Below are 142,416 nucleotides of genomic sequence, written 5' to 3' on the forward strand. Positions count from 1 at the left end.
TGCATCCAGTATCAATACAGTCACACTGTGTCAATCTGTCTTCCCGTTGCATAGTGTGTTGCGCATCGGGAAAGAGAGGAGTGGAGAGAGCAGGGAGAGAGGGAAAAGGGAGGCGTGAGGGAGGTGGAGGGAAGGAGAGGTGGAGATAGAGGGGAAGAGAGGGGAGAGGGGTGAGGGATGGGGGAAGAAAGTGGAGAGGGGGAGGGGGCTGTTTGAATCCAGTATCTGAGGCTGATGCATGGCTGGAGGAATGTATCAGATAAAAGAGAACATTAGACTATGTGGCTCTGCGACTTTCATTCCCTCTATGTCTTGCTTTCCACAGAATTCACCCCATACAATGTCATTCCTTTACCTTCTTTCTGTCCCCATTCTTCCTCTATCTCTCCATTTGTCATCAGATCTCTTCTTTCTTTCCCTTTGCCCCCAAACCGATTTCTTTTTTCCTCGCACTCTTCCTGCCTCCCCATATGTTTCCGTCTTCCCTTCTGTAGCGTCACGGACATGCAAAATCCCCAAATCCCCTCCACCACTCCACCCCGCACCCCCTTTTCTTTTAATGTGCCTAATTAAGGTAAAGCTCGTTAACATAGAACATCAATTAGTCTTTAACAAGATCAGAGGCTGGTGTTTTAAAGAGATTACTCTGCTACCCTCTCTTCACTGTCTCTGGTGTATTGGTCTGGACTGCATTGATAAACACCACGCTAATTCACATTTCCTATAGATGCAGAATGTGCACGGTAGGGGAACGAGCACAAGTGCTCTGTGACATCCAGTGCATGGCTTTACACTGGTTACCGGGACAGGCTTCTACAGCAAAGTGCTTCATCACAGTGATGAATGGATTTGGAAAATAGCAACATGAGTGTAATTAAAATAGGCAAAATGTGAACATCTATAAAACATGCTTAGGAATGTCAGGTTAACAATGGCATAATTCTTTGCACAGAAAACAACCAAGGAACATGGCAAGACACTATAGTGCTTGGATAACACGCAGTAAATTCATTGGCTTTTAAGAGGGATTCTGTGCTATTGCAGAGGTGCTGATGTACATTCAGTATATGGGGTGCATGCTTTGTGACACAAGTTCACTGTTAAAAGGCACTTTCAAAGCATGCATTTCTGCCAGCATAGCAGAGCTCTTGCATTTTGTTTCCAGCACATGGTATTGTTTCTTTGATCTGTGTGCCTCAAATAAACTGCACTGTATTTCACAAGTCTGCAAAAACATAATTCAAGCCAAGCTGTTTATTTAGAACAACAACAACAATACAGAACAAATGCATGCCAGAATACTATAGTTTCAATTTCAGTGTCTAGAAATTCTTTTAATTTTTGATATTGTGAAAGTTAGATCATATTTTTTTTAAAGATCAATTGAATGACAAATACACCACCCTGAATAAAACAGTCTCAAAAGTGGACTATTTACCTGTCACATAATGAAATAGTGCGTGAAATAATATATTTTTAAAATCATTAACCAGTGACCTGATTGTAAATCATGAAGAGGTTACTAACTTGTCCTTGCACTCACTATTTGCAGTGCTACCCAAAGCTTCCAATGTTGAAACCCAAGCATAGAGCTACACCAGTCTTATTATAGCAACCAGACAGAAATACTCTTTGTAATGAGAAATGAAAAGCACAGAGATTACTGTAATTCTTGCACGATAAGAATTGCAACATGTTAAAAAAACTCACAACAGGCTAAATGTTCTCCGGGGAAAAAGCCCTGATCCCTCATGTCTTTTAACCATGCATGTGAAACAGTCTTTAATCTTAATTGAGCTGAGCAGGAGAACACATTGTATTGATTATTTTGGTCTTAGGCTTAAAAAATGAGAGTAATTTCATTTGTGAACGTGGTGATTTTCTGTAGCCTTTAGGATACAGTATGGGTATTATGCAAGTCGCATGGAACAGCGTGAGCAAAAATCATTAGGCTCACCTAAAGGGACTAAGAAGGTTAACTGACGAAGGCATGGCCGTTTGCCATCCAACCTGTGAGGAGAAAATTCACACTGCTCCATATTGACATCGTATTCACAGGTTTTATCTGTATGTGTAAGTGTCATATTGTAAGTAAAATACGGTATTTCATATCAATATATAAGGAAGCAGTCACTGTCCTTTTGAATCATTTGTGATTGGAGAAATTCTCACGTCCGAGGCATTAGCGTGGATTGTAGAGCCGGTGCTTATAATAATTAAGCAGATTGAATTAAAGGTTGGCCACACACTGCATTACTGCCCATTATGTGGGGAGAGTACAGTGTAGGACTTTAAATGCAAACGGCCAGTGCCCAACTCTCCATTACTGTACAGTATAGCACAGCAGAGAGTGCTGCAGTACAATTGGAGGGCTATTTTATGGAAGGACATGTAAAGCTTATGATGAAGGTATGGCAATTAACACGAGCGCTTTTGTATGGTGCAGTTTAGACCTCTGTGGCGGTGTATAGTATTTTACAGTATGGCATAAACATTAATAGCACGGCGTACAGCCTAGTGTAGTGATATATGGTACAGTATGATCCCTCCCTCCCTCGGTCTCTCGCTCCCGCTCTCTCTCTCTTTCTCGGTACCAGTGGGTCTGCGAGTGTGTTTGTTTAAGCCAAACACGTATACACATCACAGTAATCAATATTTCTCCCTCTCCTTCGCTCCCCCTATATTTCCCTCATCTGCTCTTCTCCCCTCTTTTTTCCTCTACCCATCTCATTTTCACCCATCCTTCTCTCTCTCGCTCTCGCTGCCCCACATGATTTATCATGTATTTACTTCCTTTCCTTTCCTGATTCTCTCAACTCTGTTCCTTTTTTATTCCTCCTTTTCCCCAACACCCCCCATCCCTCACTTCCCTCGCAGTCCTTTACCCCTTTCTTTCAAAGGACTCCTCAGGGTCAAAAGACCGGCAGGATGTGAACAAGGAGAGGGGGAGAGAGAGAGAGAAAGAGAGGAGAGGGAGAGAAAGGGAATGTGTGTGAGAGAATATTATGTCAGCAAGCCCTCTGATTCAAAGCAATTGCATTAGCACCTGAAGTCATGGAAAACAGTCAGAAAGAGAGAGAGGGAGAGAGAGAGAGTGAGGGGGAGGTTGAAAGAGAGAGAGGGAAAAAGAGGGGAGGGGAGGTTGGCACAGAAAGTAAATTGAAAATGATTTGCAAAGATGTGTGTGTGTGTGTGTGTGTGTGTGTGTGTTTATGTTTGTGTGTATGTCTACTGCATTAACCCCTGTTTCCCTCAGTCAGTCATTATGTTGGCAAATTGTGTGTGTCTGCATTTGTTTGTATTTATAGTTACCTTAATTGCTGTTATTATTCATGCATCACAATAACTAACCCCGTCTTTGTCTGATTCCGTCGGCTGTGTACTCTCTTGCTCTCCCTGTCTATTCATGGTTCCCCCCTCTCTCATGCTGCTCAGCCTCTGTCTCTAGATTCCATAATGCCTATTTGATCACTTTCCTTTACTCCCATCACTTTCAACTACCTTCCATCTCCCATTTCCACATCTCTCTGTACTGCCAATTTCAATTGTCTTACTTTTCCTTATCAGACGCGGAACTCTCAAACGAGTGCTCTCCCTCCTCCGTTTGTGCAGGTGCCCTCCGTTTGTACGCTCCGCGGCCACTCCCCCAACGTCCACTGGGATGGCCGAGGCACCCACCCTCTCTCTCCTACTGGCCCTGCTGTTGTGGGTGGGGCCTGCCAACCCCTCCCCCACGCTGCTGCTCCGCCCCCGGGAGAGAGAGAGCTCCGGCTCGTTCGGCAGCCTGAACATCGCGGTGATCTACTCCGGGTCGTCCCTGCACCCGGAGATGGGCATCGGGGCCATGGAGTCCGGGGGCGGGGGCAGGGTGCTGTACCCCGGGGTGGCGTTTGGAAGGGTTTCAAACAGCCTGGGGAAGAGCATAATCACGCAGTGGGGGTCCGCCAACGTGATTTGGCTGGCGGTCAACGACAGCAGCCCCAGGACCTTACTGCTGCAGCTCTGTGAACTCCTGGCCTCCCGGCCCCTGCAGGGGCTGGTGTACGAGGAGGAGAGGGCCCCCCTGTCCCCCAAGAGTCCTCTGGCCCCCATGCTGGAGTTTTTCTCGGCCCAGACCGGGCTCCCCATCGTGGCTGTAGGAGGCGGAGCGGGCCTGGGCAGGATGCCGCAGGTAGGGTGTCTTTGCTGTGCCTGTATTCGCTCCTGAGTCTGCGTTCTGTGCACGGTGGGCCTGATGCAAGAACATTATCTTATGTAATCATACATTTCTCTTACTTTCTGCGTACGTGTGCCCCGTCGGATTCAACAAGCACAACTAACTTCAGACAACTGTCCTAAATGAAGATGCCCATTACAGTACAGTATATATGATACTGTAGGTGTCGTGCAAGTGATTTAAGGACAAATCAGTTGGTACGAGCGGTTCTTGCATGAGGCCCATTGAGCATCATTTTCCTGTGCGGTTGCACTACACAGCTGTTGGATGTTCAATAGCTGTTGAAAGACTACACCATAAAATACAGCTGTGCAAACAAATTTCTTTGTTTTGATCAATGACTCATGGGAAATTGAGTCAAGTTCCTCTCATGATCTTCCTTTGAAGATCATTGGTATGTACTGCAGATTTTCTGCATGACTCTATGTCCCAGAGTGCCCAGGAGAGTCTAAGGCAACCTCTGTTCCTTCTTTTCTCTATGGTTAGCCTGCAGTCAGCAGCTTCGTATGAAAAAAAGCTTGAATGAATAGACTGCAGTCATGGGAAATGTTATGATTAAAGTATTCACAGTCAGATACCCATTGTTCTCCTCCAAACCCACTGCAGGAGAGTGGCTCAATCTATCTACAATTCAGCTCCTCCACCGCACTCCAATTGGAGGTGATATTCGAAGTGCTAGAGGAATACGATTGGACGGCCTTTTCGGTCGTGTCGACCCGTCACCATGGCTACCAGGACTTCCTGTCGATAGTGGAGGGCCTGACGGACGGCTCGTTCATTGGCTGGGAGAAGAAGAACGTGGTGATGCTGAACCTCACGGACGATCCGGGGGGTGCTCGCGCCAGGAGGCTGCTGAAGGAGAACGAGGCCCAGGTGAGGGGAGGAAGACGGATGTCCTGCCTCTTACCGCGCCGCCTCCCCCCCCCCCCCCCCTCCCCCCGCTCTCCCCTCCCCTGTTTACCCATTCGCCCAGAGACACGGAAACAAGTTTCTGTGTGACCCTGTTGTTTCAATTTTAATGTCATGGTAAATGCTCATTCATTGCGCAGTCAAGTGTATACTGTTTTCCTTCAATCTGTCTCTCTTAGTGTCAATGTCAGTGTAGTGCGGTGCCCACTGCCCGTACCAGCAGTAGATTAACCCTCACCTGTCCTTGCTCTCCTTTCGCTTCAGGGTTAATGGACCCTTGCATCTGCTTACTTAGCTGAGTTCGTTCATGAAATGCGTGCATTGGCAATTAGTATTAATTAAAGTTCATTAACATATTGCTGTGTTTGGCTCAGTTCAAAACAGGAGCATGGGTCATTTCTCCAGGGTCTTGTGTTGGTGAAGTTTTTTTTGCGAGGCGCTGCATAGTGTTTTATGTTAATCGTACAGTAGAACCGAACATAAATGGTATACAATGATCCTTCCATACTTCCTTGATCCATCTAACTCTCTTTCATACTCCATTCATCTCCCCTCCTTCTTTTTCTCTCTTGCTTGCTATCTGTCTCTTTGTCTCTCCCTCCATCTCTCTCTGCCTCTTTCTCTTTCCACTCTCTCTCCCTCTCTCTCATTCACTGTCTCTGCCTTTCTCTCCATCTCTCTTTCTCTTTTCATCTGTCTCCCTCTCTTTCTCCCTCCCGATTTTCAGTACCCCTAACCCCTGCTGTGCTGAGAGTCAGACAGGAGTGTCAGTAATAACCCCTGCTATGCTGAGAGTCAGACAGGAGTGTCAGTACCTCTAACCCCTGTTATGCGGGAGTGTCAGTAATAACCTCTGCTATACTGTGAGTTAGGTGGGAGTGTTGGTAACCGCTAGTGTCAGTAATAACCCCTGCTGTGCTGAGAGTCATGCGGAGTGTCAGTAATAATCCTGCTGTGCTCAGAGTCAGGTGGGAGTGTCAATAATAACCCCTGCTGTGCTGAGAGTCATGCGGGAGTGTCAGTAATAACCCCAGCTGTGCTCAGAGTCAGGTGGGAGTGTCAGTAATAAACCCTGCTGTGCTGAGTGTCATGCGGAGTGTCAGTAATAACCCCTGCTGTGCTCAGAGTCAGGTGGGAGTGTCAGTAATAAACCCTGCTGTGCTGAGAGTCATGCGGAGTGTCAGTAATAACCCTGCTGTGCTGAGAGTCATGCGGGAGTGTCAGTAATAATCCCTGCTGTGCTGAGAGTCATGTGGAGTGTCAGTAATAACCCTGCTGTGCTCAGAGTCAGGTGGGAGTGTCAGTAATAACCCTGCTGTGCTCAGAGTCAGGCGGGAGTGTCGGTAATAACCCTGCTGTGCTGAGAGTCATGTGGAGTGTCAGTAATAACCCTGCTGTGCTCAGAGTCAGGTGGGAGTGTCAGTAATAACCCCTGCTGTGCTGAGAGTCATGTGGAGTGTCAGTAATAACCCTGCTGTGCTCAGAGTCAGGTGGGAGTGTCAGTAATAACCCCTGCTGTGCTGAGAGTCATGTGGAGTGTCAGTAATAACCCTGCTGTGCTCAGACTCAGGTAGGACTGTCAGTAATAACCCCTGCTGTGCTGAGAGTCATGCGGGAGTGTCAGTAATAACCCCAGCTGTGCTCAGACTCAGGTGGGAGTGTCAGTAATAAACCCTGCTGTGCTGAGTGTCATGCGGAGTGTCAGTAATAACCCCTGCCGTGCTCAGAGTCCGGTGGGAGTGTCAGTAATAAACCCTGCTGTGCTGAGAGTCATGCGGAGTGTCAGTAATAACCCCTGCAGTGCTGAGAGTCATGCGGGAGTGTCAGTAATAACCCCTGCTGTGCTTTGAGTCAGGTGGGAGTGTCAGTAATAACCCCTGCTGTGCTGAGAGTCATGTGGGAGTGTCAGTAATAACCCTGCTGTGCTCAGAGTCAGGTGGGAGTGTCAGTAATAACCCCTGCTGTGCTGAGAGTCATGTGGAGTGTCAGTAATAACCCTGCTGTGCTCAGAGTCAGGTGGGAGTGTCAGTAATAACCCCTGCTGTGCTGAGAGTCATGTGGAGTGTCAGTAATAACCCTGCTGTGCTCAGACTCAGGTAGGACTGTCAGTAATAACCCCTGCTGTGCTGAGAGTCATGCGGGAGTGTCAGTAATAACCCCTGCTGTGCTCAGAGTCAGGTGGGAGTGTCAGTAATAAACCCTGCTGTGCTGAGAGTCATGCGGAGTGTCAGTAATAACCCCTGCTGTGCTGAGAGTCATGCGGAGTGTCAGTAATAACCCCTGCTGTGCTGAGAGTCAGGTGGGAGTGTCAGTAATAACCCCTGCTGTGCTGAGAGTCATGCGGAGTGTCAGTAACAACCCTGCTGTGCTCAGAGTCATGCGGGAGTGTCAGTAATAACCCTGCTGTGCTCAGAGTCAGGCGGGAGTGTCGGTAACCCTAACTCCTGTCCTGCCCTCAGGTGCGTCTGCTGTACTGCTCCCAGGAGGAGGCTGACCTGGTGTTCAAGGCGGCCTGGGCAGCGGGGCAGGCCGGCCCCTCTCACATGTGGTTCGCGGTGGGGCCTGCCCTGGCTGGCCTGGGGATGGATGGGCTCCCGCGGGCGCTGTTCGCTGTTAGGCCCCAGGGCTGGAGGGACGAGCCCAGGAAGAGGATCGCCAGGGGGGTGTCGGTGCTGTCACACGGGGCGGTGGCTCTGAGGAAGGAGTTCGGCTTAATGGGGGGGCCCAACTTTGTCAGCAACTGCCAGACGGATGCCAACCACACGCACAGGGTCCCTGACAGAATGAGGTGGGATGCAAAGCCACATTCGTTTTGTCCAGTTTCTCAGTGATCCGAAAAACAGATCCATTTTTCACATTACAGCTTTCTGCAGTGACTGAAGAAACACATCTGATCTAAGTCTCATTTTTTGGGGGGTTTCTACTTATATTTGTGGTACAGTGGTTGTGAGGCCTCACAAGAGACAGATACACCTTAGAGAAATTTAAATGAAATATCCGCACAGACGTGTGTGTGCGTATGCGCGTTTGTGTGTACCTGTGTATTTGTGTTTGAAGAGGGAAGACAATCGAGCTGAAAGCATCACATCGGATAAATAAATAATTTGTTCGAAGTGAAAGTGTCTTTCATGGAGAAGGAGCATAAACACCCCCCAAAAAAAAATCCTTAATATGAAATAAATTATTATGAAAAATTGGATCTTTGTGCTGCCACACGCTGTCTGTCAGCTGTAACTGCAGTCTTTGTGAGGAACGTTTGGATATGATGTTCTTTTGTCCCAGGCCTGCCAGTTCTGGCGAGAACAATCAGCGTGCGTTTACCACATCGCCCCTGTTGCTCTCTCCCTGAAGCTGAGTGCTGTGGCATGCAGCTCACAGCTGCCGCTGTGCCTAATTCTGTGATGGCTACCATGTTCCAACACCGCTGCCATGTCGTGAGCGACTGGCGGGGAGAGTGACTGCGTACTGGTGTAATAACAACGCTGTCTGTGAGTGTAATCGCTGTGCCCTCTCTGTGTCTCAGATATTTCAGCAATATAACGTTGGGAGGGAGAGATTACTCCTTCAACAGTGACGGCTACCTGGCTAACCCCTCGCTTGACGTGATCTCCTACACACCTGGAAGAGGGTGGGAAGAGGTAAGAGACCCTCAGTGACTGTGCCGTCTCAGGGCTGTAAGAAATATACAGCTGCAGTGTGGCCATCGGCTAACAGTCACGCAGAAACACAGGCAGAAACATAAAAACCGTGAGCCTGCTCTCCACTGGTGTGTGCAACTAAGGAGCTTTTATTTACTGGTTTAGACTTGATGCGGCATTTTATGTTTCACCTCTCGCGTTTTGCTGTCTGCTCTCGAGCGCTGAACCGATCTAATTGACTAATTCTGGCACATATATCAAAAGATTTTCCCCGCTGCTGATCATTTTAAAGGCATCTTGGAGAAAAATGGCTCCCTGCGGAACGGTGTTAGCATTTAGAGAAGTTTGAGTAGTTGGCACGGGAAGGCTTGTGGCCTGCGTGATGGCCGGGGTAATCCAGCAGAGCATCCCTCCTCTGCAGTCGCCCGTGCGTGCGAGAGGAAGGAGCTGTGGCAGGCTGTGGTGAGTAGCACCCCCGTCTTCATGGCAGCTGGGTCTGACTCCACTATGGTGTGGAGCGAATGAAAAGACTTGTAATAGACTGCAACAGGCGTGCTACGCTATCCGCATTCCGATGCCTGGGGTGCTATATTTGGAACTCCTCACTTGCGACTTTTGACGTTTCCATAGGATGTTTCTATCTGGCGGACCAACTGCTGTATAAAACATTCTAGGCAGACAGATAATGTCACCTGTCTAAATTTGTTATTAATATTCAGCCCGCTTTTCTGCAGTGTGGTTAGAGAGGCAGAGCCGTTCGCACACTCTTCTCTCTCTGTTCGTTATAAGCCCTTCAGAGTCCGGTCCCAGCATGCCGAAATATGCTGACTAGCCAATTTACTGACTCCCTTTCAAGTAGGTTTTCTTGTTCTATTCTATGTTCTTCTTCAGAAACCTGATTTTGTCACTTATCTATTAAATTAAATATTCGCCGCAGATTTTTTTATTAGCTAAACGTTATATCCTGTGTGCAAAGTCATCCCGTTGTCTGTCGGCACTATCGATTGCTCACCGGAGCATATCATCCATTACAAATGAATAAATGATTTTCAGTGCAGGACCCTACTGTTCGGGTCATAAGTAGCTTGGGCCTGTTTAATTTTGTGAATTTTGCCCGTGTCCGTTTATCAGATGGTCCTCACCCTCCTGTCCTTCCTGTGTGTGCGGGCCCTGGCCCTGTCCCTGTCCCCAGGTGGGCTGGTGGGAGAACGGGGTGTTGAGGCTGCGCTACCCCGCCTGGTCCCGCTACGGCCCCTTCCTGCAGCCCCCCGACGACGCCCAGCACCTGCGGGTCGTGACCCTGGAGGAGCGGCCCTTCGTCATCGTGGAGGCTGCAGACCCCGCCTCGGGCACCTGCATCCGAGACTCCGTCCCCTGCCGTCGCCCCGTCAACACCAGGTCTGCGGGGGGTGGGGGGTGGGGGGGGCGGGTTCGCACCCCAATTACAGCTCATTAGCAGCTTATCGCCCTCTTTGCACTCTTTCACATTATCGCTCGCTCCTTTTCGCCCCCCTTAGCACTCTGTCACCTTAACGCTCTCTCCTTTCTCCCTCCCGCACCCCTCCTCCTCTCTCCTCCTCTCTCCTCCTGCGTCTGTAGCGTGGTTCCAGAAGGCATGGCGCCCACGAAGCAGTGCTGCAAAGGCTTCTGCATTGACATCCTCAAACGATTGGCCAAGATCGTAGGCTTCACCTACGACCTCTACCTAGTAACCAATGGGAAGCACGGGAAGAAGATCGACGGGGTGTGGAACGGCATGGTCGGAGAGGTTAGCGGGGTCATCTCCAGTGAAAAAAAAGAAGAAGAAAAAAACAGTTGTCTCTTATGCGCCAGTTATTAATGAGTATTCATCACTAGTCATTTGCATGGACTTGATCTAAATCCAACCACTTGAAACGTATAGCCCCAGCTGCATGCCTTTAGAAACACAAATGTTAATTTTCTTTTGGAAGTTCGTGGCGCGTACTCACACACCACTGCGGAGCTGTCTGCACGTGTGCCACCTCCCGCTGCTCAGTTCACCCCCCCCTGTGACCGCCAGGTGGTGTACCAGCGAGCGGACATGGCGATTGGCTCCCTGACCATCAACGAGGAGAGGTCCGAGGTGGTGGACTTCTCCGTCCCCTTCGTGGAGACGGGCATCAGCGTCATGGTCTCTCGTAGCAACGGCACGGTCTCGCCCTCCGCATTCCTGGGTGAGTGAGGCGCGGCAAATTGGGACGCGTCGAGCGCCGGCGCTGAGTTTTCAGCAGCTACTGAAATGGCCACAAATTGGGAATACACTGGGCGGAAAAAAATAAATAAATAACAAACTGGATATGACAGCCAGTGAGATGTGATATACTGGGAGATGATGAATTGTGATAGTGTTGAAGACAGTTGGAAGCCACGCTGCAACATAAAGTGAGCAGTAACTAGTGGGGCATTGCAGCAGACCCTGATGGAGTGGGCTCTGTGGGGCATTCAGACTGACACTGAGAGCGATGCAGTAGGCTTGCTGCACTGCTAATTATGCCACCAGAGAGACGGGGGCTCCTCTCTCACCACGTCGACGCTTGTGTCTCGCAGAGCCTTACAGCCCGGCCGTGTGGGTGATGATGTTCGTCATGTGCCTCACCGTGGTCGCCGTGACCGTCTTCATCTTCGAGTTCTTCAGCCCCGTGGGGTACAACCGCAGCCTGCAGAGTGGCAAGAGTGAGGGCCGCCCTTCCGCTGCCGGCCGCAGACCGACCGTGTTTCCGTCTCTTTTTCTTCCCGAGCGTGGTTCTGCAGCCATATTTTTAATATTGAAAGAGTTATCATTTATTTAACATTGTTGCCATTCAAATGGGCCATTAAACAGCGCGCCTCTCTTTCTTTTTTATTAACTCTCTCTCTTTCTCTCTCTCTCTCCTCTCTCTCTCTCTCGCTAGCGTCTGTGATTCACACTGCTTCTATTATGCTTGTCCCATCATGCCTCTCTCTTTTTCTCTTCCTCCCTGTATTCTGGGCCTGATAGTAACAGCTGATAATTGGAGTAAATAAGTACTAGGTGTGCTATGAGGGTGTGGTCCACTGCAAAAATTGTCTGTCTTCACAAGCACTTTTAGTCTTGTAATAAGAAGTACAAAATATATCAGCTTGTTTTATGTACAGTGTCTCACCCCATTTGCAAATCTTGAAATTAGTCAAAATTTCTCACCTCATTAGCAGTTTTTTGTCTTATTTAGAAAAAAAGTAATATACATAAGATTATAAGAGCCTAAATATAAGACTAAGATGCTTGTTAAGTCTGACTTTTTTTTTTTTTTGCAGTGTTGTATCTAGCGGTTGCTCTTTGGAAACGGACTGCATGAAATTCATGAAAATATAAAAATTCCAACGCACTCACATGAATTATAAAGCCTTTATTCCGTGTTGCATGTGCCTTGGAGTGACTGTCGATACTTTGTTAACTCTTTGCCTCTCACCCTCTCCCTTGCTCCGTCAGAGGCTGGTGGCTCTAAGTTCACCATTGGGAAGTCCATCTGGCTGCTGTGGGCTCTGGTCTTCAACAACTCTGTCCCTGTGGAGAACCCCAGGGGGACCACCAGCAAGATCATGGTGCTGGTGTGGGCCTTCTTCGCTGTCATCTTCCTGGCCAGCTACACCGCCAACCTGGCTGCGTTCATGATCCAGGAGGAGTACATCGACACCGTGTCCGGCCTCAGCGACAAAAAGGTACCCCCCCCCCCCCCCCCCCGCGCGCGCTAGAGTGCAAAAATGGAGCAATAAACATTATATAATAAACAATATTAAAATAGATTTCATTTATTATACAGCTTTCAAGAGCACATTGCAACATTTGAAAATAAAAGAGGGTAATATAAGTGTGGAAGAGTAAAAGGCTGAGACAGTGAGCCCTAGCACAGAAAATGAAGGGAGACATAGTGTTGATTACTGTAGGCAGAGCATTGGGAGGGAAGCGTTTCTCAGGGTCTCCGGTGAGAGCAGAGCCATTCCGCTGTTTGTGCTAAGCAGAGTGCCGCATGGCCTTCTTGTCTCTCTCTCCTGCACAGTTGATTTTTACTGTCCCCCAGGTGGTCCTGTCTCTGTGAATGTACCGCCCTAACCTGCCCCTGTTCCTCCCGCCTGTCAGTTCCAGCACCCCACGGAGCAGTACCCCCCGCTCAAGTTCGGCACGGTCCCCAACGGCAGCACCGAGAAAAATATCCGCAGCAATTACCCCGACATGCACCAGTACATGATCAAATACAACCAAAGGGGCGTGGAGGAGGCCATCACCAACCTCAAGACTGGGTCAGTGCCAGAGTTTATCCCTCTTTTCTTGCTCCTCCCCAGCTCTTTTACTTCTTTTCTACCACTCTCTCGCTCACTCTCGCTGTGTTTCTGCCTGCAACTCTCTCTCTCCCTCCCTCTCTCACATACACACATGCACACTCTTTATCTCTTTCTCAGGTCCCTCTCTGCCTCTCCCATCCCTCTCCCCCTTTCTCTATCTCTCCCTACATAATAAGCATTACTGCAGTTGTGGCGGTGGGAATGTCTTCTCTGTATCTGCTTTTCTTACTTTACCCTCTCAGTTTAAATCCCTGCCACATCTGTATTTATTAATCCTCACATATTCATTTTCATAAGCTTATGTCACACCTTGCCTTCCATCTCCCCCTCGGTCATATTCAAAGCAGCGCTTATGTGATTAGAAGTCACATCATTTCTGTACACATAGCTGTAGACTCTGCCGTTCATCATCTACCCGCCCGCTCCCCCCTCAGCAATTTAATGTTTTAACAAATATTAACAACAAAAATTAAATAAACAACAACAATAATAATAATTTTGAGTATTAGCTAAACAGAGGTCATAATTATTATTATTATTATTATTATTATTATTATTATTAGTAGTAGTAGTAGTATTAGTAGAGTTTGTTGCAGTTCTATTATTAACAGTACTAGCAGTAGTAGTTACAACAATAGTAGCAGTAGTAGTACAATTACACGCATTTGGTCATTAAAAATACATATACAGTTGTTGGTACTGAAGACAGGCATTATATAGTATAATCATGATTGTAATGATAGGGATGGTGATTATCAATCGTGGTTGTAGCCCGTAGTTGTGGCTATGTTTGTGGTCAAATACTTGCGGTAGTGTGCAGTTGTAGGCTAAAAAGTAGCAGCATATTCTCATCATTTGGCAGACACCCATATGTGGAGGGTGCTGGAATACTTTCTGAATCCTTCCCGCTTTCTCGCTGCAGGAAGCTGGACGCCTTCATTTACGATGCAGCTGTGCTGAACTACATGGCTAGGAAGGACGAGGGCTGCAAAGTGATGACCATCGGTTCCGGGAAGGTCTTCGCTACCACCGGCTACGGCATCGCCTTGCATAAGAACTCGCGCTGGAAGAGACCCCTCGACCTGGCTCTGCTGCAGCTGGTGGGAGACGGTGAGGAGCTGGTGGGGGGTGGGGGAGGGGCGCGTGCGGAAGGACCTTAAACTGGAGGAGCAGAGAAGTGTGGTGTGCAGAGCTAAAAGAATACTGGAGTGGGTTGCCTGCCTCTTGTCCCTGGCTGCTTAAAATGAACATTTGATCTTTTGGAGCCTTTGGGAAGGTATCACTTTTTACGACTGAAGAGAATGGCGGAAAAATCACATTGGGGGTGGCTCAATTGTGCGTTGAAAATTATGAAATTGTCTTCCCAGAACTGGAGCTTGATGATATACCTGTATAGTATATTCGTCCATCATTCTGTTTTTCTTGCTCATGATGGATTATGGAGGCAAGATTTGCTGTGTAATGGTTTAGCATCATTGGCATTGCTCGCCTCACAAGCTAACGCGTAATTGTCATTGTACAGCGTGCCACACACATCCCAAGCATTGTTTCAGCTGGATGTTCCGTCTAGGTTTTTAAATCGGCTTTGGTTATGGTGTGAAGTACAAAGCTCTCTGCAGCTAACTGAGCTGCTTAAACATTGATAATGCAGTTATTTGATGCCAATTTCTATTAAATAACACTGCTGCTAAATACCGAGGCCCAGGAAATAGCTTAACATGAGAAACCGAAGAGCTGAAATGAAACAGAGGCTTTCTCGGCTGAAAACATGCCCTTGTATTTCCAGCATACCTTTCATGGCACAATGGCACACTGTTTTTTAAGGAGATGAATGTAGTAATGGTTCTGTGTTATCACAAGGGATTACCAACCAAAGGATTACACATATTACATTCTGAAGGGAGAAATGAATTTGAGGCACGTATTGGGCTCTCCCCGAAAGCCGCGCTTCGCGTGTCCCGCGCCCCCCGTTGCCGTGGTCCCCTCCGCGCCCCTCGCCCCGTGCATCAACTCTCGAGATTTATGTCACTGCATTTTCATCAGTCTGCCGCTCAAGTCAATGTTTTAATCCACAGTGTGCTTGATTGCAATTATCCATTTGCCCTTCAATTAAGTTTGATTTCCTTCTGAAATTACTCCCACCACCAAGTCGAATGACCGCAATCAGCCGCCGTTAGCCGGATAACCAGAAATATTGGCGGTGCACTCCTCGGGAGGATTCACCTAATAGTGTATTCCTATGTCTGTAATTTGTTCAAAATGTGGCATTCCTCGGTCTCAGCGGCAATTATTTTATTGGGGTTACGCTGATCTTTTTAAACAAATCCTGGATAAAATAATAATCAACGTGTTTAGGCTCATTTTCCGCCGTGATGTGCCAAATGATCCTCCCTTGTCAAGCTTTGTTGTCATGGTGAATTAACAAACGCAGTGCAGCTGCACAACCTGCAGAATCACCCAACATCATGTTCAGTAGATTGCACAGTCTGCGGTGCCAACTTTATTAATTGCAGCACAAGCCAGTGTAAACACAGTGCGGGTACGATGTTTTAAGAGCCATTGGGTTGAATTGCAAAAATGTACAATGCGTTTATGGACTAGGAAATTTGGACGGCCCACCGCTTGACACTTTTTTCCAGGGTTTGCCAACTTATCTGTCAGAAATTGTTAGCCAGTGGAGTTTATCTTGGGCTTGAGATGGAAGGAGAGTTATTTTATGTATAATTTGAAACTTGAGATGTACTAAGTGCAGATGTAACGGAATGTAAATGTCTCTCCCCTTCATGGCAGAACTACACTACTGTGCAAAAGTCTTAGGCACCTGTGTAACATTCTGTACAGATAAGATTCTTTCAAAAATAATTCAATGAAAGGTCCTAAATAAACATTCTATACATTTGACTAATTTGGCAGAATAGTTAAAAACTGAATCAAATCAATATTTTTTGTGACCCGTTAAAACTGCATCACTTCTGTGAGATGGCCAAGGCTGTCCTGCAGTTCTATAAGACAATCAGCAGGGAGGTTGTTCCAAGCATGTTGGAGAACTTGGCACAGTTGTTCTGCAGACTTTGGTTGGCTCCTTGCTTCTGATCTCAGACAGCCTTGATCAAGTTTTTATGTAAAAAGTAGTTACTTGCTTACAGTAATATGCTACTTTTTTAATTAAAAAAGTAAAATTAAATCTTTTGGAAAATGAATATTTGGAAATCTCAAATGTGTTCTTTTATACTAACACACACACACACACACACACACACACACACACACACAAAGCATATATATAATAAAGTCTAGGGTGCCCAAGAATTCTGCACAGTACTGTATATGATACTGCAGTATATTACTGAAGATTTGTCACTAGAACCTAAAATATTTAAAATAGTTTGTTAAGAAGAGGAGGATGGAGAATATTACCACTGCTACTACTACTACTACTACTACTACTACTACTATGACTACTACTACTACTAATAATAATATCAATAATAATGTCAAGAGAAACAAATAACTTTATTGAGATTAAAAGGAGAAACTTTCTTTCTACGTTCTCCTTTATTCATAATCGTGGTTATCTGGCTGAGATTGGCTGTCAGTCATCTTGCTAACGTGGGAGTCAGTGAAACAATGAAATCAAAGATGACGGGATAATTGGAAACAAACCGAGCAAAATTGTTGATTTGAAAACTTTGGCTCGGTCGGCCCCCCGTGGACAGAAGATGAACGTTCATTTGAGAAAATCAAGTCGAGGAAACCTCAAGAGCCATCTTACGTGAGTCTGAGACACTGGAGAGACTCTCCGTCCACCCTCCACCACAATTAAATGATAATGATCTCTCCCTCTCTTTTCTCCCTCTTTTCCATGTTCTCCCTCTGTCTCTCCCCTCCCCTCTACCCTTTTCTCCATCCTCTCTGACTCCAAACTGAAGAGACTTCCCACTGTTTGTCATAATGGCACAATCTCCCTCCATTTCTTCGCTGTTTCTGGCTCTAATATTCCCGTTCCAATCAAATGTTCTGACATAATGCAGCAGCGGCGAGTGAAAGGAATGTCTTTTTCCTGCAGCCCTCCCCCCTCCTCCCCCTACCCTCACATATAATAGTAATACAGGGCCACACCACCCCTGCCACATCAATTTTCTTCACCGTTTTTATGCTTCACCTCCAACCTTCTCCATGTCCCTTATTCTCCGGGTGGAATGGTAATAGAGGTGTGCGTTTCCCCACGCGAGGAGGGTGGCCGATCTCCGACTGGCATCGCCTTTTCTTCCTCCTCACTTTCCTCCTCTCCCTCTGTCGCACCCCCCCCCACCCCCCCCCACCCCACTTCCAGACGAGATTGAGATGCTGGAGCGCCTCTGGCTCTCGGGGATCTGCCACAACGACAAGATTGAGGTGATGAGCTCCAAGCTGGACATCGACAACATGGCGGGGGTGTTCTACATGCTGCTGGTGGCTATGGGCCTCAGCCTGCTGGTGTTCGCCTGGGAGCACCTGGTCTACTGGAGGCTCAGGCACTGCATGGGCCACTCGGGCAGCCTGGACTTCCTCCTAGCCTTCAGCAGGGTTAGTGCTGAGCACGGCGACACACCCACAAATGTTTACTGTCAGCGATTTTAATATGCATCCCATTTTCAGAAAGCCTACAGTATGCAAAGCATTGCATATTGCACTGGAACCATATGAAAAGATAAGAATCGGACCACTTTGGATTCAGAGCGATTCTTATTAGGGGAATAAAGAATGCTGTTCAATGATGCTATGCAGAGCAGTATTCTGTGGTTTGCTAGAGCAGGGCAGTGCTAGTGTAAGCACAAAATGTTTCCAGGATTCAAGGTAATAAAGGCAAATGCACACTACAGGAAATACTGTGGCTTAAATAGTAATGGCAGCCTTCAGTGCCAAACGGTAGCGACTGTCATTAAGTGTCCATATGTTTATGCTTATGCCCTTATTTCGCTCTGTCTTTCACGCAGGGAATGTACAGTTGCTGCAGTTTCGAGGATGAAACTGCCCAAGGAGGAGCAAAACCCACCCTCCCTACCCATCACCACGCCATGATGCCCCCTCCCCCGCCGCCACATGTTGTCACGGCAGCTGTTGCCAACCCCGCGATCTCCATGGCACAGCAACAACAGCCGCCACAGCAGCAACCGCAGCAAGCCTATAAGACCCCGCTACCAGGGTCCCCCCCGACGGTAGCTCATTCTGGGACCGCCCTCGGGGCTTCAAACACGCCCATCCTGGGAGCTCCTCTACCCTGCTCCACCTTCCTACCCCGTCCCGATCGGAGGTCGGCCGTGGTCGACCGCTGGAGGCTCCCAAAGACAGCTGGAGCCAATCCCATTGGTGTCAGGGGTGGGATCGGTGGGATCAGTGGGATCACGGAACTGGGGCCGTTCCAGCAGAAGGTTGCTCCTAACTGGGTGGGCGGTGGGGGCGGGGGCCTGGATGGATACAAGCGTTACTATGGGCCGATCGACCCAGAGGGCCTTGGGCCCTGTGTGGATCCACAAACCGGAGGCTCCCAAACACCTAAGACTACCCAGAGGGGCCACCCTCAGCCCCCTCCAGCGACCGTGGCTTTCTACCAGGAGAAGAGTGCAGATCACGGGGTTGGGAAGAAGGTGGCTGTGGGTGGTGGTGCAGGGGGTCAGGGGAAGGGGGTCAAATCTTTGGGAACCCCTCGGTTGCCTCCCAAAAGTCAGGCCCCTGCCCCTCTGCCACCTAACCCCCCACTACCACACCCCTCCCCCCCTCTCCCCTCCGCTTTTTGGAGAAAACGCCGCCCCAAGAAACCAAAAGAATCAGGAGGGCCTTTGTACGAGAACATTCTTCCTCTGGGAAGGCGTGGGGGAGGGAGGGACGGAGTGAGGGATCCAGCCGGCCGGAGGGGCCGCCACTCGCCCTCTCTCCCGCTGCCTGTGCCTGTTCCTCTGTCCCCCACCTACACCCCACCGTCCCCTTCTCCCTCTCTCCCCTACACCTCCACCTCCAGCTCCACCTCTACCTCCAGCACATCCTCCTCTTCCTCCGCCTCTACCTCCCGTTCGACCTCCCCGTCCTCTTCTTCGTCCGTGTCCTCGAAGAGCAGGGAGGATGGCTTCGAGGGCGAGGATGACGATGACATGGAGGAGCTGACGGAGGAGTCCAGCTTGCTGCTGGGTCATGACCGGGACAGGTCGCTCATTTCGCCCCGCTCCCTCACTCACGGGCCGCCGCCGCCCCCCATACCGCCGCGCAAGCCCCGTCCGCTGAAGGGAGAGCGGGAGCGGGCGCGCGAGAGGGGCGGGAGCCAGCTGGCCCAGCTGCAGGAGTGGTGGGCGGGGTGGGGCGAGAGGGAGAGAGACAGGAGCGGGGGAGGGGCCGGCACCGAGGAGCGGAAACGCGACAAGAAGCGGCGAAAAGAGAAGGAGAAGGAGAAGAAGAAAAAGAAGAAGAAGAGCAAGAAGAGGAAAAAGAGAGAGGAGCGGGAGAGGGAGAGAGAGAGGGAGAGGAAGAGGCGCAAGGTGAAAAAGAGGAAGAAGAAAGCGATGAAGACGAAGAAGAGGAAGAAAGCATCTGTGGGCAAGCGCTCCGAGCCCGAGGAAGGGGACATTGAGGCCGAGAGGGAGGAGGTGGAGGGAGACAGGGATGGAGGGATGTCTCAAGACTACTCATCTTACTCAGCCCAGTATCGTAATACATTTGGGGAAAAGAGCAGGGATTCAGGTTGGGAAGGAGACAGGGAAAGGAGGAGGGAAGGAGGCGATGAGGAAGGGGAGGACAGGGAGGAGGAGGACAGCGGGAGACGCAGGAGCAGGGATCGCCACCGCAAAGGCTCCCGCTCTCGCTCCCGTTCCAGACATCAGCCGCCAAGCAAGCGCTACCCCAACCTTAACAAGCTCCCCGCTTCTGTCAAGTTCTGGGTGAGCGGAGGCGGAGGGGGCGATCCGTCTACCGACACCCCCCCCTCCTCCCTCCACCCCCTCCTGCCGTCCTCCACCAAGCGACGGAAGAGCGGAGCTGGGGAGAGGGAAGGAGGAGGCAGGGCGGGGGAGAGGAGACCCTTGCTGATGCACTACGAGAGAGGCAGGGCCCACACGAGGGAGGGCCTGTCCTTCCATGAGTGGGACTCTGAGGACGAGGACGACGAGGACATAGAGGAGGAGAGGGACAGGGTGGAGGACAGGGTGCGGAGGGCCGCAGGCCGTGGGGCCGTCTCAGAGTCGGAGAGGGACAGGTGTAGGGCGGAGGAGAGCTTTTCGGACGACGGGTCCTCGGGTGAGTTTGGAAGGTTCGAGAGGTACTGGGAGGGCAGCATGGGTGGAGGAGGTGGGGGCATAGGAGGAGGGGGCTGGTTTTTCGGGACCTACCCCTCCAGGGAGAAGGGGGGCAGCATAAACAGTCGGGACGACTCCATCCTGGGCCGGGGAGACGGGTGGGGGGCCGGGGGGGATGGCTGGGGCTCGGGAGCGGGAGTAGGCTGGGGGGGTTCAGGGGGAGGCAGCGGGGGTCTGGGGTCGCAGTGGCCCCCCCCGCCTGCGGCGCTTCCCCCGCCGCGGCGGTACTGGTCCGTGGACAAGCTGCCCATGAAGCCGGAGAAGAAGCAGAAGGGCGGGGGGAAGGGGAAGGGCCGCACGCGGGACAGGGAGCGCGAGACCGGCCCCTGCTTCTGCCAGTACCCTCACGGCCGCCCCCACGCACACTCCAAACGGGGCAGGGCCTCGTCCCGCAGCCAGGAGGAGCTGCTGCCCCACTGCCACAGCTTCAGCGGCAGCTCCCGGCCCAAAGCGCTGCCCCCCAAACCCGACACGAACCAGCCCAAATCCGGCAGCCAGTCCAACCTCAGCACCCAGCAGGCCCAACTGACTGAGCACTCCGCACAGCCCCTTCCCTCTCCCCCGCAGGCCCTCCTGCCGTCCCTCCCCTCCGCCGCGCTCCCCGCCCCCTCCTCCCTCCCGCTCCCCATCCCCGCCCCCCCTTCCTCTTCCTCTGTGTCTCCCCCCTCCGTCATCTCCCCCGGGGCGGGCGCCCCGCAAGCGTCCGCAATGGGCCCCACCAGCGCCAAGCTGCAGTACCAGAGACTACGTTCCGTACCCCAGCCACGAAGATTCTACTCCCCCCACCTGCCCCTCAAGGCCAAAAGTCTGTGCTCTCGGAGGGGTTCCGCCCACTTCTCCAGCCTGGAGAGCGAAGTATGACAGAGAATGGAAGAGGGAGATGCACACCAAACTGGGAAACTCGTTCGTATACTTAAACACTCGACTGTGAGGCGAGACTGGGAAGTAATACATGCCAATTCAGACAGCACTGATGCCGTGTCTGTTACAACTCCAGTTCTCCTCCGAACGGAGCTGAGAATTATGATGTCATCTGTCCTCTCCTTCAATCAGAACAATGGATAGCGGTTCTCTATTCTGTGAGTAATGATGTCATGTTTACAAAAATAAGTCCTCTTTATCCTTTTACTTATGCTATTCTGGTTTGTTTATTGAAAGTTTCCACACGTTTTCTCTTTGGCTCCATAAAGACTGCTCCAGCTATTCAACTTTTCAATAAGAACAGTAAATAGTGTCATAGAAACTTGCAGCCCATTGGAATGGCTCAGATAAGCGTGTCATTTCTTCTACAACTACAAGTCTCCGTTTATATTAGTGAACAGCAGATATAAATATTCATATTGTAGACTCTGTTATTTTTGAGTCTGTTCTTTGAAGAGCAATGCCACTGTTTGATTAGTTACACACAGTCACTCTGATCTCTTGTAATGGCTTCTGTGGATGGTCATCGCAACAAGCTGGAACCCCTTTGTTCCTCGCGAACGGCATTAGCTACACAGAGCTACTCCAATACTCCCATCCAATGAGAGTGAAAGCAGTGATGTCATGTTTTCTAGAACTCTTTTGCCCCAGTCAGATTTAGCTTGGAGCCCTCTTAATCTTTCCTCTCCTCCAATCAGAACTGTGAATGCTGATATCATCGTTATAAGGAGCATTTGGTGATGTCACTTTGTTTGAAAGGAACAGACTTCTGAAATAATGAAAAAAAAAAAACATGTAGCAGTTTTATTTCTGGTTTCATTTTCTTTCATACTCCTACTGTCCCCTCCTCCTTTTTTAGCCTCTCTATATATTGCTCTCACTGTGTTAGTATTTTAACAGCAGGGTAACTCAACCGTGACTGACGTTATACGGTATATTGAGAATGAGTGCCAAATTTTAGTCAAAGCTCTTGAAATGCTGGTTCCAGTCATTTAATTTCTATGAAAGTGCCATACTTTTTTTCCAATTTGAACATTTCATAATTTCTTTCAAGAAAATGTTTGGCATGATTACTAGCAATATTTGTGACTGCCACTAGATGGCACTACATAATATTCAAATAAATTCAAATTGAATGGAATGGGAGAATACCACTCTGACAGCTAATTATTGTTAAATTAATAAGGACGGTGGCAGTTGCCCAGATAAAATGTGAGGCGACATGGCTAATGAAGATGCATATGTTATCTCATATAGATTACTGGAAATGGCAAGACAGCAGCAACATGAGGAAAGAGGGAAATTGCGAGCTATCTTCCCTCAGAATCTTGTTTTTAACTGCCACTTTCCCACCGGTAGATAATGAGTGAACTGAATGGATTGAATTGGCTGTCACGTCTTTTCTTTTACATTAGCGGGTGACTTTCACCTCATTATTTAACAACAGTAAGCAAACAACAAGATGAGAGAAAAAAGTCAGTTGAGCTCTCATCCTCCCAAATAAAGTCATTATAATTTTGCATTTAACAGATAATTTAACAGAAGTTTTTGTTTTGAATCTACTATATTTCCATCTTTTGTTGTGCCATCTAGTGTCAGTATGGATGTCAAAACGCTTGTAACAACCGCCGATCTGTCACACTATTGACTGCATCCAGTACCTACCAAATTACAGAAGATTTATAAATATCAATCAAATTTGTGATTTACATAGTTTTGTTGATAACAGCACTGTGCCATATTTTTTTCTATATGAAGGTAGCTATATATTATACTTACTGAAGTAATTCTTCAGCTGTCTAATGTCAGTCATGGCAGAATTGCCCCTCTTGTAGTTGAATGTAGCTTTGACATGATGTAGCAAAGTAGACATACTTTTAGACTATGTAGCATTTTGGAAACTGTGTTAATTGCCATTGGGAATTTTTGGGTTAAACTGCAATGTGAGTAACTGTGTGTACGCATGTTGTCACAGACAAAGGGTATTGGCAGCCTTTTTCAAAACATGACCAGAAATATATTTGTTACAAGCATATGACCTAGTCTAAGATGCATTTTTGCGAGCGCTTGTCTTTGATAGCTTCTATGGGAGCCAGACAGTGAGAGTGCAGGTGTAAGGGATGAAATTACTTTAGACAAATGAAGGGCCAATTTTCTTATCAAAGTCTATGGTGTTGGCCAGTTAAGCTTTTGAGCAGCATCCAGAATGAGCTAGAATCCTCTTGTTATCGATGCAGGCCCTTTAAAGGGGAAACACAGCACAATTAAACCTCAGAGTTTGAAGAGTGCATAATAAATCAATCAACACTAATCAAGTTTGACCCATGACTGAATATCATTGATTTATAGCAAGGCCCTAATACTTCTGTCTGTGACTGCATGAATGGGACTGATTTTACACCCTGTAGCTTCATTTCGCCGAACTATATATATATATATATATACACTACGTTTTTGAGAATGTACCATGTTATACTGTGATTTTAACTAGATATTTTATTGATCATTATATTAAATTATCATTACGATTTTCTTCATTTATCTATATCAAGATATATATGTACAAATAAATATATATAAATAGGTATATATATATGAATTAAGTTTGGTATATTCGGAGGAAGTGTTAGAAAAATAGTTTTAAACGTTTTAGCTTCGTAGCAATTCTAGACACAGAGATCATTTTTAAATTTCAATTCCTCCTATTTGACTGTGAAGACATTAGTGCCTGTGACAAAAAAGACGAGAAATAAGTCTCATCTCTCTCTCTATCTCTCTCTCCATAAATCTGTATCTACTATCTCTATCAATCTCTTTCTAACTGTAAAACTACCTAACTGTCAACCTATCTGTCCATTTCTCTTTGCAATATTTTTAAGTTCCTGGGTCTTTAGACCGATCTAGTTGCTTTATTATCTACAAATCTGTCTATACTACGCTTCTGTCTTTTAGCCTACACATCCATCCTCTATTGTTCATCTATTACTCTGTCTTTTTATCTCTCAGTCTGTCCCTCTGTCTCTCACTTAGCAAAAAAACAGAGACCAGTAGATACTGTGTTCTTGCTCCTTGATCGATTATCGATGATGATTAATTTACAATGTAATTAATAATTAACGATGTGATTGAAGCGCGTATCTGATGACCATGTCACTGTAGAGAGAGTCTGGGCTGTACCGTACTGTCCTGCCTTGGGATGGGCCTTACCATGGTGTATTGTACAGCACTGTAACTGTAGGAACTGTAACTGAGAAACACAATGTAGCATACGTCCTGCATCAGTCTGGACTCCACAACGTTATGCAGTGTAGCACTACACTGTGCAGTAAACAATGACCTGATGTAATGCACTGTCCAACCCTGGACTGATATATTCACAACGTTATGCAGTGTAGCACTATGTTTGGCTTGAACCGGCCCCACCCCCCCTTTCCCTCCATAATGTAGCATAATGTCATGCATACTGTAGGGACGGAATTGACCAGGGTGTGTAACTGTGCGTGATGTCGTATACCGCGCTGTAACACAATGTGCTGTACTTTACTGTGGGCTATTGTAAAGTACCGCGCTCGAGAATACTGCTGCATTGCACTGTGATGCTGGACTGCAAGGTTAAAAACTGCACAGCAAGCAGAACAGACTACAGGTTTTGATAGGAACCTTCTGTTTTTTGTTGCTTTTTTTTTTTTTTTTTACTAATTGCTTGCTGCTAAACCAGACCGTTGAAGGGTCATTGTGAAACCTTGCGTGCTGAAATGCTCCATTGAAATTGAGAGGGGAAAATCTACCAAAAAAAGAGAGACCTAGGGGAGGGGGAGGTTGGGTGCAGCTAGTAACTGTGCCCCCCCCCCCAGCCCGTAAACCCTTCCTTTCTCTAGTGCCATGCATTGCACTATGTCAGCAGCCCCGTATAGCACTCTACTGCACTGCGCTGTATGACACCATCCACTGTGCCCATCCTCCGGGTTACTCTGTGCTGTACTGTGCAGACACAGCCGCGCTCCTCTGTGCCATGCATCCTGCGTTCCCGCACAGAGCCAACGAGCCGCATTCCTCTACCACCGGCTCTGGGTTTGGGTCATATTTAAAGCCTTTTGTTGTGCTGCCTTGTTTGTTTCAAAGTGCGGATGGTTCTTGAGGGTTGGTTCCAGTGTTTAAATGAAGGAAGGTAGAGTAATATTTTAAAAATACAAAAAACACATATCATGTTCACAAGACGCGAGAAGGCCGCAATACGGTGTCTCCACGGCGATTCTGCTTTCACATTACATCACAGCACTTGCCCTTTCAACCCTGAACTGGGAAACAAGACGGGGAATTTACCCTGTGGAGCGCTGCAGGGCTTCTTTTTAATATTATTATTTATTTTGTTTTGAAGGGGGCGGGTTTGGGGGCACGTGGTGTCAGATCAGGGCTGAAATCGTATGCACTTTAAGATCATACAGTATGCACGCGTGAACCCAGGGTTGCTGTGACTGACACCTCCAGCGGTAATCTCTCCCGCTCTCTGTGGACATAGTGTGAGTAAATGAATTGAAGTTAAGCCACTTGAAGCAGAACAAATAATCACACAGCACATTATTATTTTAGCACGACGACACTAGTCAGTGACACAGTTTTAAAAACAATCATGTGCAGCATTAAAACTCTGCCGGTGTTGTGTTGCAATGAGGTCCCTATGTCAGGGAATGGGATAATATATTGGACATATTTGCAGTGTTATCCACTGTATTTAGAATATCGCAGAAGACGTGGATTCAAATGCATTGTTATAATGTTGTTGTATGATCAGTGTGTATCTGGGGATCTCGGGGTCTTTGTACTGTACAGTCCAGACTAGTCCATCCCCAAAATATAATTTGGTTATTATGAGTTGTTTTTACATTGTCTGGGGTGGGGGTCAGTGCTGCACTTTCTTCCTGAGAATTGCTTCATAAAATCTGACTCTCTTTAAATAATATCTGTCTGTTGTTTTCTATTGTCTGTTATATTGTGTATTGTAGCCGTCTAACTATGTACGGCAGTGTATGTCGTGTGTGTGTGTGTATGTGTGTTGTATGTTTGCTCGATTGTGAGCATGTGAGTCTGCTTGCGTATGTGTGAGTGTGTATCTTTGTGTATGGATGTGTTTGTGTATGTGTGTGTGTGTGTGTGTTTTTGATGGTTGCCATACATACGTGTGTCTCTTGGTGGTTTTAAACTCCCTTTATGGATAGCTAAAATATATTTTTTAGGAGAGTGTTTTTGGCTGAGTAACTGATGCCCCAGAGCCAGAATGAAAGATCTGAGCTCCGATGTCAATGAGCCACATCAGATCACTGTCCACCCTAAATAAACCCTTTCTTCTGTCACTCCCAACGGCTAAAACTGTGTAATACTACTGCCATTTTGTCTACAAGACAATTTACGGAGGGTACTATAAGCAATTCCAATGTTTGTGTGTGTGTGCGTGTGCTTCTTTTTATTTTTTTGTTACTGCATTAATCAATGTTACATAATGCAGTTGTGAAGATAGGTATTGGATAGGCACGTCTATAAATAAGGGAGTGATGTTTCCGCTGCGTGAGCTGAGAATTAGAAGGTTCTATCTGATGATGATGATGATGATGATGATAAGGGTGATGATGCGGAGGATGAAGTCTGAAGAAGTGCTTTGGATGAAATGTGTCTTGCAAATATCTAAAGTGTAAATGTAAATGTAAAAGTCACCGAGTGTCTGTGTTGACCGGGCTGGCCCCAGTGTAGTGCAGTGTGGCAGGTCTGCGAGTGCAGGGCTTGTTTTGCAGGACCTCCCCTGTACGCCTGACGCACTTTGACAAACACCTGTCTGGTGGAGCCTGTTCTCGCGTGTGATGAAAGGCCCTTTCATCGGGCTCTTTCACCGCCTGCAGACGGCTTCTCTCTCTGAGCCCGCCTGCTGCCTCGCTGAGCACTTCCTGTCACATTCCAGATTTATATTAACCACGGGGCCCCCTGGCAAACGATTGGAAGCTGTGGAATTTATTCCGCCTTGTAATTGCTTATTTGCATATTTTTAATCATAACAGCATGATCTGTATTGATTCTCATTTGTATTGGTGATTATAGCCACGATGCTGCTGTGCGCTTTCCGGAACTTCTAATCAATTTGCTTTTATTTTTGGTAATGTACAGGATATACGTTTGCTTTCGAAAAAGCAAACTGTCGTCGGTAACCTGCGATGTGATTGTTTTGTAGGAATTATGTGCTGAAATAAGAAATGGCAGTAAACAATTTTAAGACTTAATGGAGGAAATGTTTTTGCTAATGCACAAGGGTGGGTTTTAAACAGATCTTGGATAGGGGAATGCAAGTTGACAAGCCTGATCATGCACATCCACATCAGCAAGAAATTAGACTTACAAATTTAGTCACACTGTTTTAACAATGTGATTTTTGGATGCAGTTTCAGCCTAATTAGTTCTGAGACAGCAATCAAGACCCAATGAAGATGTGATTCATTTACACATAGTGACTGACACTTCCTCTGACTAATAGGAATAGACTTATTTAAGCACTCCTAAATTAGCGCATTGCTGGAGTTTTTCACCCTAAAGCAATGAACAGACGGCAAAAACAAAGGGAAGGTAGGTAAGAACAATTTTTTGTGAATGTCACACATTGTATAGATACACAAACTGTATAAGAATTTATGTATCACGAAACACAAACAGGAACCATTTTATAATGAGCAAATTATGTTTATATACACTAACATCTCTTCTCATGTTATAAGGAACCCTTTGACATATGGAGAGGCATACCATGCATGTGACTATGAGTGGTCTTAGCAGGGTTTTGGTATGTGAATAGTGCGTACTGTACTTAGATTATTTTGGCACACACGCTCACCGAAATGTACATGCACCCACTCAGTGACACCATTTTGCTCTCTAACAATCTTGCTAATTATAATTGTTAATTAATTCTCTTGCTGTGTCTTCATCAAGAGACTAATAACCTACATTTTCATTAATTAGACCTTCAACCCTCTCTATCTCTCTGGTTCCCTCCCTCGTTCTCTTGTGGCAGTGTCAGTTAATTTTGCGGCTGTGTCAGTGACAGTAGATGCATTGTTTTTCGCCCTTTCTCAGAGTCGGCGTACCGTACGTGTCTCTTGGCTTCCTCACAGAGAGCGTGTGCTTGTGGGTACAGTGCACTCACTACTGTCTCAATCTGCCTGTTGGTGCCTGTGTTTCTGTAGTGTCTTGTCTCCCTCTGGCTAGCACCAGCACCACTGTCTCTCTCACCCTTACACAAGAGTTTTCATGGAATGCTAACACTGCACCGTGGCCCAGTTGCCTGACACAATAGCATGGAAGCTATTGCCAGTTTAGTTTTCTGTTCATTGATTATTCTGCCTCTTAATATTGTTACTGTTGGTAAGAATGATGAACCTGAGTACACGGCCTCTAAGCATTCTTTCATATTCGCAGTATTCTTCATTTTTTTGATAGATTGTGTGTACAGTACCAGCTATACTTAAACGCCAGTGACTGCTGGCACTAATGAATGCCGCCCTGCCATGCCTCTTATGATGACTATTAATATTTCATCATGGCTAGAGCATCCGTGATGCGGCCCTCCGTTTGTTAGAGACGCTGCAGTGCCTGTAAGTTACGTGTGACATCACGGCACTGTGACATCACCGCACCGTGACATCACGGCGGCGGGCCCCGTCACAGGTGCGCTCTCTCGCTGGAGTGACGATCCTGGCTGCAGGAGAGCCCCCATCGACAGCGACTGACTGTCCCCCTTCTGCTCAATCCCTCACTCTCCTGAGAGATGTAACCCAGATTTCAAATGAATCATTGCCTATTCCTCCCTCCCTCCCTCCTCCTCTCTCTCTCTCTTTCTCTCTCGTCTCTCACTCCTTCTCTCTCTCTCTCTCTCTCTCTCTCTCCTTTCCCCCTTCCCCTAGGTGAAACCAGTATCAATCTTGGAAAGAGCAGATCATTGTGCGTGTTCATGCTGTGTTTTGCAGGGTTTAGGGATATACGGCTCTGCACTCCTCTGCCACCCTTTCGTTCTCTGGAAGGCTTCCGTCTCCTCCCTCGCCACTTTCTTTTCAGTTGGCAAGTTTTCTTCTTCTTCTTTTTTTCTTTTGGCTCTGTCCTCACAGTTTGTGCTGTCTTTCTCTCTCTCACTCTCACTCTCTCTCTTTCACTCTTTATTTTGTATGTAAATTAGTGGCAGCAGTGTTAAGATAGGTTGACGTTCAAAGATAGGAGGAAGATTCAGAGGGACTGAGGAAGGGGATCACTTTGGTCTATGATCAAGTCTGTCAGCCAGAAATTGTAAATACAGGTACTGTGCCTCTTATTCTTTCCACACCTGCCTTGGGTCTACATTGTTTTTGTCAATTATTTGTTTTTTATCCTCTGTTTTCTCCTCATTATATGAAAGTCTCTGTTCTCTCCTTTTTTTCTTTGTTTTTGTTTTCTTATTTTCTTGTTGATTGCTGTTATTTTTATGCCGGTGCAGTCGTCGTCTTCATCTTTTGATTCAGTTCTTTAATTGCCTCTCGTTCTGCTTTATTTCCATATTTCATAGTTTTGTTGGCTTATATTTTACTATTCATTTACTTTCATACAAATATATCCTTCACATTTACTAAAAACCAGGAGAGGATTACAAATATAGTAAATGTGTAATTAGGGCAGAGAGAGGGAGGGGGTGAGAGGTGGGAAGGATTGTGTGTTGACACGGAGAGCTGAGACAGACTGGTGAGATACAGGTTTGGAGTTAAAACTAATCACTTTGTCCAGAAGCCTCTCTCTAGGGGTATGCCTCAGAGTCTGTATTTACCCATCTCCTTCTGTCTGTATCTCCCCCTCTCATTCCCTCCCAATACTCTTATCCCCTTCCATCTGTTGCACTCTTCTTGCTTCTCCTTTTCTCTCGTCTGCCCACTTTGCCGCTTTTCTCCTTTCCTCCCTCCCTCTCCCCTCTCTCTTTCTCCTGCTGTTTCTCCGTGAAACCTGCATTTTTAGCACTCCCTTTATATCCAGGTATAATCGGTATCATCTATAAAAAATCAGTTTTTTATAGTTTATCCTCATCCCTCCATCCTCTATCCGTGTCTCAGCCCCTCTCTCTAGGTCAGAGATGTAGTATATTTGTTATGGAGCTTATCTTGTCGAGGATGCAGGTTTATGTCACTAGTGGGATGTTACTGTTCCACCCTTGAGCAAGGATGATACTCAACCCAGTTGCTTCAGCAAATAAAATATTTAAAATCTTAATCTGTGTCATTTGCAGTCCATCTGCTATCCCATCTCCCTCTTCTGAATCGCCTCTGCCTTCTACCCACATATATATCTTAATCCCTCTCTGTTTGTCCCTGTCCCCCTCTCCCCCTATCAGAGCCATGTCCACTCCGGTCTCCCCATCCCCCTCCCTCTCCCCCCTGGCCCTCAGTGCCTCCTCTCCCTCCCCGTCCCCATCCCCCTCAGCCTCCCCCCTGCCCTCCCCTCTCTCCCCGCCCCCCCGCGTGCCTGTCTTCCAGCGGAGGGGAGCCCTGAAACACAAGCACATCATCGAGGTGAAGGACCACCAGTTCACTGCACGCTTCTTCAAGCAGCCCACCTTCTGCAGTCACTGCACCGACTTCATCTGGTAACACACGCCCTGTGCAAAACAGCTGGGATGCTGAACGTTTGACCAGTCACATCACGCGTGTGTGTGTGTGCTGGTGTGTGTGTGTGTGCACGTGTGTGCATGCATGGGTGTGCCTGTGTGTGTGTGTGTGCTTGTGTTTGTGTGGACATGTGTGCGTGCATATGTGTGTTTGTGTGCGTGCATGAGTCGTGCGTGCATATGTGTGTTTGTGCATGCATGGGTGCACGTGTGTGTGCTTGTGCTGGTGTGTGTGTGTGCACATGTGTGCATGCAAGGGTGTGCATGTGTGTGTGTGTGCTGGTGTGTGTGTGCACATGCGTGCATGCATACGTGTGTTTGTCTGCGTGCTGCACGTGTGTGTGTGTGTGCTGGTGTGTGTGCACATGCGTGCGTGCATACGTGTGTTTGTGTGTGTCAATGGGTGCGCACGTGTGTGTGTGTATGTGCTGGTGTGTGTGAACATGCGTGCGTGCATATGCGTTTGTGTGCGTGCATGGGTGTGCACGTATGTGTGTGTCAGTTCTGGATTTGTATCTTGATATACAGTATATACCCAGCTGTTTGTATTTATCGACCCTTAGGAGCGTTTCCCCCATGGCCTTCTGTTGTCATCTCTGGTGATACTGTGCTTTTCTATACCTGTTTGTTGTTGTTGTTGCTGTTACCCTGATTCTGCTGAAGAGTGTTTGGCATGTCTAGGACAGGGTCGGATTAGTCTGCCCTGTCGGGCCGGACTCTGGGCAGAGCCAGCTTTCCATTACGGACTTACATGTTGTGTGATTCCCTACCCAAATAATGACTTCAATTAAGTAATGAAATGAGATAATAACACTAGTCTCTGGAGAACGTGGAGGATAGGAATAGCCCACCCCTGGTGCACAGCCTTATGGTATCTTTGCCTGTGCTAGCCATTGCAGTAATTTACTCTTTTTCTTGTCTTATACTGAATGTTCGTTTTTCTTAGTCAAAGCTTTTTCTTTTTTCTTGTATTCTTTGGTTTCTATTTTTTTTGTTCTCATTATTTCAGGAAAGAAATTCTTACTCATTTATTCTTTGCTAAAAATGACCTGTAAATTAAAGCCAGAAATATTGTGCACAGATTCAGTTCACCTCCAGGACAGTATATTTCGCTGAGGACTGTGTTGTCAAACGCTGTCAGACCTCAGCGTAAACCAGCGAAGGGGCCTTGGCTTATTGTTCTGATCTGCTGGACTCAGCAGTGAACCTACTCACTTGACTGATCGTTGTAAGATCAGACAAGGGGCTGCAGATTGGGGGGGGGGCACTAGGACAGTTTGTCCCTGACCCAGGCCCGAGGGAGTCCCGCCCACGATACGGAGTTTAACTATTTTTAATTTGTTACAGAATATACCGGGAGGGACCTCCCGATATATTTTGTCCCGGCCCTGAGAATTGATAGTTGTGGCCCGAGACCAGGCAAGGCTCTGCCAGGGATCAATCCGATGGTCTCCCTGAGCTGACTGCTCATTATTATCAGAGCAATGGCCATAACAATGAGTGAGTCAGGGGCTCGGGCAGGCCTGGTCTTTTCTCATTACAAGATGGACAGGCCTTTCTTCACTGCTGGTTGGCTGTTGGGGGTACGGGCTGGCGTCCAATTGCTTCGAGATGATAAATGTTTAATGTGTGGGGGATAAGTCTCCACCCATCAAACCAATAAGAAAACTATGCTATTTACACGTACAAGGCACGGTAAAAGGTGTCAGATGGTGGATGGGTCCGGACTGTATTCGAGAGCGGAAATGTGTGATACTGTTTATTGTTTGATATGAAATTTATGATGTGCTTGAATATTCACACTGCTTACAGAGGCATCCTACTGACTGCAGATGGTACTGTTCTACAGCAAGACAGCATTAATGAGCTGGATTATGAGATTTAGATGTGTGTAGGTGCTGTGTCTCTTGTGTGGTGTAGGAAAACAAACCAATATACTGCTAGTGTATTTATATGTATATATGTATGCATACACTTATTGTTTAGTTCTGTAATTCAATTAAAAAGGGATTGCAGTGTGATACCATATCTTTGTCTTATCTCACAGGGGTATTGGAAAGCAGGGCTTCCAGTGTCAAGGTAACTGCTGTTTATACACAACAATGAATCATTGTGCATATAGGATAAGCTTGAAGTGTAATTATGCTATTGGATATTTCGTTTTAATCTCAGTTTAATCATTGTTGTACCTAGATACACATCATCAAAATAAGCTGTGTGTTTTCTTTTACTCACAATGAGCCAGAAAGATTTCCTGTGATTTCCTCATTTATCTTTTTAATTAATGAGTTCATTAGTTAATACGCACCCACCCTTCACCCCTCCCCCCCTCACCCCTCACACTCCCCACCTCTTCCTATCAGTATGCAGTTTTGTGGTTCACAAGCGATGTCACGAGTTTGTCACCTTTACCTGTCCTGGAGCTATGACTGGCCCGAAACCAGAGGTACTGCATGAACCTTATGCCTGTACCTTACCCCCCCCCTCCCTGCCCTTCCCTCTGTCTGTGTCTCTTTCTCTCTTGCACTCTCTCTGTGATTGTGTTGATCTAATAAACAGCAGCTAAGTGCACAGACACCACAGTGCATCAACTGTGACACACAGAGATGGCCAGTTAGAGTGGAGGAACACAGAGACTGCAAACAGCTCGCTGCTCTCTTCATTCCCTCCCCGATGTTTCTCTTTTTTCTTCTTCCTGCAAAATAAACTGGAACAGAAACGAGGTCAAGGAGAAAATGAGAGAGAGAGATAGAGAGAGAAAGAGAGAGATAGAGTTGATCAGAGACTTTGGAGAGAGAGAGAGAAGAGAGACTGACAGGAGGGAGAGGGGAATATGGAGTGGAAGAGAGTTTGGCTCAGAATGAAACAGACTGACAAAAAATGTGCTTGGCAGAAAATGAAGAGAAGGGGGTATGGAGGAAGGAGGGGGGGTAGAGTGGTGGGGGGAGGGGGGGTTGTTGGGGGGCGGGAGAGAGGTGGGGAGAGGGGGGTAGAGTGGTCGGTGGAGGGGGGAGAATGGTGGGTGGAGATAGGTATAGTGTTGGGTGGAGGGTGGTGGGTGGAGGGGGTATAGCGGTATGTGGAGGGGTAGAGTGAAGGGTGGAGGGGGTATGGTGGTGGGTGGAGGGGGGTAGAGTGGTGGGTGGAGGGGGGTATAGTGGAGGGGGAATGGTGGTGGGTGGAGGGGGGTAGAGTGGTATGTGGATGGGGGTATAGTGGTATGTGGAGGGTATAGTGGTATGTGGATGGGGGTATAGTGGATGGAGGGGGGTAGAGTGGTATGTGCAGGGGGGTATAGTGGTGGGTGGAGGGGGTATGGTGGTATGTGGATGGGGGTATAGTGGTATGTGGATGGGGGTATAGTGGTATGTGGAGGGGGTATAGTGGTATGTGGATGGGGGTATAGTGGTATGTGGAGGGGGGTAGAGTGGTATGTGCAGGGGGGTATAGTGGTGGGTGGAGGGGGTATGGTGGTGGGTGGAGGGGGTAGAGTGGTGGGTGGAGGGGGGTATAGTGGTATGTGGAGGGGGTATAGTGGTATGTGGATGGGGGTATGGTGGATGGAGGGTGGTAGAGTGGTGGTTCACAAAGCCCAGAGATTGCAGCAATAAGGGGGGGGAGCATAATCATGAGCAGATTGACAAGTGGAAGCGCAGATAAAATCATCTCAGCTCAGATCGGGCTGAATGAAGTCCCATTTATATGCTGCTTTATGACTTCGATCACCTGAAAAGGCACTTCATTTGCTTAAATTAAAAAAGTCCCCTTTGCGGTTGGAATTTCTGCATTCGGATCAATACGTAACAAAGAGCAGGATGGATGAATAGCCACTTGGAGAGGTGCAGTAAATAGACTTTTAGAGGAGAGAAAGACAGACGGTATGGTCTGTTACCATGAGAAATGTGCGCTCGCTCTATTAATAGCCAGCAGGACGGTATCCGTGGGAGCGGGATAATTATGATCATTTTAATCACTACTCTCTTTTTCACTTTTCGCCTCTCTCCAGATCAGACTTTCAGTGCTGAACCCAGATGCTCTCTGCAATGCAACATCCTGCCTCTGCTCCGTCTCTGTCTCTGTCTCTGTCAGACCATTGATCTTCCATTATCACCGTTCTCCCGTTAATTTGATGCTGTTTGTTTCGTCTGCTTTTTTCTTTCTGTTCTCATTCGCGTCACCTCTTCCCTCCTCTCTCGCCTCCCTCTCTCTCTCTCTCTCTCTGTACCCTTGCCCGTTCCCCATCCAACTGCCCCACATACAGCGCCATTAACTGTCTCCGCTCCCAAATACCCCTCCCCGTCTCACCTCCCCATCTCTCCTCCCTGTCTGACCTCTCGCATGTCTTTAACGCCCACGTGCCTCTCCCTCTCTCCCTCATTCTCCCTCTGTCCTGGTTTCTCTCTCGTTATCTCACTCCATTTCGCACTTTCTTCTTTTACCTTCTCACCTCTCTTTCTCCACCCATATATGCCCCTATATCTCTCCTTTACACCATTTCTCTCTCCGTGTCTTTCCCTTTCTCCACCTTTCTCTCCCTCCTTCTCTCTTTTCGGTCTCCCTCCATCACAGGACCTGAAGAGCAAGCACAAGTTTAAGATCCACACCTACTCCAGTCCCACCTTCTGTGACCACTGTGGCTCCCTGCTCTATGGCCTCATCCACCAGGGCATGAAATGCTCCAGTGAGTGCAGTGAGAAGGGTCTGAGTTCCAGTGCAGTAGTGAAGGAGCAGTGTCTATCTTAGGGTATAGCAGTACCTAGGTGTTCAGTGTACGGCCTATTTCTTCACATAGCACTTAGCATAGCATGCTCAATTGGCCTTTTCAAGCAGAGGGCAGTACAACTGGGAGATGAATGTTCGCATTCCCATTCAATCAATTCATTAGTCTGCATTAAAAAACCTGTAAATTATAGTAATATTTATTCATATAATTGAATTCAGCCATATTCATATAATTATTAGAAAATTCAGCCATGCATTAATAATTATGAACAGAGAACCAGCTAATATGAGCTTCCATCTCTCATGGGCTCTTATTTCTTGAGTGGATATCTTATTGGCAATATGTGTAAAATGTGTGTGTGTGTGTGTGTGTGTGTGTGTGTGTGTGTATGTGTACATGTGTACGTGTGTATGTGTGTGTGTGCATGCATGTGTGTATATATGTGTGTGTGTGTGTACATGTGTGTGTCTGCGTGCATGTGTGTGTATGTGTGTGTGTGTACGTGTGTGTCTGCGTGCATGTGTGTGTGTGTGTGCGTATGTGTGTGTGTGTGTGTGTGTGTGTGTGTGTACATGTGTACATGTGTATGTGTGTGTGTGCATGCATGTGTGTATATATGTGTGTGTGTGTACATGTGTGTGTCTGCGTGCATGTGTGTGTATGTGTGTGTGTGTACGTGTGTGTGTCTGCGTGCATGTGTGTGCGTGTGTGTGTATGCGTGTGTGTGTGTGTGTGTGTGTACGTGTGCGTATGTCTACGCAGGCTGTGAGATGAACGTTCATAAGCGCTGTGAAGCCAGTGTTCCCAGCCTGTGCGGCCATGACCACACGGAGAAGAGAGGGAGGATCCACCTGACCATCAGAGGAGAGAGAGAGGACATCCACATCACAGGTGAGAGAGAGAGAGAGAGAGAGAGAGAGAAAGAGAGAGAGGACATCCACATCACAGGTGAGAGAGAGAGAGAGAGAGAGAGAGAGAAAGAGAGAGAGGACATCCACATCACAGGTGAGAGAGACAGAGAGAAAGAGGAGAGAGAAAGGGAGAGAGGGAGGAGTTTCACATCACAGGTGAGAGGGAGAGAGAGAAAGATGAGAGAGAAAGGGAGAGAGAGGGAGGAGTTTCACATCACAGGTGAGAGAGAAAGAGGAGAGAGAGAGGGAGAGGGAGGAATTTCACATCACAGGTGAGAGAGAGAGAGAGAGAGGGAGGAGTTTCACATCACAGGTGAGAGAGAAAGAGGAGAGAGAAAGGGGTTTCACATCGCAGGTGAGAGAGAGAGGGAGGAGTTTCACATCACAGGTGAGAGAGGGAGGAGTTTCACATCACAGGTGAGAGAGGGAGAGAGAGAAAGATGAGAGAGAAAGGGAGAGAGAGGGAGGAGTTTCACATCACAGGTGAGAGAGAAAGAGGAGAGAGAGGGAGAGGGAGGAATTTCACATCACAGGTGAGAGAGAAAGAGGAGAGAGAGGGAGGAGTTTCACATCACAGGTGAGAGAGAGAGAGAGGGAGGATTTTCACATCACAGGTGTGAGAGAGAGAGAGGGAGTAGTTTCACATCACAGGTGAGAGAGAGAGAGAGGGAGGAGTTTCACATCACAGGTGAGAGAGAAAGAGGAGAGAGAGAGAGGGAGAGGGAAGAAGTTCACATCACAGGTGAGAGAGAGAGAGGGAGGAGTTTCACATCACAGGTGAGAGAGAGAGAGAGAGAGACAGGGAGGAGTTTCACATCACAGGTGAGAGAGAAAGAGGAGAGAGAGAGAGGGAGAGGGAGGAATTTCACATCACAGGTGAGAGAGAGAGAGAGAGGGAGGAGTTTCACATCACAGGTGAGAGAGAGAGAGAGAGAGAGGGAGGAGTTTCACATCACAGGTGTGAGAGAGAGAGAGGGAGGAGTTTCACATCACAGGTGAGAGAGAGCAAGAGATGGAGGAGTTTCACATCACAGGTATGAGAGAGAGGGGGAGAGAGGGAGGAGTTTCACATCACAGGTGAGAGAGAGAGGGGGAGAGAGGGAGGAGTTTCACATCACAGGTATGAGAGAGAGGGGGAGAGAGGGAGGAGTTTCACATCACAGGTGTGAGAGAGAGGGGGAGAGAGGGAGGAGTTTCACATCACAGGTGAGAGAGAGAGGGGGCTGGGCTGACAGAATGACATGGCTCTCATTGGCTACACTGAGCACACACTGCAGGGAATGAGCTCTGATGTCACACACACTGTCAATTTCATATCGGTCAATGATGTTTCAAGGGTGTCCTTGTCAATCTGTGAGATTGTTCACACACTGTATGCTGTCCACCACGCACATAGGAAAATCAATCTCACAGTGCAAATATTGGCCGGACATTAATCCCACTTTCTATGCACAGGTTCAGAAATTTGAAGCATGTTGGTTTGGGTAATTGGTGAGAGCATGCATGCTCAGTCAACCTAACCTGTAGAAATAAAGGCTAGTGAATAAATAGTTGTTACTTGCTGTTTCAGTGGCGGCACGTGGGTAGCACTGCCGCCTCACAGCAAGGAGGTCCTGGGTTTGAATCCCCGTCGGCCGGGGCCTCTCTGTGTGGAGTTTGCATGTTCTCCCTGTGTGTGCGTGGGTTTACTCCGGGTACTGCGGTTTCCTCCCACAGTCCAAAGACATGCAGATTAGGCTGATTGGAGAGTCTAAATTGCCCGTAGGTATGAGTGTGTGAGTGAAAGGTGTGTGTGCCCTGCGATGGACTGGCGACCTGTCCAGGGTGTATTCCTGCCTTTTACCCAATGTATGCTTGGATAGGCCTCCAGCCCCCCTGTGACCCTGTTCAGGATAAGCGGGTTAAGATAATGGACGGATGGATGGATGTTACAGTCTGATTAAATCATAGTTACAATCAGTCAATCAATCAATCACCAATAAATGAGTCAATCAGTAGGGCGGTCTGTAGCGTAGTGGTTAAGGTACATGACTGGGTCCCGCAAGGTCGGTGGTTCGATCCCCAGTGTTAGCACAATAATAGCTTTTGGGCCCTTGAGCAAGGCCCTTAACCCTTCATTGCTCCAGGGGAGGATTGTCTCCTGCTTAGTCTACTCAACTCTACGTCACTCTGGATAGGAACGTCTGCCAAATGCCATTAATGTAATGTAAAGTAATGTAAGTCAGTCAGTCAGTCAATCAATCAATCAATCAAACAGTCAATCAATCAATGTCTCCACCGCAAAAAGTTGGATTGCACATTGTAGGGACCACGGTGCGTGTGGCGGGACAGACAGACAGACAGACAGAGACAGACAGAGAGACAGACAGAGACAGACAGACAGACAGAGAGACAGACAGACAGACAGAGAGACACAGCAGCAGTGGAGGACCATAAGCCCTGGGCTGGCTTGGGGGTCTCTGGTAGAGAGGGTCCAGGATGCCAACACCACGACTTGGATGGGAAATGATCTTCAGCCAGTGGAGAGAGAAGAGAGGAAAAGGGCCCAACAGCTGGGCTACAGTGTTGTGGCTACAGCAGGGGTTAAACCACCAACCTGCAGATCCCAGTCATGCCACTTACCCACTACGCTACAGGCTGTCCATTTGGCCAGTTCATGTGACCTTGTCAAGTAAACAAATAAAGCAAATAAACTCAACCTCAGTCACACAGGACCAGCTCCGGTCACACGTGGCGAACAGAGGGGAGTTTTGTGGGAGGCTGTGGTGGAGAGACCAGGCCAGCAGCACGAGTGAGCACAGACTGCTTCAGAAGCAGGGATCACAGAGCAGACGTGGGGCGGCTGGAGTGTGTAGCGCGTAACTCACAGGGAGGAGACGCTGCCTCTGTACTGTCCAGACTGTCCTGGAGCAAGAGCTCCTCTTTAAAGGATGGGGGGTTGTTTCTCAACTTTGTTATTGCTGATATGGCAGATCCATTTTGAAGCAGCAGGGGTGGACATCATAAACCCTTTGAGAATTAAACCGTGAATCTCCCCGGGAAGTGAGCCAGAGGCAACACTCGCAGGGAAGCCTTTGTTGGGGAGGAGGAGACGACCGGGAGCAAAGCAGACTGAACGCCAGCAGCACATCCACCTGCCTGACACTGTGCTCACCCTCCAGATTCAATTGGCCCCGAGATGGCGGCTCTAGATTGAAATGTCATTACCGCCAACTGAAGCATTCGACATTGACCGTGTACATAAAGTTTTTATGTGTCATCTGCACGCACAGCTAAGGGGCTTATCTTTGGCACACAGTAAGTCAGCACGTGAAGCCCTCGCTAAAGTGATGACACGTGCACAACAGAGAGAATAATGCCATCCGGAGGGAGGCTTGCATTGAAATTCAAAGGACACAGGCTACTGGTAAAGTACGACCCAATGCTGTTCGCATCTTTGTTAGGCTACCTTTTTCTTTCAAGCTGGTATCGTAGTTCACTAGATGCAAGAGATCCAAAAACTAGGTTTCATGAAACCCTCACATCCTTGGCAACATATATTTTTGATTGGACAAAAAACCAAAACAAAATCATCAGAATTATGGGTGCTGTATAAAGATGTCAACAGTTAACCGTGTATTGGGAGTCACAGAGATTCAGTTTGAGAAGAAAACAGTCTGCTTTCTCCGTGCTTCCGCAGTGCGAGAGGCTCGGAACCTGATCCCCATGGACCCCAACGGTCTCTCCGACCCCTATGTGAAGCTGAAGCTGATCCCGGACCCTAAGAGCCAGAGCAAGCAGAAGACCCGCACCATCCGCTCCACCCTCAACCCCGTGTGGAACGAGAGCTTCACCTTGTGAGTGCGCCCGCACGTGTGTGTGTGCGTGCGTGTGTGTGAGTGTGCGTGTGTGTGCGTGTGTGTGAGTGTGCCTGCACGTGTGTGTGAGTGTGCGTCTGTGAGTGTGTGAGTGTGTGTGAGTGCGTTTGCATGTGCATGTGTCCATTTGTGCGTGTGTGAGTGTGCGTGTGTGAGTGCGCCTGCACATGTGTGTCTGTTTGTGCGTGTGTGAGTGTGTATGTGTGAGTGCACTTGCACGAGCATGTTTCCATTTGTGCATGTGTGTAGTAAGTAATCAGAAATGCTGCATCATCGATGAATGATTAAGAATAAATGGATCACCAATTTGTACGAATGTGCATACATGTGCATGCTTCTTCTATGTCTGTCCGTCTGTCTGTCTGTCTGTCTGTCTGTCTGTGTTTCCTCATGTGAGATCTTCTCTTGAACCCCAGCTCGGTGCACGGTCGACAGTGGGACCGTCGTCTGTCTGTCTGTCTGTCTGTCTGTGTTTCCCCGTGTGAGATCTTCTCTTGAACCCCAGCTCGGTGCGCGGTCAACAGTGGGACCGTCGTCTGTCTGTCTGTCTGTCTGTTTGCCTGTCTGTCTGTCTGTGTTTCCCCGTGTGAGATCTTCTCTTGAACTGCAGCTCGGTGCGCGGTCGGCAGTGGGACCGTCGTCTGTCGGTGGAGGTGTGGGACTGGGACCGCACTTCCCGGAATGACTTCATGGGGGCGCTGTCCTTCGGGGTGAGCGAGATCTTCCGCCGCTCCGTCTGCGGCTGGTTTAAACTGCTCAACCAGGACGAGGGCGAGTACTACAACATCCCCGTCCCCGACCAGGATTTACAGGTGAAGGAAACACTGTGTACCAGCACACAGTGACAGTTATGTGCAAATATAATCTTTTATTGTGCAGTTTCATTATGCTCATTATGCTGCGCGTTTCCGTCCATAAAAAAGACAGGCAGAGGAAAATCATAATTTCAAGCCTCAGATTGTTTGGAAAGAAAATCTGTCACAGCTGTGATAGGGTCTGTAATTCTACAATCCCACCACTAGAGGGCATAAGCGTTCCTCTGAATTCACTTGGTGTGGAAATCTACCTGATAATTATGCGGATGTTTTTTTCTCCGTGCCTGTTGTTTCTTTTTCTAGCCAAGTTGTGATTCATTTGATGACTTGTTATTAGCACAGACGAGTATTAAATTTACGCTTTCTAACTTTATGCTCTCCACCCCCTCCCTCCTCTTCCAATATTCACCTTGGCTTCTTTTCATCCCCTCCTCCGCAATGCACGATGCGCTTTCTCTCGGCCGTCAGGAGACGCTCCCCGCTGCGCCGCCTTCCTTGCCACCCCCACTAACCCTCCCCACCCCGATGGCCACGCCCGTGCTCTCCTGCCCCTCCGTGCTCCTGCCGGGGAAGACCCAGCCGGCTCTGCAGGACTTCAGCTTCCTGATGGTGCTGGGCAAAGGCAGCTTCGGGAAGGTACGGTCTCTCCACGGCTCTGGGAGCGATGCAGGGTTCAGCACAGTGAGTGCCTGTGTGCTCGCTCCACCTGCCCTGGGCCAGGGTCTCGTGGGCAGGCTGATTTCTGGTGGAAGGTCCATTGGGGGGAGCTGGTACCTGAAAAGGTCCTGTGGCTTTGGCAGGGAATTCTGGGTTTAATTCCAGAGTCTTTCCCTGCAGTCAGTTCATATGAATGCGAACTGTTAAAACGTTTTATAAAAAATGTGCACAATATGCTAAAATAAGATGGAAATATTTTGAGAGTGACTTAGATAAGAACTTGGCATGAAAGCTGGCATCTTCTGTGATACTGTTTGGCTGGCAGACAGACTGAGAGGAATGTAAAGGAGATACAGAGAGAGAGGGAGATAGATACACTTAGTGAGCACTTTATTAGGTATATCTGTACACCAACTTGTAAAGGCAAATATCGAATCAGCAAATCAACTAAATACATAATAGAATGCAGATATGATCAAGAGGTTCAGCTGTTTTTCAGACCAAACATCAGAATGGAGAAGAAATGTGATCTAGGTGACTTTGAATGTGGAATGTGCGGGTTTCTTGTTGGTGCCAGGCAGGGTGGTTTGAGTATCTCAGAAACTCCTGGGATCGTCACACACAACAGTCTCTAGAGTTTGCAAAGAATGGTGGCAAAAACAAAAAACATCCAGTGAGCAGCATTTCTGCTCGTGGAAATGAGAGAAAGAGACAGGGATTAATATAGTCAAATGCAATACTGTAATGATTTTAGCTGGCCATCACACATACCATTGAATGCATGATTCAGGGACTGTGACTAGTTTGGTGGACCTTCTTACTAGAGCCTTTTCACCATCTAGGGGTAAAAGGAAAGTACTGTCTTTTCCACAGGGGAGCTGCTCCATTAGTGTTGGAGTGAGGAAAACTGTGCGTTTAGTAGCAGCCAAAAACTTTGTGCTTGCATTTCCTTTGAGCTTGTCTGGAAGAATTTAATAAAAGAAATCAGCACACGTCGCAAATATACGCTTGCCTGCAGTCTGTGGAAACGTGAAGCATATGATCCAGTGCATTCGCATTCTCATCCAGCTTTCCTCCACCTTTCCTCCATCTATCGCTCTTCTCCTTGTCCTCCTCCACCTCTCCTTCCTCTGGTGCTAGGTTCTGCTGGCGGAGGAGAGGAGCAGTGAGAAGCTGTTTGCAGTGAAGGTGTTGAAGAAGGACGTTCTCTTCCAGGACGAGGACACAGAGAGCGCCATGGTGGAGCGGAGGGTGCTGGGGCTGAACGGGCGCCCGCACTTCCTCACCTCCCTGTACTGCGCCTTCCAGACTGAGGTGTGTGGGGGGAAGAGACACACACACTGACCGCACACTCCCGCACTTCCTCACCTCCCTGTACTGCGCCTTCCAGACTGAGGTGTGTGGAGGAAGAGACACACACACTGACCGCACACGCCCGCACTTCCTCACCTCCCTGTACTGCGCCTTCCAGACTGAGGTGTGTGGAGGAAGAGACAGCACACACTGACAGCACACTACTGCACATTAGCACTGACACTAAGGGAGAGAGAAGAGACCACACACTATTCCACAGCAACACTGACACTAAGGGAGAGAGAAGAGACCACACACTATTCCACAGCAACACTGACACTAAGGGAGAGAGAAGAGACCACACACTCCCACACATCAACGCTGACTCTAAGGGAGAGAGAAGAGACCACACACTACCCCACATCAACGCTGACTCTAAGGGAGAGAGAAGAGACCACACACTACCCCACATCAACGCTGACTCTAAGGGAGAGAGAAGAGACCATACCTACCCTAACCACACACTCCCACACATCAACGCTGACTCTAAGGGAGAGAGAAGAGACCATACCTACACTAACCACACACTCCCTCACATCAATGCTGACTCTTAGGGAGAGACACACACACTGACTGCACACTACCACACATCAACACTCTTAGGGAGAGACACACACACTGACTGCACACTGCACATCATTTTAAATGGTGCTGGCAGGCCACACATTTTCCACTTCCCTTTGGAGAACAATATCCACATTAAGTATTATGTGTTGACCACTGCAGAAAGTTTCATAAAATATGCATTGCTATTGTTTTATCGCATTCATAATAAATTGTCCAGATGCTGAACTGGACCTAGTCCCATTTTTGATGGGTGTTAAATCCGTTTTTCGTGGTTTTACAGTTAGCTCTTGGCAGGGTGCATCTGGCCTCTGGGTTGCCGGTTGACTAGCTCCGCTGTAGCACATTACCAATGACAATGAACGAGAGGGCTGAGAGAGCACTACGCTCTTAATGAATACCGCTCCGCTCCATAGTATTAATGTCACATAGCGCATTACTTACTGTAAATCTCCACCTTCTACTGAGCCTAACTCTGATGTAGTGGACCAGACTGTTTTTTAGTATTATACACCACAGGCCGTGGTCTGGCGGGTTTTTTGAAGACTCCTCTGTCTTTTGACCAGCAGGGGTACGACTAATCACATGGAGTGACTACATTGATCCAGTTAGGTACTCAGTTTCAGTGCAATCATGTGTCCTTTCCCCTTTAACAGAGGAATCATACAATATAGCAATGTGCTCCATCAGCAATTCCAACCAGTCTGTAATTAACACTATTTAATAACAAATTCATCTGAAAATACAAGATCTATTTCTGCATGTGTTTGTCTTAATTATATTATTCTATTTTGACCCAGATCCCTGTTTTAATTAATAAATTAATATTTTGTGTCTTTTAACAAGGTCGTTAGCAGTCCTAAGGGGGGGTTTATTTAACAAGAACAGATTGCTTTTTCATTTTGACTGGAGGGGTAATGTAATGACATAATGAGTATGTATGTGTGGGTGTGTGCGTGTGTATGGGTCTGTATGCATGCCCTTGTATGGATGTGTGTGACTGTCTGCAACTTTATGTAATTGCGCTATGTGTGATGCACATGTCTGCACGTGTGTATGCATGTGTATACCGGTGTTTTTTATGTGTTCACCAGTGTGTGTGTGTGTGTGTGTGTGTGTGTGTGTGTGTGTGTGTGTGCACCCACGCGTGTGCGCATATTAATCAAGCATAAAATCTGCTATGTCTTAGCATTATGCTAATTCTAATACCACACTCTTTTAGAAGATACATTTTGCATGATTTAAAAAAAACTTTACATTTGCCAGGTTGTTTATTTTTGCATAAATAGTCATAGCATGGCCTTAGTATTGACAAAAATGTATTTCATTTCCATCCATGGCAATGAAAACCCCTACTGCCTGTAGTATTATGAGAAGATACAGAGAATGTCATTCAATAAGGAAAGTGATAGCTTATGCTACTATAGTATAGATAATAACTTCCGTAGATTTGTTTTCATTGTATTGATGACAACATCCATGTTTCTGAACTATCCACCCTCTATGTATAGTATTATATATATAAAATACGGACATGAGAGAAATGGAAATGGATTATCAGAGATCATATGGATCCTGCTGTTGTCAGCAAGTGGTGTAAGATGGCTTTCCAGCGCGTACATGCAAGAGAGTTTTAAAAAAGGGGGCCATTGATTGAGGGGAGTTTTCGCTGACACTGACTCTGATTCCGCAGGACCGTCTGTATTATGTGATGGAGTACGTTAACGGAGGAGACCTGATGTTTCACATTCAGGTGGTGGGGAAATTCAAAGAGCCACATGCTGCGTGAGTAACCTGGGCCGGGTGATCAATAACGCACTCTCTCTCTGCGCCTCTGTCCCTGCTCTGAGTTATGGATTGTGTCAGAGTGCAATGAAGGCAACCCTGAAAATGACAATAAAGGAGAATCAATTTCAGGATTACAGTCAGAAAATTAATTCTAATGGTACGACTCTCCGTCCTCTAGGTTTTATGGCGCTGAGATTGCTGTCGGCCTCTTCTTCCTCCACGGCAAAGGGATTATATACAGGTGTGTGTTCGCTGCGAGTGTGGGAATCTGTGTTCTGTTTTCCGTGTGCTGTGAGCGTAATCCATGTGTACGGCACACATGCACCATGGGTCTCCTGCCCTGGTTCCAGACAGCCGCAGGGCAGGCTGGGGTATTGTTCCTGCTCAGTACTCAATCAACCAGTCAATCAAAGCAGTTGAAAACAAATTTAACTCACCTCATCTGGGGCTTGTTCCACAAAGCGGGGTTATTGAGTTTGACGGATTACTGCGCTGAGTAAAACCCGGACCCCACCAAAATCTGGAACAAGGACTGAAGTAAAAAGAGCCGTTCCGGTTTTTACCTTTTACTATCCGGCTAACTCTGTAATCCTGCTCTGTGGAACAGGCCCCAGGGTTCTTGGATGTGAACTGTTTTTTTTTATATCAGTTTAAACAAATCCAGCAGATCCTGTGACTTTCCATGACCAGGGTTACCACATACTGCATGTACTACATTGTACTGGCTGTGTCCATGTCTGTATTGTACTGCATGTGTTCTTGTACTGCATTCTACTGGCTGTGTCTATGTACTGCATTGTAATTGATGTGTTCATGTACTGCATAGATTACACTCACATGTGCTGTATTGTACTCGTTGTGTCCATGCACTGAATTGTACTGGATGTGTTCATGTGCTGCATTAACAGCATGTGATTCTCTGTCCCTGCCAGAGACCTGAAGCTGGACAATGTGCTTTTGGACAGCGAAGGCCACATCAAGATTGCGGATTTTGGGATGTGCAGGGAGGGGATGCTGGAGGACGAGACCACGCGCACCTTCTGCGGGACCCCCGACTACATCGCCCCCGAGGTGCCCTCAGGGTGTCCTTTCCCTCGTCCTCCCTCCTATACACTCTCTCCCTCTTTCTTCCTGCTTTTATTTCTCTCGCTTTCGTGCCTTCTCAGGAAGTGTTTCTGCTTCATTCACTTTTGCTGTCTTCAGGGTCCCTGGCAATATGACCTGCTGCACTTTCCTCTTGTGAATGAATCATCACAGTGGGTTTCATACTGTGTGTGTGTGTGTGTGTGTGCACGTGTGTGCATGTGTGTTCACAGAACTAGTACACGTACAGCAAAGTTGGTTCACATTTGTTGATAAGGTCATTTTCTCCCTGTGTGCATTGTCTTGCACAGAGGTATTTGCGCTACATGTAATTGTGTGAATGCCCTTGTGCGCATGTGCACACGAAGGGTGAGAGGAATTGTGAGCGTCAGTAACTAATTACTAAGCTTGTAGTTAAACTCCACTCTATTGATTTTATTATGTAAATGAGGTATTGATTTATGCGTTCCTGTCATTTTGGGAAAGATACAATATTTTTCCCTAGAGGCAAGAAAATGAATCGTTCTCTCCCCTACTCTCTCCTCCCCGTCTCTTTGACTCACACACGACCTGTTATCAAAGTGCTCTGTGTGGTCCTTATTTCTCTCTCTCTGTATCTCTCTCTCTCCTCTCTCTCCACTCTATCTCTCTCCTGTCTCTTTCTCCCTTCTGTCTCTTCTGTATGCCTTCATGGCCTCCAGTACTGCTTCACAGATTGCCTTCCTCTTTCTCTCTCTCTTCTTGCAGATTGTGGCCTACCAGCCCTATGGAAAAGCAGTGGACTGGTGGTCTTATGGAGTCCTCCTGTATGAAATGCTGGCTGGACAGGTAAACTGCCCTAACTCCCTTGCCTGGATTCAATAAGCACTTATCCTTAACTTGGCAGGTTCATCGAACACCACAATCAACTTGCCAGAATGTGTTAGTGACAATGAATCTGCAGAAAGTTAAGGGGAAATGTTTAACGGCCTCTGTTCTATACTCTCTCTGGCCGTCTGATCACACACAACCAAACTTACATCAAGCCCTGCCAAATCGCACAACACCCTGTTGACTCCCCCCAACCCCCCCCCCCCCCCCAACCCCAAAAAATATATCTTCTCCTTTTCTCACCTATGGTCCTTCTCAGAGCTCTCCTTCTCCTCCTCCTCTGCCCTCTTTCTCAGCCTCCGTTTGACGGAGTGGATGAGGAGGAGCTGTTTCAGTCCATAATGGAGCACAGCGTCTCCTACCCGAAGAGCCTCTCCCGTGAAGCCGTGTCCGTCTGCAAAGGGGTGAGCAGTGGCACTCTGCGGCACAGTGCGGCAGGCGCTGGTGGAGGAAGAGATTTTGAAAAACCTTTTAATGTCTGTCCGTACCACAGGTGGAGAACCGGTTGACTCATTTAAGTCTGGGACCTCAAAGCAGGGTTACCGAGTTAGCCGGATTACTGCGCGGAGAAAAACTCGGAACAGCTCCATGTTCCAGATTTGGGGGCATCTGGGTGCTACTCTGTGCAGTTATGCAAGCTAACTCAGTAATGCTCCTTAGTGGAACAGGCTGCAGGTCTACAAACTTGGGGTGCAATAATTTGGGCACCTCTGGCAAACATGTGTGTTATAATTAATCTGTGTATGATCAAAAGCAAACCTGAACTCCCTAAATGGGAGATAATCATGAGCAAATTTAAAAATCTTTTTATTTTCATTTTTTACTGTTTATAATTTAAAAGGCCCTGTGTAAAAGTTTGGCCTTTTGGATTATTCAGGTCCAAGTCCTGCAAATAAAAGTGGCAGACACAGGTCTAGCGGTTCACAAGACAACAATACAACATACTTTAAACAACAAAGACCTGTATGGCAGAGTTGGCAGAAAGAATGTCCTCAAGACAAAATTAAGTGTCTGAAGTATGCAAAAGAAGCCTGAAGCCTTTTGGAACAATGTGCTTTGGACCAAAGAAGGTATGTTTGGAGAAAAAAGGGTAAAGCCTTTGTAGAGAAGAATACCTTGCCAACTGAAATATTGTGCGAGTGGAAAGAAGAATGGATTCCACCAAATTTCAAGAATTTCTTGGGGCTAATGGCCAAAGGTCAGTCCAGACATTGAAGTTGAAGAGAGGTTGGGTATTCCAGCAAGACAATGATAGAGTTAGAGGTGTTCTGCCAAGAAGAATTGGGAAAAATTCCAAAAGCAAGAATGGATGCTTTTGGAATTGAATGAAGAGGGCCTTTTTCCTTTTTTATTATTTTGAAACTCAGAAAATGTTAATTTATTATTTTAGTAATCTTGCATTAAAATATGAAGAAATGTGTTCAACTCTGTACCATTTAGAGGTCAGGTTTGCTTCTGTTCACTGTAAAAGGCTTTTTGACCAGGGGTGCCCAGCACACCACTGTAGCCTACTGGTTCTCATGTGCCTCCATCTAATTTGGACATGATTCTAGTGCTTTGTCTTCATTTTAATGGAATTTTAATGAAATGCCATTAGATGTTTGTATGGACAGAGTTTGTTGTGTTTTATTGTAGTTTTGCATTGTGCTGTGTTATAGATGTTCTTCCAGAAAGCTGATTCCTGGCGGTAAAATCAATACTTTAGTTCCTGTACAGTTTAGGGTAGCACGGATTAATGGAGTACAGCAGGGAGAAAGTTGTACTTTCAGCAATTTCTCAATTGCACGTGCAACTTAAAACATCTTCAGTGTGTAAGAGCGTAGTGCTTATCTTCATGTTATAATTTTGTGTGTAGTTACCAATTAAAGTTAATAAGTGCAGTGCTATTAAAATGACTCTTAATTATCACTTTCCATCTCATTCATTTCTTCAATCTCTCTTTTCCTCTCTCTCTCTCCTCCTCTCCCAGTTCATGACCAAACACCCAGGGAAGCGTCTCGGAAGTGGAGAGGAGGCAGAGAGAGAGATTCGGGACCATCCCTTCTACCGCTGGATCGACTGGGAGAGGCTGGAGAGACTGGAGATCCAACCTCCATTCAAGCCCAGGACTGTTAGTGTCCCTCAGGGTTTCAATGAACATAAACACAATACCCAAAAACAAACCACATCTCTCTCACTCTCACATTCTCTCTCTCTCACTCTTTCTCTCTCTTTCTCTCTCTACACGTTTTCATTTCTGTATACACAGATGATTGTCCTGAGTCTTGCTGTTTGCTGCTCATCATTACATGTATTTAATGATAAGCACAGAACACACATGCACATGTATGTAATTATGAGCACAGAACACACATGCACATGTATGTAATGATAAGCACAGAACACACATGCACATGTATTTAATGATAAGCACAGAACACACATGCACATGTATGTAATTATGAGCACAGAACACACATGCACATGTATGTAATGATAAGCACAGAACACTCATGCACATGTATGTAATGATAAGCACAGAACCCACATGCACATGTATGTAATTATGAGCACAGAACACACATGCACATGTATGTAATGATAAGCACGGAACACTCATGCACATGTATGTAATGATAAGCACAGAACACACATGCACATGTATGTAATGATAAGCACAGAACACACATGCACATGTATGTAATGATAAGCACAGAACACACATGCACATGTATGTAATTATGAGCACAGAACACACATGCACATGTATGTAATGATAAGCACAGAACACACATGCACATGTATGTAATGATAAGCACAGAACACACATGCACATGTATGTAATGATAAGCACAGAACACACATGCACATGTATGTAATGATAAGCACAGAACACACATGCACATGTATGTAATGATAAGCACAGAACACACATGCACATGTATGGGAGAGATGGGAGGTACATCTTGTTTAATGCATGCTGGCGATCTGGTGCTGTACATGTAGAGTGATTATTTAACACCGTGCATTTGTGTACTGTTTAACGCAACACTTCTTTCTCTCAGGGAGGAAAGAAAGGGGAGAATTTTGACAAGTTCTTCACGAGTGCCCCGTCGGTCCTGACGCCCTCTGACCCCGATGTCCTGGCGGAAATTGACCAAGATGACTTCCAGGGCTTTTCCTTCATAAACCCAGACTTCCATCCTTCCCCGCTCTCTGTGGTCTGAGGGCGGACAGGAAGGCTGTGTGCTGGACTAACACTAACACTGAGTGAGAATGCGCTCAACACATACCGTAGATACTCATCACTCAAATGGGCTACAAGGGTTTCTGTCAGTGACCAGATAAAATAGAGGGGTCAATATTAAATGTTATTTAATCAAATTGTACAACAGGTAGGTATTTTTGAATTTACCATATATTTCGGAGGTGTCTGATGACTTCACGACAAGCTCCTAAATTGCTGTCAGCATAAACAGGGAAGTTACACAGCTGGTGCACAATTTTCGAAAAGCAGTTTGATGAAAAAAAAAATGAAGTGAGACAAATCCAAACCTACTTTTCTAAGTAAACAAATGAATGATAATTTTTTTCATTTGGCTGTAAAAGTCCAGTGAAGCACTGATGATTTCTGATGATGTCATGAAAACATCATGCCATTTAAAAAGAATTATGTAAGCATAGAACATATAATTATAATAGTACTAGTCTAGTATAATTTAAATATGTGACTTGGAAGACCATGTCATAGTTTTGAAGGTCACAGTTGTGACGATAATTTTACGGAAAAAAGAAAACGTATCCATGTGCATGCTGCCTTGTCCCCTGCAACACACTGCCCCTATATTAAAACAGACCTGTCACTCAACCTTCATGCACAGGACAACTGCTACTGAAAACAACATTTCCTTTGGACAAAACTAACCAATGACCATCCATCGGTTTCTCCATTATTGTATTAACAAAATGTCTGCTACAATTATGCACTGCTGACCACTACTGTATCTGTTATCTTGGTTATGTCTTGAGACATGCATAACTAATGTATTTATACATTTTTCGTATGACTAATCATACTGTTCACGCTGTCTGGAAGATTTCATGCTGGCCTAGTACTTTGACCCAGGTTCGAGCTGAAGTGACAATGTGTGAGAGTGGGGCTCTCTGAAAGAAGTCACTGCTCACTCCAGCAAACTTGACCAGACTCAGCTGCAGCTGTTTGAACGACACAGGTTGTCCCTGGCTAAGGGAGGCAAAATAGATCATCTTGTCGCATGTTTACCACCATGACAAAATACGATATACAATGACAATGCTCACCAGAACAGTGGTAGAATATGAACATAATAAAGATAATTATGTTTATTCTGCACGGGCAACGTGCAGCTCAAGTGTCACATTACAGCCAGTAGATATGCACAGCGCAATTGGTCCTCCATTTTGCTTTGTGGTCATGTTCTTGGAAAAACAAGAATGTGTGGGTGGAAGGATTATAAAAAGACAGCAAAGATATGTGCCAAATTGGAGTTTCAGTTTCATGTTGATCTGTGCTTCCTACAAACGTGCACTTACACCAACAATCAACGACTGATGAGACCACAGGTGTCTTTGAAGTGAAAGCTCTGGGTTAGCCGGCCAATCCTGTGTTATCATGGTACCAAAGCCTAAACAGTTATCCGCTTGCATCATTTTTTTCAGGCCCAGTCACACACATTTCTCCTTGTGCTCACAGCATATGCTTATTAAGGGTGGTAAGTAGCAGTTACAATACAGCCAGAGACAAATGTATTTTTATCAGGAAGGAAGCAAACATGTTGTCAGGAACTTCTTAAATGGAGAGCCCCTAAACGGTAACACCCTGCTATCTTCTTTCAGTGTGTGCCCTGCGAGTGGAGTCAGATTCATGAACTGCTATGTGAACACCTCGTGCTCAACACCTTGTTGAAACCTCACTTCAATGTAGGCCAAGGTCAAAGTGCCAGGATGCAAGGAATCTGTGACATCAGTAGTTACTTTGTTAAATTATACTGAGCGACAGACAAACAAAAAGATAGATAGATAGATAGATAATCTGACATACATAGTTGAATGACTGCCATCGGAAATATAATTAAATGATTTAAGGGAAACATGTATTGAGTTATTGTGTTTATTTGTTTGGTAATGTTTTGTTGTGTGCCTCGGCATTGAAAGCATTAATAAATCAAATAATTCCTTAGACTTCATGTTTTTAATTATTTATGGCATTTGTTGGAACAAGGGCCGACACCACAAGGTTTCATCTTTCGTTCACATTTCATTCTCATTTCATATTTAATTTCATTTCTTCTCTTCTGCCGCGTGCTTCAGTCTCTCCGTACCTCCTTTCTGTTTCCACTGACTGCGCTCTTTTCAGTTTGTTTTACCTCTCAGCTCCTTTTTCTTCACCTCATTAGTCAATCTCCCTCATCCCTCGTTCGTTGCATCTCTCGCCTCTCTGCCCTTTCATCTCTGATAGCCTTCATTTTCCTCCCGTTTTTTTTCCTCTCTATCCCTCACCCGTCACTCTGTCTCCTCTCTCATAAGATGCTGACCGCTCCATTTAGTAGTTGTTGAAACAGCAAAACCTCCTTTTTTTCCGCCATTCAATTCTGCTGCCTCCCTCCCTCGCTCCCTCCCTCCCTCTCACACTCAGCCCTTTCAATGCAACGTCCCCTTGGGTTTCCATGTTGTACCCAGCTGCTCATCACATTAAAGGTGCTCTCTCTCCCTCTCTCTCTCCCTCTCTGCTGCATGGGCATGAGCATCCTGTACTGGGAGCCCCCCCCGCCCCTTCATTATAACTGCTTTACTCCTCCTCCTTTTTCGATTCATTATTTTTTCCTCCCTCGATGATTCCCATCATCGTTCTTTTTCACCCACCTCCCCTCGCCTCCTTCTCGGGCCCCTCCCTGACTCACGCTCCTCAAACATTACCTGTATCTTTCTCCTTCCACTGAATAATTTTCCCCCCCCTTCGTTTTGATGGAGTTTCTTTGAAGTCGTTGTTGTCACAGCAACCAAATTACCATGTAGGAAGATGTACCAAGGTCTTTTCTTAAGACTGGGGGATTTTGAAAGTGATCTGTTCAAACATCAGTGTGTAGGCACCCAGTCTGTAGGAGAGTGTAGATTAGCAGCACCTGTTTGTTAAACTTGTTTAATTATTTTACGTGTGCTGTTGTACATGCTAAGTCTATGCCTGTCTCACCCTTAAAACACGCGTCTCTGAGCTCTGTGTCTATAGGCTAGAGTGTAGTGTGCTATTATCATTACTGAAAATATAGGATTCCCACCACAGACCTAAATATAGGCACAGGGAGAGGAGGGGGTGGAGTCCCACAGGTCACCTGGGATCAGGGGAAAGATCGAGCGATAGCGTCTTGCTTGGTGCATAACCTTTACAGTGAATGGCGTGATATTAAAGAAAATCTGGAGTTTTAGTGATGTGAATAATATCTTGCGTGCTCATATCACTGACACTCATATAATATAATTCCCCCTGTCTGTCCTTCCATCTTCTTGTATGCTTTACCTGTTCCCTCTGTCTCTTTCCAGTCCCAGCCTCTCTCACGCGGTCGTATTACATCCATGTTAGTTGCAGTGCTTACTCGGCTAAATATCCCAGTAATTGACTCACTGTGGTCACTGACACGGCTCATAGCCCAGCACTGTGCTCAGGTGCAATTTCACTTTCATATTTAAATGAACGCCAGATCACTTGAATCATGATCCTCTGTAGCAAGTCTTTTCCCACTTCTTGACATATCTGAACATATTTGAACGGATCTCATACTTGACGTCTGTAAACTTTTCACCGGGACGATGTTAAAATCCCATAATCCCTGGTCCCGAATACCTCCAGTGCTTGGGTACACCCCACCACAGACCAATCCAGTGCACAGGCGTGCAATCCGATATGACGGCACAGAACACACACAAACACACAAACACACTGAGAAAGTGCCATGCAGGCTCAGAACAACCAGCCCGGAGGAGACAGTACGCCTGGCTTTCATTCAGTAGTAACATTAGCATTAACAGGAGGCATTTCAGTGGATGTGAGTGACTCACTGGCTGGTAGTGACACCTTTTCATGTTAATGTTTATCTTAATTCTGTCTGTCATTCCCCTCTAATGTCCTTATGTTTTGTTCATAAAAACATGCCATCACGCTCCCTGCAGCATATAGTTTTCCAGCACCCCATGACACCCGCTGTCTTGTGTCCTGTTTCTTTCCCACCGGTTTTCTCTCCCACTGGTTTTTCTTTCCTCCTGGTTTTCTTTAAGCCCCTTTCCTCCATCCCACCTCCTCCTGCATTTTTAAGTGTTTTTCTTTGGTACTTTTCTGAACCAGCATTCTTTATGACCCCCCCCCCCCCCACACACACACACACACACAAACACACATACACCTATGTTTAGTAGTCATATCGTTATTCTCCTCAATCAACACCTTTCCACTCTTCGCTGTCTTCCCTCATGTTCTTGATCCCTCTGTGGATTCCTCCTTCTCTTCATCTCCCTTTTCTGCCCTTGTTCTATAGAATAGCTCACTGGACCGATTCTCCGCAATGCTGAAAGAAAAGAGAGTGAGTTGGGGGGGTGGGGGGGGTGGAGGGTGAGAGGGGGGATGGGGGGAGCACATACGAGAGAGAGAGAAAAAGCGAGCGAGCGAGCGAGAGAGAGAGAGAGAGAGAGAGAGAGAGAGAGACCGCAAAATCCGCCAAACCTCACTGGCGCGCGGATCCTACCTTCTGACCACCATTCAGTCAGCTTTTTGGAAAGGGTAAGTGTGTATGCATGATGTTTGGTTATAATTCATATGTACTGTAATTACCAGTGTTTTCATTAGCAGTTATCAATAAGGATATCGTACGTAATATTTATTAACACGTTCTTCGGTAATGCCCATCGTTCAGTTATTTTACGGCTTGCAGATGATTTTAATCTGTAAAAGATGAAAGCTGCTCTGTCGCAACCACAGCGAGCTAGCTGCTCACAAATAAATTATATTAAATATGCATGTATCTATCTGTCAAACAGCCGCTCACCAATCATATGTAAAAGGAACGCGCCGCTGTTTAGCCTAATAAATCGCCTTTAGGTCTGTTCACGCTCGTCTCCTCCCGCTCTGTCTGTGGCAAGTCGACATGCGTCTGACATCGGGTTAAATTAAGATTATGTTTCATTGATTTATTCATTAACGAGCTGTGTCATTTTATTTAATTTAAACAGCATTGGTCCGATTTCCATTCGACTGCACTGGACGCATGTAGCGTTGTGTTGCGTGAGGCATTACCCCAGTCGGCTCTATGCGGAGACTATTAAAATCGAGGGGTTTTCAGCATTAGAATATATGCATTTAACATTTTGCTGCATTCCATTTTTTTCAGAATGCGTGCGTAGGCCTATGCATCTTGTGTGTGAATGCGTGTGTGCCTGTGCGCGCGCGCTTGCATTGCGTTCTGCAAGCGGTTCTGCTTTTGTGTGTTTCTGATTATATTGTTTTCGGTTGCATGGATTCCTAGTTTGAGTCAATGTGTGTAGGGAGTGTTGCGGCTGGGTAGCTATTATATGCAAATGGTCTATACATGCTGTGCAGTATAATGTCTCTCTGTGTGAGTGTGTGTGTGTGTGTGTGTGTGTGTGTGTGTGTGTGAGAGAGAGAGAGAGAGAGAGAGAGAGAGAGAGACTGAGTGTACTCACTCCTTTTTTGGGCCAAGGTCTTTCCCAATATTACCCTATATCTTTTTTTCTCTCTCCCTCTCACTTTCCCTTGCTCTGTATCTGACCTCAGGAGTTTTCTTTTTTGTGCCTTTTAAAATATTTTATCAGTGTATCAGACTGAATGCCTGCTTATCGCGAGCACCGTTCCTCGTGTCTGATGTATCTATCCCCCCTCACCATTCGATGCAGCTGCTCAAAAACCCACCCTCTATTCCATTCTGACAGTCACAGTCTGCACATGTATCTAATCACTTAGCTGCTTGACACATGGAGGACACCGCTAGTGAATCTCAGCTCCCATCTTAGCAGGGGGAACCTGCCGCCTGCCCTTTAACATGGCGGGAGATAAGGCACACGCTGTAATGCCCGGTCAGTCCGGTCTGCGATACATCACCTCCACCTCCAGCCCCGGGTGTCAGCACTCTTACCCGCTCCTCCTCTCCCCCTCTCCTCCTCTCCCCCTCAATCTCTCGCTGTCTTTCAGCGCGACGGTGGTGAACAGCTCCGAGTGCTGAACTGAGTCATTTGCCTTCCCCCCCTCCTCCCTCCCCCTTCTCTCTCTCTCTCTCCCTCTTGCTCTTTCCCTCTCTCTCGCTCTCTCTCTCTCTCTCTTTTCCCTGTCCCATTCCCTGCCTTCTTCCATTCCTCAGGAACCCTCCCACACAAAGCAGCGTTCAGCACTCATTCTCATTCATTGCACAATAATTGCCCGTCCCGTGGGACTCTGCCGGCCCTGCACTTTGCAGGTGCTGCTCTGGCACACGCTGATTATCTTACGTACGCTCCCCCGCTTTTCCCCAACCGTGCCCGCTTCGCGCTTGACTCTGTGAGCGTTAGATGTGTGAAAACTCCCTCTCGTAAGGATTAGGTCCGTCATATAAGCAAATTCAGACCAGAAAGCTAGCGCCTGCCCAGGGTGATAAAAAGCCCCAGAGAATGCCGATTTCAGTTTTAAGCCACGTCCGTCACATGTCACGTATGGGAATATCTTGCGCTGGTTTGCCGGTCAGATCTCTGACGAGCCTCTGCCTCACGGCCAATCACAACACAAGGGTCATCTCAGTACAGCCTTTCCTTTCCGCCGGCAGGAGACTCACAGCGCCATTCAGTCCTGCACTGTCAGGCTCCATCCACCAGGGGGCAGGTGAGTCTAACGGCAGCAGCACCGAGGCTCATGGCCGCTCTCCCTCCCGCCCAGATGAGCTCGTGCAGCAGTCGGGCCCTCACCCTGCTGTCCTCGGTTTTCGGGGCCTGCGGCCTGCTCCTGGTGGGCGTGGCCGTCTCCACCGATTACTGGCTGCTGATGGAGGAGGGCATCGTGCTGCAGCAGAACCAGAGCCTGGAGGTGAAGATGGCTCTGCACTCGGGCCTGTGGAGGGTCTGCTTCGTGGCGGGTACGTCTCACACTTCTGCTCCGCCGTTCATTCTGTTTCTGTTTGCCTTTGTGGAATTAATCCCCCTTACGCATGTCCTCTCCCTCTCTCTCTCTCTCCCTCTCTCTCTCGTTTTGCTCTCTGTCTATCTCTCTCTCCCCCTCTCTCTTGTTCTGTCTCTCTCGATCTCTCTCTCGCTCTCTCTCTCCCCCTCTCTCTCACTCTCTTTCGCGCTCTCTCTCCCTCTCTCCCTCTCTCTCTCAATTCTCTCTCACTCCCTCCCTCTCTCTCTCGTTCTCTCTCTCTCGCTCTCTGTCTCTCTCTTGCTCTCTCTGTCTCTCTCTCTCTTGCTCTTAGGAACAGAGAAAGGGAGATGTGTGGCATCAGAATATTTTACTGAACCAGAAATCGAGATTACGACAGAAAATACAGCAAACATTCTAAGTACGCTACCTTCTCTGCATGCTGTGTGTGTTTAGGACTCAGATTCCTGGACTGTGCAAAGTCTATGATGTATATTGTTGTGCACACTATTATAGAGTTGTGCACCTCTTTGGTTTGCCTAGCTTGCCTTAGCTTTACCCTGGTTGACAGTGATGTAGCCATATTAGCATTTGCATAGACGATACGCTGATGTTTCTGCTGAGCACTGGAGGGTAGAACGGAGTGAACACTTCCAGGCAGGCCTCACCCTGGACCTCTGCTTGTTCCACCAGAGATGGTGAGGACGGCGACGCCCTTCCCCATGGTGTCCCTGCTCTTCGTCTTCACCGCCTTCGTCATCAGCAACATCGGCCACATCCGGCCTCAGCGGACCATCCTGGCTTTCGTCTCGGGCATCTTCTTCATCCTGTCAGGTGAGCACAGCCATTCAGCTTCTCTGTCCTTACTATCAGACTGCAACCCCTCTACCTGCAGTTACACTGGCCTTACTATCAGACTGCAACCCCTCTGCCTGCAGTTACACTGTCCTTACTATCAGACTGCAGCCCCTCTACCTGCAGTTACACTGGCCTTACTATCAGACTGCAACCCCTCTACCTGCAGTTACACTGTCCTTACTATCAGACTGCAACCCCTCTACCTGCAGTTACACTGATCTTACTATCAGACTGCAACCCCTCTGCCTGCAGTTACACTGATCTTACTATCAGACTGCAACCCCTCTACCTGCAGTTACACTGTCCTTACTATCAGACTGCAACCCCTCTGGCTGCAGTTACACTGTCCTTACTATCAGACTGCAAGCCCTCTACCTGCAGTTACACTGTCCTTACTATCAGACTGCAACCCCTCTGCCTGCAGTTACACTGTCCTTACTATCAGACTGCAAGCCCTCTACCTGCAGTTACACTGTCCTTACTATCAGACTGCAACCCCTCTTCCTGCAGTTACACTGGCCTTACTATCAGACTGCAACCCCTCTGCCTGCAGTTACACTGTCCTTACTATCAGACTGCAACCCCTCTGGCTGCAGTTACACTGTCCTTACTATCAGACTGCAACCCCTCTACCTGCAGTTACACTGTCCTTACTATCAGACTGCAACCCCTCTGCCTGCAGTTACACTGGCCTTACTATCAGACTGCAACCCCTCTTCCTGCAGTTACACTGTCCTTACTATCAGACTGCAACCCCTCTGGCTGCAGTTACACTGTCCTTACTATCAGACTGCAACCCCTCTACCTGCAGTTACACTGTCCTTACTATCAGACTGCAACCCCTCTGCCTGCAGTTACACTGGCCTTACTATCAGACTGCAACCCCTCTTCCTGCAGTTACACTGATCTTACTATCAGACGGCAACCCCTCTGGCTGCAGTTACACTGTCCTTACTATCAGACTGCAACCCCTCTGGCTGCAGTTACACTGTCCTTACTATCAGACTGCAACCCCTCTACCTGCAGTTACACTGTCCTTACTATCAGACTGCAACCCCTCTGCCTGCAGTTACACTGTTCTTACTATCAGACTGCAACCCCTCTGCCTGCAGTTACACTGTCCTTACTACCAGACTGCAACCCCTCTGGCTGCAGTTACACTGGCCTTACTATCAGACTGCAACCCCTCTGCCTGCAGTTACACTGTCCTTACTATCAGACTGCAAGCCCTCGTCCTGTTCACTGTGATGGAATGCTGGTTTACTATGTCCAACAATGTGTTGATACTTTGTCGACGTGTTGGTTTCTGAGCTTGGTGAAGCAGGTCCCATTGGTACACTGTGACCACAGACTACCAGTGTTGAAATAACCTGTGAATGACACATGTTGAAATTTCTTTTGTCAGAACCATTTTACAACAATTAATTACAGCTGCATATTGTATGTTTTTTTAATACACAGATTAACATGGTTAATATCCCAATGTTCTCAGTTGCATACCCTCATTTCATGTAGCTTTTTCAGTTGTTGCAAACTGCTTCCATGTATGCAAATGTAGTATGCTTCCTGCATGCCGCATGTTGCTCATTCACTTGTAGCTTTGGAGCAGCTGGCTACAGTAATGCTATGTATCTCTATTCAAAGTGAGAATTCTGAATATCACACCAAGTGTAAAAAGGCTATTAATGCTGCATTACGTATTGCTCCAGCCAAAGTTGTTATGTTGTGATTTAGATGATAAACACAGTACAAGCAGTTCTGGTGACTGAGATTCTAGTCGAACAACAAAGCAGTAAAAACTTAGGCAGTGTATGGCATACTGGTCCATGAAACCACTGGTTTCAAACTTGGACCTATTTATTTATTGTATGTGAATGAATTTCAGTCTGTCAACACCAAGCAAGATAAGTCGTTTAAACATTATCTACATTCATTTTATGTATATAAATAGAAAACTCGTGCACTTATATTGCAGGGCTGCAAGTAGATTAACAAATATATGTTGTTATGTTGGTCTTTATATTCATGCAATTTAATTAAATAGGGAGAATCTGAATATTCTACACATGACGAAAATGTTTGTGTTTGGTGAATAAATCAACCCGACCCTTGTGACTTTCCCCAAATTAGACTGCACTGCACAGGGGCTATTAAGCCGGTTACACTTTGTGTTCCTGCAGTTGTCCCTGAGTATGTCTCTGGGGATAATGGGGTTGGACTTCCCCACAAAACCAGTTGTAAATGCATTGGTAGCTCTAATGGAAGTATTTTATCACGTTGTCAGACTGAGGAGGCTGTGTAGCCTACTTTCACAGATTTTTGGTTATCAGAGTGTTTCTTGTGTTTACGCCATTTGACCTAGAACTGTTTGTTCCCCTTTGCTCCCAAAATGAATATACTAAAACTGAGAGCTGAGAGTGAAGAATCGTAATCACTGTGCAGCACTGGTCCCAGCAACCAGCATTAAGACACAACTGTATGATCAATACTATCAAGTGTTAAAGCAATACCAAGTGCTCAGTTCATACATTTTAAGTTGATATACTGCATCTGGTATTACATTTTTTAAAATTATGCTACTGGATTTCTCCCAAGTTGTAATATTTTGTTATTTGAAATAACTGATAAATGCATAGTTCTTCAGCTCACAGATCTGGTTACTCTTGGAGAAATTAAATCAACTGTAAAGAGCAGAGAACTTGATGCGATTGGTCACTGGAACTGTTTTCACTTACAATATGAAGCCAGGGCATTGCTGTAACGTGCATGCTCGGTCAAGCTACCCAGTACAAATAAAGGTTAAATAATAGAAAATGAAGACAGTGCAACATCTTTAAAGAGACCATTTTAGCTTCTTTCTGCGTCATTTTGTTAAAAAAGAAATTACAGAATGGGTGGTAATATGGAGGTGGGAAGGAACAGATAAAATTAGTTTTCAGACTAATAATGGTTATTTTTGTGGTGGTGACGTTATTGCCATTAGATTTATGCCCTTTGATTTCCTGCATTTCTATGATTTGTAAAGCAATTTTTCAGTGTTTATTTTAGCAATATGTTAGCTTAATGTTTAAATAGTTTGTCCTTTGTGGATTGCATTTGTGCATTTTCCAGAAAGAGAGATTTACAGATAAATGTGTGCCCTCTCCAGTGAAACATCAAACTGTATGACTCAATAAAATTAGACTAATCTGACTACAGAACAACAACTGAGAATAATGCTTTGATTAGTCATCAATGTACTGTATTTCTTGAAATATTTGAAGATTGTACAGCAGCCCTGGTCTACCTGGCGTCCAGGAGTGGCTTTCAGTGCAGCGTGAAGGGTGGGAGGGGTTAATCTTGCAGAGAGCTGCAGCTCGGTTGCTATCTGAGGGAAGAGAGAGGGGAACTCTCCCTCTGGGGAAGCGGATGGTTTTAGCTTGTGCAAGTGTTATTTATTCCGCTTCCCCATGAGAGCTCACATCCGTGCGTTTTTAGCTTGTGCGAGTGTTATTTATTCTGCTTCCCCATGATAGCTCACATCCGTGCGTTTTTAGCTTGTGCGAGTGTTATTTATTCTGCTTCCCCATGATAGCTCACATCCGTGCGTTTTTAGCTTGTGCGAGTGTTATTTATTCTGCTTCCCCATGAGAGCTCACATCCGTGCGTTTTTAGCTTGTGCGAGTGTTATTTATTCCGCTTGCCCATGTCTCCCTCCAGGGCGACCGAACGCTCACATCCGTGCACTTGGCTTGTATTATTTATGAAGAGCGTGCTTCTGTGGGGAGATTTCAGTGCGCTCACCGCGGCATTCCACCTGGCATTCGAACCCACAGCCCTTAAAAATAACACACGACCGGCTTTCCGTGGCTCCACTCCATTTTTCCTCCTCCTCCTCCTCCTCCTCCTCCTCCCTCTTTAGTCTCACTCCGTACTTCGCTGTCGTCCTCACGGGGACAAACCATCTGTTCGGGTCGGTGACTCAGTGCGGGGCGCTCGCTGCCCCTCTGCGTTCAGTGACCGTGAACGCTGAAAGGTTCGTGCGTGGTCTTCAGGCCGGCCGTGTGATCGCTTCCCCCCCTCCTCCCCCCCTCCTCCCCCCCTCCCGGCAGGGCTGAGCCTGGTGGTGGGGCTGGTGCTCTACATCTCCAGCATCAACGACGAGGTGATGAACAGGCCGCGGGAGCCCGAGCAGTTCTTCCACTACCACTACGGCTGGTCCTTCGCCTTCGCCGCCAGCTCCTTCCTGCTGAAGGAGGTCAGAGTTATCCCAGCGCCATCAATATTCATCACACGCTTTAATAACGCTGTTTCTGATCCATTATTAAAATCACTGTGAGTTATGCTGATACCGTTACTGGTTCCGGCGATATTCTATGGTAGGGATCTCTGAACCCGTTCCTGGAGAGACTGAAGTGCCCGCTGGTTATCTGCCCGTTTGAGCACTTCAGTGTCCGGTTTAAGTCTCGGATTGCGTAAAGAGAGTCACATTTAGTTTTCGAGGCTTAAATTGCCACCGGATAAAAGAAAACTACAAAGGCTTGTAGACACTGTAGTCTTAAGAGTTTGAGATCCTTGTTCTGCTCTAGGACATTTTATCTAGGATGCAGGTGAAATTAATTACATTGAAGCTAACCTTAATTAATGGAATTCGAATGATTACCCATCCATGCTTTTGATTTCCACTGATTAAAATCTGGAAGGACACATTCCAAGGCCCAGATTTTGGTTCCTCACTTACTGTTGTATTCTACAGTCTGTGCTGTCTTCACAGCTTATACAGAACTTATGTAGAGCATACTGTTGTAATGTTGAAATGACTAGGGCCTTATTATGCTGCTTTGTTTAAACTAAAACCCACATCTTCTTCTTCATCCGCAAAGCCATCGTCAGTCTTCCCTGGGGCCAGTTATGGTCAACACTGAGCTTCCAATAAAGTTATGAGTCATAAATCTGTTAAGATTAGAAAAATGATGTTTGATTTTAGATTAAAATGCCTGCTGTACTCTATTATTTTTTGCTGCCTTCTCCTTACTGGAAAGATGACCCCAAACAGAAATACACAAAATTGCTTACATATTCGTGAACACGGTATACTTATTTTTAACATTTGTCTAATGGACTGTTGTTTCTTGATCAGCCCACAGCAGCCCAGCTAACATATTCCATTTCACAAAGAAGCAACCTACTTAAGCCATGAGCTCATTCATGTTAGTGAGCATACATTTGCAATATTTTTGAAAAAATGTAATTGTGAGCGTGTAGAGTGAAAACAGGCTCTCGCTAATGCAGTGGTGTGTTCTAGTGCCCTCATCTCTCTCTCTCTCACTCTCTCTCTCACACACACTGAGTCAGCGTTCATGTTTATGTAGCACATTGTCCAGTGCAGTCTGACTGTGAAGCAGACGCCGTGTTGTGCTAACCGTAACGGACACCCCCCCCCCCCCCCCCTCTCCTCCTGTCGTTCAGGGAGCAGGGGTGATGTCGGTTTACCTCTTCATGAAACGCTACGCTGAAGAGGAGATGTACCGGCCACACCCAGCTCTTTATCGCCCCCGGCTGTCCGAGTGCAGCGACTACAGCGGGCAGTTCCTGCACCCCGAGTCCTGGCCGCCCCCCCAGAGGGGCCGCAGCGCCTCTGAGGTCTCCAGCGACATCTCCATCCAGCTGAACCAGACGCCCCCGCCCCCGCCCAAAAGCAACCCCCAACAGAGCCTCCCTCCCGGGGTAATAGGGGCCTCCTCCGGGAGCTCGTCTGGCGTCAGTTACCAGCTGCCCCCTCCCTCCTCTTACCCTCACTCCCACACCCTTCACTCCACCCACACCCTCTCCCACGCTGGGGCCTCCATGCCCCTCAGCAACCCCCAGTCTCTGCCCCTCTCCATGCCCCCGTCCGCCGTGCCCCCGCCCCGCTACCACACGCACCTCCGGATGAGCGCCTCCCCCTGCTAGGAGGAAGGGAGGGAAGGAGAAGGGGAGGTGTACCATGGATGAAGTGCAATACATTTTTTTCCACAGACACACGCATTTACACACAGTCAGAGGGGAGAATCAGCCAGGGAGAACGACTCATAGCTGATAAAGAGTAAAAGATGACAACAAGCAACATCAATAAATATACATCACATTCAGTATTTGGAGGGTAATACAAGGCGCTACAGCAGCAATGGAAGGACAGTGGAACAGAACAGCGAGGGACTGAGGGAAATCAGAAAGGAAAGGTGGGGGAGGGGGAGAGAGGTGGGAGCAAAGTTACAGAAATATAAAAGGCAGTGGTGGTAGGGGCAGTTTTACATGACACACATAATACAAAACACACACCATTTTACACAAAAAAATGAATATGCATATAGGTGTATGCATATATGGTATGCAAACTGACTATAGTTATTACCTTTATTGTTAATATTATGAATTTTATCAATTCTTCCCTGAACTCTTACTTCGACTTTCACTCCTCTGATGAGAATGATTATTATTATTATTATTATTATTATTATTATTATTATTTTTATTTTTATTTTTATTTTTATTATTGATTGTGGTCTCTTGAATAGCAAATACTGTCAGTGGGAAACGTGATAGGTATCCTACAAGTTAGTTTCAAGACAATGTTTTTTGGTGCCAAATTGCCCAGAAATTTAGAGTAAATGTGGATATATACACAAGACATGGGGATCCAGCACTGTGTTACATGTTTACATTGGTGTATACATATTTTTTAGTGTATAAATTTTGCTAGCATAAACCATGTTAATGAATATAATGTTCCCATGTTTCCCTCATATGTAATAATAATAATAATAATAATAATAATAATAATAATAATAATAATAATAATGGTTATACCAGCATCCTTCAGAAAGAAGAGCGAATTAAAAATGGAATGAAAGATGAAAGTAAGAAAAAGGAGGCAGAAAGATTTTTTTAAAAGATGAATGCATACAGTGTACACTAATTCTAGCTCTAGTTTAAAGAAAAGATATTTTGAGAAAACGTAAAGAGAATACAATTACATTTAATATTAATAAAATAAAGAATTTCTAACTTAACTGAATCTGCTTATAGTTAAAAAATGTTGTACATAATAATAAGTTAATGTAAATAGATACTGAAGAACTAACGGCACAGACAGACGGATATACTGACTGACTGGTACATCAACTTGAATTAAAAGGTCATATTACTGTGCAGTGTCTCTGAAATACATGTGTGGAAAATGTTTTGTTCCGTGGCAATAATGAAATATCTCCCATGTAAGTACAAGAAAAATCATGTTAATATGCTCTAGTATACACAGATACATAGAACAGTAGTTATAGTGTAGTCCTGTCCCGTAAAGTGGGTGTTATACTCTTTACAGCACAATATACACACACACACACACACACACACACACCAGTGCAACTGTCAATGTACATTACATCCTCACACAGTGCAGTACAGACAATCACAGTACTAGACTGCATAGACATTGGTACAGTTAAGCAGCATGTACAATTTTCTAACATGTTTATCAGGATTGCTTATCACTTCACCCTTATTGCACAACATTCTTACCATCAAACAGAGTGATGTGGTTTGACCTATGCTGTGTTTCAGTGTTTGTACATGTATGACCTTTGAACCATAACTTCTTTACTGACATAGATCAAAGATAAGTAGCTGGACCTGGAGTTCATATTTTAATGAGGTCCAATTGCAGTGGCAGTGTTCATGTTCACCACAGCAGGAACATTATTCCCAGATTCATATATGTGATGCCTCGATGACTCTAGAAACATTGAGGTCGTATGTAAATGCGTCCCACTAGTGCCCTCTGGTGGAGTGAGTCCCACACTGCTCATGTTCCTCCAGTGGCTTTGTTGGGTCTCGGTAGTGTTGCACCATTGCAGTAATCACATGCCAGTGCGGAGACTGGAACAGAACGACTCAGATATGCAAAAGAGGAGGTCTAGCTTTACTTTCTGAGTCAGGGACTGAAATTGCACAAGCTAAAATAGTGTCTTCAAAGGCCCGAGTGGAAACCTGAATACTGAGCTCCAGCTATTTGAGAGATTCAATTCAATCTTGTGTACACACATAGAAGTTATACTTACACTACCAGCTAAAAGACTTAATTTCAATGAAAGTACTGAACTTTTAAATAATGATAATTATGTCCAAAACCCAATGCTGCAACTATGTTCTTTGTTTAATTGTATTAGGATATCAATCTTTGTATATACATAAATATTATAGGTTTATTATTTAATTTTGTAATCCACCACAAGACTGTAATAATATAGTAGTATTAGAATGTATTATCAGGGCCACAGACTGATTCCTGCTGGAAAGGATATGCAGTGTAACCAAGTGTTGTGATTGTTAATACAAAATGGCTGTGCGTGTGCGTGTGTGTGCATGAAGAACCCATTTTTGTTACCAATCCATTTCAATTGGCACAGTAAATGGTAATCCAATTTGGAATCCAATAATCAGTGTTTATATGATTTACAGACCTGACTTTGACTGGTGTGTGGACTGGACACAGATGGTTGAGTTTGGGGTAAATTGAATTCCATCACATGCTCCTCTCCTTTTTTCTTCATTTCCCAACCGTTCTTCAGTGTGTTTATTAGTCCCAATTTATTCTTTCTTTCCTTACATTATCCAGGTTTTTAATCCTTTTCTATTGCATTTATGTTTGTCATTACCTTGCCCTCATCTCTCTCCTCCATCTTTTGTTCTCCTCAGTTCTTTATGTCACCTTTCTGTGTCTCAATGTGCATCGCAACAGAACTGTGCCTATTTTATTAAGCCATTATTTTGCTTATTTTCATTTGCGCTCATGTTTTTGCTCGCTAGTGCACTGATAAACACGATGGATTGGTAGAACCTACAGATATTTTATTATGATTAATGTGATTATGGTCACTACTGGTACGGGAACTATACTTGAGGACTGTGATGACAGCTCTCTTCAGATATTCAATAAAGACTGGGAGAGAACCCTGTTCTGTCTACTTGCCAGTCTCCGTGACTGTCTTTGTGTCTTGTTAATTCACTACCCTTATGTCTTTCTGAGTTCGTATATCTAGTGAAGATGGCAATCATAACAGTATGACCACCAATCAGATATAGGCACATCTGTGACCACTGGATCATGTCAATTTGGTTTGTACCAGCTCATTGCCATGCGCAATGAAACAATGCGGTCCTGACTTCTGCTGGTAATTGAGCTGGCTCACAGCAAGCAGAGTTTTCACACTGTCTTTTTTTCAGTGTACAGCAGACACGCTGAACGGAATGAATAATGCTCCTCCGCCCTCTGCAGTGCAATGAGTTCAGCCAGACCACCACAGCGTTAATGCAGCCTGGTCAGTTCTTTAGTGATGCAGCAGCCTAAGGCTAGCGTGCAGCTCAACTGAAGCACAATGCTGCACTCTCTCTCTTGCTCTCACTGTGTGAGTGTGTGTGCCTGCGTGTGTGTGTGCGTGTGTGCATATGTGTGCCCACGTGTGCGCACATGTCTGTGTGTGTGTGTCTGTGAATGCAAATGCCTGCAGTGAATACAGAAGACAACATGTTTTCAAATACCACACACAAATTTCTATTCAAAACATGATTCCTAGAAGGCCACTTTCATTTGGAAAGAAAAATGCTGTAATATTTATCACTTGCAGGCTTTTAGAATTTGTATGAACAAGTTTTACTGTGAGTGCATACAGTAACAATGTCAGAAGGCTTCTCTCTATAATAGATGGTGAGTGTGTGCATGCATGCATATATGAAGTTGAGTGACTCTCATTTTACCAGTGCCATTACTGCATGAAAGACCTGTCACACTACATTAGTTCTCTTCAACTCACTCCCTGTGTGTGTGTGTGTGACAGAGAGTGAGAGAGAGAGAGAGAGAGAGAGAGAGAGAGAGACATACAGACAAAAAACAAAAAACTCAGACAAGCCACTGAAGGCAGATGTCCTATCTTATCCAGTACTCTTGTTGGCCTATAATGTGTATCACATTGAACAGGGACTTCACCTCTACACTAGTACATTGCACTCTAGAGCTCATTATGGTTCATATTTCAAACAGTGGGGATTTGACTTGGAAATTAGATTAATTACTCATTCACCAGCCTTCTCAGCATTTTGCGCATTCGCGTAAATTTAACCCCGAAATAAATTACACAACGCTGGACATCATCAAACCATCGCTCTCTTCAACGCCACGGAATCCCTGACAATTGGGTTCTCCCTGTGTGGACATTAACGGAAAAGGACGAACATTAACGAATTCCGATGTTAAAAGGCCTTCGATGCTTTGCGCTCTCGATCGATCTGTCTTCATTCCATTTTGACTTTTCATATCATTCGTTGCGTCCGGAACCTTTGTCCTCTGCTGCGACCGGACGAGCCCCTCACCCTCCCTGCTCTCTCTGTTGTGCCCCAAAGCCTCAACACCCCCTCCACCCCCTTCTCTCTAGAGCTCGGTTATCACAGTGTTAACTCTGGTAGGGGAAACAGCGCATTTCTTTGGAGAGGGAGAGTGGAGTGGCGCCGTTAGCATCTATAAGAAGATTCCATTTAAATGCTCTATTTCATTGAATTGGTCAAAATAACACCGGCAAGAACAACAATAATAGCAAGAAGGTATTCAGAAAGAGTAACGTATTGACTATATATGGGCGCGCACACACCGGCAACTGGAGTGAGAGAGGAAAAGCTGAATGAGTGGTTAGTATCCGAACATATGTGGGTAGAACCTATAATAAAGATATAGTGACCTGCGGAAATGTTTATATGTCTGTTGCAATCCTCCCGCACCCTTTGGGAGGATGGATGTAACGAGCTGCTTACCTCTGGGTCTCTGTGTGAAGGATAGAAGAACGGACAGGCAGACAGGGTGAGAGTGCAAGCCAAGAGAGGTGGGCACATTTTGACCGAGACAAAATAATAATTTAAAAACAAATACACACGCACAGACGCGCACACACACATACGCAGAGTGCAGGCTATATATATATAGGTAGCGTTTATACGCGTGCTTACGAATACTCTGTGTTTATAACAGTAGCCCATAATATCGAGAAATAACGTTTAGGTAACTGATAAACAATACAATTTACATATATACGTCATTTTTTGGCAATTTCGGTTTATTCCCCCATATTCTCTCGTCCTCTTACACCCCCTCTCTTTTCTCTACATCTCTTTTCCATCTCCTTCGCCGAAGTCCAACGGTCTCCAAAAAGGCAGCAGAAATATAAACGGTGGAGGTAAGATATACATATTCTCTACTGGTTGCTTTGATCATGGTTTGCTATTATTATTGATCTGATTGTACATACGCGTTCTGGGACTCCGGTTTAGGTTAATACCCCTGTGCAATTGGTGTCGCCATAATATAAATATGCATTCAACGTGACTATTTCCACAGAAGCCAGATCACGCAGAATTTAAGATAGCCGACGAACGGGAACATAATGAAGTATAGAAGTATTGACCGAAACAGTGGCCAAACATTGACATTCTGAAATAAGTAGGCTACGTAATCATTGGAGATGCATGTCTCATATGTAATGCAAACACATTCACGTGTGTTTGCGGTGCAAAATAAATGCTGCGCTCATTGAACGCTTTAATACACGGCTCAGTAAGATAACCATTCGGACACCGTTCAAATGAATTGCCTTTATAATACCTTCTGGTATTAAAAGTGATGTATTCAAACTACACGTACTATAGCGTAACAGGGCGTCCATTTTTAGCTGTAGCCTATAGCCCTGTATATGTGGGGTATTTTGCTGAAAGTTGTCATGTTCAACGTGCAGGCTTTCCCTGGGAATTGAGTTTCAACTTCACTGTTCTTAAATGTGCGAAAACACAGGTCTTAAATGTGTGCGATATGATAGCGATACGATATCTCAAGCATATCGACCGATGCACATTTAATTGCAACAGCACGTGCTGTCACTATATAACACTTTAACTTTAGTCACAACCTTCCTCATTATCCAGCTAGCAAGTGTACTGTGTACTTCTAAAACACAGGCCTTCCCGTTTTAACATGGGTAAAAACCTCAAGACGAATTCTACACTACAAGAGACACGTGGTATCATTGCAGTATCACAGCAATACAATGACATTTTGGCCATTTATTATTTTCTCTTTCTCTGACACAGCATGATGACTCCTATGAGGTTCCGGTTACTACTGTATACTGTTGCTGTGCTCTCGTTTGATATCAATGACATAATATAATTTCAATGGTGTTTCACCATTACCACCCCTGGCAATAACGTGGTGCATCAGCGCACATAGACACCTTGATGAGTAAAGCTATTCTGCAAAGTGGCCATACAGTACAGGAGCAATTACGCCTGGCAGATACTTTATCGATCAATCTAAATGCACTTTTATAGTGTTTTCTCGGGTGTCACATTGGAAAAGTATGTTACATGATAATGCTCTTGATCTGTGGCCCATATTGCCAACACAATATTTCATACAGTGGGCTACAGGTGGGCAGTGCCCATCCAAAAGTGCTGAAGTCTCCTGTAATTCTATCTGAGAATCACAAACTAAGTAAACCCCTGCCCCCCCCTTTATGCCCAAATGCCCACCCCAGGATTACATTCTGGTAACGCCACCCTATTTTCCCTCAATCCACCTTAAACCCTTTCCCACAGAGCATTTAGTGGAACAAGAACATTCAGCAGTTAAGGGCTCTATGGACAAACTTCAGTTACAAGACTTTCCTGTTATTGTGCATGTCAGTCATGCATTGCTTTACATTACATTACAGTTATTTAGCTGACACTTTTATCCAAAGTGACTTACAATTGATTAGGCTAAGCAGGGGACATCTCTCACCCGGAGCAATATCAGGTTAAGGGCCTCTCTCAAGGGCCCAACAGCTGTGCAGATGTTATCGTAGCTACACCGGGGCTTGAACCACCAAGCTTTCGGGTCATGTATCTTATCCACAAGGCTACAGCCTGCCTGTTAAGGCTACAGATTGAATGTTTGAAAAAGTAAGGAAAAAAGCGCAACACTGCTACTTTACAGAGTCACCACTTTATTGGCAGACGTGCTGACGTTTCGGCACTAGGCCTTCATCAGAGTGAATGTTAAAATATGACCAAGCAATGAGATGGGGAAACCTGTAATCTTTTGGATGCGTTCATTGTTGTTATTTGTTTTATAAATGTAAGGCTACAGTATACTGCCATGATCACATACATTGGGCTTCAGAATTATTATTGATAAATGTGCACCAAAAATACAAATATTATGTAAACTAAAAAATAATAGAGTTAATGACATAAACTTTAATTTCCAACATGTGTAAAGTAGTGTGCTTTATTAATGATTCAGTGGAATCACAGTCTTAATTGAAAAATGTATTTCCTCAAAAAACAGGTTAACAAATTACTGGCTCTCCTGGTTTAATACTTTGGCAAAGATGACAGTCCTATTTTCCTATACTTTGTGAAAAGGTTAGAGAACACATTTGGATGGATTTAACCATTCCTCCATGCATAACCTTTCAGAATCATTGATTGATATGCTTGGGTTTGCGTTTATGGACCCCCCCTCTTCAGTTCAGACCACAGATTTGTGATGGAGACTGATATGGTCATTGCAGGACAGGGATGTTGTTTTCGCTAAACCATTTCTGTGTGGATTTTGATATATCTGGAGTCATGGTCCTGCTAGACAGTCTACCTATGATCAAGTCTCAGCTTCCTAGCAGAGACAACCAGATTTTCCCCCAAAATGTTCTGGTCATGTGTTGAAATAATTGTGCCATTCATTTAAAATAGTGCCCCAGGGCCACTGACTGGAAAACATCTCCAAAACATCAGTGACCCACCGCCATATTTGACAGTAGGTGTGAGGTGCTTCTCTGTGCATGGATTCCTCTTTTGCCACCAAACATGTCAATGGTATGTGTGGCCAAACGTACAATTATGGTCTCATCTGACCATTGCACTCTCTTCTAGTCATAATTCCAATGATGTTAAGCAAACTCCAAATGCTTGGCTTTGTTTATTATACTCCGTAAGGGCTGTCTTTTTGCCACCCATCTAAAGAGATTGTTGGTATGGAGGTGCAATCTTATGGTTGTTTTTGAGACTTGATGAGCCCAAGAGGCAACCGATCTCTGCCATTCTTAAACTGTGATGCTTGGGTTATTTATGGCCTCCCTCACCATCGTCTTCATTGTCCATGGAGACAATGTGCACTTGTGTCCTCTTCCTGGCGAGTTTGCAACCATTCCATGTGTTTAAAAATGTTCATATTATTGCTCTAACAGTGCTAAGTAGCATGTCTAACCATTTATGTATTTGTATGTACCCATTACCAGACTTGTGACGGTCAATTACCATCTGCCTTGTCTGAATTTACATTTCTTTGGCTTTTCCCAAGCTGATGGATGGCAAAGGGATTTTACTTTATTTTTATACTCGAGTGAAACAGGAAATTATGGAATGATGCAGTACAGTTCCTTTCAAATTTATTATTAGAGATTAACTAGATTAAGTAAATTGCCAATTTCACTTTTATTTACAATAATTGTTAGGGGGTGCCAATAATGAGATTACTTAATACATTTAAAAATGAGAGTAAATATATTGAAATAAAAGTATTTTGTTTTCCCATTTGTTTGAAAATAACATGTAGATTATTATCTGTGTTATTTATTATATTCAGTCTTTTTTCTAAATTTTTATTAAGGTTGCCAATAATTGTGGAGCCCACTGTACATAACAGGTCATTTTGGATTCACGCTAGCAGCTTTCCATGCGGTGTTTTTTTCACAAGTGTGTATTTTTATTTGCAAGAATTGTGTGTGTAAATATTACATACTTTGGTCGTTTTTAGAAAAGAAAAACTGGATCTCCTTTAGATATTTACACACACACGCACACACACACACACACACACACACAAACATAGATGCATGTCCATAGACACACACTCGCGAGACTCTGTTCCTATGTGTAAATATATAATTCACATCAAGCATATCACTATAGCCAAAGTCCAAGGAACTCTCTGTTGACCTCTGCAATACAGTTGTGGCAAGGCATACATCAGGGCCAGGGTATAAAACAATATCTAAAGCTTTGAGAGGTCCCAGGAACCCAGTGGTCTCAATAATTGTGAAAGAAGTTTGGAACCACCAGGACTCTTTCTAGAGTTGCCCGTCCAGCCAAACCTGAGTAACCAGACAAGAAGGGCCTTGGTCAGGTAGGTGACCAAGACCCCGATGGTCACTCTAACAGAGGTTTGGAAGTCTTCTGCAGAGATGGGAGAACCTTCCGGAAGGACAGTTATCCTAGCAGCACTCTACCAGGGCTTTGATGGTTGAGTGGCTAGACAGACGCCACTCTTAAAAGTTAAGTAAAAGGCATATGATAGCCTACTTGGGAGTTTGCCAAATGGCATTTCAAGGATTCTAAGAGCATTAGGAAAAAGATTCTGATCTCGTCTGATGACAAAATTTGAGCTCTTTAGGCACAACTCCAAGCTCTATGTCTGGCAACCAACAGGCAATGCTCATCACCTGGCTAATACCATCCCTATGGTGAAGCATGGTGGCTTCGACACAAGTCTATGACTGTCCTTGAGTGGCCCATCTAAAGCCCAGACTAACCCTAAACACATAGGATATTTGTGGACCTGAGATGGCAGTTGGCAGACCTGAAGAAGATGGCAAACTCTTCCCATTCAATTTGACCAAGCTTGAGAGGATCTGCCAGGAAGAATGGCATGAACTGCCCAAATCCAGGTGTGCAAAGCTTCTAGAGACTTCCCAAGAAGACTCGAAGCTGTAATTGCTGCCAAAGGGGCTTCCACAAAGTACTGAATTAAGGGTCTGAATGAGATATAAATGAGAGACTTCAGTTTTTGATTTTAGGATTTGCTAAAATGTCTATTGTTATATGTCATTTTATCAATTTAAAATTGAATCTACAACACAATAAAGTGTGCAAAAAGTGAAAGGGTCTTAATATTTTCTGAAGTAACTATTTGTTAGTTGACAAATAAATGGCACTATTAATTAAGAGTCCTTTTTCTCAAGTATAACTTTTGTTTTCTATGAAATGGGCTACAGGAAATATACACAATGAACTAGTTTGATCAGGGCACCATATTGCGCTATAAAATATTAACACAGTCGTCTTGTGCTGCTTTATCAATCTTTAACTCGGTTGGTTTACTGCAGAGAAAAATGAATATGAATTCAATATAAAACTACTGAAATAGTCCAGGCATCCTGCTGCTACATACACGACATGAAAGATAAAATTCCCCCCCAAAAAACAGCCCCTCAGTTTCAATGGTGCATTGGACATGTTCAAAGTCATGTTCAAGGACATTTTGGCTCATGTATTTTTAACTTGAATGGATAATGTATATACCCTCTGTCATATTGCCCAGCATGTCACACACTGTTAAATCTATGAAATATAAGCAGGACTTCCCCTCCCCATCCCCTCTCTCTCTCATTTCATCACTCTGTATTCTGATCTAGACTTTGGAATTAAACGTTGCCATGGTAACAAAATAGAAGTCCCCGTTCCTGTTCCTCACTCTCTGTATTCCTTTATATTGACATCCATTTTCTCAGAGCATGGGAACGTTGTGTTTTTCTCTACATTGAGGGAAACCGATCACATTCATCTGTGCAAAATAACACGTTGCTACTCCCTCAGCTAACAGGCAGTCCTTTCTTTCTCTCACGTGCGTCTCTTCCCCCCCCTGTTTCATTTTTAGGAAAGTAGCATCGGCTCCTGCTACGAAAAACACGAATTACACAAAGACAGATAGAAAAACAATCTCTAGAAATTGACAGGTGCCCAGAGAAAGCCTGTGTGTGAGTGAGTGTCTGTGTGTGCGTTTGTGAATGTGTGTGTACATGAGAAATATATAGACATAAAAGAGCCGTGGAGAAAGAGGGTGACGGGGCACAGTCAATGGATGCTTCTCGGACGGAGGCAGAGGCACACTTATCACCAGCACGGAAACAGCTACGCTCAGAACCGAGGGGATGGAGAGAAATCAGCCCGCCGGTAATCCACCAGCATTGGCCTTTTTTCGGGCTGCGTATTATGTGACTACATTTAAAGCTTTTTTCTATACAGTACAGCGAACACGTTTTCAGTGTTAAATCGATGCATTAGAGTGCATTTGACTCTCATAAGAGTAAATGCTATCCATTTTGTATTTAAATCTTACTGAATTAATACTGGACGTGTGTACAATGGAAGTGTACGATAGGGCATAGTGCCACCTGGTGTTTGTTATATGCCATTGCATATTAGAAATATGTGCATCTATCTGTTATATACTGTATAATATATTGTGTTAAATATTAACTGTCAATGTGGTACATTGGAACTGTATTGGTATCCTTGGGTGTATTGTAATGTATAATGCCCATCTATGACTTGCTTTTCTTAGTATTGTTGGCTTTAATAAACAGTCAACTTTATTTCCCCCTATGTCATCTTTTCAGTGTCATGAAGGTGTTAGGTTAATATAAAGTTTTCGATTCCAGCTGTCTAAATTGGAGCTTAAAACATTTGCTAAATTAGATGCACTATACTATAGGTTATTCTGTTTCAATATGCATTCCATCATGCTATTTGCTATCTTAATCTACACTGACACGTTCCCTCCATCCGTCCCTCCCATTTGCTCAGCCATGGTGTGGTGTGAAAAGGGGATCCAGATCCTCCTTGCCACCGTGGGGGCGTTTGCCTCCTTTGGCCTGATGACGGTGGCCATCGGGACAGACTACTGGCTCTACGCCCGCGCATTCATCTGCAACAGCACGGCCAATCACACCCACGACGACCCGCACAACAAGGACCGCAAAGACCCGGGCGCACTCACCCACTCTGGCCTCTGGAGGATCTGCTGCCTGGAAGGTCTGCGGCCATTTTACCTCCTGATAGAAAGTTTGAGCCAAGATGGCTGGCCTGGTTGCGATGTCATTGCGAACCCAAAGCTGCACAGGTAGTCCGTGACTTGTCGTGAGATTAAGTGGAAAAAGTTAAATACATTTCACGTAATAGTAACTCAGTCCTAAATAAGTGGCCCATTCTCTTTTGGCTAGGTCACAAGGCCCATGATGGATTTAGCCTTGGCTGTGTGGTGATTTGTAGTGCTTGTGGAAAGGACATTATGAAGATTTTGTTTATATTAGTTTATGTTATCTTGAGCTGACTTGCTTAGATTTGTCACAAATTGTTGAGTGTTTTTTTTGTTGGTGTAGTTTTAGGTGAAATATTATTGGTTCTGGTTATTATAAATTAATTGGACATTTAATGCAGTTGATAACAGGGCTATTGCTTTTCCACCACTTTCATGTGTCCTCAACTGGGGAGATTATTCCTTCTGACAGAATTCTTTTAGGTATGTATTGGTAAGTTCATTGAATGAAACACACCGTTTTGGCTCTAACAAACAGGGATGAATCAATCGCAACGGTTTTGATTCAGAGCCATATTGAATATTCAGCATATCCAGGGGCTGACTTGACACACCCAATCTCTTTCTTCCAGACACTGCCATGGACAGCTCTGAGCAGACATCTGTCCATCTCTCCCCCGTTCGTCTGTCTCTCGTGACTCCATTTCCCACATTCATCCAATCAACACCAACCATGCTGTCACCATATTCCATCTGTCTGTCTGCAATATAACCACAAGACTTGAGTGGGTAGCTATTCATCTGCCTGCATGTCTTGGTGTCTGCACTGTACGTGTCTGTTTGTTGTGCATTCAAGTGAACCATGAGATGTGGGTACATTTCACAGTGTGTGCAGAAAGCATAAATGAGCATATTTCTATTTTTGTCTAGGGGCCATTTTATGATGAATTACAGCCTGAACATGTGGTATCTGGTTGATAACATGGTCTCTGGTTGATGTTCATCCAAATTGCGTCGCTGAGTGTATGGACAGTGTAGTTTACGGACCATATTATGTATTATATGAATTACTTGCTCCAAATTCACATCAATATCTTTTATTGGCATGAAATACATTTTAGATATAGAAAAACAACTAAATTATATACATAAATTGTTTAAGTTATTGATATAATTCTAAATGTATTAACAATTTAGTGGTTATATGTCAGTGGTGGGTGGTTACCCACTGTCCCTCAGGCAGTAATAGGCTTTACACTTAAAGATCCTGTAGACTACTTAGTTTTTCTTGAAAATTAAATTATTTAGAATCTATATTAAAATAACTTTTCATAATTAAGGATATTAATGTAGGGGGGTTTTGCATATCTGTCTCTGTTTCCTAAAGCAACCAACAATATCTGTGTTAGTGGTTTTCAGGGTGTGGTCACTGAACATAAACTTGTTGAGGATCACAAACTCTGTCTCTCTTTTGTGTAGACCTACCTATTCCAGAATCTGATAATTTATTTGACTCTAATTGGGAGTTGTGGGGTTTGTATTGTCTTTCTTAATGTGGAGAGGTTGAAGACCAGCTGGCTGTTTTCCGTACTTCCGTAGATCTTTCCTTTTTGAATGTTGGTCCATAAGAGCCTTGTGGATTTAACTTAAGATAAATGCTAATATGTTTTTAACAATGGAAATGTTTCTTCATGGAAATTCTTCGAAATTATTTTATTTTTGCATTATGAGTGGTCCTTATACTTTCTCCCGATTAAGTGCAATGCAGGATGGTAATACAATTCCCTCCAAAAGCATGGTAACAGTAGAGCAAATTGTCTTATTTTTGCTATATACTTAAGGTATTTGAATTTGAGATCCAAAGATGATTATGAGACAAAACTACAGACCATTTGTTTTTATTTAATGGTTTTCACATGCATATATGTTTTATTATTTTACAGAAGCCATGCAAAATTGTGTGAACAGATCACTGTTGCTCAGATATTTCATTTTGCATGGATTGTTCACACATACAGTACAAGAACAATACAGAACATGTGAAGTATTTCATTATAGCATTGTCATACTTTTGGAGGGCACTGTATATGCACTCTATTCTGTAAGTTCTGTTTCTGTGGACATTTTCTTTAAATGTAAGACTGTCAGACCAAAAACCCTCAGATGCACTGATTCTCATTGTAAGGTAATCTACACCAATGTGCTATTTTCAGGCCAAAGGTAATTTAATGCATGTCCTCGGATAGTGTTTCCAAGAGTAATGCAGTATTTGCAGTACTTTACCGAAATCATCATCTTTTCCCAATCTATTGTCTTTTGCATAGAGTGTACTGAGAGGGCTCCATTCTGACAGTATTACTCCTGAATATCCAGATCTAGGTAGATCTATCTATCTATCTATCTATCTATCTATCTATCTATCTATCTATCTGTCTTTCTGTCTATCTATCTATCTGTCTGTCTCTCTGAGGAATGTTTGCCTCCTTCTGTCTTTCTCTCTGGCAGGGTTGAAAAGAGGAGTGTGCTCACAGATCAACCATTTCCCAGAAGATGCTGACTATGACCACGATGGAGCGGAGTATGTCCTGCGTAAGAGAGGGGCCAATCCGACAAAAGGGCCAACCGCATTAGGGGATCGGGGATGACTAGTGCTCACTTTGGGTGGGGTATGCCTGGGAGGGAGTGTTCAAGATGACAAGGTATATCATTGGATTCAGCTTCACCCGATTCCATTTCTCCTTTTCTCTTTGTCTGCAGGTGTGGTGCGGGCCTCTAGTTTCTTCCCCATCCTTAGCGCCATACTCCTCCTAATGGGTGGAGTGTGTATTGCGGCTAGCCGGTTTTACAAGAACAAGGGAAACATTGTTCTGGGAGCGGGCATTCTTTTTGTGGCAGCAGGTAACCTCCCTGATACCTGGATATGTATGACTCTGCCTCTCTTTTAATGCAAGTCGTTTATTTAATAACCGTCTTCTAACCCGAAAGGTCAACTGGGAATCTGGTTGTAATAAACAGTGATGACCAGGAAGGCCAGGCATCGTGTGGCTTGTCAACTGCAACAGAGCTGATTAGGTGGCCAGATCAATAGAGCCAGTTCTCTTTCAGTTAGAGATTCATGAAATCATTTTTGCAGTACAATGTCACTTCAAGAGTTTGTTGGCTTTTTTCAACTTGGCTGAGAGGTAAGAGTACACAGCTACTTTGTCCTCCTAGGAGATGCCGCATACAAATACTGACTGAGCACAATGGGCGCTTAGCAATAGCTGTCTGGTAGGAGAAGGCTAGCGGGTGACAGTGCTGATGGTGAGTAGACATCTTACCTCTGCCCTCCTCCTTCCCTCCTCATCCGCATTGCCCTTGCATTGCTGTTCTTCTCCAGGGCTCAGCAACATCATCGGCGTGATCGTGTACATCTCCGCCGCGCTCGGGGACATCTCCCCCAAGAAGGACGAGGACAAGAAGTGGCACTACTCCTACGGCTGGTCCTTCTACTTCGGCGGCCTGTCCTTCATCCTGGCGGAGATGGTGGGCGTGCTGGCCGTCAACATCTACATCGAGAAGAACAAGGAGCTGCGGTGCCGCTCGCGCACCGACCTGTTCAAGAGCACCACCCACGCCATGCTGCGGCTGCCCAGCTACCGCTTCCGCCAGCGCTCCCGCTCCAGCTCCCGCTCCAGCGACCCCTCCCGCTCGCGGGACCACTCCCCTGTGGGCGGCGGGGGCAAGGCCTTCAGCTTCACCCCCTCGGCCCTGCTGTCCCAGGCCGCCGTGGGGTCCTACTCCGTCTCCACGCTGCCGAACCCCCACTCTCACTCCACCATGGGAGGGGATATATCCCTGTATACCCTTTCGCGGGATCCCAAACTAGGAGGGGTGGGGAGTATGGGGGGCCCGCCCATGTACGGGACGGTGGACCGGGCCACTCTGTACCAGCTCCATAATTGTTTCCCGAAGGAGAGTGGAAGTGGAGGGGTGATGATGGCTGGCACGCTGCCCTCTCTGTCCAAGTCCAACATCCCCTCACTGGCTCAGAATTCCTCTAATTCCAATGCCCTCCTCCCCAATTCTTCATCCACCTCCGTCCCCTCTTCACAACCCCCTCCTCTCTCTTCCTCCACAGTTGACAGGGAGAGGGGGATGAATACTCTCGGGAAAGATGAAAGCTCCAACACCAATACCCTGAACAGAAAGACCACACCAGTGTAAAGGTCGAGAGGAGGGATTCTGCAGAAGGGAAACAGATAGTGCACATTGATGGATGGATGGATGGATGGGGAGAAAAAGCATTGGAATAAGGGGAAGAAAGGGGACAAAGGAGGAGGCAAGTCATCCCTCCTTTCTCTCTGTGTCTCCAGTGAAAATGAGTGTCAATAGCACTTATGATAATAACAACAGCAATGCTATATATTTACAACATAAATAATTTGTACTGACAAGACTATATTGGCTACAATGGTACTGTAATATTTGGTCTTTCAATAATTATACACAATTTTAATTATATACATTAATTTGTTTGATGTGCTTTAAGGCAATACAATCTTTCCACACTGAATACTGTTGTTGTTGTTGTTGTTGTTGTTGTTATTGTAATAGTAATGGTTGAGTTTCTCCATGTTTTCAGTATTGATTTTTGAACCCGTATATTTTTATTTTCTGGTGAGGAAAACTGACTTTTTGCACAGCGACACAAAAGCTAACGATGTCATAAATGAGTGAAAATGATGTGTGTGTATGCTTGAGAGTGAGTGGTGTTGATGCTCTTCTACTTTTTCTTCTCATTATTATTATTGTTTTGATGGAAATGGTTTTATTTAGTTTAAAATATGTTTGTTGTTTTCTAACATACAAATCTGTTTTATTGTAACTATGAGTTTTTTTTATAACTCAGTAGCATTACATTTATTATGATGAAGCGTAGTAGCAGTATTCTTATGAATAGTTTGAAGTTGTTTGTTTTGGAGATTCAAGACAAATATGAATCTCCACAAAACAGAAAAACACGTGTCCTCAGAGAAAGCAAATTAGTGTAGGCTTGAGTGTGCGTGCCTTTATAACCATGAGAAGAAATAAGATATATATATATAGAGAGAGAGAGAGAGAGAGAGAGGGGGGATCAACAGGAGCAATACTTCCAGAACAGAGAGTTTTGAAGTTATATATGGGTACAATCCCAAATAGAAGAAGGAACAAATTATGAATTATTATTTTACGAAATGATATATAAAAGATTGTGTGGAACAATGTTTTAGAAAAAGCTGTGTATTATATAATGTATAACTATATAACTCATGAATATATATGCACTGTTGGTCAAAAGTATGTAATAATAAGGATTAGTTTTGTCATTGGGGATTTCACTATTTTATTAATTTTCCTCTATTGTTAAACTATCAACAATACAAATTTTGCTTGAGAAATGTCTTGCCCTGCTTCAACTAAACAAGTCTGAAGAGGCATCTCTACTATGGTGTGTCCTTCACAATCTTATTCAATCTTAACAATATACAAAAAGACTCATTTTAGAAATACTTCATCTTCACTCTATCACTGGTATACTGCCACTAAACCTTTGACCATTGCTTACTTTTATATTAATGTGTGCATTCATAAACATTGTCTTAAACCTTGCCAGTCTGACTTGCTTCAATTTCAACTCAGAGCACACCAGTAGTTTATGGACATTTCAACGGAAACTAAAACCAAACATAACAATTTATTTCTGTCACACAGATGAAATTTCTCTGTGTAGATACACAGTATATAGGTTTGCCTAGTTACAGCAAAAATAAATTGACTGGTTCATTCATAATTATCATGATTATTCAACTGTTTAAAAAGCAATACTGTATTATATGAAAGATTGACAGAAACAGGAAAAACTGTTTGTGGCTTTTTTTCTGCTGTTTGTATAAGCATATATTATAACTATATATATATATATATATATATATATATATATATATATATATATATATATATATATATGGACAAGTATGGTCCATTTGGACAGTGCACCATACTGTCATAAGATAGGCTGGGCTGCATGAATCTGTTCATTGAGCTTCATTTGAGCTGTAAGAATTACCGGACCAGCAGAGGGCAGTATTACCTCTAAAATAAAATGAAAAACAAAGTCTCAGTACAATGGAATAGTGATGGGGACATTGTGTTGTTGGATATGGACTTGATTCACTGCAGTCATTCACTGAGTTGAGATACTGTACCACTGCATGTGTCACACAACGTGGGGATCCCTGGTGTCTTTGTCAAATTCACTCTGTCAATAGGGCCATCTTTTTTCATCGCCACGGCTTGATAATATTTCTCCACCTCTGTTTACACTTCTGGCACAAAATGGCTGCTATAAACACCCAGGTGTGTGCTACACAGTTTAGTAAGTTGCACAACTCTACTGTAAAGCACATACTGTATACATCCTGAGATGATACATTGTATTAAATTCAATCCAGTCTTTTTGTCTTACTTCATTATTATTATTATTATTGTTCTTGTTGTTGTTTGTTGTTGCTGCTGCTGCTGGTGGTGTTGATTTTGTTGTTATATTATGTACATTAAGTCATATTTTAAGGAGTTTATGAACATAGATGATAATGATAAAAAGTAATGATAAAAATGATATTTTTATCATTATCTTCAGAGATATTACCCATAAATGCTGCGACGTAAGCCCTTCATCCACATGGTGCACGAGCTTGTTTTGGAAATTAAAATTAAAATGATGCACAGCTGGTTAATCACTGGTATAGGGATGGGAATGTTTTTGCTGCTACCCCATGTAAGGCTGTTAGCTGTCTGGGTTTGATACCCAAGATTCTTCAGCAGACTGGGTCCTGCTGTTTTTTCACATTCAGAAATGCTGAGAAATGAAGGAGAAACATAATGAGACATGCACCACACTGCCCTCTAATAGTAATAAAAAAACAACTCACTTTTAACTTTTAAAACTGTCACAGAAAAACTTTTGAATTAACATATAGTAGCACAGACCATTTACACGGAATATCAAACACATATTAAATTATTGAAACAATTATATGAAAAGAGGCTAATTTTAACAAAGGAGGTTCTCTTTTAATTTTCACACACAGGGTATTGGTTCTGTATGGCCCTCTCCTCAGGAAAAGCCATGCCCAGTGCACACTTATATAGAGAGTCAGTACGTCTGTGTAAAACTATTAAACTTCTATATATACAGTGTGCGCAGAGTGTCATGTAACTGGCATGGTTCATGTTTCAGCAGACCAAGGGCAGGAGGTGCTGAAGGAGGATAGAGGTTAGCACAGCACACACTGGCTGACCAAGTGGAGGTAGGAGGGGGCAAAGGGAGAGAAGAAAAGAGATTTAGGCAACATGAACGGGGGCTGCGCAGGGAGCACTGGGAGGGGTTGCTGGAGGTAGAGAGGCAATGGTGTTCCAAGAGGGAAAGTGGGTTGCTTAGCGGGGAGGGGGGTGGAATAGTTTAAATTCACGGATTATGTTTCCTCTCCATTTCAGCACTATGCACTATGTGCTCACATGAGCAATGTTGCTAATTTTAGAAGAAAAGCAAGAGAGAGAGAGAGAGAGAGAGAGAGAGAGAGAGAGAGAGAGAGAGAGAAATGGGAGGGTTTGGATGAGAGGAAGGGAGCAGGTATAAATTCAAATGGAGAGAAGAAAATGTGAAGGAGGAGAAAAGATATATTGAAAGAGTATGTGAAATTTAATGATTGATCAATTTTATATAGAGGAAATGTGTCAAAAAGTGAACCATACAATGAGGACACAGGCAGTCTCAAACTTATTTGTTTACCATTTTTAGGAAAAAAGCATAAAAACACTAACCTGCTCAAAAGTTCCTTGCTGCATGTTAAACACATTCATTTTCAAATTAAATCACTGTTCAACCCAGAGACACACAAATACATAGAGAGATAGAAACATAACATTTAGCTAATATATTTTCAAGATTCGTTCTCTAGACATAGCAAACATGACATCACAAATGAAAAAGCACTTGGATATATTGCAAATAAAATTGGGGTGGTTTTGGGACACATTATGTAAGATTTCCCTCAGTTCCACCCTCACAGTCACACTTCTCAGTAAAATATAAACATGTATATATATGTATATACAGAGCTGTGCTTGCAAAGTGATTTTCAGTAACTTACTCTGCCAAATATAACACTGTATTTTAATACATTGTATGCACACAGAATGTGCATGGCATCGTACTGAACTTGAACAAAATGTGCATATGATATATAACAAACATTTTGCACAAGGCATATGTTCTTTATATTAAGGCTTTGGTATGGGTCAGTCTGCAGTTATTCACTGTCTGCATTTGTCACTGTCAGTATTACCAAGCATTGTGTAATAGTGGGAATGGACAACCCCTCTCTTGGAGTGCTGAAATCCTTGCCAATTTCACTGGTCTAATGATTAATTATTAATACTGTGAATATATGGGTATTGGGACTGACTATGTAAAATGTTGGATCAACCAAAAAAAACAAAAAACATATTAGCTTTCTAGAACCGAGGTTAGCCACCTGTGGCTTATGATTTGCTTGTGATTCGAACTTTCTATATCTGTGTGGTGTAGAGTGTGGTGCACATAGGATGGCCAAAGTTATCAAAAAAGTGCCATCTGTCTCTCCTAACACATAAGTCCAGCTTCTTCATAATAATAATTCAGCTCTTGGCCAGAAGTGGGTAACGAGGGTCGTAACTGTTTCTGGTTTTCATGCTGACCTCTGGCCTTGGTTACTTAATTAGCCCTAACATTTATGCCATAGACTGTTCTTGTGTCCCTGTAGAAAGTGTTTTATTCTGATCTAATCTAAGTACGAGTGAACCAGCCTATATAGCCAGGGTAATTGGTGAAAAAAAAACCCTGCATACATACTGGCCCTCCGGGACTGGAAATGCCCACCCCTGCTCTTGGCCAGTAGATAACACCAAGACAAATATGTTACATATCATATGTGTACCCAATCAAATCACATTTTAACCTCTTTTCACCTTTTAACCTTTCCCTCACAAATAAATATTGCATTTTGATGGAACTGGCACCTTTTGTTAGCTGGGCTGTAGCATTATGATGCAGTAAACACCATACTTCTGTGAGTGCCTCTGGTTATATAACACTGTTTATAAAATGCATAACAGAAATGAAACATCACAAGTTTAATATATACTATGCTTAGACTTGCTCGGTCTCTTATATATACTATAAAGCTAAGGAGGGGTCGTATCTGTTTCTCTATCCTTGTCAACTTTTTAAAGTGAATATAGTGTAACCCTATCAGTCAGTCTGTCAGTATGTCCATCTATGTCTTAATGAATAATAATAATAATAATAATAATAATAATGATAATATGACACAACATGAAACACAGCACATTGCAAACGGCTAGGTGTCGCTGCGATTGTGCGGCAGACATTTTTCCCAGGGACTGTGCGGGAGGGAGAGGATGACGAAGATGATTCCGGCCAGGATTACTATGGCTCCCGCTGACCCCACACAGGCTGCTGACCAGGAGAGGTCATGGTGCAGTGGGACTGAGTGGTCACTGGCCACCAGGGAGAGAACCGACTGGTGGAAGATTATAAGAGTCAGAAAGACCAGAATACCTGAGAGAGCGAGAGCGAGAGGCAGGCAGAGAGAGGGAGGAAGAATAATTATTTGATGAATTTAAGGAGGCCCACCTGCTCTATAGTACTATATGTACTGTGTGTTACTATTTTAACATTAAAACATTGTCCATTTGGTATTAATTATTTCAGAAAATATTATATCAACCTGCCACATCAATATGGATAATTTAACTTTGAGTGTGAAATTGATTTTGAGAGAAACAGGGTTGGGGGTTAAAACAGTGGGATCTCGAGGTGAATTACATGAACATTTATCACTGTAGCTGCACTTTCACTCTGTCACTCATACACTGTACATCGTAGAACACACATAGTTTTGTGCCAAAAATGGTGGAAAGAGGAAGAGGCAAAAAAAGGACACAGCACACACAGGATATGCTAGCTATTAGCAGAAAAAGAGGTAGAAATAGTATGCTTTTAAAAGCACTGCTTTTTAAACCTAAAAATAAAGCATACATGCTCAGCGACTAATAATGTAAAAAGCGTTCGCCCCGGCAGAGGGACAGAGAGGATGATGGGTTCAGATGGTGCTCAGGTGTGCTCAGGTGTCATTTTATGGGGGAGGGGGGATGTTTGGGACTTTTCTTTGGGCAGAGTCTCACCTGATACAATGAAGCAGAAAGATGCAGGCTTTAGGAAGAATGGCACCCCTTTGCTGAGGGACATGGAGATGCAGATGGAGCCTGTGACCATCATGAAGAGACTGAGGAGGGCGAAGACAGCTGCTGTGATGTTCAGGTCTGGTGGGAAAATGATTGTATGAGTACGCTCCTCAGTCCTCAGCTACACCATCACTCCACCAGACTGACTGACTGAATGACTGCCTGACTTACTTTTTGTTGTGGTCTTCTTAAAAATAACGGCATTCTCTCCAGAGGTAAAGAACTTGAAGTACGTGCAATTTGATTCTGAAAGAGGAGATGGACGGGTTTGTTAGCTCACGACGAGTGAATGTATTTACTCAATGAACTCAATTTCCCATAATCCTCCAAGGCATCATATTTACAGTGGTCCCGGAGCTCGGCTTTTGGCTTATACACATGACACGCATGTGGGGACAGGGGGGTGAGAGAGAAAGAGAGAGATGGTTAATATTGTATTAGAGACACTCTCGCTTTCTGTCCCTCTCTCTAGCCTCTTCCCTCTCTTTCTATAAATAGACTGAAAACTGTGAAGTAGTCAGATTCTTGTCAGCTTTAGCAGTGCATAGTGATGACTGGCAGCCTTGCGAGCCATATGGACACACGCTCAGCAGGACAGAAACACAGACATTACGCGCATTCAACACTGAGGCATGTAGGCAGAGCCACAGTAGCTCCTGTAACATGCCTGCTTCATGGAAACTCAGACAGTCTGTGATGAATGGACAGACACTGCACATCAGTACACCTATACAGATGGGTGTTCAGACAAGCAGAGGAGTCTTTAAAATTAAGTTACATAAAACCGCATAGCCATATAGCCTCCTAAAACCACATAACACCTTAACTATATAACATAAGCCTGTTTGTATATGTATGGTGGACACAATTCTGAGTAATTTCAGTTTTAAGGCACAGACAATTGGCACATTAAATTGTACAAACATACTGCCATGAATTACACATAAGATTCTCAAAATCATAAGGTTGAGTTAAGGGGCTTTGCTGCAGAATGTATATGTATTTAGTATGGGAAAAGTACCTCGCAATATTCAATGAAATTAATAAAATACATTGCAATTTAATATAATTATTCAATATTTGCACACCAAAGCTGTCCTACAGTATATGAACACAATCTATGTTATGCAAAAGCATTTCATTTGTTATTGCAGGTCATTGTGTTTGCCAGAGAAGTGACAACAAACAGAAAATAATTCATTATCTGGACACCTATTGACAGGTGCAATCTGACAATACAAAAATACAAATATTTGTACATTTACTGTATACTGCATCAAATGTCAATGTGACTGATTATTAAATTGACCTTATGTATTAATTTGAGTGTGATTTGTACAGTTATACTGTTGAATATTCTGTGTGGTTTGTAACCAGCAGTGCCATACGAGGGAGGGGTAGGGGTTATGTTGATGATTCTGATGGCCCTCAAAATATATTAGAACATAGAGCATTAGTAACCTTTTAATAATTGGTTATTTAAATTTATATTATTAGAATATTTTATTTGCAATGGACTAATGCAACCTGGGGTGGCCTGGGGTAGTGGGGTCCAATGCCATATCTTTCTCAGTGTCCCTGTTTGCCACAATAAAAAAAATAAAATAATAAAACTACAAAAATTTAATAAATAAATTGTCAAATGTATCACAATTCACCCATTCATTCAGTACCAGATTGTGGAAGGGAACTGGCACATACCAGTTGATGTGATTCAGGAAGCAATTTGAAACAGAAATGCCAGATGAGCAAAGTTTATTAATGCAATTAATGTTTTCATGCTAACTCTGAAATACGCTACATTACAATTTTTAAATCATTGTTAAGCTATGGATAAGGATTCACCATAAGTACAAATTACAAAAACATTATACAATATACCTTTTCTGATAAATATTATCTGCTGTATATTTGATGATTTAGTGCATTACATACTTCTATTTCCATTCTATAAAAAGACAGGTTTGTCTTAAAAGTAATGGGTGCTTTTTACGCTAAATGCATAGTGGTAATTAAAAGGCTATTTTACTTTTTATATAAACAAACTATAGCCTACCTATAATGCTTTCAGTTCTGTAAATTATACGTTATTATTGCACCAGAAAAAAAAGAGGTGAGGTTTTCTTTTCCAGCTGCATTTAATTTTGGTTATTTGAATCTATTTGCTTTCTATTTATTTATCTTCCCATTCATGAATGAACCGGTAAGACCTGACTAAGATTTGCATATACATAAAAGGGCAACATATGTGTCTCCTAGTTACACATATGTTCCACATTTCTACAGCTTGACAAGACTTCCGATGATAACTCAATGTTATGAAAACCGTATAGCAGACACCAGCAGTGCAGCACATGGTCACAGTATTTGTATCTCTGCATCCCATATTGCAGTGTTATAGAATACAGCAAGGTTGTGCAGAAGACCCTGTCCCATACCAGTTACATAGCCCCATCCCAGGACCAATTTAGGTAAAGACACAGTATTACCCATATGCAACATAAATCAACTGGTCACCTGCCCAGTAATATATGCACTCTTCTCTGCTACCCTTGTCCCTGTGTTCAACAGTGACGAATGTGACAACACAGAATACTCCAATGACGTTCCTCCCAAGTTTGCAGTGCAACTTTGTGTCATTAGAGAACTTAGCTGTGTCTGCATAGACTTTCTCTCCATGGATTGAAACCCTATGTTAACCCTTGTGTAGTCTTAACATGCTGTATACTCCCCTTGTCCTGAGGGTCAAAAATGCCTTCACTAAACCCCTAAAATAAAGCAGCTTAATTAAATTTTAAGCCCCAAATCTATTTTGCATGAACAAACAACCTGTCACTCATCACAAACTTTGTCATCAAATTTCAAGTTTCATTTATGACCCTTCAGACAACACAAGGGTTTATGGTCTTCTTTTTCCCTGTTCCAACAGTCTCACACTGCAGCACAACAGTTATTCTACTCCATCGTAACCTCACGGTAACTCTGCAGTCACTATAGATTGTCGCTGTATCCTGTAATCTCACCGTGACATTGTAGTCATTTCATATCGTCACCATAATCTCAGAGTCACGCTGGAATCTATTCATTCTGTTACTGCAGTGATCGAGCAGTGGGGCTGCAGTCATTCCGTATGGTCTCCATGGTGATCTCACAGCACTCGCTCTATTCAGTCACCATGGCAACCTCACAGCAACACTGCAGTCGCTCTATATCATGACCGTGGTAAATTGACAGCCACACTGCAGTCTTTTTTTTTTCCTCCGTGTTAATTTCACTGCAGTGTCCTAAAAGTAAGTGTGTGGTAGAGAGCATAGTCACCTCCAGGCAGCTCAGCAGGCCCACAGCTCTCCCTCTCCGGGTCAATGTCCGACACCCACAGCGTCCGCATGCAACTTTTCCACAGTCCGTAATGAGCGGTCAGACACGTCTGGTTGTTGTAGAAGCTCTTGGGCGGGGCCAACTCCACCCAGAACTCGGTGCCCACGCCCAGGACGGTCAGAGTCACACCCACAATGGCCACGAAAAATGCGAGCTTGATTTTTCCCTCTTGGCTGTCGCTCATCTTGGACGTGGCTTGTGCCCTTCTCTTTGCGCCACGGGCCCCCTTTAGCATCGCCATCGTGGTGGTCCTTGCATCCGACGGACCCATACCCCCAGATCCTATCCTCCCCTCTTCTTCCTGCATGAAGAAATTGGACCACATGGCTACTTCTGTGAGGTTCGCCAAAGCTGAAACTGGGGTGTGGAGAGGGAGAGGATGGTATAGAAGGAGTTACAGAAGGAGTTAGACAGTGTCAGAGAACGGAACCTAAAGGAAGGACAGTGCCTGAAACTACACTGGGAATAGAGACGGGAGGACTGCAGAGTGATGGCAAAAGGGATTCAGAATGAGTGAATAGTATAATGAAAGAGTGATGAAGGGAGAGAGGGAGAGAGAGATGAGGTCAGCTCAGAACTGGCAGAGTAAATTCCACAGACACAATTTTAGGATTGGGTGAGTTTGGTGAGATTTTAGTGATATTCTCAAACAGAGGGACCGCTGATGGGGCAGATCTGGATTTGGTGGCAGTGGTACAACAAATACTGAAAACAACGGACGGATGGATGGAAGAGAAGATGAAAGAGAGGAGCGAGCAATGCACTGAGAGGGAAATGTAAGTGCCAAAGGATGACGAGGGGAAGGAGCAGACAGACCAGGAAGAGGAGAAGAGAAAGAAGGGGTTCGGGAAGGTGAAATGGGGATAGAGAGAGACACAGAGAGACAGGTGGAGAAAGGGGAAGGAAATGGCGGAGGTGGAGATGATGGAGTGATTAGTGTGAGGGGGCAAACAGAGGCAGAGGATGGAGTGATTAGTGTGAAAGAGAGGCAGTGGATGGAGTGATTAGTGTGAAAGAGAGGCAGTGGATGGAGTGATTAGTGTGAAAGAGAGGGAGTGGATGGAGTGATTAGTGTGAGGGGGCAAACAGAGGCAGAGGATGGAGTGATTAGTGTGAAAGAGAGGCAGTGGATGGAGTGATTAGTGGAAAGAGAGGCAGTGGATGGAGTGATTAGTGGAAAGAGAGGCAGTGGATGGAGTGATTAGTGTGAAAGAGAGGGAGTGGATGGAGTGATTAGTGTGAGGGGGCAAACAGAGGCAGAGGATGGAGTGATTAGTGGGAAACAGGCAGAGGATGGAGTGATTAGTGGGAAACAGGCAGAGGATGGAGTGATTAGTGTGAAAGAGAGGCGGAGGAGAAGGAAAGGCAAGCTGGGACAGAGCTGGACGGAGAGAGGCCAGACAAAAGGCGACAGCAGGCTGTCATTTATTTTGAAAGCCCTGCAAGACAACAGAAAGGAGGGAAAAAAAATCAATCATCAAAAAGTGGAACAACAATTTAAATCTAGACTGACACACCAAGGTCCTGTTTCACAGACATGGAGCAAGTTTAAGACTAGGCTTAATCTGTGTCTGAAACTGGCCCTACATGTTCTGTTTTGTTTTTAGAAATAGCTTCAAGTTTACTCTTCCACTGGGATGGATAATACAGGTCCACTGAGAAAAACAAATCACTTGAATTGCACACAGCAACAGGAGAAGGATTGTGTGAATACAATGAGCTCCATAAGACAAAAACAATCTGTATGTTTTTCTATTGTTGGCTCCGTACTCCACTATTTTAGATTCATAATCAAGCAATTCATGTGATGTTAAAGTGCAGATTCTCAGCTTTAATTTAAGGGCATTTTCATACATTACATTACATTACATTATTGGCATTTGACAGACGCTCTTATCCAGAGCGACGTACAGTTGATTAGACTAAGCAGGAGACAATCCTCCCCTGGAGCAATGCAGGGTTAAGGGCCTTGCTCAAGGGCCCAACGGCTGTGCGGATCTTATTGTGGCTACACCGGGATTAGAACCACCGACCTTGCGTGTCCCAGTCATACGTTTTGGTTTTGCCAGTGCTTTTTATACATAGTCTGTCCATTTTAAGGTGCCAAAATATTTAGGACAAATGGCATTGGAGGTGCTTCTGATTAGACAGGTGTGTTCAATTGGGCAGGTATAAGAGAGCTTTCATTATCGGGATTATTTTGATTCTAGGCTTTTGATTACCTTTGGAGTCTTGTTACTGTGTTTGTCAAAATGATGATCAGAGTTGTCAAGTCAAGGAAGCTATTATGAGGCTAAGAAATAAGAAAAAAACAAACAGTCAAAGACATAATCAAGGCTTACCAAAATCAACTGTTTAGAATTTAAATAAAGGATAATGAAATACCAGTAAATAAAGGATAATTAATTAATTACTTCATCAATTAATTAAGAAGAAAGAGGGCACTGGTTAGCTCAGTAATTGCAAATACTTCTACTGTTGATGACCAAAGAATTCAAGAAAAACTCCACAAACACCTGTCCAACAGGAGGCAGGTATAGGTGTGTCAGTGACTATTGCCTTCAGAAAACTTCACAAATAGAACTAAGAGGCAATGCGGATCTGGCCCAAAATTTGAGTTCCATCTTGCAGCATAGCATATTTAGTTCTCTTTGCTCTGTTTGTAAAGTTTTCTGCACAGAGTTGTCACTGACGCATCCACGCCTGCTTCCTGAAGATTGTTTCTGATTTCTGATCTGTTGGACAGGTGGTTTGGGCATGTATGGCTGCCACTGATACTTGTTAATTTGTCTTCATTGATGATGTACAGTAACTGTAACTGCTGATAGCAGCAGCAGAAATAAATTGTACGTACACAGAAGCATTTTATCCAGTCAGGTTCTAGCAAATACCCACAAACTCAGTGGACAGTGCTTCATTCGACAGCAAGACAATGATCCCAAACATACTGCTAAAGTAACAAAGGCCTTTTTCAAAGGCAAAAACTGAATCTAAGTTAACATGTGTTTTATATAATGAAGAAGGTAACAAGCAGGAGCTGAAGATGCACCATAGGGCTGGCATCACCAGAGAAGATACGCATACACCTGATGATGTCAATAGGTCACAGGCAGTCATTATATGCACAGGATATGTGACAAAGTACTAAACATGACAACTTTCATTTAAATAACATTAATGTCCCACACATTATGGTGCCCTGAAATGGAAAGACTCCGTATGAACTACGTTTTTTGCAATTTCTACATGATGAAACCAAAGTATATAAAATACCCTGTAAAAACAAATGTGTCGAGAATGTGCACTTTAAACTCGCATGAATTGTTTGATTATAAATCAACAATTGTGGAGTGCAGAGCCAAAACAATATGAATATGTTTTTATCCCAAGACACATGGAGCTCACTGTATATACACATACTTATATAAAATGACTATTATATCATTCTGATTGATATTATTATGGCTCTAAATGGAAGAGTTCACATGGTAGATTATCACAGATTAAACAAACCCTCTTACAGGAGACATCAGTAAAACCCAACCCTGTAGTGTGCAGGAGAGAGGTGTTAATACACTATGTGAGCAACAGGCTGACTGTGGTAATTAGCACTGAGCCAGGGCAGCCAAAGAGGCTGTGGAGTAAACACAGTGATATTACGCAAACAGGCAGCACGCTGGGAGAGATTACAGTGCAATTAATTGAGGCCTTTCAGTATTTAGAAATAACACTGCAGGACAGACAGAGCCAAATTTTTGCCCCTCTCAAAATGGCAGAAAAGGAAATCCGTTTTGATGGAACTGGCAACCATTGTGGAAGAGATCAATTATCTCTGTCGTCTATGACTTCCTATAGTGGACTGCCATGACATGTTTAAACAGGCACACAGATGTGGTTATTTTTATATTTTCATTTCAAACACTGAGATGTTTCTTTTTTTAATCGTATTTGACAATAACAACCATGGCCTTAAGTGGCTACATTCGCAGCTTTTTCAGTACACTGCACAAAATAACAAATTTACTGTAATAAATTATAGCCCCTGCAAATGAAAGTAAAATAATACTTATACCATTATAATTCTCATCATTTCTAGTATATTTGAGCCAGGAATAAAGCAAAGTTGTTACAGTCTTTATCAACAACAGAATATAAATAATACACTTTTAATAAAGAATTGCACCAGGCTATCTATACTGAAACACCTCATCCATTCCACTGACAGTATTTACAACATTATTAGTACTTTTAAGTAAGTCTATTCATGGAACTGTATCGCCAGTTCAAAACAAGTAACTGCTAGTAATAGAAATTACAGATGTGATAAAAATAAAACAGCAAATGTAAAATGAAGCACAATATCACAGCTACACAATTTTTTGATATTAACACACCTTTACAAATATGTGCTTCAACCTCCACCAAGACCGCTCTACCAATAGCCGCAATCACAAGAATTATTGCTGACCTGTTTGGTGTGTGTTGTTCAGTTCAGAGTGAAAGACACACTTGGAACTTAACGGAGAGAGAGGGAGGGGCAGCAGGGGAAGAGAGAGTGATAGGGTGGAGAGGGAGAGGGGGTGAGGGACAAGGAAAGCAGGAGAGAGAAAGAGGGGAGGGAGGGGGCGTAGGAAAGCACAGAGTTCTGTGTGAGTGTTCAGCAATACGTGAGCATGCCTCTTTGTCTGTTTTTGTAAGTACTGCTTGTGCATTTATGTGCGTTTACAGTAGGTGGTGTGGTGTCAAAACGTATCCGCCTGTGTGGCTCTGCCGTTGTGCAAAAAGTGTATATGTATATGTGTCATTCGGACCGCATGTGCGTGTGTGTGCGAGCGCGCGTGTGCGTCCATTCTATTTTCGACAACCACCTGTTAATGACATTAAGTACGAGCAAGAGTGAGAGTGAGAGAGAGACTGAGAGAGAAAGAGAGAGAGGGATGGGGAGAGGGAGAGGGAGAGGGGGCACACGGGACTGTTTATATTGGGATATACAGAAGAGGCTTATGGTTCTATGGCAACTGCTGATATTGTGTTAATCACATGCAAGAAAGAGTTTTAAAACAGACAGTGGTATCACAGCGAGGGAAGGAGTAAGAAATCAGTTTGCTTTGAGGTGGCAGAGTGGGTAAGAGTGAGCTATATGTTTTTGTTGATGGCAACTTTCTTACTGCAACAACTTATAATGTGCACTGGGGAGCCCCACCCACGTCACTTCTGAGAACAAGATCCATCCAGCTGCTCATCTTACAATGGTCATTTAGTACATGTCCCTACTGTCAGTTCTGGAATGAATGTTTCTGGAAAATATATTTCAAACAAAAATAATAATTTGCATCAAGGCATGCAATATGCACAAAAAAAGTGAAACACTGGTGTGAGACAAAGAAGTTTCCTTTGATAAAATTTTACCCTGCCTTAAAAGCGATAATTTCTATAGCATCTTGGTTAATTCCTTTTAACTTCATGTCATAGCTGAGCTAAATGCCATGAACCATGAAATCATGTTTTTCCACAAAACAATCAAGTGGCACAAACAGAGAAGTGGTCAAACAGAGCTCAGTAAACACACCAAGGATGATTTCACCATACTGCTCTTGTGTGGGCGGATAACTGTCTGTGGTTGGTTGTTCCAAAGAAATGTAACCACTTCTTACGTCTTAGCCACAAGCTAAGACCCTGCCAGCCTTAACATTTAAAGGAAAATTCCAAAACCATAAATGTATCTGTATTTTCCATCTAGCCAATTGCAGATATAGTCAATATCCCCTTGGTCATAGAACTCCACTGTCCAAAAAAACTATTAAAACATGTAAAAGAGCCAAGTTTGGTCAGCCTAATTAATCATTACGATGAACCTGACATTTGCACTTTTTATTGAAACAAGTTTATGAAGTGGCAATGATTGCGTTATTGATATTTGGAATGTTGCTCCATATCAGTACAGTACCAACATACAGAAAATTGTCACTAACAAATAAAAAATGTACTCCATTTTAAGTAAATTTGATAAAAACAAAACTACACTGCATGTTCTTTTTGACAATAGGTTCGGTTTTCTGAAAATCTAAATGTGTCATCAGCTACTGTATGCTTTTTGCCATAGATCAGACAATTTGTGTTTACTTTTTTGAAACCTTCAGCAGTTGGGTGAAAAATAAAGACTGTACATAACCAATATTATCTTCATTAGTGAGCTCAAGAGATGGAGCACAGTCCTCGGTTTGATGAGCCAATAGTTAACATGAACCGGGATACCCAGCAGTGGAACCTGTTGTGGTGCTTGCATATGAGAAGATCTTTATATAGTTTATCTACGGGGACGTTGTTTGGCTGTAATATGAGAAAACAATCCTAGAAACATGGATCTCACTTAAGGACTGACTAATGAACTGAGTGGTGTGGCAGCCTCTGACATGTGCAAATACACATACATGCAAATACACATTCATATATACATACAAATATACATTCATATATACATACAAATATACATAAATACATACATACATACAGTATTGTGCAAAGGTTTTGGGTAGGTGTGAAAAAATGCTGTAAAATAAGAAAGCTTTCAAAAATTGAAATGTTAATAGTTTATTTTTATCAATTAACAAAATGCATGAACAGAAGAAGTGAATGAACAGAAGAAAAATCTAAATCAAATCAATATTTGCTGTGACCACCCTTGGCCTTCAAAACAACATCAATTCTCCTAGGTATACTTGCACACAGTTTTTGAAGGAACTCGGCAGGTAGGTTGTTCCAAATATGTTGGAGAAGTAGCCACAGTTCTTCTGTGGATTTAGACAGCCTGAAATGCTTCTGTCTCTTCATGTAATCCCAGACAGACTTGATGATGCTGAGATCAGGTCTCTTTGGGGGTCATACCTTCACTTCCAGAAAACCTTGTTCTTCTTTACGCTGAAAATAGTTCTTAATGACATTAGCTGTATGTTTGGGGTCATTGTCCTGCTGCAGAATAAATTTGGGGCCAATCAGATGTCTCCCTCATGGTATTGCATGATGGATAAGTATCTGCCTGTACTTCTCAGCATTGAGGAGACCATTAATTCTGACCAAATCCCCAACTCCATTTGCTCCGGTTTGGTATAATATGTTAGTCACACACCTGACTATATACCTACAAAACCCCTGACTTTGTGCAAGTGTACCTAAAAGATTTGATGCTGGTTTGAAGGCAAAGGGTGGTCACACCAAATATTGATGTACAAAAATGGACTTGATTTTGATTTTTCTTCTGTATACTCACTTTGCACTTTGTTAATTGATAAAAATGATAATTTCTAGTTTTGAAAGAAATCTTATTTTCCAGCATTTTTTTACACCTGCCTAAAACCTTTGCACAATACTGTACATACATATATACATACAAACATACAAACATACATACATACATTACATACATACATATAGTACATACATATATACATACAAATATAAATACATACCGTCCATAAATAGATACATACATATAGTACATACAAACATACAGAACATAAATACATATTACATTACATTATTGGCATTTGGCAGACGCTCTTATCCAGAGTGACAGACAGTTGATTAGACTAAGCAGGAGACAATCCTCCCCTGGAGCAATGCAGGGTTAAGGGCCTTGCTCAAGGGCCCAACGACTATACGGATCTTATTGTGACTACACCGGGGATCGAACCACCAACCTTGTGTGTAGTAGCATATAGTACATACATACATACATACAAAAATACATACATACACACATTTAAACAGTACATATATACATACATACAAACATGCATACATACACTGAGCACTCATGCGGTAGCAACTAAATGCATAAAAGTATGCAGACATGGTCAAGAGGTTCAGGGATTTTTTCATACCAAATGTCAGACTTTGACCGTGGAATGATTGGTGGTGCCAGACAGGGTGGTTTGAATATCTCAGAAACGGCTGATCTCCTGGCATTTCCATGCACAACAGTCTCTAGAGTTGGCTCACTGAGTGTATATAATTGGCTGAGACATGTATATGTGAATAAATGTGCTACAGGCATATTAATTTCTTACTTGGGGCCTCAATCCTGGGAAAAATGTGATAGAAGTCGAAAAACACAAAAAAGTTTGTGTTTTAGCACTAGTTTGCTTGGCATGCAAATTAATTAATACATTGTGGATAATTGTGGACTTCAGTTATACAAATGCTAAAAGCCAAAAGTCATGACATTCTCACCATACTATCATTGCAGTGTAAGCTGTTCACTTCCCCAGTATTCATCCACTGGTGGGAAAATTATTTCAGCAAGTAAGAGGAACTCAAGATAATTTAAGTTTGAGACGGCAAAACACAGAGTTTACCACGGCACAGAACATATAACATGAGTGCTCTGGCTGTGAATCTGACTTAAAATCAGAACAAATGAACTTCACTGCAATGATTTTACCAAACTCAACATCAACCTTAATAAAGAGTACTGACTTTAAATGTTAAATTTCTCAACTCTTCTTAGAAATGGTAGACTATATGTTTTGCTTGAAGGGCGCTTGTGTTTTCTTCCTGTTACACAAGCATACTGACAACTTCCTCATTTGCATCACATCGCAAACAGTCTTGAACATCCTGATATTATTTTTCTTTTGGACTTCAAACATGGCATCAAATCTCTCCTCTCTGCTTGTGCTCATCGTCTTTCTGCCAGACAGTAAGTGATCTTTTTTATTTATCTGCTTGGTTTTTACAGTTTTTTACAAAAAATCTGAATGCTGTAAAAAACATGAGTATGAATCATATCCAAATAGAACACGGGATCGCCACTTACAAAATTAGTGGCCACTTACAAAATAAACTAGCGAGGTCATGGCCTACTTATTTTTTGAGAGCAAAAATATCCTAGTTTCATGCAACATCCGACCTATTTCACATCTGGCCAAACAATTACAAAAGTAGGCTAATGAAAAAATACATTGGATACATTGGTAGCTAGATGCAGTGTAGTGAATGAAAAGACAATATTTCAAAGGTAATGTGTGTATTTCATTTTGAAATGCTAATACTTTTAAAGTTAAATTGAATCATTGTGAACAAGTGATTTGGTTCAGTGATCAAATTATTTTTGGTTTATGTATATTGTATCCAAGCAATTGAAAAAAGTGTTTAGAGTTTTGAAAAACTATTATTCGTTTTTAGTTTTGTGTCTACAGTTTTGAAAAATGACCTCAAGATTCTGAAATTAGTGTCAAAATGATTGTAAAAAAATAGCAGCTTACAAGGAACTCCAGTGCATGTCATTCTGAAAGCAAGTTTTCTGGTGTGAGAAAATATAAACCTACAACAGAGCAAAATGAGAAACCTGCCCTTCCTGATTGATTTGTAATCACCCTCTTCTGTTGGGCTCACACAGATCTCTGTGGACACTCTGAAACTAAAGGTTAGTAATGCTGGAATCTTTGTGAATAGAGAAAGTTTAATTCAATTACACAAATCATTTATGAATGTGTATTATATTATATTGAACTGCAAGTGTATCTACATTTTTGACCAGTGTGAAGGTGTGAAACCCAGTTTTTGGAAAACACTCATAGTTGTTAGGCTGGTGTGGCTGGACACAATATTTAGAAATGATTGTGTTATTATTTGAAATTATGAAGTTGTTAATAATTTTAGATCTGCACATTGGATTAAAGGTTGGGTCAATGAGGTATCTATGAACCCTGATTTCTGACTTATATGAAACCACCAGGCCCAAATGGCTATGTGTGATGAAAGTCAGTTCGGTTTATGAATGACCTGAGAAGGAAAGAGGGAGAAGGTGCTAGACTGTACATCAACAAATTAGTTAAAAACTTAAGTCCACTGCAGTCTGTAACATGTGGACACCAACACAATTTCAACTGTTTTGCCTCTGTTCTCCAGCATATTTGATTTCATTGCAGACTGTCACCTTTAATTTGAGGGTATTTACGTCCTCTGTAGCAATTTCAGGGCAGCATAATATTTTGGCCAAATGGCTTTAGAGGTGTTTCCAATTAGTCAGGTGTGTTTAATCACTTCCTTAGAGCAGGCATAAGAGAGCTTTAAGCATCTAGTCATGACTCTAGACTTTGTCAACATGAGGACCAGGGTTGACATAGGAACTTATGAGGCTGAGAAATAAGAAAACCAGCCAGAGACAAAGGCCAAACAATAGGATAACCAAAATACACTGTCTGGAACATCATTAGAAGAAAGAGGACACAGCACCACGTGAGCATAGATGTTAAAGTGTTTGACATGTTTTACATGCACATCAATATGACACTTTCAATGGACATGAGAGGAGAGTAATAACAACATCAAAAACACAAATACTACAGTTCAACAGTGAATAAACATCATCATCAAAAACACAAATACTACAGTTCTACAGTGAAAAAACATAATCAAAAACACAAATACTACAGGTATACAGTGAATAAACACAATCAAAAACACAAATACTACAGTTCTACAGTGAAAAAACATAATCAAAAACACAAATACTACAGGTATACAGTGAATAAACACAATCAAAAACACAAATACTACAGTTATGCAGTGAATAAACATCATCATCAAAAACACAAATTCTACAGTTATACAGTGAAATAACATAATTAGCATACACACTAGTGCAAAATTCTAACATCATAAAAATGCGCACACAGGGCCCATTAAAGCAAAAACATGATTCAGCAGAAGTGAAAGATTTTGTGTTACTGAATTCCTTGGACTGGTGGCTTGTAACATCTTAAAGTGTTTTCTCAGTCTATAAACATTCAGTGTATTCATCAATTAAGGGTAAATTACGAAAGTCACATTGCATTTATCTAATTATCAGGTATTTGTTTTTCATATGTGTGTTGATTTAAAAGTATATTGCAAATATGCCCTAAATGGTGTGATGTTAGTCCAAAACACATGTACTGTATGTGAAAATTGTAATCCCCTTCTTCCATTTTCTTGAAATTTATATTGTGCGTATATGAGGGTAGCATGCATGTCCTTTCTCAACAGAAAAGTTACGGAAACCAAACATTTCTGTGGAAAGATCGGAGCATAACAGGGTGGTGGTTGACATAGCCTGTGAGACAAAGCTGGAAAACCCCACATCTGAAACTATCACCTGTTTTCTGTACATTGGAGACTCAGCTGAGGCTTCAAGAACAGCACAGAACAAAGGGGAACACTGTACCTTTATTGTGGGTACTAGTGACGTGCAGGGCAGGAAGGTGAGCTGTGATTATAGTGTGAATACGGAACCTGAGTCTCTTTCTCCACGCAGTGGCCGGGCCACAGTAGGTAAGTCACTCTTTAACATTGTTGGTTAAAATTATTTTTTGCCCTTGCATTGTGTTCTTGGTTTATTTATGCATTTATTTATCTACTTATGTATCGCACTGTGTACAGTATAGCAGTGGCTGTGCAAGATATCATGGTCTAGTGAAGTATAATATTTCCAGACAAAATTAACAATTCCCCATCACACTCACAGTATCTTGACCTTCAAGTGGGCGTACCTGTGACTAGCATTGAAATGTGTCAATTTCCTGTGTGTCACGTCTAGTCAAATACAACATGCTACAGCACCATCTATAGGCAGATACAATTAGTGAAGCTTATCATTGAAGCACAAACAGCTCATATTGTGACTAATATCAGCTTCAAATCAATATTCTCTCATTCTCTCCTTATTCAGCATATTGGTAATTTGAAAGGTATAACTGTCAGTCAGTCCTATAACCTTCCATTTTAGAAAAGGCTGTGTGGGGTTGAGCCACGTTTTTTGTAGAAATGTGCCTACAATAAAGCTGTTTAGATGACAATAAATCATAACTGAACAATGGATTAAACTTATTTATGGACTAAATGGATTATTTAACTTTTGCAGGTAGAGTGCCCAAGGCAGAGTTAGGATTGAGTCGTGCAGTGATTTTAGTAGAGGAGTCAATGACACTGAGGTGCAGGGGACCTGACTCTCCCCCTGTGTCCCACTGCACTTTCACCATTAATGAGAGAGCGATCAGTGGCTCAGATTGTGAGCGCTCAGTCACTGGAGCTGAGCTGCTCAGTGGGAGACCCAGCGCACTCAATGAGCTGAGCATGAGATGTTCCTACAGTCTGGAGGGAAGACCATCTCTACCTAGTGACTCCTCTACAGTAACTGTGCTGGGTAAAAATGAATCTTTAATATCTCATGATGTTCCAAAATGTGTGGTCGTAAAAGGACAGCAGATGCTCAAGTCAGAGAATATGAATAGTAATTTCTAAATTTTTCCTTTCTTGTGCATTAATTAATAAACAATTACTGTTTGTCCTCTAAAAAGGTAAAAGTATGTATAAAAAGAGCTATAATGCCTGTATGGTTCACCTTATATTTCTACATTCACCTGATTTGGATGTACATACATCAAATTAGATTGAGCAGTCTGCAATTAAACCTCATATTAATTGTTTCATCACAAAATCAAATGTAATTCAACAAATGATTGCAACAGTGTACACACTGGGGAAAGGCACTGCAAATACCTTACTGAAATGCACAGTCTAAAAGGGAGGCATTTCATTCAATTCTTTACCTCTTTAAATCTTCTGTTTGAAATAAACAGATATGTAATACATTCAAATGTACCAGTTTAGAATTGTCCAGGTTCCCATAAACATTATATTTCACCTGTATAAAACTACCCTAATCAATTATTTTCTCTATGCAGTTTATAATGTACACAGCCACAATGAATTACCAACTTTTACGGGGAGTGCTCATTGTATCTTGCTCCTCAGTAATTATCCTGAGATGCTGTGCATCAACATTGCACAACTGTAGAAGATGTATTCATTGTGTAAAAGTCTTCCATTGATTTTCTGTTATATGCTTGGAAATCAACATCACTCAATTGCTTTGCATTTAAACCATGAAGTCAAGCCAAATTTTAATATTAATTATTTAACAATACCTAATTTACATTGTTGAGGCCAGTGGAACACATATCAGCACTTATGTTAATGGTGTCCCAAAAATGTCTCTAATGCCCCCATGCTTACAGCTCTTATTTCCTGAGCTATCATTTTCCATGCAGTCCCTAAGAAAAATCTTACAGCAAAGAAACAAAACTTTATCTGATGTTTGTAGTCAGGTAGTGATAGGAAAGTGCTTACAATAAGGTTTAATAGAAAATCAATCATAACTGAATAATGAAACTAAATGGAAACTAAATAATTGAACTTTTGCAGGTAAACTGCCCAAGGCAGAGTTAGGATTGAGTCGTGCAGTGATTTCCATAGAGGACTCAGTGAAACTGAGGTGCAGGGGACCTGACTCTTCCCCTGTGTCCCACTGCACTTTCACCATTAATGAGAGAGCGATCAGTGGCTCAGATTGTGAGCGCTCAGTCACTGGAGCTGATCTGCTCAGTGGGAGACCCAGCGCACTCAATGAGCTGAGCATGAGATGTTCCTACAGTCTGGAGGGAAGGCCATCTCTATATAGTGACCCCACTACAGTAACTGTGCTGGGTAAGAGTTCATTGTTAAAATCTTTTGATGATTTCATGTTTCACCAGTATAAAACTACCCTAATCAATGTGTGCATGGGGTAAGGGATGCAGTTCTGTCACTCTAGCTCCTCCTGTCAGATCCCAACAAGTAAACCCATCAGGATACCCCTGTACATTTAGTCACAGGACACAACCACACTGAGACCCTGTGAATGCCTTTCTCTGTATGATGCATTATTTGTGTTCCAGATCTAAAGAAGCCCAGCATCTCAGTCTCCATGAAAAACAATCAGGCACACATTCACTGTGAAGCCCCACCTGACATCACTGGAGCAGAGTTCTTCCTGTACTCAACATTGAGTAAAACACTTGTGAACAGCACCCTGGCTGGAAAGGAAGAGCGAGCAGCCATTTTCACTGTCCCCCGCAGCTCTGACTCCACTCTGATATACTGCTGCCGTTATCAGTTTAAGAGGATCAACTCTGAACTGAGTGACCGTGCTGAAGTTAAGAACAAGGACCAGAGAGGAGGAACAGAGGATCAAAGTACAGTACTATTCTTTTCTCTATGTATCCTACTGTAAAATCCAGATATACCAGTTTGACCAGCTTGAAAACTGAGCTGGTCAAACTGGCCATAAGCTGGTCTAGCTGGTCTGAACTGGTCAACCAACTAAACCATGTCAAGCTGAGAGCTGGTCTGAACTGGTCAACCAGCTAAACCATGTCAAGCTGAGAGCTGGCTTGAACTGTACTGTGACAGAGAGCTGGAGCCAATATCAATGTATGACAATGAGGTTCCATTTTGAAAAACTGGCCAATGGAACAATTTATGGATTTGCCGCATCAATTGTCCTGTAGTGTTTCACTTTGTATTGTGTCATTATTTATCTACTGTGTCTTATTTATTTATTGAACTGTGTTTGACCAGGTATTAGTTGTGAGTGTTCTTCTATCCCAATGAAGCACTCTTAATTGCTTAAATACAAAATAAAATACCAATGTATGTATTATGACACGTGGAGATACTGTAACTCCTTCAAAATGTATAAACTGCTTCTCTTCTCACAAATACTCTTTACAAATTTCAGAGGGGCTGAAGGCTGGAGTAATTATCATCGTGGTGGGGATTCTTATGGGAATGACAGGTGTCAGTCTGTATTGGATACACAGTGCGTATTTCCGATGAGTACTCTGTAGTGCCTGGGATTCCCAAATGTTTGTGACCACTCTATGGCATGATACCATAATTACATAATTACATTACTAAATGGCTAACATTTGATGCCTTCATCCAACACATACTACAGGCTACAATACAGTGGCTATTTAACAGACGAGCGCATATCTACTGTAATTTGTGCTGTCATTGTATCATGGTTCAATACATAATGTTAGTTAATGTAAAATGTGAAATATGCTACTACACTGTAAATAAACAACACACCTGTAAAATACACAATATAAATGTAATCAATAATATTATGTTATATTTATTCAATAACAATACTAATATTATTTAGATATGGTGTATTTCAGTGTAATTGTTTTAGACAGTTTTTAGGAAGTTCTACATGGTAAAACCCATGAACAGACAAGAACATTAAAGCTCCTGATCTCAGAACTGTAGAAAGGGCTGGTTAGAGGCGTGCAATCCTCAGGTCTTCTTATGCAATTATATGAATCAACCTCCAGTGACTTGCAACTGAAAATTTTGAATTATATGAAAAACATACATTTCTTTTTGTTCTTTTTCAGAAAAAAGGAAATCCAACAAGTGAGATATATATATTTTTAAACCTGCTACCCTACTCTCAATCTGTCACATGGTGTCTGTTCAAGCAAACTAAAATTACATTTATTTAATTTTCTCTGTCTGATACTCACTGTTTCGGTCCATGACTATGACTATAAAGCATAAAGCCCTATAAACTATATCTCTAACACAATTCTGTGTTGTCTATGTTGTTCAGGGTGCCCACTACTCCTAATACAGCTCTGTGTAAGTAGCCGTAATCTTCAAGCCTCCATTCAACTATTCCGTATGTAGACCTGCTACCATGCTACCTATTCTTTTGCTTTAGTTTCAGCTCAACCTTTAATGCTGTTGTTACTGTTACACACAGCATGTAATTTCACTGTTTTATATTTGTGCTCCAGGTGCTACTTTTGATGTGTCCAAAGGAGCAGAAATCAGCAATGCCATTGTAAGCATAAGAAAAGGACAAAATGGATGTGGTACTAAAATTATGACCCAATGAAATATAAAATAATGATTTAAAATGTTCTGGGATCATTAAATGCACTGTGTGAGGACATAATTGTAGAGCTGGACTTTATTCATTACTGTCACTACTGTATAATTACATCTGCCAAACTCAGCCTAACTGAGTGTCTGTCAATGGAGCGATGTCATCCATCGTAATGAATATGTGTCCTATACACTCGGTGAGCACTTCATTAGGTATTTATTAGACTTATTTTTTAGAGTTATTAAGTCTTCTGCTGCTATAGCCTATCCACTTAGAGGTTTGACGTGTTGTAGGTTCAGAGATGCTCTTCTGCATACCACTGTTCTGATGTGTGGTTACTTGTGTTACTGTCACCTTCCTATCAGCTTCTCCGTTGACCTCTCGCATCAACAAGGCTTTTCTGTCCGCAGAACTGCTGCTCACTGGATGTTTTTTGTTTTTCACACCATTCTGAGGAAACTCTAGAGACTGTTGTGTGTGAAAATCCCAGCAGATCAGCAGTTACAGAAATACTCAAACCAGCCCGTCTGGCACCAACAATCATGCCACAGTTGAAATCGCTGAAATCACATTTGTTCCCCATTCTGATGGTTGATGTGAACATTTAATGAAGCTCCTGACCCGTATCTGAATGATTTGATGCACTGCATCGCTCCCACATGTTTGGCTGATTAGATAATCACATGAATGAGTCGGTGTTCCTAATAAAGTGCTGAGTGAGTGTATATTGCATGTGCCTGGGCTGGGGTGGTGACTGTGTGCCTCTCTCTCCTCACAGGCTCCTCCTGAAGTGACTTACAGCACTGTCACCCACCTTCCCTCTGCAACCTCTGCCTTTCAGCCCCAGCAGGACAACGTGGTTTACAGCAGTCTGAAGACAGAATGAGAGAATTCATACAAAAAACACAGGAGTCCTTTTAGTCCTTGAGATGTCTTGACCAACAGAGCATTGCAATGCTTATATAGATATATACAATTAAAATGGAAATGTTTCATTTTACATTCTTTTCATTTAACATTTTCAAACTCTACCACCTTTTCAAACTCTACATTAGTCCTCCCTCCTGATTTCTCCCGCCCCCCTTTCTGATATCCCTATCCCTCTTGTCTAACAAAAAAAAAAATTGCACTTATGATGGCTATATGTTTAGAACAGCACCTTTGTATTTTCCTAGTTATGGATGTGATGCTTTGACTTGTGGAAGAACCTATGCACTTGTAAGTCGCTTTGGATTAAAAGCGTATGCCAAATGACTAAAATGTAAATGTAAATGTCTTTGACAATATCTTGGAAATATCATTGAATTATTAATCTTTTGTTAATAAGTCCTTTCTTTCTTTCGATGTTGTTTTGGGATTGTACCCCCAGAGCAGAGATCTTACACAGCACATATGAAACCAGATTTACTCACTCAGTTACTTTTCTATTATCTATGTGTACTGTTACTGTTATGTAAAATATTTAATTAATTGCACAATTTATACTTATTTTCACTGATCCTGAATCCCTTATGCTATTTGTTTTACTAGGAACACATTAATCAAGATTTCACAGATTCCACATCAATGTGAATGTGCCAGAGTAAGCTAATGAGTTCATTTTCATCTGTAGTCCCTAAGCGGCATGTCTATGGACTGTGGGAGGAAACCAGAGTACCTGGAGGAAACCCACACAGACACGGGGAGAACATGCAAACTCCACACAGAAAGGCCTGGGCGGGGCTCAAACCCAGGACCTTCTTGTTGTGAAGCAACAGTGCTACCCACTGTGCCCAATGTCATGTCATGTATTACAAATTTAGGGAATAACTCTTAACAGAACTGCACTTATATATTATGTAGTGCTTAATACAGTGCTGTTATGTTATGTTATGTTATGTTATGTTATGTTATGTTATGTTATGTTATGTTAATATGATATACTATGAGACTCACATCCATTTGTATAGATGTTGGACCCAGAGAACTTAAAAAAGCAAAATATTGTTTATTCACCTTGAAACCATGAATTATGTCAGTTTCTGTTTATGCCCACTAGAGGCCGCCAGTTCCCAAGCTCTAATGTATTTCATTTGTGTCTTTTTGGTCATCCCTCATCCTCATTATATTATTAGTTTCCCTTTGTATTCAGTTTACAGGTTCCGATCTTGTATTTGCTGGTTTTAGTGATGGGTTGGGTTGTTGCTATCTGCTAGCAATGCTGTTTCTAGGCTCTAGTTTTGCTCTCTTGTGTTCTCCTATTTGTTTTGTTGTGTTCCGAGTGAAAGTATTTTTGTTCACACTTATCTCTGTTTCCTAACTCCCTCTGTCTCTGCATTTGGATTCAGCCCAATGATAAATGTATGCTTTTGAGAGACACATAAGAGTTGTATAATTGGCTGTTCTTAGATTATAATTATTTTATTACAATTTAGTATTGAGTTCAAGTAGGTTGTGCTGTATTTGTGCAAAATGAATTCTGAAAAAATATTTGTTTCCTCTATCTCTGTGAATACATACATTATATTTCATGTTTGATTCTTCACTAAGAACAACCCTTGGTGCGATTTAAATCTCACTGCCTCACAGAGCATTCATTTGCTTTCTGCTCAGAGGTGCAGAGGATGCCCCTGTAAGGAGTCAGTGGGCTCTTCCCAATCGCTTGATTTTCTCCTCATTCTTCCTTTCCTTGCTCCAGACAAGGGCGGTTACCACATCCTGCGCCATTAGCGTTAGCGTTAGCTGCACAGCTCAGAGCGGTGAGAGCAATGAGCTGGAGGCAGTACAGAGACACACAGGACATACCTTGAACCTTAATGAAGAGTATTGACTTGTAAAATTGTAAAATTCCACAACTCTTCTTAGAAATGGTTGACTATATGTTTCTTTTGAAAGGCAGCATGGTTTGTCCTGTTGCACAAACATACTGAGTGCAACATTCTAACATCATAAAAATACACACACAGAGCCTGTAAAACTTATAGCATTGATAGCTTGAGTGATCAGATATATCAAGGGCTTCATTCTTTTCAGTATATTTGTGACAAGCTTTACTGAAACAATTTTTTTAAATAACATTTAATTTATTTGGCCCCAAACTTGCTTCTGCGAATGCTTAATGACCATACCTTATGTAAATGAAGGAAGAAATGGGTGAGCATTGTAAGTTGAGAGCACATCACTGTACATAACAGTCAATGTGAATAAATAAATGTGAGTGCTACAGCAATCAGGCATATTCATTTCTTAGCTTGGGCCTCAACCCTGGGAAGAATGTCATAGAAGTCTGAGATGAGCTGTTCACTTCCCCTTTACCCAGTATTCATCCACTGGTGGGAAAATTCTTACAGCAAGTAAGTTTGAGTAGTTTGAGGCCGCAAAAGAGAGAGTTTACAGAACATGAGTTCTCTGGCTGTGAATCTTACTTCAAATCAAAACGAATTAACTTCAATGCAATACATTTTTACCAAACTCAACATCAACCTAAATAAAGAGTTTTGACTTTCAATGTTAAATTTCACAACTCTTCTTAGAAATGGTAGACTTATATGTTTCGCTTGAAGGGCAGCATGTTTTTTCCTGTTGCACAAGCATCCTGGCAACTTCCTCATTTACACCACATTAAAAAGAGTCTAAAACTGCACATCCTGATATTATTTAGATTTTGGTCTTCAAACATGGAATCACATCTCTCTTCTCTGCTTCTGCTCATGATCTTTCTGCCAGACAGTAAGTGATCTCTTCTATTTATCTGCTTGGTTTTTAAAAGCAGCTGACAGGGAACTGCAGTGCATGTCATTCTGAAAGCAAGCCATGTTTTCTGGTGTGAGACAATAAAGAGAAACTAATATACAACAGAGCAAAATGAGAAACCTGCCTTTCCTGCATTTGTAATCACCCTCTTCTGTTGGGCTCACTCCAGGTCTCTGTGGACACTCTGAAGCTCAAGGTTAGTAATGCTGGAATTACGTTATCATTTATGAATGTGTAGTATAGCATATTGCATTGTATATGGATCTACATTTAGATTATTTGAACCTTCAATTCAACATTATTTATCTCCTTAAACAGCAGATCAGTGATTTGAAATTCATAACTTTAGATTATTATATTATTCCCCATGTCTGTGTGCGTTTACACGTACATGCAGACACGGGGAGAGGGTGTGAGAACATGTAGTACCTGGAGGAGACGCACACAGACACAGGGAGAGAGTGGAGGACACGCACACAGACACAGGGAGAGGGTGGAGGAGATGCACACAGACATGGGGAGAGGGTGGAGGAGACACACACAGACACAGGGAGAGGGTGGAAGAGATGCACACAGACATGGGGAGGGGGTGGAGGAGACGCACACAGACAGACACAGGGAGAGGGTGGAGGAGATGCACACAGACATGGGGAGAGGGTGTGAGAACATGTAGTACCTGGAGGAGACGCACACAGACACAGGGAGAGAGTGGAGGACACGCACACAGACACAGGGAGAGAGTGGAGGACACGCACACAGACACAGGGAGAGGGTGGAGGAGACGCACACAGACACAGGGGGAGGGTGGAGGAGGTGCACACAGACATGGGGAGAGGGTGGAGGAGACGCACACAGACAGACACAGGGAGAGGGTGGAGGAGACCCACACAGACCCGGGGAGAGGGTGGAGGAGATGCACACAGACATGGGGAGAGGGTGGAGGAGACGCACACAGACACAGGGAGAGGGTGGAGGAGATGCACACAGACATGGGGAGAGGGTGGAGGAGACGCACACAGACAGACACAGGGAGAGGGTGGAGAAGATGCACACAGACATGGGGAGAGGGTGTGAGAACATGTAGTACCTGGAGGAGACGCACACAGACACAGGGAGAGAGTGGAGGACACGCACACAGACACAGGGAGAGGGTGGAGGAGATGCACACAGACACAGGGAGAGGGTGGAGGAGATGCACACAGACACAGGGAGAGGGTGGAGGAGACACACACAGACACAGGGAGAGGGTGGAGGAGACCCACACAGACCCGGGGAGAGGGTGGAGGAGACACACACAGACACAGGGAGAGGGTGGAGGAGACCCACACAGACCCGGGGAGAGGGTGGAGGAGATGCACACAGACACAGGGAGAGGGTGGAGGAGATGCACACAGACCCGGGGAGAGGGTGGAGGAGACGCACACAGACACAGGGAGAGGGTGGAGGAGATGCACACAGACACAGGGAGAGGGTGGAGGAGACGCACACAGACACAGGGAGAGGGTGGAGGAGACGCACACAGACACAGGGAGAGGGTGGAGGAGACGCACACAGACCCGGGGAGAGGGTGGAGGAGACGCACACAGACACAGGGAGAGGGTGGAGGAGACGCACACAGATACAGGGAGAGGGTGGAGGAGACGCACACAGACACGGGGAGAGGGTGGAGGAGATGCACACAGACACAGGGAGAGGGTGGAGGAGACGCACACAGACACAGGGAGAGGGTGTTAGAACACCGTACCGTTTCTGGAGACATGTACACCTCTACTGATATACTGTATGCATAGACAAAAAAAAAATACAGCATATCATCACACAAACATTCAGATCGTGTGTCTTAAAATTCCGTATTGCTTTATACTTTTTTACAATCGTTTTCACACTTGTCTCAATACCATGTCCACTTCTTCAAAACTCTTCACACAATGTGCTTTTGAAACACACACCTGAGCACATCAGTTAACCTTTGGTGCAAAATGCACTTTAACCACCAAAACACTTCATATTTCACCCAAAAGTGACTCATGCTACCGTAACTATAGCATATGCTTTCTCCCATTAGACTACTTTGTCACTCAATGTACAATGAACTACAAAACATAAAGAACTTGGAGCATTGCTAAATACATATGCAAGGCGGAAATGATTAACATCTGGCATTGTCACTCAGGGCGCTGGTCAGCTTGCTGGCTTCCTCTGGTACTGTGGCAATATGTGGCTGTAAAGTAATTTAACCCCAGGAGCATGCACCATTAACCCCCACCATCTCCGCACCCATACGGGCAGGAGCCTGTGGGGGAAGACTCAGGCCTCCAGCTGTAAAACTCGTTATGACGGGGCAACGTCCTTTACGGCACGGGAAGGTTTCAGAGGGCACGGCCTGTTGGGCCCTGACCTTCTCCTGAACCCCCCTTCATTGCTCTCTCCCTCTTTACTCAGTCACTAAATGATGTGTACAGCATTGGATGTTTCATGACAAAGTCAGTTTAGATAATATTCATGTTTGGTATTATTCTGATTGTTTCAGTGCGACTGGTGCAATGGTTTTATTTCTGCAACAGCAAAACCTGGACATCATAACCAACCAGGAACCAGGGAGAAACTGTGTGGAGCTCTGCTCCAGTGAAACCCATGTGCCTCAACCCCCCTGCGTTTCCTGGGGAGGCGTGGCTCCAAATTCCAGATGGGTGACCCATTTTTAGGGTTAACATCAAAGGCCAGATTTTGGATTTAAGGGCAGTAAACTAAGCAATCTGGGAGGATGCAATCAGTCTCTCCCGTGCACACCGTGCACGTAATTTCTATGTACAGGGTGTCTGTAGCCAGACTCCCGTATGTAGCTTTTATTACCAGGTATGACTTTTAAGACTCCGTAATTTGGTTTCCTTCTAATGTTTTTATATTGTATTTGGAACTAGTGTGTAATTACGTATGTAACCTGCCTGGTAAAATAAATAGTTGATCTGTGTGGTTTTGCTTACTGACACTCAATGTTATACAGGGAATGCTTGGTTTACCCCCTCAAACTGGTCTAGGGAGGATGAATATTTACGCTTAATGTATCACGGCATATAGCACCCGTAGACCTATGATGGTAAATCCATGTCGAGCACAGCTTGGGTCTGCTTGGGTCCCTAGGCTGTAAACAGATATACCCAAGAGTAGCTATTCCTGCGACCTCTGTGATGACTATAGATATCTAGTCAGTTTGTGAGACGTGCACATAACGTGCGATGTGACATGCGGCGGTACCAGCAGAGGATTGTTCAGATGAGTAAATCTCAGTACAGGATTCCTGTAGCGATCAAGTCAAAATTATCAATAAGAAATCTACCTAATGTGGATAACTAATCTAAATTATTATTCTAAAACGGAGTCAGATAAACGAAGGTGAATGTATTGGCCCTATTGTGGAGATTCTTGGTCAGCCTGGACCAGTAAAGAACGGAAGGCAGAGTGGTACTACTGCCTTTGTATCGTGGTTTATTTATTGGCTGAGCTAGAATCTCCGCATAGGGGGCACTCATTTTTAACCCTATTAGTATTCTTTCAGCAACACCAGAAGGACAAGCACGCTGATATCTTCAGCCCTTGCTAAATTCCGTCGTTGGGTTAGCGTGGGGTTTTACACATATATTATGTGTTTCCCTTTCCTCTATTTTTGCATCCACAAATATTTCAAGCCAAGCAGCTCAATAAACCTTTGATCTGTTGGTTTGCCTCTCACAATAGATGTCATGACTGAGTGTGGTAAATTTACAGTAAACTGTAAATGAATGAATGTTTTACTGTATCGGAAACACAGAATAACAATTTTTACTGTGTAATGTAAAACAATAGATGATAAAGAAACAAATCACAAAAGCAACAGTATTCTTCAGAGGGTTTACAGTATTTAGCAATATTTTCACTATATACAGTAATTCGCACATATATTGTCTGCCTATCAGTATCAAAAGTCTACTGTTGGCCTGCCCCATCCATCCTGTCCTATGGCATTTGGCCATAGATTTTCATCAACATCACTCCGAATGTTATCTCTTGCTATACACTGAGGAAAACATCTTTTTGCGTGCCTTATCCAGCCCTGGATGTGTTCCACTGTTATGTCCATACACCCAGCAGCCATTGCATCTAGAGCTGACATCTATTCATGTGGGTGGTGGTCCTAAACCTTCACATATACCTTCATGAACTTCATATTGGTACCTTGACACCCTCAGAGTTCCTGTCAAAGGGGACAGTGTACAACTGTTTCATCCTGATCAGATGTTTCTGTAGCACTCTTGAAATGGTTGTAGTGCTTACACTGTCAATGTTTGGAAATATGTTGTTGCTGCGATTATGTTGTTGCGTATTTCTCTTAGCCTGATGCTGTTGTTGACAATGACCATCCCAAGTATTGTATCCTCCTGTTGAGGCATAAACATTCTTCCCCTTCCCCCTGTGTGACTGTGTGAGGTAACCGCTCGGTCCTGTAGTGAGTCAAAGACAAATGTGCACTGATACATCTGCTTTTTCTGGAAACTTCTCAAATCACAGTACTGCTGTAATATACACATCAATTGAACTCCTTCAGTCAGAATGCTGTAAATACTGTATAGTACCTGTTGGTTTGCCTGAAAATCCTCACTATTGAAGCCACTGTGGATCTAGGCAAGTTTGCTTGAACCCTCAACCTGATTCCCTCAGGGACAGACCATGATTTACCACATGATCAATGACTGTGGCTCTGATTTCATCGAACACAACTGTTCTTGCTCTTCCACGTCTTCTTCCTCTACCCCTGGCGGCATCCATTTTCCCCACCAAGGCTAAAGAATGCAAATGCCAATCCAAAGGTGGCCCCTTTTGTGTATGTGGTAACGGGGCACAAACAACAAACACCTGGGTAGGTTGTTCACTGAAATGACAGCCAGGTGTTTCAGCAGTGCATATACAGCAGTAATAGTGGAAAAATCTCTTCAGTGACAACTACATCTATATTTACCCTATATACATGCACATTTCAATGCAAGTATGATCACTTTTGTATAGATGGTAACAAGGCTGCAAACAAAAAAATGTAATAAACAGAATAAACTTTCTGCTCAACTTTCTGCTTTCTACATATTTCAAGCATATAGTTTCATTTTTCTGCCAAAATGCAGCATATTTCCTTCCACAATCATCAGAATTTTATTGGGTTTTGAACTGAAAGTTAACTGTTTTGAACAGAGTATGGAAATGTCTGCAAAATTTGCTGGATTTGTACAAACTTTTGCTGGTAGTGAACACTGACTGAGAGAGGTATTCATGAATTTTGGAAGAAGTGGTGATTGAATGCCTTTAGTATGAAAGCAATGCAAAAATATCCACAGTTTAGTTCACATAGTCTAATGATATGGTGAATGTGTTAAGTGCTTTGAAAAAGTGGACATGGTATTGAGACAAGTGTGAAAACGATTGTAAAAAACTGTAAAAAAGCTGCCTGAATCCCCTGTGGATGAATTGTTTTCTCTCTGAAAATATATAATCAAGGTTCTGCCACATTTGACTAATGTTTAAGGTCTGTGACTGGACTGTGACTTGTGACTTGCAGAGAGCTGGAGTCTAGACTATAGGTTTAGAACAGCATTCCATGTGTATTTTCCTAGTTCTGGATGTGATGCTTTGACTTGTGGTAGAACCTATGCACTTGTAAGTCGCTTTGGATTAAAAGCGTCTGCCAAATGACAAAAATGTGAATGTAAATGTATTAACACATTAATATGTTTGTCAAACTAACAAACTAACAAACTGCAAACTGTGATATCCCAGATAAAATAGCATGGAGATAGAGCGTTAACTGGAGGAGTTTGACTCCACTCAGCCCACTGCACTGATAACCAAGCAACATTTGCCCCTGTTGTGCACCCACGGCTGTCATATGAGCGTTATTTATTGTCTCTGTGGTGTCAGTTCCAGCTAAACTGCTCAACGCCGAGGTCAGTGTGAGCACAAGGGCGGTTACCACATCCTGCTCCATTAGCGTTAGCTGCACAGCTCAGAGCAGTGAGAGCAATGAGCTGGAGGCAGGACAGAGACACACAGGACCTTGAACCTTAATAAAGAGTATTGACTTTAAATGTAAAACTCTTCTTAGAGATGGTAGACTATATGTTTCTCTTGAAAGGCAGCATGGTTTTTCCTGTTGCACAAGCATACTGACAACTTTGTCATTTTCATTATATTACAAAGAGTCTAAAACGTTATCGTTAAAAAGTTATTTACATAACTTATTATGTATTCACATCAATATGACACATATTAAGGACTGTGACTTTCAATGGTCATGAGAGGAGGGGAATGACAACATCAACAACACAAATACTACAGTTATACAGTCAATAAACATCATCATCAAAAACACCAATACTACAGTTATACAGTGAATAAACATCATCATCAAAAACACAAATACTACAGTTATACAGTGAATAAACATCATCATCAAAACACAAATACTACAGTTATACAGTGAGTAAACATCATCAGCGAGAGAGAGAGAGAGAGAGAGAGAGAGAGAGAGAGAGAGACGGTGAAATTGCTGATTAAAATCCAACATGATATGCAGATGTATTTCAATCTCTTTTGATGTGTCAGGATGTATCAAGGTCTGCAGAAAGGTTTTCCAGCTGGAAGCTATCTTCATTCTTTTCAGTATATTAGCGACTAAGCTTTATTGAAACCAATATTTTTTTACAATATTTAATTTTACCCCAAACTTGCTTCTGCTAATACTTAATAACACTCGTTTTGAAGATGTTATGTAAATAAGGGTAACATGGGTGAGCATTGTAAGTTTAGAGAACATCACTGTACATAACAGTCACGGTGACATCAGTAATGTCAGACAACTTGAATAGTTATATACAAACTTGTGGAAGATTTTGTGTTACTGAATTCCTTGGACTGGTGGCTTGTAACATCTTAAAGTGTTTACATTTCAATTTCAATTTCAATTTCAAGATATTCAGTGTATTTATCAATTAAGGGTAAATTATGAAAACACTTTTTTATGGGAAAGTCACATTGCATTTATCTAATTCTCAGGTATTTGTTTTTCATATGTGTGTTGATTTAAAAGTATATTGCAAATATTCCCTAAATGGTGTGATGCTGGTCCCAAACACATGAACTGTTTGTGAAAATTGTAATCCCCTTCTCCCAATGTTAAATTTTATATTATGTGTATATGAGAGTAACATGCATGTCCTTTCTCAACAGAAAGGTTACAGACACCAACCATTTCTGTGGATAGATCTGAGCATAACAGGGTGGTGGTTGACATAGTCTGAAAGACAAAACTGGAAAACCCCACATCTGAAACTATCACCTGTTACGTGTACATTGGAGACTCACCTGAGGCTTCCAGAACAGCACAGAACAAAGGGAAACACTGTACCTTTACTGTGGGTACTAGTGACGTGCAGGGCAGGGAGGTGAGCTGTGATTATAGTGTGAATACGGAACCTGAGTCTCTTTCTCCACGCAGTGGCCGGGCCACAGTAGGTAAGTCACTCTTTAACATTGTTGGTTAAAATTATGTTTTGCCCTTGCATTGTGTTCTTGGTTTATTTATGCATTTATTTATCTACTTATGTATCGCACTGTGTACAGTATAGCAGTGGCTGTGCAAGATATCATGGTCTTGTGAAGTGTAATATTTCCAGACAAAATTAACAATTCCCCATCACACTCACAGTATCTTGACCTTCAAGTGGGTATACCTGTGACTAACATTGAAATGTGTCAATTTCCTGTGTGTCACATCTAGACAACATGCTACAGCACCATCTATAGGCAGATACAATTAGTGAAGCTTATCATTCACATTTCAGTAATCGATGTACTTGTGAATGTGTGATAATCAAATATATTTTGATTATATTATATATATATATATATATATATATATATATATTTTGATATATATATTGAACCCCCTGAAACTTTTCTCCATTTTCTCCTCTCTCCTCAACGCACCGCCTCCTCCTCCTCAGTCCTCCTTCGCTGCTGATGACTTTGCTGATTTCTTCGATGAGAAGGTCACAGTCATCCGCAGATGCTTTACAACCACCGCCCCCCTCACTGTGCCCTTCCCCCCCTCTAGGCCCATCCCTTCCTTTTCCACTTTCTCCCCCCTTACAGACTCTGATGTTTCTCAACTCCTGCTCTGCCACCGCCCTACAACCTGTGCCCTTGACCCTATCCCCTCTTCTCTTCTCCAAACTATCACACCTGACATTCTCCCATTTGTCACCTCCCTTGTCAACTCCTCCCTGTTTTCCGGCTGTTTTCCGGCATCCTCCAAGAGGGCCCACATCACTCCGCTGCTAAAAAAGCCTACCCTGGATCCCTCCATCATCCAGAACTACCACCCGGTATCTCTTCTTCCTTTCCTTTCTAAAACTATAGAACGAGCCGCTTCTACTCAACTTTCTTCCTTCTTTTCTAACAACAACCTGCTAGACCCCCATCAGTCTGGCTTCAGATCGGGCCACTCGACAGAGACTGCGCTCCTCTCCGTCAGTGAGTCACTTCATGCCGCACGAGCAGCCTCCCTCTCCTCTGTCCTCATTCTTCTAGATCTCTCTGCTGCCTTCGACACTGTGGATCACTCCATCCTCCTGTCTGCCCTGTCAGCAACGGGCATCTGTGGCACAGCCCTGGACTGGATTGAGTCCTTCCTCTCTGGTCGCTCCTTCCAGGTTGCCTGGGCTGGTTCGGTATCGACACCTCAGCCCCTCGCCACAGGAGTTCCCCAGGGCTCAGTCTTTGGCCCACTTCTTTTTTCTCTCTACACTCGCTCCCTTGGCCCTGTGATCACTGCACATGGGCTATCCTACCACTGCTACGCGGACGATACCCAACTCTTCGTCTCGTTCCCGCCGTCTGATACGCAGGTTTCAGCCCGTATCTCTGTTTGCCTGAGGGACATCCAGAGCTGGATGGACAACCACCATCTAAAGCTCAACCCAGGTAAAACTGAAATGATATTCATCCCTGCTAATACCTCTCCCCATCTGGATCTCTCCATTTCCCTCGGGGATACCACACTCACGCCGTCACCCAGTGCAAGGAACCTCGGCGTGGTGATGGACAGCAGACTGTCCCTTTCCGAGAACATTGCGGCGGTGACCCGGTCTTGCAGGTTCTTCCTATACAACATACGGAGAATCCGCCCCTTTCTCACCCCCTACTCGACCCAGCTCCTGGTCCAAGCGATGGTTCTGTCCCGCCTGGACTACTGCAATTCCCTCTTGGCTGGCCTCCCAGCGTCCGCCATCAGACCCCTCCAACTCATCCAGAATGCAGCAGCTCGTCTGGTCTTCAACCTTCCCAAATACTCACACGTCACCCCCCTGCTTACTTCCCTCCACTGGCTGCCTGTCATGGCTCACATCAAATTCAAAACATTGGTGCTAGCCTTCCAAGCAGTTAAAGGGTCTTCCCCAGCTTATCTGCAAAAAATCATCAGACCCTACACCCCTGCCAGACCTCTTCGTTCAGCCTCCACAGGCCGCTTGGCACCTCCCCCTCTCAGAACCTCCACCTCACGCTCACGACTACTGTCTGTTCTGGCTCCACGGTGGTGGAACGAACTCCCTGTTCAGGTCAGAACTATAGAATCTCTCCCCACCTTCAAGCGCAAGCTGAAGACACACCTCTTCAAGCAGCACCTCTCCCCATCCCTCCCTACCTCCCTGTGAACCTTAATTGTTGTCTCTGTGACTTGCTTTGTGTATCGGTATTTTTAGTTGGCTAGGTAAGCAGTGTTTGGATAGTTAACTTTGGTGACTTTTGCTCTGTTTGTTTGTTTGTTCAAAAAAAAAAAAAAAAAAAAAAAAAGGCCCTTGTCCTTATCTTTGTTGTACAGGTAGCAGTTGAAATTGTACTTACCTCTAGGGTCTTTCAGCGAACTTATCCCTGGTTATGGGTATGCACTTTGTTGTACGTCGCTCTGGATAAGAGCGTCTGCCAAATGCCAATAATGTAATGTAATGTAACATAACTGAAGGGCAAACAGCTCATATCGTGACTAATATCAGCTTCAATTCAACATTCTCTTATTCTCTCCTAATACAGCATATTGGTTATAACTTTTATAATTTATAACTTTTAGTGAGTCCTATAACCTTCCATTTCAGAAAAGGCCGTGTGGGGTCGAGCCACGTTTTTTGTATAAATGTGCCGACAATAAAGCTGTTTAGATGACAATAAATCATAACTGAATAGTGGATTCAATTTAATTATGGACTAAATTGATTATTTTACTTTTGCAGGTAAACTGCCCAAGGCAGAGTTAGGATTGGCTCGTGCAGTGATTTCCATAGAGGAGTCAATGAAAGTGAGGTGCAGGGGACCTGACTCTTCCCCTGTGTCCCACTGCACTTTCACCATTAATGAGAGAGCGATCAGTGGCTCAGATTGTGAGCGCTCAGTCACTGGAGCTGAGCTGCTCAGTGGGAGACACAGCGCACTCAATAAGATGAGCATGAGATGTTTCTACAGTCTGGAGGGAGGACCATCTCTACATAGTGACCCCTCTACAGTAACTGTGCTGGGTAAAAATGAATCTTTAATATCTCATGATGTTCCAAAATGTGTGGTTGTAAAAGGAAAGCAGATGCTCAAGTCAGAGAATATGAATTGTATTTTCTAAATTTTTCCTTTCTTGTGCATTAATTAATAAACAATTACTGTTTGTCCTCTAAAAAGGTGAAGTATGTATAAAAATAGCTATAATGTCTGTATGGTTCACCTTATATTTCTACATTCACCTGATTTGGAAGTACATACCTTCAGTTAAATTGACCAGTCTGCAATTAAACCTCATATGAATTGTTTCACCACAAAATCAAATGTAATTCAACAAAAGATGGCAACAGTGTACACACTGGGGAAAGGCACTGCAAATACCTTACAGAAATGCACAGTCTAAAAGGGACATTCTGCTTCAGAGGCATTTCATTCAATTCTGTACCTCTTTAAATCATCTGTTTGAAATAAAGACATGTAATACATTCAAATGTACCGGTTTAGAATTGTCCAGGTTCCCATAAACATTATATTTCACCTGTATAAAACTACCCTAATCTATTATTTTCTCTATGCAGTTTATAATGTACACAGCCACAATGAATTATCAACTTTTACGGGCAGTGCTCATTGTATTTTGCTCCTCAGTAATTATCCTGGGATGCTGTGCATCAACATTGCATAACTGTTGAAGATGTATTCATTGTGTAAAAGTCTTCCATTGATTTTCTGTTATATGCTTGGAAATCAACATCACTCAATTGCTTTGCATTTAAACCATGAAGTCAAGCCAAATTTGAATATTAATTATTTAACAATACCTAATTTACATTGTTGAGGCCAGTGGAACACATATCAGAACTCATGTTAATGATGTACCCAAAATGTCTCTAATGCCCCCATGCTTACAGCTCTTATTTCCTGAGCTATCATTTTCCATGCAGTCCCTATTAGCTCAAGTGTGAATGGAAAGAAAAGAAAGAAAATCGTACAGCAAAGAAATAAAACTTTATCTGATGTTTGTAGTCAGGTAGTGATAGGAAAGTGCTTACAATTAAGTTTTTTAATAGAAAATCAATCATAACTGAATAATGAAACTAAATGGAAACTAAATAATTGAACTTTTGCAGGTCGACTGCCCAAGGCAGAGTCAGGATTGAGTCCTACAGTAATTTCAGTGGAGGACTCAGTGAAACTGAGGTGCAGGGGACCTGACTCTTCCCCTGTGTCCCACTGCACTTTCACCATTAATGAGAGAGCGATCAGTGGCTCAGATTGTGAGTGCTCAGTCACTGGAGCTGAGCTGCTCAGTGGGAGACCCAGCGCACTCAATGAGCTGAGCATGAGATGTTTCTACAGTCTGGAGGGAAGACCATCTCCATTTAGTGACTCGTCTACAGTAACTGTGCTGGGTAAGAGTTCATCATTAAAATCTCCTGATGATCTTATATTTCACCAGTATAAAACTACCCTAATCAATGTGTGCATGGGGTAAGGGATGCAGCTCTGTCACTCTAGCTCCTCCTGTCAGATCCCAACAAGTAAACCCATCAGGATACCCCTGTACATTTAGCCACAGGACACAACCACACTGAGACCCTGTGAATGTCTTTCTCTGTATGATGTATTATTTGTGTTCCAGATCTAAAGAAGCCCAGCATCTCAGTCTCCATGAAAAACAATCAGGCACACATTCACTGTGAAGCCCCAGCTGACATCACTGGAGCAGATTTCTTCCTGTACTCAACATTGAGTGAAACACTTGTGAACAGCACCCTGGCTGGAAAGGAAGAGCGAGCAGCCATTTTCACTGTCCCCCGCAGCTCTGACTCCACTCTGATATACTGCTGCCGTTATCAGTTTAAGAGGATCAACTCTGAACTGAGTGACCATGCTGAAGTTAAGAACAAGGACCAGAGTGGAAGAACAGAGGATCAAAGTACAGTACTATTCTTTTCTCTATGTATCCGACTGTAAAATCCAGCTATGCCAGTTTGACCAGCTTGAAAATTGAGCTGGTCAAACTGGCCATAAGCTGGTCTAGCTGGTCTGAATTGGTCCAGCAGCTAAACCATGTCAAGCTGAGAGCTGGCTTGAACTGTACTGTGACAGAGAGCTGGAGTCAATATCAATGTATGACAATGAGGTTCCATTTTGAAAAACTGGCCAATGGAACAATTTATGGATTTGCCGCATCAATTGTCCTGTAGTGTTTCACTTTGTATTGTGTCATTATTTATCTACTGTGTCTGATTTATTTATTGAACTGTGTTTGACCAGGTATTAGTTGTGAGTGTTCTTCTATCCCAATGAAGCACTCTTAATTGCTTAAATACAAAATAAAAAACCAATGTATGTAATATGACACGTGGAGATACTGTAACTCCTTCAAAATGTATAAACTGCTTCTCTTCTCACACCCACTTTCCTCAAATACTCTTTACAAATTTCAGAGTCGCTGAAGACTGGAGTAATTATCATCGTGGTGGGGATTCTTATGGGAATGACAGGTGTCAGTCTGTATTGGATACACAGTGCGTATTTCCGATGAGTACTCTGTAGTGCCTGGGATTCCCAAATGTTTGTGACCACTCTATGGCATGATACCATAATTACATAATTACATTACTAAATGGCTAACATTTGATGCCTTCATCCAACACATACTACAGGCTACAATACAGTGGCTATTTAACAGACGAGCGCATATCTACTGTAATTTGTGCTGTCATTGTATCATGGTTCAATACATAATGTTAGTGAATGTAAAATGTCAAATATGCTACTACACTATAAATAAATAACACACCTGTAAAATACACAATATAAATGTAATCAATAATATTATGTTATATTTATTCAATAACAATACTAATATTATTTAGATATGGTGTATTTCAGTGTAATTGTTTTAGACAGTTTTTAGGAAGTTCTACATGGTAAAACCCATGAACAGACAAGAACATTAAAGCTCCGGATCTCAGAACTGTAGAAAGGGCTGGTTAGAGGCGTGCAATCCTCAGGTCTTCATATGCAATTATATGAATCAACCTCCAGTGACTTGCAACTGAAAATTTAGAATTATATGAAAAACATACATTTCTTTTTGTTCTTTTTCAGAAAAAAGGAAATCCAACAAGTGAGATATATATATTTTTTTAAACCTGCTACCCTACTCTCAATCTGTCACATTGTGTCTGTTCAAGCAAACTAAAATTACATTTATTTAATTTTCTCTGTCTGATACTCACTGTTTCGGTCCATGACTATGACTATAAAGCATAAAGCCCTATAAACTATATCTCTAACACAATTCTGTGTGATCTATGTTGTTCAGGGTGCCCACTACTCCTAATACAGTTCCGTGTAAGTATCCGTAATCTTCAAGCCTCCATTCAGCTATTCCGTATGTAGACCTGCTACCATGCTACCAATTCTTTTGCTTTAGTTTCAGCTCAACCATTAATGCTGTTGCTACTGTTACACACAACATGTAATTTCACTGTTTTATATTTGTGCTCCAGGTGCTACTTTTGATGTGTCCAAAGGAGCAGAAATCAGCAATGCCATTGTTAGCATAAGAAAAGGACAAAATGGATGCGGTACTAAAATTATGACCCAATGAAAAATAAAATAATGATTTAAAATGTTCTGGGATCATTAAATGCACTGTGTGAGGACATAATTGTAGAACTGGACTTTATTCATTACTGTCACTACTGTATAATTACATCTGCCAAACTCAGCCTAACTCAGTGTCTGTCAATGGAGCGATGTCATCCATCGTTATGAATATGTGTCCTATACACTTGGTGAGCACTTTATTAGGTACGTGTTGTGTGTTCAGAGATGCTCTTCTGCATACCAATGTTGTGATGTGTGGTGTGGCGCCCCGTGGGGAGAGAGAGACAGAGAGAGCAAGAGTAGATCAAAAAATAATATTTTAAATTATTTCCCACGTGCCTTCAGGGCACTTTCACAAAGTTCCAACAAAACAGTTCTCAAAAAACGAAAAAAAAAAAACACGGCCAAAAAATTTGGTACACCGGTCCGTCGGTGACTGTGGGTGGTCCGTTCCGCCTTCGCCTTTCTGTAGGGCCTCCGAAGACCCGCGGTTCCACCGTGGTGTTGTTGCTTGTTTCTAATGGCTGTTTTCCAACTCACTGGGCTTCGCCTCCGTCTCCCTCCGTACTCAGCCCCGCTCTGTGGTTGCGCCCCGTCTTTTGTACGGCCTCTCGCTCTTCCTTGGAGTCAGTCCGGCTGCGCCTGTCCAAAAATGTTCATTCATTTCTAGCTCGCATTCCTCACGCGTCTTTTCTCCGTGTTGCTGGCCATGGTGCTGATTCTCCCCGCCGGTTCTCTCTCCTCGGTGCGGCTCTGTTAAATACGAACAGGGGAAATAAACATGGTTAAAGATATTTCCCAGTGCTTGGCGCCGGCGCACGGGCCGTTCCACTCCAGTGGTGTACCGATTCCTGATCGGGCCACCACATTTCCTCTCCCTCAGCTCCACGCCCTCGGCGGGAGCGTCACCAAAGAAACCCTCGTTCATTCGGGACAGGGCGTCTGCGTTCCCTTGGAGTCTCCCAGCTCGGTGTTCCACCGTGAATTTAAAACTTTGGAGTTCTAAAAACCATCGGGTCACCCGGGCGTTAGTGTCCTTACACCGGTACATCCATTGTAGTGGGGCATGGTCGGTTATAAGGATAAACTCCCTCCCCACAAGATAGTACTTAAGTTTCCCGACCGCCCACCTTATAGCCAGGCACTCCTTCTCCACCGTGCTATAGTTTCTCTCATGTTTCAACAATTTCCTGCTGATGTATGTAATTGGGTGCTCTGTTGCGTCCTGGATTTGGGAGAGGACGGCACCGAGTCCGGTCTCGGAGGCGTCGGTCTGTAAAACAAATTTTTGTGAGAAGTTAGGGGTGGTTAATACGGGTTCATTCCCCAAGGCGGCTCTCAGGTCTAGGAAGGCGCGGTCGGCGTCTTCGGTCCATGTTATCGTGTGCCGGTGGTCCTTTCTTGTCAGCTCGTGAAGGGGGGCCGCTCTGGTGGCAAAGTCAGGTATAAACCGCCTATAGTACCCCACTAGGCCCAGGAATGTGCGCACTTGCCTTTTTGTGATGGGTCGGGGCCAGTTTGTTATTCCATTCACCTTTTGGCTCTGGGGTCGGACGCACCCTCGTCCCACAGTGTGGCCCAGGTCGTCGGCCTCCTCCAGGCCCAGGCGACACTTCGCCGGGTTAGCTGTCAGGCCGGCCTCCCGGAGCGCTCCGAGCACTGCCTTCAGCCTCCTGAGGTGGTTCTCCCAATCAGCGCTGTGGATCACAATATCATCAAGGTAGGCGGCAGCATACTCCCTGTGGGGCCTCAGTAGGTTGTCCATTAGCCTCTGGAAGGTGGCGGGGGCTCCATGCACTCCGAAGGGCAAGACCCGATACTGGAACAGGCCATCCGGGGTGGCGAAGGCCGTCTTCTCTCTCGCCTGTGGGGTCAGAGGTACCTGCCAGTACCCCCGGGTGAGGTCCAGGGTGCTGATGTAGCGAACGGGTCCCAGCCGCTCGATCAGTTCGTCCACCCGGGGCATGGGGTAGGCGTCGTACCGGGAGATTTCATTTAACCTCCGGAAGTCGTTGCAGAACCGCCAGCTTCCGTCCGGTTTGGGGACCAACACTATCGGGCTGGACCAGGCGCTTTGTGATTCCTCTATGACCCCCAGGTCTAGCATCCTCGCCACCTCCTCCCGGATGGTCTGCCTTCGTGCCTCCGGGATCCGGTAGGGCCGCAGTCGAATCCTCCTCCCTGGCTCCGTGACGATGTTGTGGTGGACCTTTGTAGTCCGGCCCGGGAGGTGGGAGAGCACATCCCGGTGTTGGCTCACCAGCTCGCGGAGGTCTTGTCGTTGTCGGTCCGTCAGCAGGTCTCCAGTGGCCACTTCTGGGGTTCCAGTGACGCCACCTGTGGTTAAGCAGAGGGGAGCAGGGTCGTGCACGGGTTCGTGCCACCTCTTTAGCAGGTTGATGTGGTAATTTTGGAGCTGGTGTCTCCGGCCCACCTGTCTTACCGTGTAATTTACGGGGCCGACCTTGGCTACGACCTCGTAGGGGCCATGCCATTTGGCCAGAAACTTGCACTCGTTAGTGGGGATCAGCACCATGACCTTATCCCCCGGTTGGAATTCCCTCACCTGGGCTTTTCTGTTGTACAGTCGAGCCTGCTCCTTTTGAGCCTGTTGCATGTGTTCCCGGACCATGGGCCAGATCCTTGCCATCCGCTGGTCCATAGCCTCCACATGCTCCAGGAGGGTGCGTTGTCGGGATGGCTGCTGCTCCCAGGCCTCCTTGGCGAGGTCCAGTAGCCCTCGGGGACGTCTCCCATACAGCAATTCGAAGGGTGCGTACCCCGTGGACGCCTGTGGAACCTCACGGATGGAGAATAACAGGTAAGGTAATAAACGGTCCCAGTCCTTACCGTCCGTTGTGATCATTTTCCTTAGCATCGACTTGAGGGTTTTGTTAAACCTTTCCACCAGCCCGTCGGTCTGGGGGTGGTAGACGGATGTCTTCACTCGCCGGACCCGGAGCAGGCGGCACATCTCCCTCATCACGCCCGACATGAAGCACGTCCCCTGGTCCGTCAGGACCTCTTCCGCGATCCCCACTCGGCTGAAGAGGAGGAACAGCTCCCTCGCGATGCTCTTCCCCGTCGCGGCCCGTAAGGGTACGGCCTCCGGGTACCGGGTGGCGTAGTCAACGATCACCAAGATGTACCGGTGACCCCGGCTGGACTTGGGTAGGGGCCCCACTATGTCCATCGCAATTCGGCGGAAGGGCACATCTATAATGGGGAGAGGGATTAGTGGATTGCGATACGTCACCCGGGGGCTGTGAAGTTGACACTCTGCGCACTGTCGGCAGTAGTCCTCCACGGCCCGTTTGATGCCAGGCCAGTAAAAGCGAGATAGGATTCGCTCATAGGTCTTCTCCCTTCCCAGGTGGGCCCCCAACAAGTGGGTGTGGGCGAGGTAGAGCACCTTGGAGGTGTGGGTCTGAGGTACTAGAAGCTGGTCCAGCTCTCCCGGGTCACTGTTGCAGGTTCGATATAACAAGTTATTTTTTACTTTAAAATATGGGTAGGCCAGTCTACTCACCCCTCCTTGTGGGACACCCTCAATGTATGCGGCGGCTCTCCAGGCCTGGGCGAGGAGGGGGTCTTGCAGCTGGGCGGAGCCGAAGTCCGTTGGGGCCCTCTCGAGTTCGGGCTGGAACTCCGAAAACCCCCCTGTGCTACCCCCTTCCCCCTCCCGGGGTGGTGGTGGGTCCGGTCGCTCCGGGGCTGTATCCGTGCTCTCCGAAGGGGGTTGCGTTGTCTGTCTCCTCCCTCCTTGGGGTGGGGTCTCCTCCTCCTCACTCTCCCTGGCGGGGGCTACCCAAACCGGGTGTGGTTCCTTGTGGCCCTTCCGGCGGGGTCGGGGGTTGGGGCCGGGCCTCTCAGGGGTCGCCCTCTCATTCCAATAGCTGAGAAAGAGGGGGCAGTCTCTTCCCAGCAGCACCTCCACTGGGAGGCTCTCGACCACTCCCACCTTTCCCGTGAACTTGCCTCTAGGGGTGATGATGGTCACCTCGGCGGTGGGGTAGCTCCGTACATCGCCGTGGATACAGGTGACGGCGATGTCTTCTCCCCTTCTCCCCCCTGCTAGGGTTGGCCTCACCAAGGTAATCGCGCTCCCCGAGTCTAGTAAGGCCTCCGCGTCTTGACCCGCGATCCGGACGGGTAGCCTAGGGGCGGCAGCGCCCTTGTGGGCCCAGCAGGTGGTGAGGTAGTGGCAGGGTCGGCCCGTCTCAGGAGCAGTGGCCATGGACTCCTCCCTCCCTGGGCAATCCCGGCTCAGGTGGCCCTCCTGGCCACAGGCAAAGCACCGTCTGGTCTCCCTCCGTCTGAGGCCCTCCTCCCTGTCGTCCGCTCTCCACCGTGGCCTGGTTTGTGGCTCTGGTCGGACAGCGATTGGGGTTCTTCGTGGGCTTTCCGTTTTTGTCCCCCTGGTCATCTCTTGTGCCACCTGGTGGTTCTCCAGGAGGTTGACCAGGGCATCGATGGAGTGGGGCCCCTGCTGGGCCACATATTTCTTGACGTCCGGGGCCAGGGCTCGGACGCAGCGGTCCAACACCACCCGGTCGAGCAGGGGCGGCCCGTCGCCCTCGACTAGCCAACATTTGGCTAGCCTCCCCAGGCTCATCACCTGTCCTCGCGCCGGGAGGGCGGGGTCATAGGCCCATTGGTGGAACCGCTGTGCCCTGGCGGGGAGGCTGTAGCCATACTGGGCTAAGATGGTAGCTTTTAGGGTGGGGTAGTCGTGGGCTTCGGCTGGAGGCAGCCCCCGGTAAGCCTTCTGGGCCCCCCCGCTGAGGAATGGAGCCAGGAGGGAGCCCCAGGCGCCTTGAGGCCATTTCTCCAGGTAAGCCGCCCGCTCGAAGGTTTCGAGGTAGGCCTCAATTTCGTCATCAGGGGTCTGCTTCAACAATACGTCTTTGGGCGTCCGGTGGGTTGTCGCCGGGCTGGACTTTTGGCACAGTTCTGCCACGGCCTTCTGTAGGGCGCCTTGTGATCGGAGCAAGGCGTTGATGGCGTCCTCCATTAAAAAAATTTTTTTTTTTTAAATTGCTCTCTCTTTTTATAGCTGGGGTCTCTATGCCCGCATTCTCCACCATATGTGGCGCCCCGTGGGGAGAGAGAGACAGAGAGAGCAAGAGTAGATCAAAAAATAATATTTTTAATTATTTCCCACGTGCCTTCAGGGCACTTTCACAAAGTTCCAACAAAACAGTTCTCAAAAAACGAGAAAAAAAAATAACCGGCCAAAAAATTTGGTACACCGGTCCGTCGGTGACTGTGGGTGGTCCGTTCCGCCTTCGCCTTTCTGTAGGGCCTCCGAAGACCCGCGGTTCCACCGTGGTGTTGTTGCTTGTTTCTAATGGCTGTTTTCCAACTCACTGGGCTTCGCCTCCGTCTCCCTCCGTACTCAGCCCCGCTCTGTGGTTGCGCCCCGTCTTTTGTACGGCCTCTCGCTCTTCCTTGGAGTCAGTCCGGCTGCGCCTGTCCAAAAATGTTCATTCATTTCTAGCTCGCATTCCTCACGCGTCTTTTTTCCGTGTCGCTGGCCATGGTGCTGATTCTCCCCGCCGGCTCTCTCTCCTCGGTGCGGCTCTGTTAAATACGAACAGGGGAAATACACGTGGTTAAAGATCTTTCCCAGTGCTTGGCGCCGGCGCACGGGCCGTTCCACTCCAGTGGTGTACCGATTCCTGATCGGGCCACCACAGTGGTTATTTGTGTTATTGTCTCCTTCTTATCAGCTTCTCCGTTGGCCTCTCTCATCAACAAGGCATTTCTGTCCGCAGAACTGCCGCTCACTGGATGTTTTTTGTTTCTTCACACCATTCTGAGTAAACTCTAGAGACTGTTGTGTGTGAAAATCCCAGCAGATCAGCAGTTACAGAAATACTCAAACCAGCCCGTCTGGCATGAACAATCATGCCACAGTTGAAATCGCTGAAATCACATTTGTTCCCCATTCTGGTGGTCGATGTGAACATTTAATGAAGCTCTTGACCCGTATCTGCATGATTTGATGCACTGCATCGCTCCCACATGATTGGCTGATTAGATAATCACAATAAGTTGGTGTTCCTAATAAAGTGCTGAGTGAGTGTATATTGCATGTGCCTGGGCTGGGGTGCTGGCTGTGTGCCTCTCTCTCCTCACAGGCTCCTCCTGAAGTGACTTACAGCACTGTCACCCACCTTCCCTCTCCAACCTCTGCCTTTCAGCCTCAGCAGGACAACGTGGTGTACAGCAGTCTGAAGACAGAATGAGAGAATTCATACAAAAAACACAGTCCTTTTAGTCCTTGAGATGTTTTGACCAACAGAGTATTGAAATGCTTATATAGATATATACAATTAAATTAGTCCTCCCTCCTGATTTCCCCCGCCCCCCTTTCTGATATCCCTATCCCTCTTGTCTAACCCCCCCCCCCAAAAAAAAAAAAAAAAAAAAATTGCACTTATGATGGCTATATGTTTAGAACAGCACCTTTGTATTTTCCTAGTTATAGATGTGATGCTTTGACTTGTGGAAGAACCTATGCACTTGTAAGTCACTTTGGATTAAAAGCGTATGCCAAATGACTAAAATGTAAATGTAAATGTCTTTGACAATATCTTGGAAATATCATTGAATTATTAATCTTTTGTTAATAAGTCCTTTCTTTCTTTCGATGTTGTTTTGGGATTGTACCCCCAGAGCAGAGATCTTACACAGCACATATGAAACCAGATTTACTCACTCAGATACTTTTCTATTATCTATGTGTACTGTTATGTAAAATATTTAATTAATTGCACAATTTATACTTATTTTCACTGATCCTGAATCCCTTATGCTATTTGTTTTACTAGGAACACATTAATCAAGATTTCACAGATTCCACATCAATGTGAATGTGCCAGAGTAAGCTAATGAGTTCATTTTCATCTGTAGTCCCTAAGCGGCATGTCTATGGACTGTGGGAGGAAACCAGAGTACCTGGAGGAAACCCACACAGACACGGGGAGAACATGCAAACTCCACACAGAAAGGCCTGGGCGGGGCTCAAACCCAGGACCTTCTGGTTGTGAAGCAACAGTGCTACCCACTGTGCCCAATGTCATGTCATGTATTACAAATTTAGAGAATAACTCTTAACTGCACTTGTAAATAATATATTATGTAGTGCTTAATACAGTGCTGTTATGTTATGTTATGTTATGTTATGTTATGTTATGTTATGATATGTTATGTTATGGTAATATTATATACTATGAGACTCAAATGCATTTATATAGATGTTGGACCCAGAGAACTTAAAAAGCAAAATATAGTATGTTCACCTTGAAACCATGAATTATGTCAGTTTCTGTTTATGCCCACTAGAGGCCGCCAGTTCCCAAGCAATACTGTATTTCATTTGTGTCTTTTTGGTCATCCCTCATCGTCATTATATTATTAGTTTCCCTTTGTATTTAGTTTCCAGGTTCCGACCTTGTATTTGCTGGGTTTTAGTGGTGGGCTGGGTTGTTGCTAGCCACTAGCAATGCTGTTTCTAGGCTCTAGTTTTGCTCCCTTGTGTTCTCATATTTGTTTTGTTGTGTTCCAAGTGAAAGTATATTTGTTCACACTTATCTCTGGTTCCTAAGTCCCTCTGTCTCTGCATTTGGATTCAGCCCAATGATAAATGTATGCTTTTGAGAGACACATAAGAGTTGTATAATTGGCTGTTCTGAGATTATTATTATTTTTTTACAATTTAGTATTTAGTTCAAGTAGGTTGTACTGTAGTAGTGCAAAATAAATTCTGAAAAAATATTTGTTTCCTCTATCTCTGTGAATACATACATTATATTTCATTTTTGATTCTTCACTAAGAGCAACCCTTTGTGCGATGTAGCTCTCACTGCCTCGCAGAGCATTCATTTGCTTTCTGCTCAGAGGTGCAGAGGATGCCCCTGTAAGGAGTCAGTGGGCTCTTCCCCATCCCTCATTGTTCTCCTCGTTCTTCTTTTCCTTGCTCCTGACCCGGAAATTGATCTTTAAGGTAATTCCAACCCATTAAATGTTCCTTCTAGGAGCTAGAAGCAGAAGTTAAGAACTCCTAATCTTGCCTTTGAGCAAGGAAACATGAGCGCAGCCTTTTACAGAAGTATTTTTTCACAAAGCGTGACATATAAATGATCCACGTCTCCCCATCACCCACACATCTGCTATGTCTGTAACTGACGTTTGTGTTATGTTCCTGTAATCTATCATCATTATTCTTGTAATTTATTATTTTATTATTATTTCTTTTGGTGTTTACTTTCATTAGTATTTGCCCTCGTCTTCCTCTGTGATGTCTGTGTCTGAATGGTTCTGATCCTTTAATTCTTCCCCCCCCCCAGTTCTAGCCCCCTTGTTCTCGAGTCCTTGCCCTTGTGGCATTCTGTCTGGTTGGTTTTTGTTTTCTGTTTTTCTTGTTTATGACCCCTGTCTGCTTTTTGGACTCTTCTTTTTGGATCAGCTTTTGTACTTTTGCCTGTGTGGACTGATCCCCTGGTTTTTTTACTTTGCCTATTTGTGATTATGCTCTGCCCCTTCATCTGCCCTCATTAAAACCTGCCATTTATTTCAACATCCCAGGGTCTGTGCGTGGTTCCTCTGCTCTGCCAGCCGTGAAAGTTTAAAAAAGCAAGGACATTGTAACAATATTAATTGGTATTTACATGCAAATTGTGATATCCCAGATAAAATAGCATGGAGATAGAGCATTAACTGGAGGAGTTTGACTCCACTCAGCCCACTGCACTGATTACCAAGCAACATTTGCCCCTGTTGTGCACCCACGGCTGTCATATGAGCGTTATTTATTGTCTCTGTGGTGTCAGTTCCAGCTAAACTGCTCAACGCTGTGGTCAGTGTGAGCACAAGGGCGGTTACCACATCCTGCTCCATTAGCGTTTGCGTTAGCTGCACAGCTCAGAGCACTGAGAGCAATGAGCTGGAGGCAGTACAGAGATACACAGGACATACCTTGAACCTTTAAATGTAAAACTCTTCTTAGAAATGGTAGACTATATGTTTCTCTTGAAAGGCAGCATGGTTTTTCCTGTTGCACAAGCATACTGACAACTTTGTCATTTTCATTATATGTGTCTAAAACGGTTAAGGTTCTTTACATGCGCATCAATATGACACATATTAAGGACTGCAGGACTGTGACTTTCAATGGTCATGAGAGCAGGGGAATGACAACATCAAAAACACAAATACTACAGTTATAAAGTGAATAAACATCATCATCAAAAACACAAATACTAGTTATACAGTGAATAAACATCATCATCAAAAACACCAATAATACAGTTATACAGTGAATAAACATCATCATCAAAAATACAAATACTACAGTTATACAGTGAATAAACATCATCATTGAAAAAATCAGTCCTAATGTATAAGTACATACCTGTGCCATAAGGTAATTAGTATACACACTATGCAACATTCTAACAGCATAGAAATGCGCACACAGAGCCTGTGAAAGCACAAAAACACTTTGATCAATTCTGCACAGTCATTGCTGATTCAAATCCAACATGATCTGCATAAGTATTTAAATCTCTTTTGAAGTGTCACATGATTATCAGGCATTATAGCCTAACTTATAGCATTGATTGCTTGATTGATCAGATATATGAAGGGCTGGGTGTCTCGGTGGCGCGGCCTGTAGAGCACTGACCGCATGCTCATTGCGAGCCACGACGTCGGCGGTTTGAATCCGACCGTCCGACAATTTGTCGCACGTCTTCCCCTCTCTCGCTCCCATTCTTCCCATTTCTTAGCTGGGGCCTCAATCCTGGGGAAAATGTCATAGAAGTTGAAAAACTGAAAGTCTTTGTTTTAGTGCTAGTTTGCTTGGCATGTAAATTCATGAATACATTGTGGATAATTGTGGACTTCATGCTCAAAGCCAAAAGTCATGACATTCTCACCATACAATCACTACAGTGTAAGCTGTTCACATTCCCTTTACCCAATATTCATCCACTGGTGGGAAAATTATTACCGCAAGTAAGAGGAAATCAAGATAATTTAAGTTTGAGACTGCAAAAACAGAGTTTACCATGGCACAGAACATATAACATGAGTGCTCTGGCTGTGAATCTGACTTCAAATCAGAACAAATGAACTTCAATTAAATTAATTTTGACCAAACTCAACCTTAATAAAAAGTATTGACTTTAAATGTTAAATTTCACAACTCTTCTTTGAAATGGTAGACTGTATGTTTCGCTGGAAGGGCAACTTGTTTTTTCCCTTTACGCAAGCATACTGACAACTTCCTCATTTACACCACATTAAAAAGAGTCTAAAACTGCACATCCTGATAGAATTTTGATTTTGGTCTTCAAACATGGAATCACATCTCTCTTCTCTGCTTCTGCTCATGATCTTTCTGCCAGACAGTAAGTGATCTCTTCTTTTTATCTGCTTGCTTTTTAATAGCAGCTGATGGGGAACTCCAGTGCATGTCATTCTGAAAGCAAGCCATGTTTTCTGATGTGAGACAATAAAAGAAACTAATCTACAACAGAGCAAAATGAGAAACCTGCCTTTCCTGCATTTGTAATGACCCTCTTCTGTTGGGCTCACTCCAGGTCTCTGTGGACACTCTGAAGCTCAAGGTTAGTAATGCTGGAATTTGTGAAAATAGAGAAAGTTTAATCAAATTATATTAATTATCATTTATGAATTTGTATTATAGTACACTACATGTATATGCATCTGCTTTTTTGACCTGTGTGAAGGTGTTCCATGTTTTTGGAAAGTGTTCAAAATTGGTTACCTGGTGTGGCTGGACACAATATTTAGAAATGATTGTGCTGAAAGCTATTAATTATTTTAGATCTGCACATAGGATTAAAGGTTGGGTCAATGAGGTATTTATTAAGCCTGATTTGTGAGTAATATGAAACATCACACTCACAGTATCTTGACCTTCAAGTGGGTGTACCTGTGACTAACACTGAAATGTGTCAATTTCCTGTGTGTCACATCTAGTCAAAGACAACATGCTACAGCACCATCTATTGGCAGATACAATTAGTGAAGCTTATCATTCATATTTCAGTAATCGATGTACTTGTGAATATGCGATAATCAAATATATTTAACATGACTGAAGCACAAACAGCTCATATTGTGACTAATATCGGCTTCAAATCATTCAAATCAATTCTCTCATTCTCTCCTTATACAGCATATTGGTGATTTGAAATGTATAACTGTCAGTCAATCCTATAACCTTCCATTTAAGAAAAGGCTGTGTGGGGTCCAGCCACGTTTTTTGTAGAAATGTGCCTACAATAAAGCTGTTTAGATGACAATAAATCATAACTGAACAATGGATTAAACTTAATTATGGACTAAATGGATTATTTTACTTTTGCAGGTAGAGAGCCCAAGGCAGAGTTAGGATTGAGTAGTGCAGAGATTTCCATAGAGGAGTCAATGACACTGAGCTGCAGGGGACCTGACTCTTCCCCTGTGTCCAACTGCACTTTCACCATTAATGAGAGAGAGATCAGTGGCTCAGATTGTGAGCGCTCAGTCACTGGAGCTGATCTGCTCAGTGGGAGACCCAGCGTACTCAATGAGCTGAGCATGAGATGTTTCTACTGGCTGGAGGGAAGACCATTTCTACCTAGTGACTCCTCTACAGTAACTGTGCTGGGTAAAAATGAATCTTTAATATCTCATGATGTTCCAAAATGTGTGGTCGTAAAAGGACAGCAGATGCTCAAGTCAGAGAATATGAATTGTAATTTCAAAATCTTTCCTTTCTTGTGCATTAATTAATAAACAATAACTGTTTGTCCTCTAAATAGGCGAAAGTATGTATAAAAAGAGATGTCTGTATGGTTCACCTTATATTTCTACATTCACCTGATTTGGATGTACATACCTTCAGTTAAATTGAGCAGTCTACAATTAAACCTCATATTAATTGTTTCACCACAAAATCAAATGTAATTCAACAAAAGATTGCAACAGTGTACACACTGGGGAAAGGCACTGCAAATACCTTACTGAAATGCACAGTCTAAAAGCGATATTCTGCTTCAGAGGCATTTCATTCAATTCTGTACCTCTTTAAATCTTCTGTTTGAAATAAAGACATGTAATACATTCAAATGTACCGGTTTAGAATTGTCCAGGTTCCCATAAACATTATATTTAATCAGTATAAAACTACCCTCATCAATTAATTTCTCTATGCAGTTTATAATGTACACAGCCACAATGAATTACCAACTTTTATGGGCAGTGCTCATTGTATTTTGCTCCTCAGTAATTATCCTGGGATGCTATGCATCAACATTGCATAACTGTTGAAGATGTATTCATTGTGTAAAAGTCTTCCTTTGATTTTCTGTTATATGCTTGTAAATCAACATCACTCAATTGCTTCGCATTTAAACCATAAAGCCAAATTTTAATATTCATTATTTAACAATACCTCATTTACATTGTTGAGACCAGTGGAAAACATATCAGAACTTATGTTAATGATGTACCCAAAATGTCTCTAATTCCCCCATGCTTACAGCTCTTATTTCCTGAGCTATCATTTTCCATGCATTACATTACATTACATTACATGGCATTTAGCAGACGCTATTATCCAGAGCGATGTACAGCTAAGTGCAGATCAAACACAAGTGCAGTCCCTATTAACTCACTGTTCAAGTGTGAATGGGCCCCAAAGAAAATCTTACAGCAAAGAAACAAAATCCGATGTTTGTAGTCAGGTAGCCATAGGAAAGTGCTTACAATAAAGTTTTTTTAAATAGAAAATCAATCATAACTGAATAATGACTCAGTGAAAGTGAGGTGCAGGGGACCTGACTCTTCCCCTGTGTTCCACTGCAATTTTACCATTGATCAGTGGCTCAGATTGTGAGTGCTCAGTCACTGCACACTGAATGAGCTGAGCATGAGATGTTTCTACAGTCTGGAGGGAAGACCATCTCCATTTAGTGACTCGTCTACAGTAACTGTGCTGGGTAAGAGTTCATCATTAAAATCTCCTGATGATCTTATTTTTCACCAGTATAAAACTACCCTAATCAATGTGTGCATGGGGTAAGGGATGCAGCTCTGTCACTCTAGCTCCTCCTGTCAGACCCCAACAAGTAAACCCATCAGGACACCCCTGTACATTTAGCCACAGGACACAACCACACTGAGACCCTGTGAATGCCTTTCTATGTATGATGTATTATTTGTGTTCCAGATCTGAAGAAGCCCAGTATCTCAGTCTCCATGAAAAACAATCAGGCACACATTCACTGTGAAGCCCCACCTGACATCACTGGAGCAGAGTTCTTCCTGTACTCAACATTGAGTAAAACACTTGTGAACAGCACCCTGGCTGGAAAGGAAGAGCGAGTAGCCATTTTCACTGTCCCCCACAGCTCTGACTCCACTCTGATATACTACTGCCGTTATCAGTTTAAGAGGCACAACTCTGAACTGAGTGACCGTGCTGAAGTTAAGAACAAGGACCAGTGTGGAGGAACAGAGGAACAAAGTACAGTACTATTCTTTTCTCTATGTATCCGACTGTAAAATCCAGCTATACCAGTTTGACCAGCTTGAAAATTGAGCTGGTCAAACTGGCCATAAGCTGGTCTAGCTGGTCTGATCTGGTCAACCAGCTAGTGCTGGTACTAGCTTGTCTGAGCTAAACATAGCTTGAGCTGGTCAAATCATGTTAAGCTGAAAGCTGGTCTGAAATGCCAACCAGCTAAACCATGTCAAACTGAGAGCTGGTCTGAACTGGTCAACCAGCTTCCAGCTGTTTCAAAACCTAGCTTTAGTTTTTTTCAGCAGGGTACTTTATAAAGAACACATGCTGAATGAGTTCTTGACTTTAACCATTGTTTATTGTATTTTGCGTCTCAGTCATTATAATTGGATGTTATGAATCAAAAGATTTATACATTGTGCAATAGTATTTTGTAGATTTTCTCTTATATGATTGGAAACCCATTTGTTCTGCCATATTAAATGAGATGAAAGCCACTGTACATGCCAGGCAATACTGCTTAATGGAATGAGAGGAGGTGACGTTGTTTGCTAAAAGAAGCTGGCTGAATCCCCTGTGGATAAATAGTTTTCTCTCTGAAAATCAAGGCTGCGCCACATTTCTGACAGTGAGGTTCCATTTAGAAAAACTGGCAAATGTAGCAATCTATGGATTTGCAGCATCACTTGTCCTGTAGTGTTTCATTTTGTATTGTGTGATTATTTATCTACTGTGTCTGATTTACTTATTAGACCATGTATTACTTGTGACGGTTCTCTCTATCTCAATGAAGCACTCTGCTTAATTGCTTAAATACAAAATAAAATACCAATGTATGTAACTGCTTCTGTTCTCACACCAACTTTCCTCAAATGCTCTTTTCAAATTTCAGACTGGCTGAAGACACCATGCGGTATTAAAGTAATTGTCTTCGTGGTGGGGATTCTTCTGGGAATGGCAGGTGTCAGTCTGTATTGGATACACAGTGCGTATTTGCGATGAGTACTCTGTAGTGCCTGGGATTCCCAAATGTTTGTGACCACTCTATGGCATGATACCATAATTGCATTACTAAATGGCTAACATTTGATGCCTTTATCCAACACATACTACAGGCTGCAATACAGTGGCTATTTAACAGACGAGCTCATATCTATATCTGTGCTGTCATTGTATCATGGTTCGATAGATATTGTTAGTTAAAGGTACAATAGGTAAGACTTTTGTGTTAAAACATTGTTACAAGACCATTGTAAATCCCTTCCTATCATTGAAAACGCTCACTGACATGTTGACTCACCCTCTGGCTGTGTTCATAGTCCTTAAATTCGGGTTTCAAAATATGCAATTGATGGGCCAGCACTCTGTACCAAAAGGAATGTTATGAACACTCATTTATTTTTGTTCCTTTTCAGACAAAAGGAAATTGAACAGGTGAGTGTTTTTATTTTATTTATTTAAGTAAAAACATTCCACTATACTCTTAATCTGTCACATGCTGTCTGTTCAATCAAAGTGAAATGACATTTATTTTATTTGCTCTGTCTGATACTCACTATTTCGGTCCATGACTATGACTATAAAGCATAAAGCCCGATGTAGTATATCTCTTAACACAATTCTGCGTTGTCTATGTTGTTCAGGGTGCCCACTACTCCTAATACAGCTCCTTGTAAGTATCCGTAATCTTCAAGCCTCCATTCAGCTATTCTGTATGTTACCTTTTCTTTAGCTTTAGTTTCAGCACAAGCTCAATGCTGTTGCTACAAAGAGCATGTAATTTGCACTGTTTTATATTTGTGCTACATTCGCTATTAATGTGCCCAGAGGAGCTGAAACCAGCAATGCCACTGTATGTACAAAACAACAAGATGGGTCTGGTACTAAAGTTATGACCCAATGAAATATAAAATAATTATTTTAAATATCCTGGGATTGATAAATGCACTGTGTGTGGACTTTATTCATTACTTTCACAACTGTATAATTAAAATTACAGTCTGCGTAACTCAGCCGTGTGTCATCCCTTATGGTAAATATGTGTCCGATAGACTCAGTGAGCACTATATTAGGTATGTATTAGACTTATTTTTATTTATTAATGAAGTCCTCTGCTTCTGCATACCACAGCTGTATTTGCATTACTGTCACCTTCCTGTCAGCTTCGACCAGTCTGGCCCTTCTCCGTTGGCCTCTCTCATCAACAAGGCATTTCTGTCCGCAGAACTGCCGCTCACTGGATGTTTTTTTTTTGCACCATTCCGAGGAAACTCTAGAGACTGTTGTGTGTGAAAATCCCAGCAGATCAGCAGTTACAGAAATACTCAAACCAGCCCGTCTGGCACCAACAATCATGCCACAGTTGAAATCACTGAAATCACATTTGTTCCCTATTCTGATGGTTGATGTGCACATTTAATGAAGCTCCTGACCCGTATCTGCATGATTTGATGCACTGCATCGCTCCCACATGTTTGGCTGATTAGATAATCACATGAATGAGTAGGTGTTCCTAATAAAGTGCTGAGTGAGTGTATATTGCATGTGCCTGGGCTGGGGTGGTGACTGTGTGCCTCTCTCTCCTCACAGGCTCCTCCTGAAGTGACTTACAGCACTGTCACCCACCTTCCCTCTCCAACCTCTGCCTTTCAGCCTCAGCAGGACAACGTGGTGTACAGCAGTCTGAAGACAGAATGAGAGAATTCATACAAAAAACACAGTCCTTTTAGTCCTTGAGATATCTTGACCAACAGAGCATTGCAATGTTTGTATAGACATAAACAATTAAAATGGAAATGTTTCATTTAACATTCTTTGACAATATCTTGCAAATATCATTGAATTATTCATCTTTTGTTAATAAGTCCTTTCTTTCTTTCGATGTTGTTTTGGGATTGTACCCCCAGAGCAGAGATCTTACACAAAAAAAAAACGTACCTTGAACCTTCATAAAGAGTATTGACTTTAAGTGTAAAATTCCACAACTCTTCTTAGAAATGGTTGACTATATGTTTGCACAAACATACTGAGTGCAACATTCTAACATCATAAAAATGCACACACAGAGCCTGTAAAAGCACAAAAACATTTAGACCAATTCTGCACAGTCATGATTCAAAACCAACATTGTCTGCAGATGTATTTCAATCTCTTTTGAAGTGTCCCATGATTATCGGGCATTCAATTACGAAACCACTTTTTTATGGGAAAGTCACATTGCATTGACATAATTATAATATGGTCCCAAACACATGAACTGTATGTGAAAATGATAATCCCCTTCTTCCAATCTTGAATTTCAATCAATTGAATGCCTTCAGTCACAATGCTGTACCTACTGAATAGTACCAGTTGGTTTGCCTGAAAATCCTCACTATTGAAGCCACTGTGGATCTAGGCAAGTGTGGTTGAAGCCCCGAACCTGCTTCCCTCAGGGACAGACCATGATTTACCACATGATCAATGACTGTGGCTCTGATTTCATCAGACGCAACTGTTCTTGCTCTTCCACAACATCTTCTTCCTCTACTTCTGGCTGCATCCATTTCCCGCACCAAGGCGAAAGAATGCAAATGCCAATCCAAAGATGGCCCCTTTTTTATTTGTGGTAACGGGGCACAAACAAAAAAGACCTGGGTAGGTAGTTCACTGAAATGACAGCCAGGTGTTTCAGCAGTCCATATACAGCAGTAATAGTGGAAAAATCTCTTCAGTGACAACTACATCTATATTTTCCCCATATACATGCACAATTCAATGCAAGTATGACCATTTTTGCATAGATGGTAACAAGGCCGCGAACAACAAAATTGAATAAACTGAATAAACTTTCTGCTAAAATCAGAATGATCTGGCTTACGTATTTCAAGCATATAGTTTCATTTTTCTGTCAAAATGCAACATATTTCCATCTACAGTGATCAGAATTTTATTGGGTTTTGAACTGAAAGTTAACTTTTGAACTGAGTATCCAAATGTCTGCAAAATTTGTTGTATTTGTACAGACTCTTGCTGGTAGTGAACACTGACTGAGAGAGGCATTCATGAATTTTGGAAGAAGTGGTGATTGAATGCCTTTAGAATGAAAGCAATGCAAAAATATCCACAGTTTAGTTCACATAGTCTATTTATATGGTGAATGTGTTAAGTGTTAACAAAAAAAAAAAGTGGACATGGTATTGAGACAAGTGTGAAAACGATTGTAAAAAACTGTAATAAAGAGTATTGACTTTAAGTGTAAAAGTCCACAACTCTTCTTAGAAATGGATAATATTCTAACATCATAAAAATGCGAACACAGCGCCTGTAAAAGCACAAAAACGTTTAGACCAATTCTGCACAGTCATGATTCAAAACCAGTCTGCAGATGTATTTCAATCTCTTTTGAAGTGTCCCATGATTATCAGGCATTATAGTCTAACTTATAGCATTGATAGCTTGAGTGAACAGATGTATCAAGGGCTGCAGAAAAGTGTTCCAGCTGGAATCTATCTTCATTCTTTTCAGTATATTAGTGACAAGCTTTACTGAAACAATTTTTTTTAATAACATTTAATTTGGTTGGCCCAAACTTGCTTCTGTTAATGCTTAATGACCATACGTTATGTAAATGAAGGAATAAATGGGCGAGCATTGTAAGTTTAGAGCACATCACTGTACATAACAGTCAATGTGAATAAATAAATGTGAGTGCTACAGCAATCAGGCAAATTCATTTCTTAGCTTGGGCCTCAACCCTGGGAAGAATGTCATAGAAGTTGAAAAACTGATGAGCTGTTCACTTCCCCGTTACCCAGTATTCATCCACTGGTGGGAAAATTCTTACAGCAAGTAAGAGGAAATTAAGATCATTTTAGTTTGAGTTTACCATGGAACAGAAAATAGAACATGAGTCCTCTGGCTGTGAATCTGACTTCAAATCAGAACAAAAGAACTTTTAAATCATTTTTACCAAACTCAAAATCAACCTTAATAAAAGAGTATT

The 142,416-nt window shown here is 43.8% G+C and overlaps 6 protein-coding genes and 1 long non-coding RNA gene across 16 annotated transcripts; 6 read left to right on the top strand and 1 right to left on the bottom strand.

Moving 5' to 3' along the window:
* Positions 1–3,423: 3,423 nt before the first annotated feature.
* On the top strand, positions 3,424–21,266 carry LOC133133932 (glutamate receptor ionotropic, NMDA 2D; the record flags this gene model as incomplete). Its single annotated transcript, XM_061250275.1, has 18 exons — positions 3,424–3,440; positions 3,784–3,810; positions 3,898–4,171; positions 4,823–5,089; positions 7,585–7,913; positions 8,649–8,763; positions 9,956–10,161; positions 10,363–10,531; positions 10,805–10,958; positions 11,332–11,457; positions 12,233–12,462; positions 12,881–13,041; positions 14,006–14,193; positions 17,417–17,649; positions 18,060–18,627; positions 18,739–19,756; positions 19,928–20,983; positions 21,128–21,266. Coding segments are annotated over 18 exons (5,277 nt in total), but the record flags the coding sequence as incomplete, so codon positions are not given.
* An 8,132-nt stretch (positions 21,267–29,398) lies between these two features.
* Positions 29,399–52,804, top strand: prkcg (protein kinase C, gamma). Of its 2 annotated transcripts, none has more exons than XM_061243857.1 (17): positions 29,399–29,652; positions 30,712–30,963; positions 33,032–33,063; positions 33,348–33,430; positions 35,554–35,665; positions 36,470–36,598; positions 40,298–40,454; positions 41,086–41,287; positions 41,759–41,926; positions 43,088–43,261; positions 45,558–45,649; positions 45,831–45,893; positions 46,585–46,723; positions 47,483–47,563; positions 47,902–48,009; positions 49,575–49,715; positions 50,650–52,804. In XM_061243857.1, the coding sequence occupies exons 2-17, from the start codon at positions 30,716–30,718 to the stop codon at positions 50,809–50,811; spliced, it is 2,091 nt and encodes a 696-aa protein (XP_061099841.1). In that variant the 5' UTR covers positions 29,399–29,652; positions 30,712–30,715; the 3' UTR covers positions 50,812–52,804. The 2 variants fall into 2 exon arrangements, with proteins under 2 accessions (XP_061099841.1, XP_061099848.1); XM_061243864.1 differs by having other exon boundaries at positions 41,762–41,926.
* A 2,513-nt stretch (positions 52,805–55,317) lies between these two features.
* Positions 55,318–67,570, top strand: cacng7b (calcium channel, voltage-dependent, gamma subunit 7b). 2 transcript variants are annotated; one of them, XM_061235173.1, is made up of 6 exons: positions 55,318–55,391; positions 57,531–57,726; positions 58,063–58,149; positions 58,422–58,562; positions 62,678–62,823; positions 64,035–67,570. In XM_061235173.1, the coding sequence occupies exons 2-6, from the start codon at positions 57,531–57,533 to the stop codon at positions 64,515–64,517; spliced, it is 1,053 nt and encodes a 350-aa protein (XP_061091157.1). In that variant the 5' UTR covers positions 55,318–55,391; the 3' UTR covers positions 64,518–67,570. The 2 variants fall into 2 exon arrangements, with proteins under 2 accessions (XP_061091157.1, XP_061091149.1); XM_061235165.1 differs by having other exon boundaries at positions 55,380–55,391; positions 57,421–57,726.
* Positions 67,571–69,096: 1,526 nt separating this feature from the next.
* On the top strand, positions 69,097–82,975 carry cacng8b (calcium channel, voltage-dependent, gamma subunit 8b). Of its 3 annotated transcripts, XM_061235153.1 has the most exons (8): positions 69,097–69,284; positions 69,428–69,475; positions 69,784–69,826; positions 75,340–75,635; positions 76,269–76,496; positions 79,006–79,089; positions 79,258–79,398; positions 79,880–82,975. In XM_061235153.1, exons 4-8 carry the CDS (start codon positions 75,614–75,616, stop codon positions 80,704–80,706), a joined length of 1,302 nt encoding a protein of 433 aa, XP_061091137.1. In that variant the 5' UTR covers positions 69,097–69,284; positions 69,428–69,475; positions 69,784–69,826; positions 75,340–75,613; the 3' UTR covers positions 80,707–82,975. The 3 variants fall into 3 exon arrangements, with proteins under 3 accessions (XP_061091137.1, XP_061091119.1, XP_061091128.1); XM_061235135.1 differs by having other exon boundaries at positions 69,097–69,475; XM_061235144.1 differs by having other exon boundaries at positions 69,097–69,453.
* Positions 82,976–84,200: 1,225 nt separating this feature from the next.
* On the bottom strand, positions 84,201–94,763 carry cacng6b (calcium channel, voltage-dependent, gamma subunit 6b). Of its 6 annotated transcripts, none has more exons than XM_061235211.1 (5): positions 94,676–94,763; positions 90,148–90,508; positions 87,001–87,075; positions 86,770–86,907; positions 84,201–86,143 (listed from the first exon to the last, which is right to left on the bottom strand). In XM_061235211.1, the coding sequence occupies exons 2-5, from the start codon at positions 90,476–90,478 to the stop codon at positions 85,923–85,925; spliced, it is 765 nt and encodes a 254-aa protein (XP_061091195.1). In that variant the 5' UTR covers positions 90,479–90,508; positions 94,676–94,763; the 3' UTR covers positions 84,201–85,922. The 6 variants fall into 6 exon arrangements, with proteins under 6 accessions (XP_061091195.1, XP_061091186.1, XP_061091178.1 ...); XM_061235202.1 differs by having other exon boundaries at positions 90,148–90,564; positions 94,676–94,756; XM_061235194.1 differs by having other exon boundaries at positions 90,148–90,564; positions 94,602–94,728.
* Positions 94,764–98,775: 4,012 nt separating this feature from the next.
* Positions 98,776–105,706, top strand: LOC133134002 (uncharacterized). Its single transcript, XM_061250389.1, has 7 exons — positions 98,776–98,905; positions 99,605–99,631; positions 101,236–101,520; positions 102,110–102,391; positions 103,453–103,734; positions 103,965–104,266; positions 105,689–105,706. The coding sequence occupies exons 1-7, from the start codon at positions 98,854–98,856 to the stop codon at positions 105,704–105,706; spliced, it is 1,248 nt and encodes a 415-aa protein (XP_061106373.1). The 5' UTR covers positions 98,776–98,853.
* Positions 105,707–105,813: 107 nt separating this feature from the next.
* On the top strand, positions 105,814–108,436 carry LOC133141841 (uncharacterized). The gene is made up of 2 exons (XR_009710133.1): positions 105,814–105,922; positions 106,746–108,436. It is a non-coding gene; the product is annotated as an uncharacterized LOC133141841 (long non-coding RNA).
* The last annotated feature ends 33,980 nt before the right edge of the window (positions 108,437–142,416 follow it).

This window comes from Conger conger, chromosome 1 (assembly GCF_963514075.1).
Source record: "Conger conger chromosome 1, fConCon1.1, whole genome shotgun sequence".
NCBI lineage: Eukaryota > Metazoa > Chordata > Actinopteri > Anguilliformes > Congridae > Conger > Conger conger.

What these genes read in the sequence shown, in the direction of transcription:
- prkcg (XM_061243857.1), top strand. Translation starts at nt 30,716, where the DNA reads ATGTCCACTCCGGTCTCCCCATCCCCCTCCCTCTCCCCCCTGGCCCTC. An exon ending in TCCCCGACCAGGATTTACAG is followed by an intron (nt 41,288 to 41,758) that starts GTGAAGGAAACA and finishes CTCGGCCGTCAG; the next exon opens with GAGACGCTCCCCGCTGCGCC. An exon ending in GCAAAGGCAGCTTCGGGAAG is followed by an intron (nt 41,927 to 43,087) that starts GTACGGTCTCTC and finishes CTCTGGTGCTAG; the next exon opens with GTTCTGCTGGCGGAGGAGAG.
- cacng7b (XM_061235165.1), top strand. Translation starts at nt 57,507, where the DNA reads ATGGCCGCTCTCCCTCCCGCCCAGATGAGCTCGTGCAGCAGTCGGGCC. An exon ending in AAATACAGCAAACATTCTAA is followed by an intron (nt 58,150 to 58,421) that starts GTACGCTACCTT and finishes TTGTTCCACCAG; the next exon opens with AGATGGTGAGGACGGCGACG. An exon ending in GCTCCTTCCTGCTGAAGGAG is followed by an intron (nt 62,824 to 64,034) that starts GTCAGAGTTATC and finishes CCTGTCGTTCAG; the next exon opens with GGAGCAGGGGTGATGTCGGT.
- cacng8b (XM_061235135.1), top strand. Translation starts at nt 75,614, where the DNA reads ATGGAGAGAAATCAGCCCGCCG. An exon ending in GAGGATCTGCTGCCTGGAAG is followed by an intron (nt 76,497 to 79,005) that starts GTCTGCGGCCAT and finishes TCTCTCTGGCAG; the next exon opens with GGTTGAAAAGAGGAGTGTGC. An exon ending in TGGAGCGGAGTATGTCCTGC is followed by an intron (nt 79,090 to 79,257) that starts GTAAGAGAGGGG and finishes CTTTGTCTGCAG; the next exon opens with GTGTGGTGCGGGCCTCTAGT.
- cacng6b (XM_061235202.1), bottom strand. Translation starts at nt 90,532, where the DNA reads ATGTGGTCCAATTTCTTCATGCAGGAAGAAGAGGGGAGGATAGGATCT. An exon ending in GCCTGCTGAGCTGCCTGGAG is followed by an intron (nt 87,076 to 90,147) that starts GTGACTATGCTC and finishes CTCCTCTTTCAG; the next exon opens with AATCAAATTGCACGTACTTC. An exon ending in TTTCTGCTTCATTGTATCAG is followed by an intron (nt 86,144 to 86,769) that starts GTGAGACTCTGC and finishes TCGCTCTCTCAG; the next exon opens with GTATTCTGGTCTTTCTGACT.
- LOC133134002 (XM_061250389.1), top strand. Translation starts at nt 98,854, where the DNA reads ATGGCATCAAATCTCTCCTCTCTGCTTGTGCTCATCGTCTTTCTGCCA. An exon ending in CATCGTCTTTCTGCCAGACA is followed by an intron (nt 98,906 to 99,604) that starts GTAAGTGATCTT and finishes GGGCTCACACAG; the next exon opens with ATCTCTGTGGACACTCTGAA. An exon ending in CTCTACAGTAACTGTGCTGG is followed by an intron (nt 102,392 to 103,452) that starts GTAAAAATGAAT and finishes GAACTTTTGCAG; the next exon opens with GTAAACTGCCCAAGGCAGAG.